The sequence below is a fragment of the Amblyomma americanum genome, chromosome 1 (assembly GCF_052857255.1).
Source record: "Amblyomma americanum isolate KBUSLIRL-KWMA chromosome 1, ASM5285725v1, whole genome shotgun sequence".
NCBI lineage: Eukaryota > Metazoa > Arthropoda > Arachnida > Ixodida > Ixodidae > Amblyomma > Amblyomma americanum.
In genome coordinates this window covers 70,794,917-70,939,095 of record NC_135497.1, presented here as the reverse complement: position 1 = coordinate 70,939,095, position 144,179 = coordinate 70,794,917, and the positions used below count along the sequence as shown (strand labels likewise).

The 144,179-nt window shown below is 48.6% G+C and overlaps 3 protein-coding genes and 2 pseudogenes across 3 annotated transcripts; 1 reads left to right on the top strand and 4 right to left on the bottom strand.

Annotated features, from left to right (window-relative positions):
• The first annotated feature begins 11,910 nt into the window (after positions 1-11,910).
• Positions 11,911-12,060, top strand: LOC144116683 (U2 spliceosomal RNA; annotated as a pseudogene).
• A 31,989-nt stretch (positions 12,061-44,049) lies between these two features.
• LOC144112990 (uncharacterized) lies at positions 44,050-45,475 on the bottom strand (annotated as a pseudogene).
• Positions 45,476-56,013: 10,538 nt separating this feature from the next.
• Positions 56,014-58,483, bottom strand: LOC144112988 (zinc finger X-chromosomal protein-like). Its single transcript, XM_077645838.1, has 2 exons — positions 58,323-58,483; positions 56,014-56,557 (listed from the first exon to the last, which is right to left on the bottom strand). Exons 1-2 carry the CDS (start codon positions 58,439-58,441, stop codon positions 56,080-56,082), a joined length of 597 nt encoding a protein of 198 aa, XP_077501964.1. The 5' UTR covers positions 58,442-58,483; the 3' UTR covers positions 56,014-56,079.
• Positions 58,484-60,354: 1,871 nt separating this feature from the next.
• Positions 60,355-62,891, bottom strand: LOC144104284 (histone-lysine N-methyltransferase set-17-like). The gene is made up of 3 exons (XM_077637220.1): positions 62,742-62,891; positions 61,180-61,426; positions 60,355-60,374 (listed from the first exon to the last, which is right to left on the bottom strand). Exons 1-3 carry the CDS (start codon positions 62,889-62,891, stop codon positions 60,355-60,357), a joined length of 417 nt encoding a protein of 138 aa, XP_077493346.1.
• Positions 62,892-66,428: 3,537 nt separating this feature from the next.
• On the bottom strand, positions 66,429-104,137 carry LOC144104207 (uncharacterized). Its single transcript, XM_077637111.1, has 7 exons — positions 103,979-104,137; positions 103,325-103,388; positions 101,072-101,127; positions 99,410-99,581; positions 84,251-84,382; positions 66,504-66,550; positions 66,429-66,446 (listed from the first exon to the last, which is right to left on the bottom strand). Exons 1-7 carry the CDS (start codon positions 104,135-104,137, stop codon positions 66,429-66,431), a joined length of 648 nt encoding a protein of 215 aa, XP_077493237.1.
• Positions 104,138-144,179: the final 40,042 nt, after the last annotated feature.

Here is a 144,179-nt window from a genome sequence, read left to right as displayed (position 1 = left end):
AGTCAGTACTGCGCATGCGCCACGCACCGAGCCACAGGTGTTCCGCCGCTGCGGCACGCATTTCCTCAAAATCCTATTGTAGCGAAGTTCAGCGTGTCATCCCTTGAGCTCTGTAGCGGCGTCGTGGCCTTGAGCCGGTTGGTCACGTGGTGCGGAGCAGCTGCTGCTGCCGGCGGCACCGCGAGCCAGCGTAACCGACCTGCAACAGCTGTGCGCATGCGCCGTGTTGATTGAAGAGGGGAAGAGAGTGAATCCACGTCGAGGGACGAAGATGAAGAAGAAACGCCCAGCGAAACGGAGCGGCGAAAGACTGACTTTGCAATTCGACTGAGCGAGTACCAATCGGCCAGATGTAGCTCTCGCGAAAACCTGGCTCTTCTAAACATCGGCGACCGCATATACAACTACATTGCCAATTTCATTTGGTTAACCCCGTACCAAAGCCTGGAAACGATCCTTCTATCACTTCCAGCCTCAGACCAAATGTTCTCACTTCAACCGTCTGCAAGTTCATTGAGCGACTAATCACAATAGCAATCAATATTACCTGGAATGCGCTACAACTTGGTACCACTCTGCTCAAACTGGCCTTCGTCCCAATTTGAATACACAACATTGCTTGTGGCTGCTTCAGCGAGTCATTAATCGAACTTCCCGACACCTCGTGCCTGATTAAATCCTCGCGGTCGACATGAGAAAAGCTTCTGACAACGTCGATCAAAATGTCATCTTTGCGGGGCTGAAGTCAAGACGGGCCGATTCGCAGACTGGCACACGTTATCTCGCTGGTCAAGGCAGGGCGAGTGGTGTTCTCCCGGGAGTCGAACGGGCGCGCTTCTCGGAAGCTTGAACGACGGCTCGGGCTAACAGACAGCGGTTGCAGCCCCTCATTTATAGGCGCGGTCCGCGTCTGTTCGTTCTTAGCGCCAGGGCAGGCGCGCACATACACGCAGCTTCATCTGCACAAACTCCTTCTCCTTCTTGCGCCGGGCGCGCGACCCCATTGGTCGAGCGCGGAAACCACCTTGTAGAACAATCTAGGTCATTCGCGGCACGCTGAGTCATCGGCGCCGGAGCGAAGGGGGAGGGAATCACTTTGGTGCGCACAAGATTACGGTGTCTCGTTCGGGGATAGACAACTCGTTAAGCTCGGAAATTGGCAGGGAGATCAAACGCTGGAAGCATCGGCGCAGAACGTAGTTTAAAACCGAGCCCAGTATGTCTCAGGACGCTGAATACAATTTAACCGGTAGCCCATCCCGAAGAGGAGTCGATACTAGTTTCACAGAATCTAGAACACGTTTGACCACATCTGTAGTGAAAACTGCACATAGCGCACCATCACCTCAGAGGCCAGTTGCTGCAACGCCGTCACTATTTAATGTGCTGCGAAAGCCCTGGCATCTACGGGCGTCTGACTGCGCCATATATCCTCGAAACGGGCAAGTAATCCCGCAAAATTTAAAAACCTGTGAAGCTCACGGCGTTTCATGAGTTGCAAAGGCCTCTAGATTTTCGGAAATAGCCCCGAGAACCGAAGCGGACGGCCGCTAGGGGGCCGAGGCGAGCAGAAGTGTGTCACGTCGGTTCTTTATTCCTGCAGTGATTTCTGCGGCAAATGTTATGAGATCAACCAGAGCGGGTTAAAAACGTAAATCGGAAGCTGAGAGGACTCTGCGGACACCAGCGTTTTGTCCGTAAGTGGATGTTTCACATTTTGGAGCCAAAATTCTGCCAGCCGTGGTGCCAATGTGCTAACTCAAACGCCGGCCACTGGGCTTAACGAGCGCTAAGGCTTACTGAGGCCCCCGGTGCCGCCACGTCAGCTGTGCGGCCGCCAACAGGCGGTATGAATATCGCCGTGCATGGTCGCAGCGGCAAAAAGGGCGAGCTCGACGCCACGGATTGGATCACATTACTCAACAGATGCAACCTCGAGGAGAAATGGGCGCGGAAAGCCAAGCTCGCCTCCGAAGAGGTGAAAGCGATAGACACCCCACCACCATCACCGAAGCGCGACGGCAAACAGCAAGCGGAGAAATCGATCGCCTCGACCCAAGTCAAGCTTCCCGAGAAGGTTGGAGAATCATTTTCCGCCCCAAATGAGGCATGGTATTCACACAGTACGATGGACCGACCCTGACCGATGACATACATGTAACTGCGAAGATTGAATGGAACACGGCATGCCAGCTCGTCAAGAACGAGAAGCAAGGAATTTTTGTCTTCATCACCCTCCGCACAGAAGCAAAAGACAAGCTCCTATGCCTCACACACCTGGACATTGGAGGGAAAGTGCACAAGATTACAGTTCACCTGGCCGTACCTGACGACATCCCGAGAGGAGTCATCCACGGAATAGGAATTAACACCTCACTGCAAAAGATCAAGCAGGGGATATCAGAACATGAGGAGAACCCCAAGGTGCTGGATATCAGACGACTAGGACAGCGCAAGACCATCATGCTCACATTCACCACCAAGGAGGTACCGAGGGAAATCAAATCCCTTGGTGCCATCTTGAACTGTTACTTGTGCAAGAAAATGTACGACGTATGCTATAAGTGCGGAGACCTGGGACACCGATCCGACGTATGCGAGAGCAAGGAGGAGAAGTGCAGGGCCTGCGGCATCCCCAACCCCACAGAGGGAGACGACTGCAAACCCACCTGCAAGCTGTGCGGCCAGCCGCACCCCACCGGCAGCAAAACCTGCCAGGAGATCTTCAGAACCCCATACATCGTTAAAAAACGACAATGGGAGAAGGTCCAGAAACAGGAGTTGGAGGAGAAGAAACAACCAGAACATTGCAGCAGGCGGGAAGAGAGCAAGACGCGGGCCACGAGCAAGGATCGACACCGGTCCACGTCCTTCCCAAGGGTACTGCAGCAGGCCACCACCACCCCACACATGAACCAAGAGGCACCACCCACCAAAAAGGTCGGCTGAAAAGCGGGCAATTCCCATGACTCAGACATAGTGAGGAAGCTGAAAGAGCAAACGAAACAACAACACGAAATGATGAGACAGCAACAGGAGCAATGGAAGCTTTACCAGGAGCAAACACAAGCTCAGATGAAGGAGCTCCGTAATCACGTTATCGGCCTGCAAAGGGAGACCACTGAGCTCAAAGCTCAACTCAGACAACCGGAGCCGCATCAGGAGGCCATGGACGATAAGTAGTCCAAAACCAAGACAGAGGCGTCTGCACCGCCAAAGAAAAAGCGAGTTAAAAGACAGACTGGGGCCTCGAGAAGGCCGAGAGCGCGGTAGACAAACTAGAGGTAGACATGCAGCGACTCAAAGAGGTAGTACAACAGGCGGTCATATCTACCCAGCGTAACGCGCAGAGGACCGACCAACTCTCAGCCCCGCTCAGCCAACTAGTTATCCCAATGGGAACTGGAATGAACCAACAGGCAGAACAACAAAAACAGATCCTTCTGCGGTTGAATAATGGACAGACTCAACACTAAGGCAAAAACAATATGGCATTGGAACAGTAGGGGCTTCACAAAAAAAGAAACCTTCCCCAAGCCTACCTTGCGAGACGCGGTGGTTCCGACATCGTCGCGCTGCAAGACTGTCGGAAAAACGTTAAACTGAGCGGATACAAACGTACCCAGGCCGGTCGCGATACATTCAGACTGATACCCTGAAATATCTCCGTCATGCAGCATGAGGTAGGTTGCACACAGATTGACTACGGGTTAACAGAGATTATGCCGCAGAGGCGGAAATAACGCTGCCTGCAAGTCCTGAGCGTCTACAGCTCTCCTAAACTAAGGAAAGGCTGTGGCTTCAGGGACCTCTTTTTCAAAGTGCAAGCACTGGCAGAAGGGCAGCAGCGTCTCTTAATAGTAGGGGATTTTAATGCGCCACACCAAGCATGGGGATACAGCCACTCCCAGATAAAGGGGAAGGAAATATGGGACCAAATGATAAAGTGCAATTTAACACTCCTTAACAATCTACTCGCACCAACCAGACAGGAAACCAGCGTGTCATACGACACTTTCCCCGACCTGGCCATGATCGGAGCGGACGTTGAGGCTACATGGCACAACACGAAAGGGAACCTAGGCAGTGATCACAGAATCATAGAGATCGTTTACCAAAACGGGGTCAAAATCAAACGCGAGAGGAAAACCCTCAAATCCATCAATTGGCAGTCCTTCCGCGACAACGGAGGGGGTTCCAGGGAGATCACCGACAAACCTGAATGCGCCAATGGCATCACGTAGCCGTGCAAAGAAGCTTAGGAGAAAATAGAATTACATTAGGAACAAGACTGGGTTGATAGCCACATGAGACAGCTGTGGCTGAAGAAAAAAAGAGGCAGAAACCGAGCTCGCCCAAAAAGTGGAAACCGTAACCTGGGAAGGGAAATAGCAGCTCTCAGCAAGGAAATTGGGAGCCATGCCCAAACACTAAATAGACAACACTGGAACGACATCTGCGATAGACCAGACGAGCAATTAAGCTCCGTAACCACCTGGAAACTATTGAGACACCTCCTGGACCCAGACAAAAACAAAGCTGATACCAGGAGAAAAATGGAAAGACTAACACAAACTCCAGGGGCCTCAGGAGGGTATGATCAACCAGACAAAAGAGGTATATAGGGGAAACAAACACCGAAACATTCCCCGACTATAGCGGCGAAAACAACGAGGAGCTAGAGCAACCAATAACCATAAGAAAGGTCCACGCTGCCTTAAACAAGCTCAGCGGAAAAACCGCGACTGGCCGAGATGGGGTCCACAATAAGATGCTTAGAAACCTCGATGACGACTCCCTTTAGCAACTAACAGCATTCATTCAATAGTGTTGGGAACGGGGGGACATACCTGGGGAGTGGAAGAATGCAAATCTAGTCCTCATCCCCAAACCAGGAAAAGAACTCAAACTTGAGAACCTTAGGCCAATATCGTTAACCTCCTGTTTAGGGAAGCTAATTTAGCACGTCATACAGAATAGGCTCAACGGATACTTGGAAAGTAAGGAACTGTACCCAGACAACATGGTTGGATTCAGACAACTATCCAGAAACGACGTCATGCTACAACTCAAAGAAAAAGTATTGGAAAGGAAGACTAGCGACACTAGAGTCATAGTGGGAGGAGACGTCAGCAAAGCGTTTGACAACATCAAACACCAAACGATCCTGTCACGCCTCAATCAATTAAATGTAGGAAGCACGCTATACGACTATATTAAAAGCTTCCTCACGAACCGAACAGTGAAGATAGAAATCGGGGGCGCAGTAAGAGAAAACATTAAGCTAGGCAACACGAGAACACCGCAGGGATCGGTGCTATATCCCGTACATTTTTTAACATTTCAATGATCGGGCTGCCTGAACGACTCAGAAAGCTAGAGGGCCTCTGCGACACTCTCTACGGTGACGGCCTCACCCTTTGGGTCGACAGAGGGGGAAGCGATGGCCAAATAGACGGCGCCCTACAAAGGGCAATCTGGGAAACGGAAAGCTATCTGAGACTAATAGGGCTAAAATGCTCGCCGGAACAATCGGTGATGCTAATCATGGGCAAGCAGCACGACAATATGTAGCTCCTGGAAAACAACACCCCGGTCCTAATTGTGGACAAGATCAGGATACTGGGTGTGTGGATACAAGAAAATGGGAGGAACACCGAAACAATACACAGACTAGAAGACACGACCATCCAATCTTGCAGGATTCTCAAGGTGATAGCAAACAAAAACGCGGGGATGAAGGAGGCGAACCTACTTAGGCTTGTCCACTTTCATCATTAGCCGAATCACCTACGCTATCCCGTACTTGAAGACAACTAAAGCAGAGAGAGACAAGGTAGACATCCTCATCAGGAAAGGTGTCAAAACAGCCCTAGCCTTAACAGCGTGCACATCAACCGAGACTATCCTCAACCTAGGAGTTTCAAACACCCGAGAGGAAACGTACGAAGCGAAACTCACGGTACAATATGTCAGACTAACTGGCATCAAAACGGTCAGATACATCCTTAGGAAATAGGGCTACCAAAGGCAAGAATCGCGAGAAGGGATAACCTCCATCCCCAAGGAAATTGCCAACAAGCTATGAATACCCCCAGACCAAGAAACATGCACCCCATGCACAACGAGGAACGCAGGAGAAGTAGAGTCCAAACACTCCAAAGCTCCTCCTCCAAAAACAAATGGTAGTGTACCCGATCACCCATACTCTCTGACGGGTACAAATAAAGTGCTTTCTTTCTCTGTGTCGAAACCTGTGACGCCACAGCATGCTGTTAGTCGCGGGACCACGAACCTTTAACGTAGGTATCTTGCAAAGCGTACCATCTCAGGGTGGGCATATTGGCGACGCTGACAACGCAACGCCCAGCCGCTGCTGAGAGCGATGAAGGCACAATGAGGCGTTGGTACTCACTCTGCAGTTCGTCATACCACGCGGACATGAGCGGAGTTTGGAAGTCTGTCCGCTGGACAACTCAAAGTTTCGCAGCTGTGTCTTCCAGGTCATCTGACAGGCCACGGCGCAACGCGCTACCCTCCACTGAGCAACTCAAGCGGTATAGTTATTTTAGCGCGTACCACGTACCGTGCTGCTGTCAAACAGGGAAGCGCGTAGAGCACGTGATAGGCTCATGTGCGAAAGCGATTTGTGCAGCATGCGGAAATATTGGTTTTGGGGGAAAGGAAATGGCGCAGTATATATATCTCTGTCTCATATATCGTTGGACACCTGAACCACGCCGTAAGGGAAGGGATAAAGGATGGAGTGAAAGAAGAAAGGAAGACGAGGTACCGTAGTGGAGGGCTCCGGAATAATTTCGACCACCTGGGGATCTTTAACGTGCACTGACATCGCACAGCACACGGGCGCCTTAGCGTTTCTCCTCCATAAAAACGCAGCCGCCGCGGTCGGGTTCGAACCCGGGAACTCCGGATCAGTAGTCGAGCGCCCACGGAAATAGAGAAGAACTTTAATTCATAGCACGCCATGAGCTCCACACGACCCCATTGCACTCGAGTGTTTGTGTTCCCATTGGAAATCGAGAATTGTTAATGTGGAAATCAAGATGCCACAGTCGACTTGTTTCAAAAGTATTGGAAGAAAGTGCCAGCATTTCTGGCCGGTGGTCATGTCTGTAGGTGTGCTGTAAGTAGGTACGAAAGCAGAAAGCGCTCGAGGCACAGTATATGTGTGATTCAGCCTGCTGGCATCGACTCATGGTGCCATGTCCAACAAAACTGTGAGCCGTGCGTCAGAGTTCAAAAGATTTCCAGCTCGCTGACCCCTGCCAAGCCCTCGCGCAACACAATACGTATCAAGAATGCATCTAAAAACGAATGTAAAAAATGAATGTGAATTAGCTCAGCGTATCTAGGATATGCAAATCGAAAGCTGTCGTCGTTCATTGTGTTCACTGGCGTTAGCGTTGACAAGGAAAGGAAGGGCGCATAGCTGGCTCCCTGGGTCAGTGTACGCCGTTAATCGTTCGTTGAAATGCGTTTCGGTGGTGAGAGAAAGATGTGGGCTGCATGCATTAGCGCTTACGGCGTTGTGGGAGACACGCGGTTGCTTTTTAAGGAAAGGAAATGGCACAGCATTTGTCACACATCTCGGCTGACACCTTAACCACCTTTTCTTACTGTGCCTAAAAAAAGGCACCCAAGCTGCTTCAGCGCACAACCTAAAACATAACTTTCGCCTAGCTGGTTCTGGAACTACTACTGAAAATTTGCATATTTTACCTGCTGCTGCAGGCGGCTGCGTTTATATGGAGGCAAAACGCTAAGGCACCCGTGTGTTGTGCGATGTGAGTGCACGTTAAAAATCCCCAGGTGGTCGAAATTATTCCGAAGCCCTCCACTACGGCCCCTTTCTTCCTTTCTTCTTTCACTCCCTCCTTTATCCCTTCCATTACGGCGCGGTTCAGGTGTCCAACGATATATAAGACATACTGCGCCATTTTCTTCCCCCCAAAATTAATTGTTATTGTCATTATTATTGTTATTCTAGCGGTCTCACTTGCCATGTGCTTGGACCCCTGCCCGCACATGTAAAACTTTACTTGGCTCCAAAGGGAAAATAAATGATTTCGAAAGATGAGCATTAGGCAATGGTAACATACATGCCAATATCCACCTGGTCTTTGAGAAACATTAGCAGGGGGAAATATGGCCACCGCGCCAGTTTCGCATCGCTTGCACCTGAACCACTTGGTGCACCTTCTTTCCTGGCACGGTGTTTTTTGTAAAGGTGTCCCTCAGGCTTTTCCATCGTGTCTGGACATTACAGCCTGCAAGTAGAGTTTCAGAGTGTTGAACTCTGTTCAACACCACATATCCTATCAAGCGCAGCTGTCAGCACGCCTGTCTAAAGCACTCGAGCGCTGTCCTGTCGCACAAAGGCAATGACATAGTCAGGCAGGTACACTGCTCTACAATCTATGCTGGTACTGGAGAACAGGTACAGAGACTATATTTGCTGTGGCAGTTGCAGAGTACTTGTTATAAGAGACCAACTGGATTTAACTTTCTTCGCTGGCTGGCTGGCAACCTTGGTCGCACGGAAGGGCACGTGTCTGCTTCTAGCTCTGTGTTTTCGCTTTTTGCTGTCTTCTCGCGTGTGGCGTGGGTCGGACAGTGCCCTCCGTGAGACCGAATGCTGACGACGCCCCTGCGGAGAAATTCCCGGCAATGTGGGCGCATTCTCAAGTGAGAAAACCCAACCGGAACCCTCAGGGGCAAGCTAGGCTTAGCTCGGCGCTGCCGAGCGAGGCCGCGCTACACGGCTGCATGGATTCTGCGTTGTTGACGACAGCTACGCAGATGCCCGCTGTGTTGCCACCTGACGCAGCCTCCACCACGTCCACGCAATCGTCAGCGCCTCCTTGCCTCCAGTCTGCCCCGTCTTCCGATGCTACGACTTTGGCCTGTGACATGGACTGCTCCACCGCCGCTGTGCCCGTGACACTCCGTCAAGAAACTGTGCCCGCCGCCCCGAATCAGTATTCCCACCAAGGGCCGTCACCAGCGTCTGAGCCTCCTCCACAGATGCCTCCCGTGAGTCAAGGCTCTCTTCCGCCTGCTGCGAACTTGTTCCGCGTTACCATCAAGCCTACAGTGCGCTTTGATATGACTGCCATCTCTGCCCGGAATGTTCAAGCTACAATTCACCACGCTCTTGGCTCTTCGAACTACTGCGGGTTTGTCTTCCATCGCCCATCCATCACCATCACGGTAAACTTGCCATCCTTGATGGACGCCCAGAAAATGTGCGCAGTTACGCGGATCCCCCTGGATGACAGCAAGCATGTCCCGATGCAAATATATTTTGCAACGGGTCCTGTGACACCCTCCGGCTGCTAAACTCACGCAGTACTGTAAGCACGGCCTATGCGGCGCCGGGGCTCATACCTGCTCATCCTGCAAGGCCCGTTGACTCTCCCGAAGTACCTTACCTACTACGGTGCGATCGTCAAACCACAGCCCTTCCAACCTCGTCGTATTTTTCATCACTGCCACAAAGGACATGCAAAATACCTGTCCTAATCCAGCAGCTGCGGCCGACATGAATGAACCGACAGTTCCTTGTGCCCTGTGTAAATCGCCGGACCATGACATTCACTCCCCCGCTTGTCCAAAGAAGCAAGCGAAGAAGTTTCAAAAGTTGCCTGCAAAAATGGATGTTCCTACAAATAATTGCTTTGCATTCCCATTCCAAAAACCTTTATTTCCATCAGAAGGGAGGCCCCATACTGCCTACCCCCGGCACGCAGGTCTGGGGGTAGGGGCCGGGACCCCCGCGATTAAAGGCAGGCAAAGAGTTGCTGGCTATTCGCGGCCTCCACCGCCAGATGAATGGCTTGCTTCTGCTTGATGGGGTCCGTGCTCCGCAGAAGGGTCTCCAAGGCTTCTCTACAATCAATTCCTTCGTTAGCCTCTGGGGAGTCTACACATTCCCAAATTACAAAATGTGGAGAGAGGGGGACCTAGATCACGTAATTGCTTTGCAGCTCTCGCATGTGACGACAACGACTTCCCTGAACTTCCTTTATCTGAGCCCGCTGCTCACCATACGTCTCCTCACCAGCGTACATATGCACAAGCGGCTCACCTTCCCGGATCAAATGGTACGCCAAAACGTCCAGTGTATACACCACATGTGGATACCACAGATGAAGACACAGTTTTAGACAATGCAATCGCGGAGGCTCGCCGCCGACTAGACGAACTCACCCAGCGCCGGGAACAGGGTCGTTCTCAATCCTTTCGAAGAATTCTAATAACTCGGGAGCAATCATCAGAGGAATCACCTCGAGTAAGCACTGGGCCACAATCAGGTGCCGACCTCCTGTTAGCCGTGACTACCCCGACAGTGGATAAAATATTAGCGCTGATGAAGCAGGCGACATCCCTTATCGTGGAAGCTCTTCGACCTCATCATCGATAGCGCATCATCATCTATGGTGGTGCATAGGAACTGTCGAGGATTCGCTAATAATGCCTCTGAAGTGAACATCCGCCTTCGCGACGGAATGCTGAAGGCATGGGCGTTCCTACTGCATGAGCATAATTCACATCCACGCCTTTCAGGTTTCTGCGCATACCATTCTCCCTCTATCCCTGATCGCCGTTGCACCGCCTCCTCCCTCAGCGCAGGTAAATCTGCAATTTATATTCACAGTTCAGTTCCGCACACACCGCTCGACCTTTCACGGTGGTGCAACACACGTCAAGAGGTTGTCACCCTTCTCGTAAAACCTGCACGCACACCCTTTGTCCTAGTTTCTTTTATAGTCGTTATGGCTCTGCACCTCCCAATCTGGAATGGGTTCGTTTTCTATGCTCTACCAACTCGGGTATCCCTATTCTAGTTGGTGGTGACTTAAACGGCGCACACACTGCGTGGGGTTACCCATCGGATTCCTCAAGGGGTGCACACATTCAATGGAGCTTTTCGGATCATTTCTTTCAACATTTAAACCACTCAAATACATCTACCCGCCCACGAGCTGGCCCGTATTCACCTGATTTGACATGGTGGTTAGGCCCCGGTAACCCTCGTTTGGCTGTTGATTCTGATACTTGGGGTAGCGATCACAGCCTATTTTTATCTCACTCACGTCGACGCGTCTACGGAAAATACGCCGCACTGTACGAATAACATCACGGGACTCTGTACGCGCAGACAATCATTTATCTACATTCAAGCTCTCTTCAGCACTGTCTACTTTCTCTGCTGTTCTCGCTACTCACATAATTACCACTGCTGTAAATGAAGGCGACCCAAACCCGGACATACATCTCTTGAATCTGTGGGCTCTTCGTCGCCAGGCGGATCTTTACGCTACTCGTCACCCCGATGACCCATCGGCTCTTCCTACTCTTCACCGCGCTACCGCACGGGCGCGGCGCTATGCAAAGCGGCTAGGCAGGCAACGCTGGGATACATGGCGTGCCCGATTGTCCTCTACGCAGGCCAATCGACATGTTTGTAGAGTGTTTCACGCCATGGAGCACCCTTCTCAGGATGCAGATTACACAGAAAGCATTCTCCTCGCGCTAAATGTGGATTAGGACACATTTGTACAACAAGCGGCCCGTCAATTTTTTCCAAACCATGACTGCAACGCTACTTCTCCGCCTTGCATTGGTTACAGAGCCCTTCGATGGGATTAATTCTGACCTCACCATGACAGAGCTGCTGGCTTTTATTGAACGTTTAAAAACTACTAATCCTGGGCACGACGGCATACCTAACTCCTTATTCCGTAACTTGGAAGGGAGGGCTTTGCAAACCCTACTTGATACTTTTAACGAAGTGTGGCTTTCTGGCTTCATGCCGGGAGACTGCAAGCATTCTATTGCGGTTCCAATACCCAAGTCAGGTCAGCCTCCAGTATCTCTCTCCGTATCTCTCTCTCTCGGTCTGGACCCCGTAGAGTATCTGTTACGGGTCCAATGGACTTATTTTTGGAAATGTGGCCGAAGGTTTGAAGGTTGCTTCACGTCCGCCTTAGGTTGGCCCGGTATTGCACTGCCTCCGGGATCGGCCTTGTCTTTAGCGCGTCTCAACTATCCTGTCTTTCTATCCCATCCATCTTTAAACTCTCCTACTAGCTGCACGTGGTACCGATTGTGGCTCGGCTTGAGCCAGTGGGCAGGGCTGCGCTCTTTCCTTTTCTTTCTTCCTGGCAATAGACAGACAGACAGTATCTCTCTCGTCCCTTCGTTCAAGTTCCCTTACGCCTACCATCTGCAAGCTTTATGAAAACATTCTAGCCGCACGCTTGTCGTGGTGGCTGGAATACCATGATTGTTACCCAGACTCCCAAATTGGCTTCCGCCCAAAAATTGGAACGCAGGACGGCCTTGCTACTTTGGCTGCTGACGTGCTTGACTATTCTCCGCAGAGTCACCTTGTAGGAACCGCAGTGGCTACAGACATAACAAAGGAATATGATAACATCCTTCACTCTGCCATTCTTTCCTCCCTTCAAGCTCTTGGTCTGCCTCACCGGTTCCTTCTCTCCATTCACGATTTTTTAGCAAATCCAACCTTCAACGTGCGTGTCCACATAAAGCGCTTTGGTAACTTGACTTCCAATAGAGGAGTGCCGCAGGGCTCCGTTCTCGCCCCCACATTATTTAATGTGGCTTCAATTCCTCTTTTTCGAGCCCTAGAGACCATCCCTTCTATCCGCGTGTTTGCGTATATCGATGATATAACCTTGTGGTGCTGTCATCGAGATGCGTCTATTCATCAGTCGGTCATTCAGCACGCACTGGATTTATTGACATCTCCCCTCTCACCTCTGGGCCTAACACTCTCTCCTACTAAATCATGTGTCATTCACATTGGAAATAAAGCCGGTTAACAGAAAGCTCCCCCTTTAAATTTTACGGTACATAATTCTCTGATTCCTCAGGTAGAAACTGTTCGTATTCTTGGTCTTCTCCATACATCTAGGACGTAGCACCCCGTGGCTGACAGCCACCGTAAATCAGCTCACGCTACTCTAGGTCTGATATGTCGCATAGCTATGCGCTCTGGTAGCGCACGTGCTCATACGGCCCGCCAGCTTGTGCGCTCTATCCATCGGCCACGGATTGTATATCAGGCACAATTTCAACGTCTCACCCTCAGAGAGTGGGACTCCTTTGAAGCTATCAATCATGGGGCTATGCGCGCCATAACATATCTGCCTCGTTTAACACCCATACCTGTGCTACAGGAGTTCGCCCAACTTAATGCACTCAGTGAACGCATCGACCAACGGGTGGCAAATAGAGCTCGGAACTGTCTCTCCAACTTGATCGTTTAAAGACACTTCCTCCGTGGTCATATTGCCAGCTCACTGACAATCGCCCCACTTTTTCCCCGTCGGTATCAGCAGCGTATCTGCCTGAAGGGTGCATATTATACACGGATGCATCACATTCTGCAGAGAGGGGAGTTACTGCTGTGTATAGTCCATCTGATCCGCATCTCAACTCTCGCACGACGTATACTGCAGATACGTGCACTCCTCTGGCATTGGAAGCCATTTATAATGCCATTGCTTCCCTTCCGCTCGTTCCAATATTCAATACAGTTCATATTTACACCGACTCCCGCGCCGCCCTTAAACAGCTTAAGGCTGTTCGACGGAAATTACAGATTTCACAATCAATTCATGTGCTCTGCGCAAAGTATAGATGTCCTGTGCGCATACACTGGATTCGCGGCCATGCCCAGGATCCACATAACATTCAAGCGGATGCTATGACTCATCTTCATACATCAGACGATCCGCCACCTTCCCATCTTCCTCCTGATCCGTTCCTGTCCCATGTTTTCGATTCCGAAGTCCTGCGCCAGCAAACACGCGCTCTAATTTCACCGTGTTCGCAATCGCTCCCCCGTAGTCTTACTCGGCAGAAGGAGGTATCCGTGCGCCGCGTTCGGGCAGGGGCGGCTCTGACACCATCTGTCCGTCATCGGTGGCATGTCAAAGATCTGCCAGCACCTGAAAGGTGCCCTCACTGTAGCGCTGCACCGGACATTTGTGATCTGCGACACTTGTTGTGGACGTGCCCAGCTACGGTTGTTATAAGAAAACGGCTCCTCAGGGAGGTGGGCCTGCGGTGGAACCGCGAAAGGGACTACGTGAAGTGGACTATGTACAATGGTTTCATTAGCAACCCCTGCGACTACCTCAGCGCAACGGGTCTTCACTCCTTTTAACTTTCAATCCCGTGCATTCCCACCCCCTTCCCTTTTTTTCAACCTTTGCCTCATGGCACACTTCTCGAAATAAAAAAACTTTCTTCGCTACAATGCACACAGCTACAGTGCGCAAGACAGTTGCGCCAGCAATTATACAAAAGTTCAATTTGAGCATTTTTGGTAGCATTTTGAGTAGTTGCCTCGCTAGCATGCCACTAATTTGACTATTGATGCACTTTGGTATGGCTGTTAGATCTGAAATTGCAATTAATCTAAAATCCAACAGATTTCTGTGATCAGTTCAGCACCCCAAAAGTAACTGAACAATTACAAAAAGTAATTGATTACTATTGTTTTATTCTCCTTTCCACTTTTACCAGCGCAAGACATGGACTCCATGGAATGAGCCAGTGTGAATTCCAGGATCTGTTGCCTGCTACAATTCGTACGTTGTTAATTTTCATCAAAAAGCAACTTGTGATAAAAGCTGTTCTTGTCAATGTATTTTTCCGCCTCACCTTGAAAACATTAGGAGCGCCACTCAGTGTGTGTAGGTGTACGCCCTGGAGGAAAGGACCGAGTTGCAGTATGCGAAGACTTTATGCACCAGCTAGGAGTTTAAAACCGCACGAGAAGTAGCTAACACTGCAAAATGCTCCGCGCATCGTTGTCCGCAATCATAAAAGAAATGCGAAGCGGGGAATATGGCGCTAGTAAAATGCAGGCCGCTCAGGATAGCATTTCCGGACATCCTCGCTCGTGCGGCTTTTCGGCTGTGCGACCAGATTCCTCGCTAGCACAAATGTTCGCCACAAGGTTCAGGTTCTCAAAGTTATACCGGTCGTTATAACCCGTTCTTCGAGTAAGAAATAACTGATTACTACTAACCGACTACCGAGTTATAAAACTGTTTTCGTGAACGTTACCCTGAGCTCCGAGCGGCCATTTCAGCTCTACAAAAATGAGCAGCCTGTCTAGGGCGCTCAACTGCTGTGCTACGGCACAAATGAAATACTTGCGTGGCTGCAGGCTCACTTTGAACCACGATGCTCGAACTTCAGTCACTTGTATGACTACGCCCACTGGTGTCGAAAGCCTACTTAGATATTTCGATTCGTTTCCTCGCAGAGGGTCCTAGAGCGCCTTAGACAACATCGTGGTCACGTCTATATTCGTAAAAAGCTGCATTTTTATTAAAGAAGTTTTCCAAACTAGTAATCTTTGCACTGTCACGAAAGGACATGTCGCTGTTCGTCGTTCCTGCACTGCGGAAGAGTTCTAGAGGCCACTACAATGTGCTTGCGGGCGAGGGAACACGCGACGTGCAGCTCGATGTATGGGACCGCCGTGCATGCTGCGAGCTCAGCGGCGCGGTTGAAGCTCTTTGACCACGGCTAGCAACCCAACCTCCAGGTTTCAAGCAGGCGCAGGATGGGTGCCCTTACTTTGAAAGGTACACGTGCAGCAATGTAAACATACCTGGGTCGCATCCAAGTTCCGTGACGACATTGGTCCACGCTTCCGTCTTTTTTTTTGTGGTCCTTATAATCCGACCTTGAACTGTCCCGTAAAATGGGACGCTTCTGAGCAGCACAGATCAGCCGGTCATTGAACTCGACACGAGCTGCCTTTGTGGTCATCGCCATGTCGCGAGTGCCATGCAGTCCAAGCTGACCAAGAACATAGAGCGCGCGCGAAAAGCATGCGCCGGCGAGGAAAATGGAAGTGTTGACAAGCCAGTGAGCTATGATTGGCTGTCCCTGCTGGCCGCTTCCGGCAGCGTCTGAAGACGCGCGTCAAATATCTGGCGGGGCCAGGCAGGCCTCGGCGGGCGTTTTTTTTTTTTTTTTGAGGTCGGGTGTCAATCACGCGCTGTGAGGCGAAGAACGGCGACAAAAACGCTCCATGTATCCCGGGCTTAAGGGAAGGAATAAAGGAGAGAGTGAAAGAAGAATGGAAGAAAGAGGTGCCGTAGTGGAGGGCTCCGGAATATGCTGCAATATATCCGCCGTACCGTTCATTGGGTGACCAACCTATCGCGATCAATCATTACCTGCCACATGCCACGGTGGCAGGGTGGGCGCGCTGCCTATCCAGTGTGCGGAATGCTATGACAGCAGGTTCTTGGAGTTTGTCACCAACGCCACTGCATGAAAGCGAGATATAGGTGTCCACTGACCCAGGGAGCCAGTAGTGCGCCTTTCATGATATATTATGTCATCTGCAACGTTGTCAACGCCAATGAACGCCGGCGACTCACTTGTCTTCTTTCGTTTTTTAGTAAAGGAGATGGCGGAGCAAATGTCTCACATATCTCGGTGGACACCCGAACCGTGCCGTAATGGAAGGGATAAAGGAGGGAGGAAAATAGGGGGCGCTGCGAGCGCGCGACGTGAGCAGACGTGTGTCTCTTCGGCTCCGCCGATTTTCGGCTGGGGCCACGTCCCAAATCCTTCTACCCAGGCAAAACTGGCGTCAAACGAGCCGGAAAACGAAGCGGAACACCTGGACTCCGAATTCGTCCAGGTAGGCCGATTTTCTTTAAATTTACGGCCGTTTTTCGACCGACCACGTCGGCGCCGTCGTTAAGCCTAACGGCGTCGCCAACGCCTGGCCTGATGGAATTGGCCCTCCGAGGACAAGATGGCGACTTCCGCGCAAGTAGTGCGCGGCTACGACCCTGAGGTTATGTTGTGGACCTCGGTGCCCACCACCGGAGATTCAAATTCGACGGTTACTCCCAAAATTCGGAGTCAAGGTTTGCTTCAAGCGGCTGCACGCCGCTCCCAAGACAAAGCCCAGATGGCGGCGTTCGGCGCCGCCCCGGCCGCCGGTTCGTCGGTCGGAAACGTGAACGCTCCCGCGACACGCGCCACGGGAAGCAAGGACAAGGCGTTCTCGAAGTGGAAGCCGCGTCCAATGCCCAAACCGACACCTGAAGACTACGTCATAGTTATAAAGCCCAGAGAAAGCGTTTCTCTTCACGAGGCGTTCACAGAAACCGGCTACGGCACTGCCATTTCAGCGTACCTCGGGTTGAAACGGGCCCGCGCCATCTCCGTTCTACCCTCACGAGAGCAAAACCTCATCATTGTGCATACCCCGGACATCGAGGCGGCCGACCAGCTTATCGGGGACTTCGCTGTAAATTCACACAATGGGTCGATCCCGCTTCGGGGTTACCTAAGACAAGACAGCGGCAACATATGCCACGGCGTGATCGTGGTCCGTAACTCGGACACCACGGAAACTCTTAAAGACCGAGTGTGCTGGCGCGCCGGCACCATCCTGGAAATCCGGAAGTTCGGGACATCCAACAAAGCACGCATCACTTTCGCGCGTAAGGAGAAGCCCCGTTACGTACATTATGACAACATGGTCGTCTCTGTGAGAAACTACTACAAAACTATCCCGGCGTGCGGCCAGTGTGGGGTCGTCGGGCATCGCGCTGATGCGTGTCCAAACCTGCGATTGAACACCTGTGGACTCTGCGGATTCCAAGCTCCGCTAGTGGAGGGGGTGCGGGCTCCTCACAACTGTGTTCTCCGGTGTTCTCTGTGCGGTGGCTCCCATGCCACCAACTCTCGTGACTGTGCAGCAAAATTACGCACACCCAAGACGAAAAAAAAACGGCGTCCAAGAAGAAAAGCCGCTATCTTGGGCCTCCCGGCGATCAGCATGGCCAGGAAATCTCCAACACCGAGAACCCACCTACCGGAGGTGCTGCAAAACAACCATCCAAGGTGTCGCCACCACACGGCGGACTGGCGAAACAGTCGACAGAAACGCGCGGTGATACCAGGGCCTGGGTCAACGCAGTCAAAAATGGCCACCAGGTGAGAGGTTCGGGTGGGGCTGCTTCTCTCTCCCCCCTTTCCACTCCCTTTCGAAGGGCGCATAGCGCCGAGCAAGATCAAATAGCAGCACTCAGGGCCCAAAATGAGATGCTGCTAAAGAAAATTAACGAATTGGAATCTAAAATCAACCAGTCTACTTCTCCTCCCTCGCCTCCCGCGGCTGAGGTAATGGAGAGTGAGCTCGTGGTACCGAAGGCGGTAACAAGTTTGGAGGCCGCATTCGAGGCCCGCCTCGGGGCCACAGAGGCCCGATTCGCCGCTATAGAAAATCAAATTTCAATGATGGTAAACGCCATCTCCAAATTGCAAGACACAATCCCCGCGATGATGGCCCAACAAATTGCGAATGTCTTGCGCTCCTCGCGCAGGCCCGGCGATCCCTTACCCGGCCGCCCTCGCAAAACTTCTAGACGCACCCCCGAGGTAGCCGACGACGACAACTGCTCACTCTTTGGTATGGAGGATACCCCCCTTCCTGCGAGTGTTGGCTCCGGAGCAGTGTCAGTACAACCCCCCTCAATCTAAATGACCATGGCGAGCAGCCCTAAGATCAGGCGCTCCCCAAGAACCAATTCGGCCACCCCCGTCCAAATTGTCCAGTGGAACTGTCGGGGCTTCCGTTCTCGCGCAAAGAGGGCGGATCTCCGACTTTACCTTTCAACTTTCGATTCTCTTCCCGCAGTGGTTGCCCTCCAGGAGCCAGGGAGTGGCGTCACCCTCACAAATTACATCCCCTTTCAGCAGGACCCCTCTTCCTGCGTCTGCGTGCATAAAAATTATACGGCTAATCTAGTTGACTTCGAACTTTACACAGATTATTCCTATGTGATGGTGACACTTCTTCCGCTCAAGAAACAAGATGCACCACTCCACGTACTCAGCATATACTGTTCCACCAAACTCAAAAATGTAACGTTCGCAGCACTATTTAGCCGCGCTCTAAAGGCTGCGGGCAGGCACCCCTGGTGATTGTGGGCGATTTCAACGCCCACAGTACACTATGGGGATATGTGCGTGAAGAGAAGCGGGGACGCAAGCTGGCGGAACTCGCGTCCACGCTGGGCCTGACTCTTCACACTGACCCTGCATATCCAACGCGGCTGGGTAATTCCGTGACCCGGGATACATGTCCGGATCTCACCTTTACCAAAAACATAGTACACGCAGAATGGATCAACACCGAGGAAACCCTCGGTAGTGACCACTGCCTTATCAATACCACCGTAAAAACTAAACCATTGGCAAGACCCCACGCACAAGCTCGGCTTCCAAACTGGAATAAGTTCCGGCAAAACTACATCAATTCGGCGTCTACCCACGAACAAGGCTACCACGCGTGGGCACAAGGATTGGTTACACACCTTCGTTCGGTGGAAACACAAATTCAACTCTCGGAGGCCACTCCGGAGGTAGACAACCACCTTCTGCACCTCTGGGAGGCGCGGCACAGCCTCGTCCGCAGATGGCGCCGCCAAAAACGTAACAGAAAGCTCAAAATTCGTATCGCCGAGCTCACCCAGCGAGCGGCAGAGTACGCGGCCCAACTCGCCGACTCGAACTGGGTAGACCGCTGCAACACGGCGGCCAGACAAATGTCGAGCCGGAGCATGTGGCGCCTTTTCCGCGCCCTAATTGACCCGACTCAAACCCGCGCCGAGACACAAAAACATCTCCAACGAGCTATTCATAGCTTCGATGGAAATACATCAAAATTAGCATGAAAACTGCGCGACCAGTATCTTTGCACTAAGCAGGAACCCGGAGGACCCGCGTTCTCGTATGCAGGTTCAGAGAACGCGAATCTGGATCAACCGTTCTAGTTGCATGACCTCAAGGCGGCCCTAGCTAAAATGAAACGAGGAACGGCACCGGGCAGGGACAAGATAACTGTGAAAATGCTTGCTAATCTTCCCGATCCCGCCTACGAAACCCTCCGCGCTTTCATCAACTCGATCTGGCTTGGTGAGGCACCTCTACCAATTGAATGGAAGACCGCCCTGGTAACTTTCATTCCGAAAGCCGGCAAAGCCATAAACACAGACAACCTCCGCCCTATCTCCCTCACGTCTTGCGCGGGAAAGCTGATAGAGACCATGGTGCGGGATAGGCTGTCTGGGTTTCTGGAAAATGAACATACATTCGCAGACACCATGTTCGGTTTCCGCCCGCAGAGGTCCGCTCAACATGTTCTGCTTCAACTCGACCGAGAAATTCTCAACCCTGTCGAATATCCCTTCAACGATAAGGCAGTACTCGCCCTTGACTTGAAGGAGGCTTTCGACAATGTCACACACGAAATCATCCTGCAACATCTCTCCCAAACGAACTCTGGACATAACACGTTTCATTACATCAAGCAATTTCTCTCGGATCGACGAAGTTTCATCCGAATACAAGACGAAGAACACGGCCCATATAAACTGGGAACTAGAGGAACCCCACAGTGTGCGGTCCACTCGCCATTACTTTTCAATCTGGTCATGATGAAACTCCCGGCTCAGCTGGCGAAGGTCGAAGGCATCCAGCACGCGCTGTACGCCGACGACATAACCATCTGGGCCAAACACGGATCGGTTGGAGACATTGAGGCCAACCTGCAGCAAGCGACGGAGATTGTGGACGCTTACGCCCGCCGCTGCGGCCTTCAGTGCTCACCGTCCAAATCCGAATTTGTGCACATTCGCCCGTCGCTTCAGTGCGCCACCAAAATGGAACTATCTCTGGCCAGCGGCCCGATACTCGAACACGATGAGATTAGAGTACTTGGTCTCCTTATCCACAAATATCGACGGGCTGATACCACACTAGCAAAACTGCGCAAGGTGGGGGACCAGGTGGGCCGGATGGTCCGCCGGGTTTCCAACAAACGCGGGGGGTTACGGTGCAGAGACGCTTTGCGGCTGGCGCATGCATTCGTGACCAGTCGAGTCCTCTAGTCGACTCCTTACCTCCACCTGCGCAAGTTTGATGAGAACGCCGTCGAAGTGATTCTCAGAAAGATGTACAAGCGTGCCCTCGATCTCCCGATCACCACATCCAACCAGCATCTCATGGGCCTGGGGATTGTTAACACATTCGCGGAGCTACGGGAGCCGCACTTGACAAATCAATACACAAGGCTTTCAAAAACGCCTTCGGGTCGCCGCCTATTAGCCCGACTACACATCCACCACGCAACACTTACGGAAGAGCGTGTACGCATTCATGAAATCTGGAGATACGCCCTGCACGTACGCCCTCTTCCGGCCAACATGACACGTGACGACCACAGTGGCAGGCGCCTTGCGCGGGCGGAGGCACTGGCCCGTCACTATGGGAACAAACATGGCATCTTCTGCGTGGACGCCTCAGGCCCTCACTATGGGGTTGGTACACGGCCGCAGTCGTCCACCAAAAAATCGTGGTGAATGGCCTAACGTTCCGAGCTCAAGACATAACACATGCGGAAGAAGTTCCCATCGCGTTAGCCGCCGCAGACCAGGAGTCGCGAGTGATCGTCACCGACTCGAGAGGGGCCTGCAGGAATATTAAAACAGGGGTACATTCCTCTCTTTGCGCATCGCATCCTTCAAAACAGTAACTACCTCGGGGCCCCCGCGTCTCGAACGATTGTATGTGCTCCAGCTCATATGGGCCTCGAAGGCAATGAAACGGCAGACGCCGCCGCCCGCGCGCTCACTCTCCGGGCAACGCCTTCAGACCCTTTGGATACGGATCCCGAACCCAATCCGGCCCTCACTTTTCGAGAAATTACTGAATTATTCCAATTCGGCCATGCAATTTATCACAAGCCTTGTAAGGGCCTCACAAAGGTGGAGGAACGCACACTCCTCCGCCTTTACACCAAAACGCTGCTGTGCCCGGCAGTTTTAAAACACTTTGATCCTGCCTGTACAGGAGAATGCCCACACTGTGCGGAGATGGATGGAAAAACCTTATTTTCGTCAGAGAGCATGTGTGGACGATTCCGTGTCAGATGGCCATCAACCCATGGCTGACGGCGACCTGGGTGGCCCACTCCACGGCCCTGGTCTGGTCGACCGGGTCTGAGCTGGCCAACACGGCCTCCCACTGCTCGAGGGAAGGATCACGCATAATGTCCGCCGGTGGCGGTGCTATGCTACAGCTCCATAATATGTGGTCATAGGTTGCCAATTCGTGACACCATTTGCACTCCGGCTGAATGTCCGGGTAGATTTTGCTCAATACGTATGGGTTGAAGAAACATCTAGTCTGCAATCGTCGCCAGACGCATTCCTGCGCCTTCACCAATTGCTTGTGCGGGGGTGGGTAAATCCTCCGCTCAAGTCTGAAATGATTAGTAATGTCATGAAAGGATACCAGCCCATCTCTCGTGGACCTTCCCGGGACGTCCAGCTCGCCTACTCGGCTGACGAAACCTCGAGCATTCATGTGAGCCGTCTCGTTCCCAGGGTTCCCAGAGTGTGCAGGTACCCAGACAATTTCCGTCTCCGTAATCCCTCGCTCCGTGGCCCGATTCAGCAACCGCGCCGCTGTGACAGATATTCTGCCCCTCGCCAAATTTCGGATGGCTGTTTTTGAATCGCTGAAGATCAGGTCAGCATTACTACTAGTCATAGCTAGTGCTATCGCCGCTTCCTCTGCAGTTTCTGGGGAGCGGGTTTTGACTGATCCAGAGGCGATCAAGCGTCCTCGCCCGTCCACCACCGCAATTGCAAATGCATCCTTGTCCTTATACTCGGCGACATCTACATAGACTGCCCCGTTGTACTTCCCGTACTTAGCATGTAAAGCTTTGGCTCTTGCCTTCCTGCGGTCCTCATGATGTATTGGATGCATGTTCTTGGGCAAAGGTTTTATGTACAAGCCCTTGTGCATTTCCCGCCTCATCTGAATTTTCGTGTCACCGGCTGGAACGTCAACTCCAATGCCGATCCTTTCCGATATGTCCCTTCCTGCTTTTGTTTTTGAAAGCCTACCGAGCTGCATCACCAAGTGCGCCTCCCGTAGTTCTTCTAGGGTGTTGTGCACCCCTAATCCCAGCAGCCTTTCGGTAGACGCATTTTGAGGCAACCCAAGGGCCGCTTTATACGCCTGCCTAATCATAGCCTCCACCTTTTCTTTAACCGCCGCGTCCAACTTCAAATAAGGTGTCGCATACACTATTCTACTGAGCACAAATGCCTGCACTAGCTTACACAAGTCTTTTTCCTTAATACCTCTCTTACGATTGGCGATTCTCCTGATTAGCCGCACGGTAGCATTGACCGTATTTTTAAGCCTTTGCAAGGACTCGCTATTCTTCCTGTTAGTCTGCAGATACATACCCAGGATCCTGATCGCGTGGACCTGAGCAACCGGTACTCCCCCCACTTTCACCTCTAAAGGTGGTGGCGGCGTATAGTGCCTCGCATGTATCCCTCTTGGTTTATCCCTCAGAACAAAAAGCTCGGACTTGGGCTGAGAGCACGAGAGTCCTGCTTCCCCTGCTAGCTCCTCCACAATATCCACCGCCTGTTGTAGAGTTTCTTCCAACTGTGCGTCACTGCCTCTTGTTAACCATAGAGTAATGTCATCCGCATAAAATGTATGTTTAAGTCCCGATATCCCTAGCAGCCTGGGTGGTATCTTGATCAACGCGAGATTAAATAGGAAGGGCGATAATACCAACCCTTGCGGTGTCCCACTGCCCCCCAATGGGAAGGGATCCGATTTCATTTCTCCGACTACAATCTCCGCAGTCCTACCCTCCAGAAACGATCTGATGTACCGGAAGGTTCTACCCCCCGGTCCTATGTCTGATAGGTTCCTCAATATTGCCTCATGGGTAACATTGTCAAAGGCCTTAGTGAGGTCGAGCCCCAAGATAGCCTTGGTGCCCGTGCCGTACCCAGGATCAACCACGTCTTTTTTGAGCTGTAACATGACGTCCTGCGTCGATAAATTAGCCCTGAAGCCAATCATTGTTTCAGGTATCAACTCATTGTCCTCTACATAACCCTGAAGCCTGTTCAAGACCACATGCTCCATCAATTTGGCCAAGCACGACGTTAGCGAGATGGAACGCAGATTCTCAATGCAGAGCTTCTTCCCTGGTTTAGGAATAAATGTAATCCTAGCATGTTTCCACTCTGGCGGAATCTCCCCGGCCGCCCAATATTTATTCATCAAATTCGTGAGTGCCCCTACTGACTTGAAATCCAGGTTCCTCAGCATTTTATTAGTAACCCCGTCCGGACCCGCTGCTGACGTGGTACGAAGCTGGCCCATTGCAAACTCAACTTCCGCCACCGTAAAGTCTGCATCCAATTCAAGGTTTTCCTCTCCGAGTAATCCGGCAAGCAACCGCCCGCCTCTCTGTTTATGTAACGACTTCGGAGTTCATGTATAAATTCCCCAATCGTGCCTTGATACCGATGCACTAACCTAGCCATTTGCCCCTTTTGCGCAGATTTGGTTGCGGCCGGGTCTAAAAGGTGCCTCAACAACTGCCATGTTTTTTTGCATCCGAATTGCCCATTCATCCGGTCACAAATCTGCCCCCACTGTTGACACTGCAACTCCAATGTGTAGGCTTCGATTTCTCGTTCTAGCTTGGCCATCTTCCTACGGAGGACACCATTATGCCTTTGTTTCCTCCACCTCCGAAGGAGACTCGCATGTGCTTCCCACATATGTAACAATCTAGAGTCAGCCGTAAAGCCCTCCTCCTCCGTCGGAACCTCTTCTGTGGTACTCTTCACGGCCTGCTTGAGCGTGTCAATCCAGGCTCATAAGTCCTCGATTTCCCCGTTCACTATGTCATTCCTGTATTGCCGAAATCGGTCCCAGGCCGTCACTCGAGTTCCTTTCACCGTGTCTTTGTGCTTAGCAGCACTAAATATCGTGGAAAGGATATAGTGATCACTTCCCAGTGGCTGTCCCGTGTTTACCCACTGTTCATCCCTGATACCATTCACAAATGTGAGGTCTGGAGAGGTGTCTATGCTTACGCTGTTGCCTATCCTGGTATGATCTAGCGGGTTGTTTAAGATCGTCCATCGCAGGTCCTGGGCAACCTGCCAAAGCTTATTTCCCTTCGGGCTGGCTCGGATGTAGCCCCACTCCGGATGAGGCGCATTGAAATCTCCCACCACGATGAGTTGAGACCTAGCCGCTAGCCGTTGCGTCTTTATCAGAAGGTCTGGCAGGCCCACCCCCTTATCTTTTGGAGAAGAGTATACATTAAGAACAAATAGACTCTTATCGTCCTTTCTTTTGGGCAAAATCTCCAGCAGGACGTAGTCCTCCCTGCTGCTATCTATGGTATGCTGAATCACTGTGGTGTTGCGATGGACTAACACGGCCGTGAAGACGCTCAATACGCCCCCTCGATCAATCTCTGGTGGTGTAAATGTCTTAAATCCCGGTAATTTCACCGAGCCGCTAGCCTCCTGCAAAGCTATAATGTCCGGCTTACTATCCAGATTTTGTATGTGCAACTGCAGGTTCCCCCGCTTGCGACGGAAGCCCCTGCAGTTCCACTGCCAAACCTCACTTTGCTGGCGAGGGGCCATGGTGAAGCCCTAGGTTCACTAACATCGGCTCTTGGCCGATTACGGGAGGCAATCTAACCTCTAGCATAGCATTTAGCTGTTTAAACATGTCCATTACCTGGGTCTGGAAACCCCGCATGTCATTGGTGAAGGCGTCAAGACGCTCCTCAATGTTGCCTAGTCTAGCTTCTATCCTGTCGACCCGGCGATCCAGCCTATCCTGTCTTTCTTCCAGTTTTCCTGCTCTCTCCGCAAGGGTAAGCATGTCTCTCTTAAGACAAGTGACTGTAAATACTGGCTGCGGCGTGTCCGTCGCCGAAGTTTCTGCTACTCTCTTTGCACGACCTCCCTCATCTGCCGGAGGTGGCCTTTTGACCGTCCCCCGATTCTCCACTTTCTCCACTTCCATAGCTGTGTTATCGTCCACGCGAGAAGCGTTCGCCTGCGCCGCTTGCTGTGGGGCTTGGGCCAACGGCGTCTGTACCCTGTCTACTCTGCCGGGTTTAAGCGCGCGTTCCATCTCTGCTATCCTAGCTTCCATCTTTTTGATAGTTTCGGCTTGCTGCAGCACCTGCCTTTGTAGCTCCTTCTCTCGAGCAGTCTCATTTTGGGAGCCCGCGTTGGGCCAGCTCACCTTTTTCCTCGTGGCACTTGGGCTTCTTCCATGACCGGAACCTTGCCCTCCTCCTTTGCCAGGCTCGGGTCCGAGCAGTGGCGGGAAGGAGGCTGACCGGTCCCTGCTCTTGCTATCGCCTCTCGCACCGCTAGATGACCGCTTCCTGGGCCTCGAACGCCGCTCCTCCTTGCCCGTCTGGCTATTGTCCTCGGTGCTCTGCTGCAGACCCTTCGGCTGCTGACGGGCTAGGCGAAACTTGCAGTTCCGACTTCCCGTGCTGTGCTCCACATGACACACGATGCAGTCCGGCGTGCTGGTGAGCGACTCTCCCTCCGGTGGTGCAGGATGTTCTTTCCCGCAGCGGCGACACAAGTTAGTCTTCGGACGATAGCAAACGTCCGCCCGATGTCCCACTCGTCTGCAGTTATAGCAGGTCTCGACTAACTTTCTATATGGGATCACAGCGTACAGACAGTTCCAATAGATGACTTGCCGGGGAACGCGCTTCCGCCCGAACGTGATCTGAATCGCCTTTGACTTGCCCAAAGGTCTGGCATACAAAATTTCCATGTCTTCTTCGGACATCTTTCACATGGTGTGGGCATGCCAGTCAACCCCACCCGGGAGGACTGGGAGGCAGCCCTGCTCGGCTGCTCGGACCTAGCAAGCCAGAAGGCCCTGGTCCACCGAGCCCGAGTCGCGGCGGTCGCCAATGGGCTCCTGTAATGAGAAGCCCACCTAGAGATTACGAGAGGTTGCTCCGGCTACCTCAAGCTTCATCCCTGAAATAAAGTTTTTCACACACACACACACACACACACACACACACACACACACACACACACACACACACACACACACACACAGGGAAATAAGAAAGGAAGAGGAAATAGGCGATTGGATCTTGAGAAAAAAGGCGCCGCTGCGGAGCGGCGGAACACCAGTGGCTCGGTGCAATTAGTGGCGCATGCGCAGAACAGACTAGCGACGCTTACCGAAATGCGCCACTAACTAACATACTGTTGCTTTCGCTACAAAAACATTGAAATTACTGCGGCTCGCATTATTGGGTGCCCTAATTTATATACTTACCTATATTTGAAACTGCGTCACCTAACATGAGCATTCACACAAGGCAACTTTAGGCAGTGAGCAAAAACAGCACTCGAGTACAGCGGATTAGGGGACGGTTTCTGGCAATCAAGATGAAACCTTCAACGCGTATTCGGCCTTATTGCTTTTCTTTGTACATGACACGCAGTGTCATCGAAATAGAGATTGTTACACTGAAGATGAAACCTGCAACGCCTGTTCGGCTTTATTCTTTTCCTTGAACGGTTTACGGGGTGATAACACGTGATACTCTACTGTGTTGCCGATATCTAGCTGGTTGCTGCTGCCGCTCCTTCATTCCATGCTAGAGAATATGAAAATGTGCGCTCGTTGAGCGTAAATTTTGTTTAACTAGGTAATGTATTTTAAATTGGGTATGTTAGCGCACTGGTACAGCTGAATCGCATTTCAACACTTTAAGACTGCTAACTTACCTGTTATGCGGAGAAGCTTCAGAAGCAATCAATGTAAATACGGGATATGACTTTTTGAATAACCATCGGCTGTAACTGCGCCTTTTTGTGTTTTATCCTTGCCCGATTTTCATGTAAAATGAAAATGAAATTTGGCTTTTGAGGAAAGGAAACGACGCAGTAACTGTCTCACATATCCAGGTGGACACCCGAATTTTCGCCATCCATAGCGTGAAACCACGGGTTTAACACGTGCTACATTCACACGCGCATCACGAGACAACAGCACGCGGCTCGTAGCTTCCGCCACTCACCACCACTGTAATGCATGTTTGTGAGTCTCGGGGGGGGGGGGGGGGGGTACCAGCCTACGTCCCAAATAGTAATGGTAGGCAATTTCCCCGTACTTTTGCAGGCGCTCCTCTCTCCCCCCGTGGTCTGGGGGCTCTACGGAAAAAAAGAACTCGGGCTAGCTCGTGAGCTGCCTCATTACCGGGGACGCAGGTGTGAATTAAACAATAGAGAAGCTGTCGCGTGGAGGCGGCCACAAACCAATACATATATGAACCCGGTATGGGCTTACCACGTGTACACAGCGCTGAGGTCGTATGATCGATGCACACACTGTGGGGCGAGAGGGACCCTCGACCACATAATTTGGGAGTGCCGAAATTCTCCCGGGGTGGGCAAAAATATAGATAGCAGAGAAGCCTGGGAGACCCTGCTAAGAAGCCCGGACCCTGAGCTCCAGCGCAACACCATCCACCTGGCGGAAGAGGGCGCTGCCAGTCAAGGAATGCCAGCCAGCCTCTGACCGCGGACGCGCAACTCCCCGTTTCCCAGACCTGCGTGCCGGGGGCGCGGAGAAACGTCTTCCCCGGTGGAAATTAAAGTTGTTCAATCAATCACTGCCGCTGCGAGGGGGAAACGGCGGCGCGGGGTAGTAGAAAGGGTGTTCCCACATTGAAAGCGGAGGAACCGTACTTAGAAGTCGTTTCCGGAAAGTAAACATCCACGGATGTTTCCATTTCATCTCCACGTTTGCTGAGCGCACCAATGTAAACAATTGAAGCTCCCGTATTTAACGCACTAAGTCCAACATTGAGGCTGTGTTGACGAATGAAAAATTTGTTTTCGAGGAAAGGTAATCATACAGTAACTGACATCGGAAGCGCGCCGCAAAGGAAGGGAGGAAGGTGGGAATGAAAGAAGAAAGAGGTACCATAGTGGAGGAGTCCAGAATAATTTCGAGTACCACATATCTCGGTGGGCACCTTAACCGCGCCTTAAGGGAAGGCATAAAGGAGGGAGTGAAAGAAGAAAGGAGGAAAGAACTGCCATAATGGAGGCCTCCGGCAATAATTTCGACCACCTTGAGATCTTTCATGTGAAATGAAAATAAAAATCCCTTTTTGAGGAAAGGAAATGGAGCAGTAATTGTCTCATACATCGGTGGACACAGGAAGCGCACCGCAAGGGAAGGGAGGAAGGATTTTTAATGTGCACTGACATCACACACAGCACACGGGCGCTTTTGCATCCGTTTCTCCTCGAACCCGACCGCGGCAGCTGCGTTTATATGGAGGCAAAACGCTAAGGCGCCCATGTGCTGTGCGATGTCAGTGCACGTTAAAGATTCCCAGGTGGTCGAAATTCTTTTGGAGTTCTCCAGTACAGCTCCTCTTCCTTGCTTTCTTCTTTCACTCCCTCCTTTATCACTTCCCTTACAGCACGGTTCATGTGTCCGCCGATATGTGAAACATGCTGCGTCATTTCTTTTTTCCAAAAGCAATTTTAATGACGCTGCAACACCATATGCTCCATGAAATTACCTGCCGCCGATGTTAATGCCACTGGCCGGTATCCGCTCAGCTCCGTAGGTGGGCGCCCTGCTTTTCGGATGGGACAAACGACCGAGGATTGGCGAACCGCGGTCGTTTGTCCCATCCGAAAGGCATGGCGCCCACCTACGGAGCTGAGCGGATACCGGCCAGTGGCATTAACATCGGCGGCAGGTAAGCTCATGGAGCATATGGCGTTGCAGCGTCTGAACGAGCGGGCTGCGGAGGCTGATTTGTTTGACGAGCGGAAGACGGGTTTCCGTGGGATGCGGTGCACGGCTGATTCTATATCGGACGTTGTTACAGCGCTGGAGCATGCCAGGGCAGCAGGCCAGGTTGCGCTGCTGCTGCTACTGGACGTCTCGGGCGCTTTTGACAACGTTCACCGCGCACCAATTCTCGCGGTGCTTGAGGGGGCCGGTGTGAGCGGGCGCCTTTTGCGATACGTTCATGGCTTCCTGAGCGGGCGCACCATGCGCGTACGAGTAGGGGGTAAGCTCTCCAAGCCTCGCCCGGTCGACATGGGCGTGCCGCAGGGCTCTGTCCTATCACCATTTCTGTTTAATGCGGCCATGTCGGTGGTGCAGGCCTCCCTCCCCACGAGCGGGCGACACCATGTGTACATGTCCATATATGCAGACGACATAGCTCTGTGGTGCCGGGGACCACCGGGCGAGGCGTTCCGCGTGCGGGGGTGCCTTCAGGGAGCTCTGACCGCAATCGATGCCAGCTTGCGCGGCCTTGGTCTGTCGCTGAGTGCGGACAAATCGGTGGCCAAGGCCTGCGTTTCGCGCTCGCGCGCGCACCTTGCGCCACCGTCACTGGACGGGACTCCGATTCCTTGGCGTAAATCGGTGCGGTACCTTGGCCTGGACATCGACTGGCGCCTTTCCTTCCGCCCCGCGGCGTCCAAGGCCTGTCTGCAGATGAAGAGGATCACCGCCGCCGTGCACAAGCTCACCGCTCGAGGCCAGGGCATCTCCCAGCAAGCCGCGCTGCGTCTATACAATGCCGCAGCTTTGGGGGCGGTGCTCTATGCGCTGCCGCTCGTCACGGTGCGCAAGCCGTGCTGGAAGAAGCTCGAGCTTCAGCACCGCAAGTCCCTGCGCGTGTGCCTAGGCCTGCCCAAAAACTCGCAGTGCGCCGCAACGCTGGCCGAGGCAGGAGCGTGGCCCCATGAGCTCCAAGCAGCGCGCAGGGCACTGAATCACATCGACCGGCTTCACCGAGCACCGGACGGCGGCTCGCTTCTGCAGCGTATGCGCTCGCACCCGCGCTCACGAATGGGCGCGGCGCTGCTTGAGTAGGAGCAATTGACCCAAGGCCCACCCCCCTACGGCTCCTGCGCGCCCTGGCCTGCTGCCTCGGAGGTACAGCGAGAGATCGTCGGCATCGCGGGAAAGCGGAGCACACCCCTCTGCGCTGTGCAGCAGCTGGCCACAGCCGTCATACACGAGGAGCTCCAGGACCATCTCCTCGTGTACACCGACGGCTCAGTGGCCCGCGACAGCTGCTCCCTTGCTGCGGCGGCCACCATCCCCGCCCTGCGACTGCACAACCAGCAACACGCAGCCTTCCTGGGCTCCTCCACCACGGCGGAGTTGATGGGGATCCGGCTCGGGCTGGACCTGCTGCTCATCCTCGGCCCTCCGCCGCCCAGGAGTGCTCTGCTGTGTGACTCCCGCGCCGCCCTCATCCGCCTGCAATCTAATGGCCGCGGTACCCCACTAGTGCGGGAAATTCGCTCGCGCATCGAGCGCCTCGCGCAGAGAGGTTGTGCCGTGCGTGCACAGTGGGTGCCCGGTCACTGCGGCATCGCCGGCAACGAAGAAGCTGACGACCTCGCGACCGCTGCACACCAACTACCTGCCAGCGATCTGCCCCTTGCGCTGGAGAACGTGCGTGCGGATATTCACGACCATCTCCGAAAGCAGCACCCCGACCCACGCATCGCGGGAGGTGAGCGCATCGACAGTGTCACCGGCTGTCGCGCACTTACACGGTCACAACGTGCAATGATTCTCCGCGCGCGCATTGGCTGCGTGTGGCCCGGGGAACGACGGGTGCGTCACGGAATCGCGACGAGTGATGTGTGTGAGGGATGCGGTGCAGTGGAAACACTAGAACATCTGCTCCTTCGCTGCTCCGCGTTCGCCGATGCTCGTCGCGATATGCTCGCGGCCTATAGGGCGCAGGGCATACTACCAGACTCCATCAAGACGCTATTGTGGCCGCAGGGCAGAGCGCGCACTCGTGAGCGAACTTTGGTGAACCTCTGTGCATTCCTCAAACACACGGGCTTGACGTCCCGTCTGTTCCCCGTCAGGTAGTTACACGCAGTGACCGAACGCTCCGCGAGTTCTACCTTGAACGATTAATAACTGGACGCCCCACTCCAGTTGTAACCTACACAGTGCTGTGCGCGTGTGTGATTTAATTCCTCTCAAATGAACTAATCACGCGCACAACCTGGACACATTTCTTATTGTGTAAATAGTTTGTACATATTACTACTCCCCCTGTCCTCTATTCCTGTCCCCTCACCTCTTACATTTCATTTCTCCATTCTGCCTGCTGTCCTTTATTTCCGCTGCCCCAGCTCAGGTGCTTCAGTATCGATGGCAGATGCCGGCGCTAGCAAAAATCTTTTCCTTCCTTTTTACTATTATTTTTAATAAAACCACTACCACCACCAATGCCGAAAGAAATTCGTCTCCCACGGGACCAAGAAGAAAAGATGGAGCCGAGCGCGCAGGGGCGCGTGGTAGCTTGTGCTGCGCGTGGCCCACCATCACGTGACCTTTCCGGCGAGTATATAAGGATGCGACATACGGTCCTGCATGTGAAGAAGCAGCGTGGAGTCTGGGCACTGCTCCTGCCACCCACGATGCTGCACAGCATCGTGCAACCCTGGGCCCTACCCAAGCCTCCACAATGAGACTGGGGCGAGTCCTCGTCTCTATATATCAGAAAACAAAAGAAAGGTCTAAGCGGATTTGTGGCTACACTGACCCCAGTCTCAAGACGTCGTCGATGTTTGTCCAAAAGCTAGGTCTTACAAGTGGTGTTCCAGGAGTGATGTAGAATGACCAGTTGTGCGTATAGTGATATGCTGATAAAGCAGCTACGAACAATATATTTTCATCAGAACGCGTATTATAAGCAGTTCTTTATAACGAATCGCGCTCTTGACATTGCCACGCTTCGATTAATTGTTCATCATACACTGATGCCACCGGAAAAGCGCGAGCGCAATTGTTTTTTAGGACGAGAGCGAAGGTGAAGCCAGCGATGGCGCTCGTGTCTCGCGGTTTCTCTCCTAGTGCCCTCGTCCTGAGTGCACTGTTAAATCCTGCAAAGTAGCTAAGGTAATCTTCAGTACACACAGTACAGACTGGCATAGCCACTGTTATGCAATCCACAGGCATACATAGAGCGCGAAACTAAAATCAAACTTAAAAGCAGTGTAAAAAATACAGTACATTAAGGCATATATCGTAGCATGGTAACGAGTACAATTTTCCTTCAAATCGTTGATGCGGTCGCTTCCTTTAACCATGCATGTCTAATAGCAGGTAAACTTCTATCTTTGTAAGACACCAATATGATGAACTTTGAGGTTATGTTTACTTTCATTAGGCTCCGTTCTTTTCCCTTTGGCTCTGGCTCGCTTCTTTTGCTGTCTTAATTTGTGATTAGCAAAATTCCATGTGATTAAATGGACGAGGCGCGTTTTCAAAGAATGCGCGAAGGATAATGAGGAAATAGGCTGCTTGATACTTTGTTGCAGCTTTCTTTCACTGCTTGCCTCAGTCATCGAAGTTGCTGTACATGCTGGCAGAATTTATTTATAGATGCATTTACAAATTTATTCGTGCTGCAACATTATCGACAGCGCTGCATAATCACAAGACCAGAGCATGTGCATGATTTGACCGCAGAAATCGACAGTCACGAAAAGCACGAGCCGAAGAACATTGAGGGGCTCTATACTTGGTGGGCGTACAGTTTTTCTCAAAAGTTTAGAGCCCGTGGAGGGAGGGGGGTATACGTGTATCTAAGGCATCCGGTAATAAGTGACCAGCATCCGTGCAAGGCGTTGCCTTTACTGTCGTTACCAAACTGCCATTGTGAGTGTCGGATGCACCTTGCTCATTATGGCAACTAAGTCTCGTTTGATTTATTTCTTCCTAAAATGCTAGAAAAAAATCAAGAGTTACTACTGTAAGCGCACGATTCGCAGGCAGTGGAAGTAAAGAGTCGAACCGCTAAGAGCAGCTATATTAGCAGTTTATGTTGTAATCTGTTTTTTTTTTGTTTTTAGACAAATACGAGGGGGAGTCAGATGAAAGTGAGCCAACCCACCTCGCGCAATAACGGTTCGGTCCATTACCTGCGGGGCATGCGGGTAGCACACAGGCATCTCTCATTTACGAAATTTATATGCAGGCTTGAAGATCAGTGTTCTTTAATGCTCACATATACACATGATTGAACACGGTTGTGCGACATAACGAATGCTCAAAAAGTTGAGAAGCAGGGTGTCGAGATGTTTTTGACAGCTGAAGATGTTTCCCAACAAGTGATTTGTCGCCGTGGGGCTGCCGTGTACGGCGAACATTTCATTTCATTGGCCCCTGTGAAGCGTTGGGGTAAACGGTTCAGAAAAGAACGTAAAAGTTGCAAAGACAATCCAAGACTATGTCAATGGCACCGTGCAATCAACCCCGACACAATTGCAGAGGTTGATGAGCTGATGAGCCGTCGTTTCCGCCGGAGAGGTTCTGCTCACTTTTTTATTTCGATCGTGAGGGACCATTACTGTTAGAATTTTGTAAACCTGGAGAGGCTACCAATCTTTTCCAATATTGTGAAGAGCTGGATCAGCTGCGAGTCGCAATCAAGAACAAACGATGTGGAAAATTGACGAATGGGTTCATCTTGCTCCACGGCAATGCCCGTCGACACGTCGCTGATGTGTTGATCACAAAACTGGAAAAGTTAAATGGGAAACGCTGCAACATCTGTCATACGGCCCAGACCAGTCGCCTTGGGACTTCCACATTTTCGGGCGCTTGAAAAAACATCTCAAAGGAACGAGATTCGTGCCGAACGATGACGTGAGAGTCAGTTACAGACTTTTTGAAACAGCAAACAAAGGAATTTTATGAGACGGGAATCACATGACTCGTTAGTGTGTGGGACAATCGTCTAAATACTCATCGAGACTACTTTTAAATAAATCTTTAATCTACCAGATATTAACTGATATTTACAGATATTAACTTTAAATATTCTTTAATCTGTATGATATTAACTGGAAACCTCTTAGCCACGGAAATGCTACAAATAACCTCATGATAGATTTCTTGTTCACGTTCAACCTTACGCAGATTTTCGACACGCCGATTCGTGTTCATAACCAATCCAGTTATATTCTAGACCTTTTCTTCGTTTTTAGAAATGGTCTATCCACTATAACCCAACTTGTTGAATTTGTGCATATTCTTGCGCAAGGTATTAACAATCAGTCGCAATTCGATATAATTTTCCTTAACTTTTCCAAAGCGTTCGACCGGGTGTCGCACCAAAAGTTGATGTAGAAACTCAAGCATTTAATTGGTGATGGTCCCGTCACACTATGGATCAGCAGTTTTTTGTCTGAACGTTACCAATTTGTCCAGTTTGACGGACATACTACCTCCGACATTATTCCCGTGGTATTTGGTGTTCCCCTAGGATCTGTACTGACGCCTTTTATTTTTCCTATTTATTGATGATATATCTATCCAAAATGAAGTACAAATGAGACTTCTTGCAGACGATTGCGTTCTTTATCATGAAATTAAACATCAGTCTGACCAGAGCAAACTAAATGGCGCTTTGAAGAAAGTTTTTTCAGTGGTGTCATGATTGGAGTATGGCCATTAAAAAGACAAGACTGTTTCTATGCCCGTTACAAGGAAAAGAAATCTGCTTAAGTTCACTTATGGTTCTGATAACACTGCGCTACGAACTCTTACGGAATATCGATATCTGGGCATCCTTATCTCATCCGACCTGAACTGGACAACGCACGTTCAGTATGTAGCAATTAAGGCAATGAACAAGCTGTTTTTCCTCAAACGTGCCTTGAAAAACTCGCCTCCCGAAATAAAGTTCTGGCATACACTACACTTATACGCCCGGCATTAGAATATGCCAACATTACATGGTTCCCTTATACAGGCACTAATGTAGCCGCACTGGAAAGTGTGCAGCGAAAAGCTGCGCGATTTATCTGTAACCAGCACAGGCGCACAGATTCACCAACTTAACTTTTGCATCGCGCAGGACTTCAGCCTTTATCTATCTGATCGAAACTGCACGGCTTGAAATTCTTATACTTATTTCTGCACAATTCATTTAAGCTTAACTCTGAAGACTTCGTCAATATAAGCCACTCCAGGATCACCCGCCGCAAACATCCTCTTACACTTGAAGAATTTTTTTGTTCCAGTAACACATTCTATTTTTCCTTTTCCGCAAGCAGTGCGCGAATGGAATGCCCTTGACGCTTTGATTGTAATGCAGCCGACAATAATCAAATTTTTGGAGCTTCCCGAGTTAAGTATGCTGCCACAAAACTGACTAGATATTGTTAAAATGTTGGTGGTATATACTGTGTTGTGTATAACTGATTACCCCGAGTTTGTTTGTTCTTGTCTTGATTTAAGTAGACCCACCCTTTTCATTGTACAACTGCTTACTGTTCTATAATTGTTTTATCTGCATGTTGGGTATTTTTTCCCATCCGCCCACCCCTGTAAAAAACCCCTGTTGGGGTTGACAGTATACTGAAATAAAAATAAAATAAAGTACCCCGTTTGACATATATTCGCATTGCCTCACTTTTATGTCTCCCTTGCTCTCGTATTTGTAGCTCGTAAATAAAATGATCATTCTATATAAACATTTGCTTTCTTTAAGGGAAAGCTTCACTACGCTACCGCGTAACGATTTCGTATTATGTTTTTGGCCTTCAAGTGAGCCAGAGGTGAAACCTCTTATGGCGCGGTTCGGGTGTCCACCGAATCAATCTTCAATTTTGTCCGAAAGGAAAGGAAAGGCGAATAACTGGCCCCCTGTGACGGCTGACACCTCAGTCGCGCTTTAAGCTACGTGGCGGTAGTGACAGATGTGCGCTGCATGCGTTGCCACTCCCAACATTGTAGCTGAAACGTGGCCCTGAGGTGTTATACCATCGGCGTTCTTAGTTCATTGCCGTGAGCGTTGACAACACTCTAGACTTGGATGATATTGAGGAAAGGAAGGCGCATTCACAACTGTCTCCCTGCGGCAGTAAACGCGTCAATCGCGCTTTGAACTATGTGGCGGTGGGGAGAGAGAAATGTCGGCTGCATGCATTAGCGCTGAGAACGTTTCAACGGTGGCTCAGTGATTAGGGCGCGCGGCTACTAATCCGGTGTACCTGGGTTCGAACCCGACCGCGGCGGCAGCGTTTCGATGGAGGCGAAACGCAAAAGGTGCCCGTGTGCTGTGCGATGTCAGTGCACGTTTAAGATAACCAGGTGGTCAAAATTATTGTTGGGGACCCCCACTACGGCACCTCTTCGTTTCTTTCACTCTCTTCTTTGTCCCTTCCCTTAAGGCGCGGTTCAGGTGTCAGCCGAGATGTGGAGACACACGCTGCGCAACTGCACATAACCGCAACAAGGAAAGAGATAAACGATGGCCGCCCGGTCGGCGGACAGTGGTCTCCTCATTCGCACTTTGAAGTACGAGGCGGTGGGGCGAGAGAGATATGAGGGCTGCATGCATTAGCGCTGAGAATGTTGTGGCAGACACGCGGCACTGCAGCAATAGGCCGCCGCGTTCACTGGCTGACCAACCTCCCACGATAAACCATAACTTAATCGCAACCTGGCAGGTTGGGCGCCTTGCCTATCTAGAGTGCAGAACGCACTCAACGTTAAAGAACTCAAGTCGCGTCTACTTGCCCGATACGCCACAGCTTTCGCTCTCTAAACAGGTTCACCAGTAGTTTAACTGCAGTTAATTTTGTAGCGGAAGCTACACTAGCCTACCAGTCGAGCATTTCGCGGTACATGCGTGAGGAAAATTGTGCGCATGCGCCGTTACAATAGAAACCGGAGAAGCGCAGTGGGTGCCGCGCGCTTTCCGGTACATGAGAGAGGCCAGTTGTGCGCATGCGCTGTTACCATGACAACCGGAGAGGAGCAGCGGGTGCGCCGCGCTTCGTCGCCGCGGCCGCGCGCCCGCTCCTCCGTCAAAGGTGAATGCGACGTGACGCGGATGGGCAGTTGTGCGCATGCGCCGATACTATCGTAACCACAGAGACCCCACAGCTGCGCCGCGCTGGTCACCACCGCCTCGCCGGACGCCGCTCAATCACCCGAACCGCGCGTCGTCGCATGCGCAGCATTGCGTACAGAAAGGCGGAGATGTAATGGGCGGCTGTATCGGAACGCTTGGTATAGATGCACAGACGGAGAGTCCAGCCGCTGCTAAACGGTGGTATGGACAAGAGAACAATAACTGTTCCGATCCTGACGTTGTCGCCTGGCAGTTGGCTACTCAACAAACAGAGATTGAGCGTCAGGAGGCGAAGAGAGCAGCAGAGACGCCCGGACAGAGAGAGGAACGCCTTGCCAAACGGAGACGCCAGACGGCCGAGCGTAACAGACGCCGCATAGCCGCCGAGATGGAGCCTATGGAAGGCGTCAGTCAACGGGAAACAACCGAAGAGGATGTCACACCATTCGAGTTTCCGAAAGTGCATCTGCAACCCGGACATTTCAAGCAGACTTTGTGAACAATCCGTATGGACACATTTGTAGTGTGTGCGGCAGACTGTGGCACCAAAAGGACTTGACACCAGTGAGTAATCCAATGTACGACACTATGCGTTTGGCATTACCAGAACAACAAGCTGAACGTAAAAGCGCAAAAAACAAGGACGAGAATAAGACACGCAACACGAGCGCTGTGTGTTGTGTGTCTCGTGTTGTGTGTCGTGTTGTGTGTCTGATTCTCGTCCTTGTTTTTTGCGCTTTTACGTTCAGCATGGTAAACAACTCGCCCAAACTCGGCCTTTAAAGAACAACAAGCTCAGCCAGGAAAACGTATCTCCCGCTACGTATCTCCTGGCATAGCGGAGCTAAGCCACTGCCATTTTGTTTCGCTGGGATAACTCATATCAAGTTGTAGAGATATTTTAAAGTAGCAATTTTCAATGCGCTTGCAATCAAGAGCGCTGATAGCTGCGGCTACAAATTACACGTTGCAAACTTGTCATTTGATGCTTTCAGTGGTGAAAATATCGATTTTTATTCTCAATCATGTGCTGTGAATACCGATTAACACGTAATTGACAAACACATGGATTAGGCCCACACACCGTTGGTATTCGCTAGATAGCAGAGCGCTGTGCCGGAACTAACCATTGGCCCTACCGGAGCCACCGATCGATTCCTCCTCGCTCAAGTTTGTGCACTCTCGTTCAGGTTTCCGGACACTTGCTCGCCGCGGTGCCTGAGTTGTTACGGCCTTGGGTTGTTGAGCACGAGCACGCAGGTTAGAATGGCCGCAGCGGCGACCCCGTTTCCATGGAAGACGAAACGCTTAAGACCCCCGGTGTGCTACCCGGTGTCAATGCAGGAGGTGAAGAACCCCAGGTGGTAGAAATTAAAGGGGCTTTCACAGGGGGTCTCAACAAAGTTGCGATGTGCCCAGGGTGCTAAAGGGCGCTACTTCAGGAATATCCTGCAGCAAAATATTTAGCTGCGTTTTGTGGAAGCTGAGATATCTGTAGTGAAAATTGGATGGATGGATGGATGGATGGATGGATGGATGGATGGATGGATGGATGGATGGATGGATGGATGGATGGATGGATGGATGGATGGATGGATGGATGGATGGATGGATGGATGGATGGATGGATGGATGGATGGATGGATGGACGGACGGACGGACGGACGGACGGACGGACGGATGGATTGGATTACATTAGATTGGATGGATTGGATTTATTGGATTACATTAGATTGGATGGATGGATGGATGGATGGATGGATGGATGGATGGATGGATGGATGGATGGATGGATGGATGGATGGATGGATGGATGGATGGATGGATGGATGGATGGGTGGATGGATGGATGGATGGATGGATGGATGGATGGATGGACGGATTCGACGGACGGATGGACGGACGGACGGACGGACGGACGGAAATATTTTCGTCAGAATACATGTGCGGACGATTCCGAGCTAGATGGCCATGTACCCATGGCTTAAGGCGACCTTGGTGGCATTATACACGGCGTTGGTCTCGACGACCGAGTCTGAGGATGGCTAACACGACCTCCCACTGCTCGAGAGAAGGATCACGCATAATATCCGCCGGTGGCGGCGCTATGCTACAACTCCATAAGATGTCATAGGTTGCCAGTTCTTGACACCATTTGCATGCCGGCTGAGCGTCCGGGTAGATTTTTTTAACACGCATGGGATATAGAAAGATCTCGTCTGCAATTTTCGCCAGACGCATTCTTGCGCCTTCCCCAATTGCTTGTCTGTAGGCGGGTAAATTCTCCGCTCATGTTTGTAATGGTTAGTAATGTCGTGAAAGGACACCAATCCATCTCTTGTTGACTTCCCCGGAGCGTCCGGCTCACCTGCCCGGGTGGCGAAACCTCGAGCATTGATGTGAGCCGCCTCGTTCCCAGGGTTCTCAGAGTGTGCCGGTACCCAGACTATTTCCACCTCCGTAGTCCCTCGCCCTGTGGCCCGATTCAGCAATAGTTATGATGTGACTGATATTATGCCCCTCACCGAATTTCGGGTGGCTGTTTTGACTGACTTAAGAACGTGGTGGGGGCCAGCATTGTCTGGAGTGGGTCCTCCCACGGTGCACAAACCTGGGACCTCAGCAACGTAGTGGAGGAAAGCAATAGCCGTGCCTTTGACAAGGTGCTGATATTCGTTGGAAACGTTGGTTAGGAGGACGTGGGTACGGCCGTCACGTAGTCGGACGAAACCTCTCGCAACGACAAGGCCCCGCTCCAGCACAGTAGAATAGGGCCGTCCGCCAGGCCCTCGTAGTCGTGAAATAGGTCGTTCCGCACGGGCACCAAGACACCGCGGCGGCACCGTGACGACATTCTCGACTATGCGCAGATCGTTGCTGCAGGGATCTCGGGAGCCAGCGCGAGCCACGGCTGCTTGGTCGAGAAGGTGACTCGTGCGTCCTTAATGTCAATCACAGCACCGTTCGCGCGCAGGAAGTCGATCCCCAGAATCAAGTCTCTGGAACACTCGGAGAGCATGACAAATTCACCAACGCATGTTAAAACACGAATTACAACTCTAGCCGTGCACTTGCCAACAGGGAAAATTAGGTGCGCACCAGCGGTGCGCATGTGGGTCCTGTCCACGGTGTCAGAACGTTTTTAAGGTCTCCAGCAAAGCCACAGATCATAAAAAAAACAATCAGCACCGGTATCGAGCAGCGCGGTAATTTCGGTGCCAGCAATTGTCACCCGCAAATCGGATGCAGTGTATCGAGTATTGTTGCTGCCGCTCTCTGTCCAAATATGTCGGCTCGTTGGTTTCGTGATGCAGCATCTTGACACGTCTCGACGTCAACGGCCTTGCCTGCAGAGGTCGCTGGTGTTAGTTATCCCGACGCGGACTGGGCGAGCGACGGCCAGCAGAGCTACTCTGGCAGCCGGGGCTAGAAGCGTGATAGCGGAGAGGCGAAGGCGAACTGGACTCAAGCCTTCCAGAGTAAACACGGTTCTGGCGAGCCCAGAGATGCTCCGCAATCTCATGCAGTCGTTCACCGTTCTGAGAAGTGCGTCGGGACGGAAACCGCGAAAACCCACTTGGCGCTACGGACAGGCTCGTTAGAGATGACCGGGCTCCCCATATTCGTAGCACAGAGGCCCACGGTCAGGTGTACGCCACAAATCCGACTTCCGAGGACGTGGCTCAGCTGTAGCAAGTGCAGCTGCATAATATGGGGCGGTGCTACTGACGGGAGACGTTGGGGTTATACCGTAGCCCGGTGCGGTTGCGTGTCATGTGCCGATGCTGCTCATAGACATCGTCGGAATAGCGGGAGCGGGGTGCCTGCGCAACCTGATGATTTCGTCCCTGACGTCTTCTGTCAGCGCTGCAAGCGACGCAGGGCAACCTGGGGCGGATGGAACCGTTAGAGGTCTTTGCGAACAACTGACCGAATCAGTCCGCGCAAGGTGTCTGCATTGCCGTTGAGGCACGAGGAAAAGGTTTCGGGCACAATGCTGTGGATGTCTCGATTGTATTGGCGGGCCGGTTGCTGGAGCGTCGTCTCCATGGTGGTCGCCTCGGTGAGAAATTGCGCAACAGTGCGGGGTGGGCTGCGTACGAGGCCTACGAAGAGCTCCTGCCTAACCCCTCGCACGAGATGGAGAAGCTTCTTCTCTATCGTCATGTTGGGGTCGGCACGCTTGAATAGACGGGTCATGTCCTCGATGTACATGCGCACACTTTTGTTCGAGCGCTGGTTTCGGCAGTGCAGCGCAGCTTCAGCCTTCTCCCGGCGGATGGCGTTGGGTAATGTAGCCAGGTGATTCCGGCAAAACGTCTCCCAGGTGAAAAGTGTAGTCTCGAAATTTTCAGACCACGTCCGGGCAGACTCTTCCAGAGCAAAATATACATTATGAATCTTGCGCTCATCGCTCCAGCCATTGTAGTAGGCTACCCGCTCGAAGCTCTCCAGCCAATCCTCAGTGTCTTCGAACATGGCACCGTGAAGAGATGGCGGTATTCGCGGTGGGTTGCAAAGAATCGGGGCCAGTAGCCGGGTGTCAGTGGCCATGGCAGTTGGATTCAACGGGCTAGGCTGGGTCGGCACCAGGAACCTAGTGTCAGTGGCCATATCAGTTAGACTCGGTTGCCGAGGCTGCGTCGTTCTTGTGGGCGCGGGAAGGGGCCCTAATTCGGGCTACTCTTCAATGATACGGCGGCTGGGTCGCTAGTGGACAGGTGTGAGGTCCGTAGTGATGCTGTGTGGAGTGCGGTGGTTGGGAAGCGTACCCAGCACAGCTCCGCCAAATGTTACGAGTATATCGTAGGAGAATTTCCGGAATAGAGATGTAAAACTGCGGCGGTCCCTAAGTGGTCCGAGCGTTTGAGCGAGAGAGAACCATATATCTATCTCAGATTCTCTCGATATTAGTAAGACAACATGCCACAAAACTTTGCGTGAGACCTTGGGGAAACGAAAGCTGAATGCCAGACTTGTGCCGCACTTTCTCACACAGGACCAGAAGGACACGCGGGCATCACTGAGCGCTGATTTGCGGTCCGAGGCAGAGAAGGATGCTGCATTCGTCGACAGCATCATTGTTGAAGAGGAAGCATGGTATTTTCGATAAGATTCTCAACCAAAGAAGCAAAGCGCCAAATGGCGGTCCACAAGCTCTCCGTCATTGCGAAAGGGTCGGTGACAGAAGACCAAAACAGACTACCCTGATAGTTTTCTTTATGCCAGAGGAGTCATACACCACGAGTTTTTCGCACAATGGAAGGCGGTGAATCAGGAGTTTTATATTTGCGTGCTCCAAAACGTGCGTGACGCACTGCGACGCCGCCGCCCTCACTTATGGGCATCTGGACATTGGAGCGTTCTCCACGATTACGCAAGGCCGCAAACTGCACTCAGCGTGACAGAAGTTCTCGTCAAGCACAGCGATACTGTACTTCCCTATCCGCCATCCTCGCCTGACATCTCCCCGTGCGATCTTTTCCGATTTCATCGTGTGAAGAGAGCCCTAAATGGTCGCTGGGCAGGGAGCGTGGAGGCCATTCAAGACGCCACGACAAAGGAGCTGATAGCCCTGCCAAAAGAAGCGTTTTCCAACTGTTTCCAAGACCTCAAGAAGCGTTGAAATCTTTGTATAGACTGCAAGGGAGACTATTTCGAAATGGTGCTGCACAAATGATTTCAGTGTTACACGCATTTTGTTTATATATATATATATATATATATATATATATATATATATATATATATATATATATATATATATATATATATGAGCAGCGTAGTCAGTAGAACCAAAAATGAACGTTTATTCACAGGTTTAGGGTAAGTACCCTAGTGGCAGGAAGATAGGAAGGAGCACGTGTTAGTCGAGATAGTCCGAAGCTCTGAAGGATCGTTAAATAAGGCGATGAAAGGTGCGCGCTTCGAAAACACATGAAGTTGCAACATTCCTTCCTCCTCAGAAATGAAAACGTTGCACTGGCTTGTGTTCTCTCGTTGAGCGCCTCAGAGTTTGGAAAAAAAAACAGCGCACCTTTAGACACGGACAATGGCAGATATAACGACACAGTGTCTAAAGGTGCGCTGTTTTCTTTCCAAATATGAGCTACCAACTAGCCCGTTTGACCATCCTTGCATGTCTAAGTTTATTGGGCGACACCTGTATTCAACGGGGCCACAGGAATATCTGGTGCCGGAAGATCTGGGGAACCGGTGCCATTTGGGGTGCGCCGAGCAGAAATGCCTTCATCCGGGCTCACTGTTTCTGGATGCTGTAGTTGTGTTGCTTGGTCTGGCGCACTGCAATGTGTGGTGGCTGTAGTTACTGCCGGGTTACCCCTTGGTGCTTCTGGTCGCGGGCGGACCTGGCACACGTGCCGCTGGACGACTCCGTCCGATGTTTCCACGGACACCATTCACGCTCCAGACGTCGTCTCCACATGGCAAGGCGTCCAGATACCCCCCGCACCGTAATTGCGGGCATACACCTCACTTAGAAGTAGTGGCAGCAAGTCATAATTGTTATCCTTTGGTCCCGGAAGTGCTGGAGGCTTGCATGTGTCCACGCGTGAGCGCTTTTGATAGCCCAAAAGCAGCTCTGCTGGGGATTTACCCGATTTTCGTGGAGTCCTCCGGTAGTTAAAAAGCAACGGTACTAGGTTCTCTTACAGGTTTCCTTCCCTCATTTTTCGAAGGCCATCTTTTGCAGTTCGCACTGCCCTTTCTGCCGCACAATTAGACTGGGGATGGTATGGAGCACATCGAAGGCGCACAATGTTGTTGTTTGCCGAGAACGAGGCGAAGTTTTGACTGGTAAACTGGGTTCTGTTGTCAGAAACGATCGCGCGGGGTATTCCAAACCTGCTGAAAATGACACGCAGATAGTTAATGGTAGTCTGTGCTGACGCATGGGACGCGTCGACTACTACGAGTATCATTTATCCGCAGATCGGACCCGCGTAGTCAACGTGAATACGAAACCACCTTTCGGCTGTTTCAGGCCAGTTAACGGAGGGGGCCGTGGCTGCCATCGGCAGATTTTGCACCCAGTTCTTGCACTGAGCGGACAACTCTTCAATATTTCTGTCAAGACCTGGCCCCCAGAAAAAATAACGCGCGACAGATTTCATTGCCGGTGAACTCTTCTGTGTTTCATGTAGAAGAGGCAGCACTCGTTCCCTAGCTTCGGTTGGTATTATGACCCTATTACCCCAGTACACCAGTTCATGTGCTATGAATAGTTCGAGCTTACGGTCAAAAAACGGCAGTACGGCCCGGGTCATTCCGTTTGCGTTTTTGGGCCACCCATGTAGTATGTATTGTTTGACCTCAACCAGGAGGGTTGAAAGGCATTAATGCCTCCAGCTCACGCGTTGTCACGGCGCCATAATTCAGCTGGTTCAGCGACAGCACATATTCGGGCGGCTCACAGTCGACGTCAGCTTGAGGAGATCGCTGCGGAAGTCGGCTCAGGGCGTCAGCGTTCAGCATCTGTCGTTCTGGTGCGTACTGCAGCCGGTACGGGTAGGCTCCCAGGTGGTGCGCCCAACGTTGTATCCGAGCGGCGGCCATTGGAGGTGTCTGCTTGTCTGATCTCAGCAGGCTCAGCAATGGCTGATAATCAGTCAGCAGGTAAATTCCCGACCTAGATGGCAGTCACGGAATTTCGTGACGCCTAATACCAGTGCCAGTGCCTCTCGCTCGAGCTGTGAATATTTGCGCTCCGCCTGAGTTATTGTTCGCGAGCGGAACCCGATGGGCCTGTGATCGTTACCAGTCGTGTGAAACAAGACAGCTCCCACACCGTACGGAGGCGCGTAACATTCAAGTTTAAGTTCCTTCGAAGGGTGGAAATGAACGAGAACCGTGGCTGTTTTAAGGTTTTGCTTGGCGCGTTCAAATGCGAGCTCTTGAGGCTGTTTCCATAGCTAGCGTGCATTCTATTCAAGCAGTTGATGCAATGGAGCAAGTGTGGTTGACATGTTCGGCAGAAACCTCGCGTAAAAAGTAACCATGCCCAAAAACGAACGTAGCTCGTTTGCATTACATAGGCTGGGTGCCTGCATGATAGCGTCAGGGTTTTTCTCATTCGGATGAAGCCCATCGCGATCGATGTGATGCCCTAGATAAGTTACTACTGGGCTGCGCAGTTTGCACTTATCCAACCTTAGCTTTACCCCACGCTCTCGGAAGCGCTCTAAGAAGTTTTTCAGCGTCTCACCGCTGTCACTCGCTCTTTCGGAAAGGAGCACATCGTCCAGATAAGCCTGTGCTCCTGGAAGACCAGCCAAAACCTCATCCAATTATTTTTCTTTGGAATATAGCAGGCGCAGCGGCTATCCCGAAAAGAAACCTGTTGTAGAAAAATAGCCCTTTTGGCGTATTAATGACGCAAACTTTCTTAGCGTCATCATTTAGCGCCACTTGACTGTATGCACCCCGTAAATCGAGAGTGCTTAAATATTCCCCATCGTGTAGTCGGGCAAAATTACCCTCAGTGATTGGCAAAGGGTATTGCTCAGTTGCACACGCTGGATTTACTGTGGCCTTGAAATCGCCGCAGATCCTTACTGCGCCGTCTTAAGCACTGTGACTATGGGCGTTGCCCATTCAGAGTGTGCCACCAGCGACAGTACGCCCAGAGCAACTAAACGGTCTCGTTCAAGGGACAGATGCGGGTCCCATTTGAACCTAACATATTGGACTTATTTTTGGAAATGTGGCGGAGTGTTTGAAGGTTGCTTCACTTCCACCACCGGTTGGCCCGGTATTGCACTGCCTCCGGGATCGGCCTGGGTCATTACACGGCGCGTCTTTTCTATCCTGTTTTTCTATCCCATCTTTGAATTCTCCTACTATCTGCATGTAGTAGCGATTGTGGCTCGGTTTGAGCCAGTGGGCAAGCCTGTGCACTCTCCTTTTCTTTCTTCCTGGAAACAACAGACAGACAGACAGACAGACAGACAGACAGACAGACAGACAGACAGACAGACAGACAGACAGACAGACAGACAGACAGACAGACAGACAGACAGACAGACAGACAGACAGACAGACAGACAGACAGACAGACAGACAGACAGACAGACAGACAGACAGACAGACAGACAGACAGACAGACAGACAGACAGACAGACAGACAGACAGACAGACAGACAGACAGACAGACAGACAGACAGACAGACAGACAGACAGACAGACAGACAGACAGACAGACAGACAGACAGACAGACAGACAGACAGACAGACAGACAGACAGACAGACAGACAGACAGACAGACAGACAGACAGACAGACAGACAGACAGACAGACAGACAGACAGACAGACAGACAGACAGACAGACAGACAGACAGACAGACAGACAGACAGACAGACAGACAGACAGACAGACAGACAGACAGACTCAATCGCGTAGCGCGTATGGAATAGATCTGGCCTTACAGAACTTGTGTACGGCGCCTTCCTTCATCTGCATGCCGGCTAAAGGACGCTTGATTAGTTCCAGTTCCTCGGAGAATACGTCGTGGTAGTAATGGAAGATGCTGTTCACGCTGGATTCGCTTGCTTCTTTTCTTGACGCTGAGTCCTCGACATAGCGAACCACCGGAACACCTGCGCTCTTAAGATGTTTGATTAAATCGCGACCGCAGAGGATAGGTCCCGCACAGTCCAACACGGTCAGCGCACACTTTACTGTCGTCCCTTTATGACAAACCTGGACCTCAAGCTCCCCACATACCGGAAGGCGTCCTGTGTAGGAGCCTAATTTCAGACTGGACTGTTTCAGTTTCGGCCATTGCCCGTGATGCTTATCGAACAGTTGACGCGGAATGAAATAAACGGGAGACCCGGTATGGGCTTCCATTCTCAGCTGCACACCGCCCCAAGCAAATGTTCGGCGGATCGGCGGTTCCAGACAGCTTTTTCGTTGTGATACCAAAGTCCAAATGTGGGCGGCTTCATGTTCCTGGTCTGCTGAGGTTTCCGTCCCCAAGAGGGCGTTATTTTGCGCCGTCCTCGTAAAGGGCGTCACCCTACAGAGGAACACAGCGGGGCTGATTGATCTAAGGCGTAGGGGTTTAAGGACAGTGAAGGGAAAGTAGGTTTTAAGCGGGTAGAAGTGACCAAGCGAAGGTTATCTGATTGGTGGCTAAAATCAAGAGAAGAGTAAAATTTCATAAGTGATGGCTAGGTGGCTTGAGCCACCGCCCGAATTAAAGGGTTGAGCCGTATCCATCCATCCTCGCCATGCCTTGTTCTCGAGCCCCGCGGCTTCTACATTTCCTTGCAAGGTGACCCCGTCGTCCACAGCGGTAACAACGAGCGTTAGACCGGGAGCAACATATGTCATTACGTTTCGTACCACCGCACCTTGAGCATTGTTGATGTGCGGCAGCCCTCGTTTCGTCCAGCAGAGTTTCCTTCTGATGCGCCTGTACTTTTAACACGGGTGTCGTTGCCGGTCCGATCATGCGTTTTACGCCACTATCCGCAGCCTCGGCTGCAAGGGCCATTGTCTCAGCGTCTTGTAGCGTTAATTCCTGCTTTGCCAGTAGCTTCTTCTGCGGGGCACCTGAACGTATACCACACACAATGCGGTCTGGTAGCATGCGATCCAAAGCACTGCCAAAATTGCAATTGTCAGCCATGCGGCGAGTTCCTACCAGGAATTCATTAATCGGCTCGCCCTCCTCCTGACAGCGACTTAAGAACTATAAGCTTTCAGTGATTTCGTGTCTCTTAGGACTATAATGCTCACTCAAAACTTCGACGACTTCTTCATACGTCAACGCATTTGGTTTGCGCGGAACCACCTTTCCTGCCAGCACCTGCATCGTATGCGTATTTAACGCGGCAATCAGCAATGCTTTTTTTAGTCGAATCTTCAATTGCAATAGCTTCGAGGTATGCTTCTACCTTAATAAGGTACGGCTGCCACTTATCTTTGTCGTCTTTGAAGTCCGAATGTGCCGAGCCATGACGGCCTTGGTTTCTCGGTTCTGCGTAGGGTCCTGTTCTGTGCCGACTTTCACTGCATTGGCGATGTCCATCCTCGTCGCCACTGTAGCGTAGCCGTGGCGTCCTCACAGTAATGCCAGACCAGGGAAGCAGTAGTGTAGTCAGTAGAACCAAAAATGAACTGTTATACACAGGTGTAGGGCGTATTTATAAGTAGCCTAGTGGCAGGAAGATAGGAAGGAGCACGTTAGTCGTGATGGTCCGAAGCTCTGAAGGATCGCCAGATAATGTAATAAAAGGTGCGCGCACTTCGAAAACACACATGAAGTTGCAACAGAAACCAAGGAGCATAGTTTATTTTCATTTTAGTTTTGTGGTGTGGACCAATGTAATTTATTAGTAAATATTTTACTAATAATTCGGAGGTCGTCGGCACGGTTCCTATCGGCGGCATGTGGTTGTTTTTTATTTCGCTTATCTAATCAGTACCTACCTTTCCGCAAACAAATATTCACCAATAATCTCCATTGATCAACGCCACAAACTAACAAAACATGGTTGAGGTTTATCTCCTCTCTACTAGTGACAAGTGCAAAGCAAAAGCTTCGTTTGACTGGTTTTACTTCGTCAGGTGGTCCCTATCCCTTTCCATATACTTTGAATGGCCAGCAATTTCTTTGGGATCGTCAGACTGCCTGGCGCCGCCGGTACACAGTCGCAACCGATGGCTGGGTATATATGGCTAAATATTAAAATGATTCATAATAATTGGTTTTTGGTGGAAAGGAAATGGCGCAGTATCTGTCTCATATATCGTTGGACAATATATGAGACAGATTCATGAATGCGAAATCAAACGAAGAGCGTTAGATAAGTTGTTTTCTCCAAAGCTTTCGACAAATTCGGATACCACCTTTGGTACCATCCGTATCCTTCTGCGACCACCGGTTAGCCCCCCACGATTCTCCGAAGGTCGTCCCTAATTACGGTTCTGAGGACTAAAGGTCGTCGGCACGAATCCCTCGCTCAAGCCAGTGTTGAATTCGACTAACAACTTTGTGCGCGGATTTGCGCAGTCCGTTTGACATCGCCTGAAACCCTCTGCGCCGAATGGATGGCCCACAATTTTACCACAAATGGTGACTTCAAGTGGCACCAGTCTCGGCACAGACTCGCATTCATACAGTACATATGGACCTCCTTCACCCCGCGACGTCACGAAGATGCGGTGGCGCTGATGTTAGCAGCGACTTTCGCATGGTAGGCAAAACAGATTCCGCTTGCCCGTGCCTACCGCAGCTGCCGCAGCTACCGGTGGCTGCTTCAAGCCTGTGAACTGCAGAAGCAGCATGTATTGACCAGCTGCGTCACAGCTGGATCCGCGTAGTAGCATAAAAAATATTAAATTAGCCTCGATAGGTTTCTCGCGCATAAATGCCGCATTCGGAAACTGGCTAACAGGCATTGGGCCACGGTAGTAAAGCGCGAAGTCTGGGATTCGATAGGCACTGCCACTCAATGCACTTAATAGCATGCAAGTTACTGCGTTCATTCACCTGAACTTCAGGATAGTAGGCTAATAATTGCTCAAGGAAAAAAAAAGACATATGCAGCTGCACACGTACTTATCACCTTGAGCCGGTGTGCTCGGGGAGCCGACAGGTTCACTCACCCCCAAGGAATGCGTTTTTTTTTGTTAATAGCACACCATGTTTAATGGCGCGTTTTATGACATTTAATATTTACTTGAAACTGTTTCTTGATATGACGACGTAATTATTTCATTCGAGTAGAAAGAAGTCTGGTAAGTTGTGTCAATCTTGCGCGGTCGCGTTGGTGTGCTTAGAATAGCGTACCTTAGTGTGCTAAACGCCATATGCTTTTTCATTGCATCATGCATGTGTCATGTTTCATGAGGTAGTACATGATCGCGAAGCTTGTTTGGAAAGAAGCAGCCGCAGGCGTGCTACTAACAGACACGTGGCGAGATTGAGAGGGGCGCGGCATGAAAAGTATTCTCGTTATTCATGCATGCGATATGTAACTAAACTTGGTGCAAATACCAAATTCCTACGCTAGTTTCAGTAATTCCTTTTATTTATAGCTATACCTGGTGCAGTTCTGGGTAATTATAATTAACACCGTCGGCAAGTCCCCCCAAGGTCTCAAACAATTGAGTAGATAGTGCGCAGTTTTTTTATGCCAGCATGTACATAAACCCCTGTTCTGTACGATGACGCGATTAGTTCTTTTTCTATATGATCAGTACTTATGCATGCATAGTTACATGAAAACGTTTCTTAGAAATAGCTAACACAGTACTGCACGTGTAGGGAAAAAAATCGAGAGGTTTGTTACGCTCCTCAACGTCTCAGGAATAGTTTGCGACAAATGGAATCATTTGATTTTCATGCGAATTACGAAGGTGAGTGATCCAGTCGCAGAAAATGTGAGAGGTCACAAAACGAACCTTAAAGTTTATGGCATCTTCGCTTTCGCTTTGGTCAAAGAAATGCGGCACTGAAATCAAAGAAATTACCTCACAATTTTTGACGACCACACTTCTAAAAAGCGTAATTTATAAATTTGTACTCAAAATTTTGCTATAATTTTTCGTCACGAAACTAGACTTCAGGGCTAAGAAAGAAATAATTCTAGAAATCAAAAATTTTCACCAAATTGACCAGCTTAACAAGAGGACAAGTCGGCCTGGCTGGTGCGTGGTCATGCGGCTAAAAACAGCGCTAAGCGAGACAGGAGATCAGGGACACGACGCTGTCCCCACCTTTCGCACAGCGCGACACGTACATATGTCAGCAGACGATGAGCGCACGTCTGCTCCGACGAAACAAGGCCAGCACTTCCCCTCACTATTGTCCCGAAGTAAAATCATTCCGGCTAGTGCAGAGTGTCAAAACTTGTTTTATTCAATGCCTTGCGCATAAATAAACGGCAGGAACGCTTTCTAGTCATGTTTACTACTAACCACATATACAATACAGTGGCAAACTATTTCTCTTTATAGGCCGCACGTGGCCAACGCGAGCTCGTGTACTTCAACAAATTACTAAGTTGGAAGCATCGACCATTGCTATGATTCACAGAAACTGGAAACGCGCCTACAAGCCTTGAAAACCCGCGCTCAACACCTATCCGCGACGCCACTCCCCGACCTTTTGCCTACCACGAGCTCGCTAGCGACTGCAGCGCCACCTCGTTTGTTTACAAATATGCAGGAGGTCCATACAGCGAAACGCCAGCCACCTGCTGAAATTAGGAGATTCGAAAGATAAGAGAGCAGCGTAGCAGCGTTTGTGGCCAACGTTGGTTGTGGATCAGCCTGAGCCAATGGGTAGGCCCCTGCACTTTCCTTTTCATTTTTCCCGCCAGCAATAGCAGAGAGAGAAACAACGTTATTGAGCCCAGCTCGACGTCTTCTTAGACGCTGTCCATGAAAGTGGTTCGCTCTTCACGGGACCCATATGCTTCTCTAGCCGCCTGGGCCCTGCAGATCACGACGAGCTGGTCTTGCAGGGCAGGGCTGGTTAGCAATGTCTCCCATCGCTAGATTAGGGAGGATGAGGGATGAATTGAGGTAGTCGGGCAGGCAAGAGGTGGGTGGATTGCCTTCACGAAATCGCATACTCCAATGACGTGTTGGAGCGCGCCCACTTACTGAGTCTTGCAGAAATAACATTCGTTCTCGTACCGTTCCGGGTGCATCTTGCTTTGAAGGTAGGGTGCAGGAAAGATCCTGCCTGTATCTGCCTCTAGATCGCTTGCTTTTTTCTGCTAAGCGATTTGTGAGGATCGCGGTAACGTGGCCTCTCCATCTTGTAATGGTTCGTTATGTTCCTATAACTAAATAGGGACTGTGGCTCACCTTCCTCTACCCGCTGTTCTATCTCTCCGGCGAACTGGTGGGCAAATTCGTTGCCCTCCAGCCCAGAGTGAGCCGGTGTCCATATCAACTCAACTTTCCTTTCAGGTACGTCGCGTTTACTCTTGAGAACATCTAGTGCCGCAAGAGACACCCAACCCTTTCTGTAGCTGTTATACGCCTTTTGCGGGTCAGTGACAATGCTTCCCACTTTGGGCGGCGCGAGTGCTAGCGCTATCGTTGCCTCTTCTGCCACCTCCGGAAAACACAACTCGATAGAGGCGCAGGGTACGAGCACATCCCGCATCGTAACTGACAGCGTGACTTTCGATGAAAACTTGGGTAGCGAAGCATCTGTGAAGAGAGTGACCCACTTTCCTCTTATATTTGATCTAAAGTCTCCGTCAAGGCCGCAATACGAGGCGAGTCGAACCGCCTTCTTGGCGGTGAAATACATAAGCACTCGTGTACTGTGTAAGTCATTTTGCAGGTTAAATAACCAGAAGTAGTCTAAGCTAACCTAGATTCGTCCATTGCTGCATCGCAAACAGCCGACATGCAGAACCACAGTTTATCCAAACTAATCTGAAGCTCTCCGCTGCGTCATGACACAGAGCCGTCATGCAGCTTCGGGGCAATAAACTCCATTTTCCCCTCGTCTTAATTTTCTTTTTATCTCACAGGAGGCGACTTCAATGGCAAGATTCCTCCAGAGGCTGCGCATATCTATACTGCTACTGTTTTGCAGAGCGGAAAAGGTGCTCGGGAATCTCAGAGAAGGAAATAGGGCAGACCTTCAGGAATAAAAACATGAAGGAAACAAAGGAGTAATTCCGTACGTTAGCGCCACTTCGCTGCTTTTGAAAACAAAGGGGCTAAGGAGCCATATTTAGGTCACAATTTCCCGCTCGACAGGGCCTTGCCAATGAATGTGTAGACCAGTGAGGGTTACCATCACGCAATCTTTCTGGAAAGCTGCACCATTACAAATTTTTATAATTTCTTTGAGATTTATGCTGTTTAGTTATCCTGTGGCATGTCAGGTGTTGTCAAAGAGCGGGCAGTAAAACTAGTTTAAAAGATCAGTGACATAGCAAAAGAAAAAGATTAATGGTCATCTTGGCTTCCAAAAGGAAGTGAAGTTTAATGGTCATCTTGGCTTCCACTCAGAAGCTGCAGAGAGCTGTTGACTGGAAAGTTTTCAGCATCGTTGGAGACTGAACATATGGGCACTCCTATGTCTCCTTTCCAACTGTTTTCTATTGGCCGAAGAGCATTCCCACCTTGCTACAACGGTGTGCAATGTGTGAAGCATCTCTGCAGAGGAGTTTTGGTGGTTTCACTGGCTTTCTTTCTACACATAACATAATTGCTCCCACTATTCTGCAGCTGACAAGATATAAACTAGGCCGGTGCGTTCGCTTGCGCCTGCTCCTTCACCTTGTTCTCTCGGGCTTTCTATGTTCATGTACAAATAAAGTCGACTTCTATTTCTGCCGTGTCAAAAATCGCACTTGAAGTTTGTACAGTGTGAACGAAGTGATGGAGTGAAAGATTGCTGCCATAATGAGTGCGTTACCTGCATAAATAAAAGCAGTGCACAACAGTTATGTATTCTTCGTGCAATAAAACTTTTTATAGTTACGTAGACGTTCACCCTGAGTGGTTCTTATTTTTTACAGCGCCTATACCTTGAAGCAAGAGGCAAAGATTCGCGGTGAAAACTAAGCATTTGCTACATCCGCCTCCAGTGGCTTCCAGCTGGCTCATGGCTTGCTGGATTTGATTGACGTTCAATATCGAGCAGGCCATGAGCCAGCTGCAGGAGAGTGTGTAAAGGCTGCTTAATATTCCCCGCGAAGCTCTCAAGTTTACACGAGTAAAAAGGAGAGGCATCCAAGACAAAGCCGCATTAATACAGCTTGCCATCGGTTACCGAGGCAATGTCGGTGGATGGTTGGACAGAGGTCTGAAAGTGATTGGTTCTTACTTGGGCCGGCATTCGCACTTGATATCCGGCCACGTACCAAACAATTCAAATTCCGTCTCGGCTGTGCATAGGCTATTTGCTCCGCCCTCCGTCGGGGAGCAAAACACCTGTGGCTGCAGAGCACTTCCAAACGCGACGTGACCGCGGAATCCGAAGATGCAGTTTCTACTGCTCACGTTTGAAGCTGGTACCGAAAAGTTTCTCTGCCCTCTTCGTCGCTTTCGTGATCAGCTTCACAATCAGAAAAGTGTACAACAATTATATCTTACAGCTACTAAACTACGAGGCAGAAACATTGAGGCTCACGAAAAGGGTTACCCTCAAGTTAAGGACAACGCAGCGAGCCATGGAAAGAAAAAAAATAATAGGTGTAACTTTAAGAGACTGGAAGAAGGCAGAGTGGGTGAGGGAACAATCGCGGGTTAATGACATCCTAGTCGAAATCAAGAGGAACAAATGGGCTTGGCCGGGACATGTAATGCGAGGCAAGATAACAGCTGTTCCTTACGGGTAACGGAGTGGATTCTAAGAGAAAGCAAGCGTAGCAGGGGGCGGCAGAAGGTTAGGTGAGCGTATGAGATTAAGTAGTTTGCAGGAAAAGTGTGGATGCAGCTGGGAAAGGATGGGGAAAGATATAGGAGAGGCCTTTGATCAGCAGTGGGTTTAGTCAGTCTGATGATGATGACGATGATCAACCCGAGGACAAATGACCTGATGATGCCAATAAGCGTTTAAATCTAGAAAAACCGATTAGGTCCCTGGTTCAGCGTCTTCACTTCTGGGGCCAGGGCTCGGCGCGTCCTCAGGGTCGGGCACAAAACGTTCGGTCCCACAAACATCACGCTGTAACTAGTTGTACTGCTTTGACATTGGATGAGCACCAGCTTTGGCACACGAAGGAAGCTGCAGGCTAACGTCAACGCGTATTTTCCTTCTGCGGCAAAATTTCTGCCCATGACTTTCGGCTGACCTTGTGCAAATCTACAAAGGCATCACTCATATTTCTGGAATCATCCATCGTGCCCCCCACTCACAAACAATAAGTTCCGGATCCCCTGGAAGGCTCCACATATAACCTTCCCTTCATTGTCCAGACAAACGGTCATCGGTTGTAATCACATTCTGGGGCCTTGTCTACGGCTTCGTCTTTTGCATCAATGTTTGACTTCCTTTTGCTCTTCATTTGAGGAAAGAAGACGTAAAGTGTATGTGAGAAAAAGGTTATTTACTCAGTACAGACCGCTACATCTCGCTACTTCGTTGACGCATCTTGCTCTACCTCTTTAATCGGTCGACCTTGACCTGACTTCACTCCTTGCTGCGGTAGTACAACTCCCGTAAGCTTCTACGGTCTCGGCTTTGACGCATCTTGCGCTAGAGCTTTACGTGGCTGACCTCGGCCCCGCTTCACTCCTCCTTGCAGCGGCGCACCCTCCGTTGTGTTCCGCGGTCGCACCGTTGGCGCCGTTCCGTCTGCCATTAAGCGTGGCCGTCCTCGACCCCGCTTGAAACCTTCTTTGCCCTCCGTCGTGCCCAGCTGCTTGCATGTGTGGCGCCTGAGCTTGGTGACGTCCTCGGCACCAGCCCCGCACCGTGGGCAGTGCAGCGGGTACCGGCGCGAGTGTATGACCTCCTCGTGCCTTCTTGCATGGGCGCGTTCCCTGAATCTCTTGCCACACTGGCTGCACTCGTAGGGCTTGTCACGAGTGTGGATCATCATGTGAACCTTGAGATTGTCAGGCCGGGAGAACCTCTTCTGGCACAAATTACACACGGAGTTTCGCTTGTCAACGTGGGTACGCTCGTGCCTGATGATATCAGCCCTGCGTGCATGAAGGGTAAGTATAAGCAGAATTACCACACGACTACGAAAATCTGCTCCGGATGCCTGCGTTAGTAGACACCTTTAGCATATCATGTACCATGTTACCGTAAGCGGTTCCGTACCGTTGTACCGGGAGCCTGCGCCGCCAATGCACATCGCACATCCCACTAACGGTGCCAGATGGCACCAGCTACCCGGCAGCTGCGCGTGCGCATGTATCACCGGGACCAATCAGCGCGCGCTCATCAGCAGTGAGCGGTCTTCCGGTACTTCGGTAAAGGTAACCCGGTACAAGGTACGTTAAAGGTGTCTAGTTATGTCTGGACATCTCTTTCAAGGTTACGATTTCGCCAATGACGTTCGCACCTTCCACCTATATCACTGCCGCTGGTGTCAGGCGCATTTTGCCTGTTTCTGACGCAGCTCTTCCACATGACTTAACGTCTCTCACTTACTCTCTTTCCGCTCCTGTTGGCGTTGTCTTCCTATGTCCTCGCTAAGCGAACCTTGGTATACCTGTACTTCAGTTGTAATGTGAGCGACTCAGCAGTAATGCTAATCAGGCTTATAGAGCAGTGTCTGAGGCACCACAGCTCAGTTCAGCTCTGCAAGTACTGAAATACACACACGCGCAATGTCTAACTCAATTCTATAGCATCCAATAAAGGTCAGCGCTCATGATGAGCTGGGCACGAGGCAACCAGATTTGGCGGGCGGCTCGTACACTTGCGTCACTCCTCGAGAGAGGCCGATACCAAAAGCACCAGCCGGGTCATTTCGTGCACGGGAGATTCGCTCAATTCTGACACCGCAGCAGCGGCTTAAGACTAACAATTTCTATGCACAGGAGACAGCAAATAACGGCAACGGTTATAATGAACACTCGCTTATTACAAATGGCGTTGGCGATACCGCAAAAATGTGTATAAGAGTAATGGCACCGCGTCTCAGATATAACGAACAGCTGCGGCCGTGCAACTCGCTTAGGGCGAACAAGGAGGCTCCGTGAACTCGACCCCACTGTAAAAAAACTCGCGCTTCCCGTGACCGCGGATGGCCAAGAGCGCCGCCCAGCCCCAGTGGCATCGCTCTGAAGGGAACTTCGAGACCCCCAAAAAAGCAACAAAAGGCAGCATTAAAACTACGAAAACTCGCCGGCGAAGCGTGAGCCAACGGGTTAAGGCATACAACGCCCATCACTGCGTAAGGGCGTGCCAGCTGGGCAAAGCCTCTAAAGTGCAAGTGACCACCGTGTACAGCTGAGAATGCACTTTTATCGGGCTTGCTGTCAAGTATCAGACGCACATAACTCACAAACTAAGTTTTTAAAATATGTGTATTGTTTTTCTGATTTGATAATTTGGGTCTAATATTAGAAGTTCACTCACTACGAACTTCGGATAGAGCGAACGCAATCAGGGCGACCGTCAGGATCGTTTGTACAGTAATTGTTAGCTTACTGGAAAAAAGCGGGCAGTGTTTCTTGATGGAAAATGAACACAAAACTCGCACAACAAGCGCGAAGGGGCACTTTCGAGTGTGCTACTGCTGCTAGTCATGCTGATGACGGCGTTATGCTGTGTCCGAAAATCGTTGCATTCAAGCATTAATTTTGTATTTGTAGGGCGACTTGACGATTTGTGCTTCTTTAAAATATTTACGGCTTGAAAAGGTGGCTCGTCATCAGAAAGGACATCTCTCCAGTTAACTAGCCACGATGGCGTAAGGCAAGGAACGGTGCTATAAAACGGTGTAAGGCCTACTTGCGAGTGCTCGTGAAGGTGCAGTGCGTGCATTGGTGGATTCCCTTCTTGCTACGCCAATGTTTCCACCGGGTATGCATTTCCATCTTGTACTGCGTAGTGAAGAGGTCGCCGCACATCCCACAGGCGAGAAACAGGCTGTGCAAAGGAACGATACTGACGTCCCCTGAAAAAGAACCGAGCAGTGCGAGGAGCGAATGAGCACATGTAGAGTGAAGAACTGAATTCAGTGTTTCTTAATGTGTACCGTGGCAGAGAGCAAAAGGCCAGCAGCAGTAATATTTCACACCAGTCCCTTAGTATCAATTAGGTGCATGGCAGCTTCTTTAAGAGAGTAATAGAATAGTAGGTTGTATTTAAATATTTGGCTATTCGCGATGCAAAGGTAGCGAAACGGTACTAACCCGCACAAATCAGTGAATAGGTAATGTAAACATTAAATAGAGAAAGACAGTGCCTTTTCTGGAAGCGCTATCGACCAGCTTCGCACCGGTACACACAAATCAAATGAGGAGTTCTCTCACAATGCTGAGGTCCCTTTCATGCACTAAGGATATATACCTAAAAAGCAAGCACCCATTCTCTTTTATCCACAGTTTAGTCTTCATGCTTATTAGGCAATGTGTCATTGCTCCTTCAACTGTCGCCTAGATGTCGTCGAAAAGAAAGGTCCGCCGTCCCTGCGGACTTTCAAAGTGTTCATAATCAGGCATAATCGAATTAGCTTAGACTTCAAGAGAGAACGGACGAAGCTAGTGAAGAGGAAGTTCATTAACGAGTTAGGAGTAAGAGGGAAACTAGAGGAATTCAGGATATCGCTGGGGAACAGATATTCACCGTTAACTGATGAAGACAATCTTAATGTACATACAGTGAACGATAATCTGACAGCTGTCATTACGGAGTGCGCACTGGAAGTAGGTGGTAGGACAGTTCGACAGAATAAGAAATCTGATTAAGAAACGCCAAAGCATGCTGGCGCATTAGCCTACCGGCAGAATAGAACTAGCAGAGCTATCGAAGTTAAAAAATGAGCGCTAGGGGGGGTAGCCGACATAAGGAAGATTAATACGGAGAGAATCGAGCATGCTCTAAAGAACGGAGGCAGCCTAAACGCGGTGAAGAGGAAACTACGCATGGTTAAAAACCAGATGTATACGTTAAGAGACAAGGAGGGCAATGACATTAGCAACATAGATAAGATAGTTAAAGTAGCCGAAGTGTTCTGTACAAATATATAAAGTAGTAAATGTAATCACAACATTAATGAGAGAGTCAGTAGCCCGCAACAATGAGTCATCCCGTCAATAACGAAAGAGAAAGCAAAGAAAGCCTTAGGAATATATGCAAAGGGGAAAAGAAACTGATGAGGATCACGTCACTGCAGATCTGTTGAAAGATGAAAGAGAGATTGTGCTAGAAAACCAACCACCCTGTATACGCAACGCCTTATGACCTCGAGCATACCAGAATCTTGGAACAACGCAAATATCATCTTAATTCTTTAAAAAAGCAAACGCCAAGGACTTGAAAAATTACAAGCCGATCAGTTTACTCTCCGCTGCCTACAAGGTATTGACTAAGGTACTTACTTCAATTAACCACATGATGAGGCAGGCTTCCGGAGATGATACTCCTCAAAATATAATATTCCCACTACTAATGAGGTGATAGAAAAATGCGCAAGAAATAACCAACGAATATGTATAGCCTTCATTGATTACGAGAAAGCGTGTTTCTCGGTGTAAATCTCAGCATTCATACAGGCATTGCGGAATCAGGGTGTAGAAGGGCCTAATATATAAAAAAACTGGAAGCTATATATAGCATCTGCACAGATACCATAGTCCTCCACAAAGTCAGAGAGAAAATTCCAATAATCAGGGGCGTCAGGCAAGGAGACACAATCTTCCAATGCTATTTACCGCCTGTTTGCAAGAGGTCTTGCGAGGCATGAAGTGGGAGCAGTTGGGGATAAGACTTCATGGAGAATACCTAAAAAATCTGCGATTCGCTGATGATATTGCCTTGCTCAGTCACCCAGGAGGTGAGCTGCGAGTCATGATCAATGAGTTAGACAGGCAGAGCGGAACGTTGGGTCTAAAAATTAACATCCAGAAAAACAAAGTCCTGTTCAATAGTCAAATACGGGACAGCATTTCACAAGTGGCAGCAAGGGGCTGGAAGTGGTAAAGGAACTTAGGACAGCCAGTGACAGCTGATCCGCATCATGAGAGGGAAATAACTAGAAGGATAAGGATGGGGTGGAGTGCATATGGCAGGTTCTTTCAGATCATGAACGACAGTTTACCAATATCCCTCAAGAGAATAGTATACTACAGTTGCATCTTCCCGGTACTCCCCTACGGGGCAGAAACGGGGAGGCTAACGAAAAATGTTTAACTTAATTTAGGGACAATGCAGCGAGCCATGGAAGGATAATTGGTAGGTGTAACGTTAAGAGACAGCAAGCGGGCAGAGTGGGTGAGGGAACAAACGCGCGTTAATGATATCGTAGTCGAAATCAAGAGGAAGAAAAGGGCTTGGGCAGGGCATGTAATGCAAAGCCAATATAACCGCTGGTAATTAAGGGTAACGCAGTGGATTACAAGAGAAGGCAAGCCTAGCAGGGGGCTGCCGAAGGTTAGGTGGGCGGATGAGATTAAGAAGTTTGCAGGCATAAGGTGAGCGCAGCTGGTGAAGGATAGGGTTCATTGGAGAGACATGGGAGAGGACTTTGCCCTGTAGTGGGTGTAGTCTGGCTGATGATGATGAATCAGGCATGTTCGCAGCTTGCATACGCTATCAACCGATTATTATCTAAAAGCTAAGGAGTGCAGGACAAGCTTCTTCTCACCTTCGTTCAACGCCCCTCGTCCTGTAGTGTTCCCGAGCAATCTCTTGGTGAACGACGTTGAATATCCAACGAGCAGCTCTTCTCCGGGGTCCACCTTCCTTAGTGTGCGGTAGTAGATGTCGCCGTTCACGAGTGAGGCCTCGAGGTTTTGTGAGCGCTTGCTGGGCGAGTAGTTCACGTCGTTCATCCAGTGATTGCGCTGTTCCGGGCGGCCGTCTACCACGAAGAACTCTCCACATCGGCGCACCTGCGGAACGCAGCGGTTAAACAGTATAATTTTTAAGGGATCGTACTAACGTGAAACAACAGGCGCAAGAAAACGTGGCGGAAATTTTAAATGTCAGGTAACAGGCCAGTATTCCGTGTTCTATTCTTATACCTCTATCACATGGGCATTTCTAAGGCCTTCGAACCGACCAGTCTATCCACTGTAAAGCCACTGAGCGCAGCTAAATGGGTGGTTTATGTGGCCATCGAGACACTGTTAGCGTACCGTGTACCCTGTTACCGTTACCGAAGTACCAGAAGCATACCCACCCCTTGCGAGCACGCATGATTGGCCCGGATGCTACAGACACGCCCGCAGCCTGCCGGGTACCTGGAGCCATCTGGCGCCGCCAGGGAGATGTTGGAAATATGGAACTAATAATATACAACTTATTTTGATGATGATGATTTCAAATTTTAATGGCGCAAGGGCTTCAGATGCCAAAGAGCACCATGGGACAAGGTATTTTGGTCTACTGACAACTTATTTGGCGAAAAAAAAACATTTCAGCCTGGGCTACCAAACACTGCGGTCCGTGTAGTGTCATTGTCAGCGATATAAAACAACCAACATCAGCTTCCTTAAAGGTGCAAGAATGCTACTGCATTCAGCTTGTCCAGGATAGTGGAGTTCATTTCAAGAGTAATTATTCTTCTTCTTGAAATGAATAATTTCTTTGCACCTTTTAGCTTAGCCTTCAGCTTACGCTAAAGCTTCCAGCTTGGCCTGCGAGTGCGACTCTTGTACTGCAAGCGGGACGGTTTAGCGTGCACAAGCACTGGTAGCCATACCTGAGATTTCGCGAAATTTTTGCAGAAAAATAAAAAGGCCCCTAATGGTGGATCGGGTGGCTTAGCGATGTCTCATGGTTATGTCTAACTTTTCGCGTGCCAATGAAGTTTGGGAAAATGGTGAGGCACTGAAAACCATAGGCGAACATTGTTATACATTTTTTTTCTGTTTTTCCTCTAACCTTATAATAACGCGGCCTGTCAGTGCTGCTAAACAGTACAATACAATGATGGTGGAAAGTACGCCTGTTCGTTGAATTCTAGATATGCGGTTTGCAATTGTAGTCATCCGCTGCAATCTTTCCCTCTCACACAACAATGGCACGTATTGCAGCATATCCTGTCCCAAAGAAAAAACTCACCTCGAATGCACTTGCAAGTCCGGGGCAGAGTAACAATGCGAGTAGCGTAGTGCAGTTATAGCCCCGTTGTTTCGAACGTTGTCTATAAGAGCCTTTACAACCTGAGTCTGAGTGTTCTACACATTGGCCGGGCAAGCTTACCGGCCAGGTGCAGCCGCCATTTTCGATGCCGTCCGCCTTGACTCCGTGGTACGGGCCGAAGTGCAGTCCCTTGGGCAGCGCCTTCAACGTGAACACTCCCACCGGGGCACCCTTGATTGTGGACTTGCCCGAGGTCAGGAATTCGAGCATGCTCTTACCGACGAGACTTTGATCTTCCGATTTCCCCTGCGTATAATATTCCGCAGTGTTCTCCAGCCGCTCTACTGCAAAGTGGGGGCTCGGGCATACAGGTTAGATTTTACAGCGCTGACTGTTAAAGCTAGGATTGAACTGTTTCGCGCCGTAATCACGGTCGCCTTCCTCATCCCGGCGTGAATTTGCGATTAAGTGCCCGGTATACCACCCCCCCCCCACCTTCTCGACCAGAAAAAAAACACCGTACGTGTAAAAATGGGTTCACTCGTGCAGCCCGCCAGAAGAGTAAAGTTGGCGTTTCTGAAGTGTGGTACAGATAGCTGCACCGGTCGAAGCTTGAGCCCACCAAAAACGCATGAAAACGTGTACACGGAGTGGTGGTTAAGTATATATATAGCACATAAATGGGCGGGCACTATGATTTGGCGGGTGATTTCGCACTCACATCAGGTGATCAATTTTATGACTGAGTATTGAGTTCAAGCAGGTATCGTTACGTTTTTCAAATGTACTTGAGATTTTTTTCAAGATTGATCCAATTTACATCGTGCATATCCCGAGAAAGCAATCAAAATACAGCCGAACCTCGTTAAAACGAAACTGTTTATAAGGAAACAACGGATATAACGAAGCAATGTCGATTCCCGTTGGAACTTCGGTCAACACAGGCTATGAAGAAACTATGGCTACAACGAAGTAACCGCCGAGCCCTTCAACATAGTTACAACGAGGTTCAGCCGTATGCCTTAAGAAGAACTTGCTACCGTGGGGAAAGGAGGCAGCGGCGGCCGCGACAGCCCCCATCTCCCGATTCTCACCGTTTTAAAGGTGCCGAAAGGAAAAATTGTACTGCGCTGGTTAGTGTGGAATTTCATGCAATCAAGCAAAATGAGGACGCACCCGTAATAGAGAATCATCGAATCCTGCGAGGAGAGCGACATTTGGTATAGACAAGGAGTTGTAGCTTCTGCATCAAGCTGAATAAAGTTCCAAGAGGTTAAATGGCTTGCCCTGCTTCAGAAACCACTTCGTACATGTAGCATGTTACCCAGAGTTTCTACGGGAGGCTTAGAACGGTGATGATTCGGGCTAGTGGGTAATTCGCACGCAGTTCCTTAGCGCAAAAACATGAAGGAACCAGATACAATGATTTGTGTCCCCTCCCTTTTTTGTTTGCCGATGTCAGCCATCTCCCAGCCCCCCATCTCTCGATTCTCACTGTTTTAAAGGTGCCGAAAGGAAACATTTCGCTGCGCGTGTTAGTGGTGCATTTCATGCACTCAAGCATAGTAAGGACGAATCCGGAATACAGAATCATCGAATTCTGCTAGGAGACCTATGTATAGTAAATGGAAAGACAGTTTTGCCAGTTAGAATACGGAAATAATGAAACTCTGGGGAAGCTAAAGCCAACTTTAAAGTGGAATGGGAAAGGATTAAATCACATCTGCTACAGTTTCTGGTGCAATGTTTGTGCGTGTTTGCGTCATTTTCTTTGAAATTGTCGGTGCACCAACCGCCATATTCGGGCTACTAGCTGCAGAAAGCTGTGCTCACAACGTGGCGGGCACGTTGCGATGACGTCACAAGATCACGTAACCACTCTCGGCTAATCACCGAATTTTTGAAATCTATGGCGGATTCTACTTCTTACGTAAACACTAATGATATCGCATTGATATTTGGCAGCATATACTCTTTTAATTAACGAATGCCGTCATCCGCCGTGCGATGCCAGTGCTTTACTGCTTGGTTAGTTCATTCTGGGCCGCGATTGCACCTTTTAGAAATAATGAGCACCTGCCAAAGCATGCCAAGAAAGCTATTGTAAACGTCCGTGTATGCTTCGCTTACCTCCCTCTCCACGTCGGCTAATGCGGTGTCCACACGGGCAACCATTCCGCTTCCACCGGAAGCTACAAAAAAGGATTTGAGGCATATTTTTAGATGGTTAAAGAACGAAAGCGTAGCAACTCCTTTGCTAAACCACGTAACTAAAAAGGCCAGGTCTGTATAAAAAAATACAATTTCTTTCTTCAAAATACTGCGGTATGAATAACTACATGCACTCCTCTATGCAGGCCTGTCTTCCAGTCTTGTGTCAATCGCGAATCGTAAGCTTACGTTCTTCGTCACGCCGCTCTTCGCTTGAGGCCGGCCCTTTGGGCTGATCCAGCCTTCCGCTACCAGGAGCCTCCCCGTAGTCCGGAAGCATATATTCTGGCGCAGGCGGGCATTCGCTCTGAGTCTCCTTCGGTCGGACGACCTGCGGATACATTTATTGGTATAGTGGTCTTACATAATGTAAAAAATGCGATCATAAAAAGTTTTTCGCTCAAAAATGCTTTTGTCCAGAATTTCTGTGTATAAATGATTTTTTAAACAACAGTCTTCGGAAAAAAAAGGTAACCACGACGTCTCTGTTTGCACTTGCTGCCAAATATTCGAAAACTACTCGAAAACCTAAGAGCGTAGTCGATTCGTTTGGAAGCATTTCGAAAATGTACTACTTGATTCGCTCAGCGAAATTAATACAAGGGCATCCGATCAGCTATCTAAAGATTTCCGATATTTGCCCACTTCTACTGATGATAAATGTTCGATGCACTGAGGCCGCACTAAGCAATGCTAATTGCAGCTAACAACTACCGGGTAAACTCAAAAACAATGAGGAAATCTAAGAAAATAACCGCATTGGTTAATTTATCACGCTCGTTTCATGGCGTGCGCCAACGTAGCCGGCATGACCGCTTATAAGCGATCACTGTATCTCACAAAACCGTCTTTTTAAATCACTTACTACACCCGCGAACTACGGGTAGTGAGCGCTGTCTCTTCTCTCGTCCGGAAGGCCGACTGGCACATTTAATTCATGCACGAGTTTTCCGTTCTGCACAAATACGCAGGCCTGAACTCCGAATAGTCTGAAGAAAGTCGTTGCCACAACAGTCACACTGACAATCGAAAACAGTCTAGAGGCATTGTATATTAGCGCGCAGGATGTGCACGTGCAGCAGCAATAACTTGGCGGGGGATATGCCATTGCAACGCATTCATTACGGTGGCAGAAGGCCGACCAAAGATCCCGGGATTGTGTCATGCCGCGTGTACCGACTTAAGGAAGCTCATGAAGTTCAAAACGCCCATCCGCCGAAATTTTGGTGCCACACATTGAAGCCTGATTGTTCAACATTAATCCAGAAGTTAAAACTGGACGCCTTCAGACCTGATGATATTTGTATGGCCCACACAATTTACTAAGCGCCCCGCGGTGGCTCAGTGGTTATGGCGCTCAGCTGCTGACCTGAAAGACGCGGGCTCGATTCAGGCCGCGGCAGTTGAATTTCGATGGAGACGAAATTGTAGAGGCCTGTGTACTGTGCGATATAAGTACATGTTAAAGAACCCCACGCGGTCCACATTTCCGGAGCCTTTATCTACGGCGTCCCTCATATAGCCTTAGTCTATTTGGGGCGTTAAACCCCAATAGAAACAAAATAAAACCAAATTTATTAAGCATTAAACACCAGCTCAGGCCTTCAGGTATGGCTATGCAATGCAGATCAAGGCAAAAAGGGCAGTGTGAAGATGGAATGCTGTCCTCACCTCACTGGGCTCGACAACCATAGGTTCCTCTTCTCCAGTGGGAACACCTTGGACGAAATGCATGAGGACATCAATAAGGTGTGGGAAAAACCGCAGGCGCAAATTCTAAATGTGGGATGCTTACACGAAGCCGCTTTGCACAAAATACACCCCGTGCATTTATCACCTATAACGACATAATTCGGCCATCTTGTTACACATGCGTCAAGCGCACCACCAGCTCTTATGGGGTCAATGTCCTTGCAAGTTTACGGAGTCTGATCTGTCATTCCTATGTCGCGGACGTTGCGGCGGGACTTGTTCGTTGCCTAAGCGTGCTTTACTGGTGCAATCTTTAATGCAATAATATTAGAAGCCTAATCGGAAACAAAATTGCGCCGTCGGTCTTAAAATTCGCTGAATGTCTGGAGGAAAGTGATGTCACCGCGCCAGATATTGGCATTGGCTGGAGAGAAGTGACGTCACCACACTGGAAACTACGCCACTGCCGGTTAAGGCATCATTAGCCTCCTTTTAACGCTGTCGGAATAACAACACTATGTGATTAGAGGTCGCTGTGAATTATTTCTTTACATAATTCTGCAGACATCTTAACCGCATCCAGAAAAGCAGGGCACAGAACAGATGGAAATTGTTTACATCTACCTTGACAGCAAGCCTTTTATTAACGCTAAAAAGACCTGCTTACAAAACTTAAAAGAGAGTTGACGTTAAAACACGCACAAGAATTAAAACAAATATTTCCTTGATGATATTCTGATGGATCCTCTCATCACTCAACATTTAGAACGAAAATATTCCACTCCCTAAGCCTTCATGGAAAATAGCAAAAAGAATGATTTTATTGGGCAAAATATGTAGCTATGCTGTAATTGAGCTGATGGCGAGCGCTTGTGCTTAAGTAAAAACTGAATTAAGCGAGAGGGGCACCTTTGTAGCTCAGCATTATTACCTGATAGCAGGCCAGCTTTACGTAAATCACTAATAGGTTTGAGTTTTTGCCATTCATAAATTTGGGGAGCGAGTTAGTTTGTGACTATAAACCTTACAGCGCACCCCTGTACATTTTTTAGTTGAGCTGTTCCCACCTTCCGGGGAGATCCAAACCATGTAGCGCAAGAATTAGGCCAGTCGCTACTCTCGGAACTTTTTCTTAGAACGTCACGTGAGCCTTTTTGTTTGAAATAGACTGATTTTATCTGATACGATTCGGCTTAATAGCAGCGTATTCAATTTTTTGGCGTGTAAGAATGGCAAAGGACGTCCTTCTCCCACACCAGCTCCGATTTTTAGAATGGAGGTCTGCACGGAACTACGTCTCAGAGATAACCAAAACAGACCGCGATAACCCTTCACGTCTTTGTGCTTCAATGCACTGTCGTCTCGTAACTTTTGTCACGCGGTTGGCATGACGGCGAGCACGTAGAAGAGGATGTCATTACACAAAAGACTCTCGGTAAACTCTACATGTTTGTGGGGCGAACTCGCACTGGTAAATACAGCTCGGTGATGGTGGAGAGCAACAGTGTGCTCGGAGGTCGACGAAGGTGAGAGCCATCTCCACTCTAGGCTGCGTTGAAATTAAAGCTGTTACTACGAACCTTCATGATAAGGTCTCTGAAAAGTTTAGGACAATTTTCAACAAAATGAAAACACCGTCGTGCGACTACAGTTATTTCAGGCGAACCCGGTCAACTCTCGTGTAACAAAAAAAAAATGACAAGACCGCGTGCTCGGGGCTGTGAGCACGGACCATGAACAATCACCGGTTTTCTATCGTGCTCGCACTGCATTAACCTTCCAGTGCGCGTCCTATCGCAATGGAAAGAAATACAAACAACGTGGCGCCTACCCGCTGCACTGTTCGAATATCTTTTGATCGCGCTTTTACCTGGGTGGTAAAAAAGGCCGCCACCGTCTGGAAGACGTTGAAGTAACGAGCGTTAGCCGTTTGGTTTACTAAATGAACAAAGCAGAGAAGAACGCGCCATTCGTTTCGAGAAACGGAATGTAATACCCTTTGAAACTCGGTAGATTGCCACCATGATTGGCTACGCGTGTACGCACGGAGCCTAGCTGAACTATCGCCGCCTAGCGCCATCTATCAGAGAAATTACGGTGCACCTCTACCCATTGTCGAGTTGCACACACTCAGGATACTTTCATAACGGAGTTAGCATCGTTTGGGGGATCAAGGTAGGCCAAGAATTTGGGTTGCGGTGCGATATGGTAATGCTACAATTAGTAATTGCATGTATACAATGTTTACCTATTATTTAATTGCGGTTTTATTTCTATATCACAACCCATAGAGTTCTATTTGCCTACCAAATTCGGCATACAACTGTTCCCGGATGGGTGCCCGCTGTCGCTGTACATATAGGAGACCGAATACATGCATGTGAAGCTGTCCCGTAGCAAGAGTTTTCCTACCCGCTTTAGATATTTTTTGGGGGGAAGGGGAAAAGGGTTGAGAGGCCACAACAATATTTAATGGCTGCCATCTTAAAATCGAGAAACCGTAACTATGCCACCATCGAACGCTCCGCGAGTTCTACCTTGAACGATTAATAACTGGACGCCCCACTCCAGTTGTAACCAACACAGTGCTGTGCGCGTGTGTGATTTAATACTTTTTAAATGAACTAATCACGCGCATAACCTGGACACATTTCTTATTGTGTATATAATTTGTACATATTACTTCTCCCCCTATCCTCTCTTCCTGTCCCCTCACCTCTTTAATTTCATTTCTCCATTCTGCCTGCTGTCCTTTATTTCCGCTGCCCCAGCTCAGGTGCTTCAGTATCGATGGCAGATGCCGGGGCTAGCAAAAATCTTTTCCTTCCTTTTTACTATTATTATTATTATTATTATTTTTAATAAAACCACTACCACCACCACCACCATATCGTCCCCTGACGTCATTCTCACATAGTTACAACTCTATCCACCATTTGCAGCGTCACGACATCATTGGCGCGCGGCAGGTGGTTGTATCTATAGTGGTATTTTAGATGACGCTACAGGTCTCAATGTGAGACGCGCTGTTTTCTAGTTGCAGCCACAGATGGTGCTTTGATCTCAGGGTGGTAAGAGACCCCACGAAATCTCGAAACATGATGAGTAAAAGCTATCGCTCTTAAAAATATTGGCAACGGTTTAAATTGGCTAAGCCAGGAATTCAGCGAAAAGCAAGCAGGCTTGTTAAGCGTTCGAGGCTCGTCCATGGCAGCTTCGCTACACGCTCGTGACAGCCGTTCTATATATACCCACGCGACCACGTGGCTATGACGTTCACCACGTGGTCTTACGCCCCCCCCCCCCCCCCCCACCATCGGATGCCACCACGTGGCTCCACATCCCGCCATCGGATGTTCTTAAGGTCAAAGTTCAACCCAACGGTCGCCGAACAAGTTTCGATTATCTCAAACCTCCTATTTAACATCGCCATGGCAACGGTCGCCAAGGCATTACAGTTTATACAAAATATTGAATTCCCCCTGCATGCCGACGACATCAGTGTGTCGACAAGAACAATCCCTCCAACAAGGCGCCGCCTGCGTAGAGCATATAGCCAGGCAATGCGGCTCAGTGCTCTCCGCAGAAATTCGAAGGGAACCGCATGAAAGGATACAACTGCCGCACCCACCCAAGAACAAATAAAAATTCTACTTCAAGGGGCAGAAATCACAGGAATCCCAGTCATCAGAATCCTTAAAATCTGGCTTCAGTCCTATCGCAGAGCGTCACACGCCTTCAAACTTCTGAACACATCAACCGGCCACGTGTTGGAAATGATACGCCGCGTAGCAATAACACGAAAGGGACTGCGGAAAGAGGACACTATGCGACCCGCACAAGCGCTGATCATCAGCAGAGTTTCATACAACCTCCACAACTTTCCGCTCCTCAAAGGTGAACGGAACTGAATTGACGCCGTCATCCGTTCAGCAATCAGGAATGTGCTCAGCCTGCCTCCATACACCGCCAACGATAAGCTTGACGCGTTGGGCTTCCCCACCACCTTTGAAGAAATTCAAGAGGCCGTTCTCCTACCCTAAAGAGAATGTCTGGTCACAACAGAAACGGGAAGACAAATCATACAGAGTCGGATACAGTCCACTACAACCTTCATTCCCGTGACAAATAGAGCTCGCATACGCGCAGCTCCAATACCCAAAGACATGTCCGCCCACTCCCATGTAGGCCGAAGAACAACCATAGTACATTACATAAGACGAATGACAGGGAGGAGCGGTAGGGCAGTCAGCGTAGACGGAGCCCTATATTCCTCTCCACGTGGGAACGCAGCTGTAGCTACCGTAGAAATACCCAGCTACCAAGAACTCGTGAGCCTTTCCATACAGAACTGCACCATACTGGAGGCTGTAGTGGCTGCGATATCGCTGGCTTTGCAGAACTGGAATTCTACCAGCCGGTTCTACCACACCGTGAGGGACTCACAGGCGGCTTGTCGGCTGCTACTTGCAAGCAGAATAAAGAAAAGATTGCTCTTGCTAGTTACGGGCATCTCCGAATCAAATACATCCATCAAAGATGACTTGGACGTCCGCAGGGAATCAGCTGGCGGATGACCCATCTCTAGGTTACACAAACCGAGCGGGCCTTAAGCCGATCTTCCCAACCATTCGCTAATCCAACGCATGTTCACAATCTACAACACTACACTCCGCCACCAATGCCTCATGCGTCTATTCCTACCACCAACTCACATACAACTGACTGCGCAGAAACCCAGGGACTGGACGCAAGTCGGGACCAAAACCTTCCCCAGTCTACACAAATACATTATATTCCAGGAACGATACCAAATAAGTCGCTCCGCAAAGGTCTTGGTAAGAGATTAAACGTTGTCGCCTTTCAACAAGAAACATCGCAGACTTAGGCACCAGTTTTTTTATGTGGAGGAAAATAAAGACCCTTAACTCCTCCAATAATAATTGCACGCCCACTTTTTTGCCATTATCTCAAGCCAGGCCTTTTTCACAGGCTCCAATGAACAATCCACGCTTGCAGAATAATTGGGCGTTTAAACACTGTACATCAGCGCATGAAATAAGAGGAGGCCGAGAAGAGCTGTACTTTTACCCATGATCGCGGCATTATCGGCATCCTCCTGGATGCTCAAACACCGCGTCTTGGTTTCTTAAGAGAGCTCAGGCCACCCATCGTACGTGAAGAACGAAGGCTTACTATTGCGGTGTGCCTCGGCGATTGGGTCTTCACGAAAATAAAAACGAAAGGTTGGAAAAGGCAGGACACTGATGAAACTGCTTGACATCCCCGATGACCTGTTTGTGTCGGAAAATTCTGCAGAGATACTTAAGAATGCTTACGTGAGGGAATTCGAAAGCATTACCGTCCCTGGGTGCAATGTTCACTCGCAATATAAATGCATGTAATGAGGTTCCTTTCTACGTGTTTGTGTTTTCCCGCACACAGGAACAGCAGCGATGATGGTGCTAAAGCCCTTCTACTTGCTTACGCAGTTGCTCGTGATCGACTGCAACTTCCCTGCTTTTTGCCTGGATTTGCCTGGAGGAGAACCATCGCTGCCAAATGCTGCCCGTTTCTTCTCGGCCGGTCATTGTCCTGCCACTTTGAACTTCGCGCCGTTGGACCATGAAAGCGCGCTGCCACCGCGTTGCGACAAGCAAGACGCACCGCCATCGTCATCAACCAGCGTGCCGTGTATAAATAGTCAACCGATGCATCCGCTCGTCAGTGGGCGTGGGACAGCAGCGATGATGGTGCTAAAGCCCTTCTACTTGCTTACGCAGGTTAGTTGCCCCCTTTCACTATATTCTAAGCGTACCAGTAATCGCTGTTTACTGCTTGTCCCATGCCCACACACTTTGGGATGCTCCGTTGCCGATTGTATTCATGTTGTGAAGTTGCTTTTGTTGTCAGGTGATGTAGAATCGAACCCTGGTCCTAACAAGCAAGGCCTGGGTAATGAGGATATATTAGTCGCAATTAATGACCTCAAAAAATCTATGGAATCGCGCCTTGGGGAAGTAATGGCATCTTTGAGCGAGGTAAAGGCCAGTCAAAAACAGCTAGAGGCCGGTCAAAAACAGCTAGAGGCTAGTCAAAAGCAGCTTGAAGACACGGTGTCAGACGCATTACATCGACTGGCAGCTCTCGAAGCAAAGGCAAACGATTCTACAGCTCTTCTGGATGGGGCTGACGTGAAACACTTCGTAACTAAAGCTGTTCTTGATGAAAGCTATCTTCTGCGGACACGCCTTGATGAATTTGAAGATCAGTCTCGAAGAGATAATCTTATATTTTATGGTGTCGATGATGCAGCAGATGAAACATGGGCGGAATCTGAGCGGAAGATACGGAGACGCCTTCTGAGCTCATTTTCCCTGGAACTAACCGATGAAGGCATTGCAAGAGCACATCGCCTTGGAGCTTTCGTTCAAAAGAAATGCCGACCGAACGTCGTGAAGTTCGCGTCGTTCAAAGTTAAAGATAGCATTTGGGCTCAGAGAACAAAACTGAAGAATTCAGGCGTGTCTATGCAGGAGGACTTTTGCAGAGCAACTAGGCTTTCGCGGAAAAAGCTCATGGACTATGGTAAAGCAAGTGGCCATAAATACAACCTGCGTTACAACAGGCTGTACGTAAACAAAAAGTGCTACGTATATTTTTCTGGAAAAGCAGCGCTGAACAGACGAGGACAGAGACGAGGCGACAAGAACGGGCGCTGAACTGACAACAAATTTTATTGAAGGGATTCACATTTATAAACGTAGTGCAGCTACCGTTCGCGCATGCTCAGGAAAGTCAGCTCTTTTGGTGATCGTCAGCTCTTTTCGATCGTCAACTGCTCGCTTCTCCCATGGACAGCAATTTTATCAAGGTTTTTCGTTACGTGGGCGATTTTTTAGTTGTCTTAGACTGTGACGCGCAGGCGCTTCAACGTATCAGTAAGAATGTACTGGGTTCATTCGGTATTGTGATGAATCCTCTTGACCTCACCCACGAACTTCCAGTAAATGGCCAAATTAGATTTCTAGACATCCGGTTCCACTTTAAAGATGATGGTGTCTGCTGGTGCTATGAACCGCGCGCCAACAAACCACTTCTGGCGTTCAACTCCGCCCACTCCAAGCTCGTTAAACGAGCGATTGCCATGTCTTGCCTCAAGAACGCTCTCGGCAAATCCTGCCCGCATCTGATGTCGCAAGCATTCAATCGTCAAGCAGATAGACTGCTTAGCGCTGGGTACCCGCACCACCTCCTGGTTTCAGTCGCTGAAAGCTGCCTAAAACACATGCGCAGCAAGGTGCATACGTGCGATAGCCGCGCACAGCGCAGGCAGAAGGTAGCTGTTATGCCTTACATACACTCACTTTCGCACAATCTGAAAAAGGTAGCCCAGCGTTACGACGTGAAAGTGGTCTTCTCTGCCCCTCACAAGCTGTCCAAGCTTTGCAGGATCACTAATCCGGAGGCGACCCAGAAGCGTGGCTGTGGCAAAAAACATAGGCGGCCTTATGTTGATTGCACAGAAGGTGTAGTTTACAAAATTCCGTTAAGTTGTGGAAAGACGTATGTTGGCCAAACTGGGAGATGCGTGAACGAGAGGTTAAGAGAGCATGCCTTGAACGTGAAAAATGCACGCGAGGGAAAAGATTTTGAAGGCTTCCTCGCAAGTCACTGTATCACTTGCCTAGATTGTACTCCTGCACTCGGTGACACCTCCATAATCAGAAAGAGCAGTGTACGTATGACTAGAGAAATAGCTGAATCAAATCAGATATATAGCCTGGGAGAGGGCTGCGTCAGCACAGCCTCTATCGCCCTTTCACCAAAAGAGCTGACTTTCCTGAGCATGCGCGAACGGTAGCTGCACTACGTTTATAAATGTGAATCCCTTCAATAAAATTTGTTGTCAGTTCAGCGCCCGTTCTTGTCGCCTCGTCTCTGTCCTCGTCTGTTCAGCGCTGCTTTTCCAGAAAACTATGTACCAACACGCCCAACTCGCCGCATTAACCAAGTGCTACGTATATTCTGCCGACACGGATGCCGTATGCGAAGTTGAAGCGCCTAGCGGGAGTGCCTCTGAAAATGACGCAACAGCCCCGCCTGCATCTCCTCCGCTTGCATCAGGTACGCCTGCATCAACTTCTACCTCAGGTTCGCCATAGGAAAATGGAGCCGTTCAGGCAATGCCGAATCCAGATTACACGATTCTTGTCACTAACATTCGCAGCATTTTAAATAAACGAGACTCATTGTCAGCTCTAGCCGACACGTGTTTTGCCGATGTGATTGTCCTGACCGAAACGTGGCTGTCTGAAAAAGTTGATTCTCGGGAACTGTTCACTTGTGAAAAAAATTATAACATTTATAGATTTGATCGCTGCGAGCGTGTTTTTTTTTTTTGATTGCCGTATCAGATGAAATTGCTTCCTATAGCGTTCCCGTGAATTCTTCACTGGAATTTCTCTGCACTTGCTTACGTTTGAACCACAAAGACGTTTTATTCTGTGTATGCTATCGACCACCTAGCTCACAGCCTTGCTTCTGCGATTACCTACATGACGCCATTAACTCGGTCCTTTCTAAGTTTCCGAGGTCTCCTCTTTATATTTTTGGTGATTTCAACCTTCCCGCAATTTCATGGAAAATCCCCTCTTTTGATCTCTTACGTCCTTTCTGAGAATGTTCTGCAGTCATTGAATTGTGTGCCACGTTCAACCTTGATCAAATCGTTAAAGAACCAACCCGTGTTACTCAGACATCTGCCAACATACTTGATCTTGTGCTAACCACTTCTCCTGAAACTATATCTTCAATCAGCTTTCTTCCGGGCTTAAGTGACCATAGTGCAATCCACCTAACTATGCCTTCACGCTCGGCTCGTTCTGCAAAAAGATACAAGCTACTTAGGAACTACAACAAGGCGGACTTCCAAGCTATTAATGCAGAGCTCGAGCGCTTTTCCGACACCTTCTTCCCGCAGTTCTGGAGTCGTTCCACTCAAGAAAACTGGCACATATTTAAAACGAAGGTGAACGATCTCATAAATGAATATATTCCCATTCGTCGCGTTTCCTGCTCCAAACAAGCACCTTGGTTCAGCGTATCGCTAAAGCGCCTCCTAAATAAAAAAAGCGCATTTTCCGGCAGCTGAAAAAATCAATAACTACTTATAAGTGGCACCTATATCGTGCTGTCGCGTCACAGTACAAGCAGGCGCTGCAGAGCGCTAAGCATGTCTTTTATCATGACACACTGCCTCATTTGCTCGTTTCCAACACTCAAAAATTTTGGAACGTCGTTAATATGCGCAAAACAAAAGAGGTCCGACTTCGCTCCATAAATAATATCCCGGTTCCCCCTCACAAGTGCTGCATTGCTTTGAACAACACATTTTTTTTTCATCCTTTAGTAATTCCGTTGTGTCCACCTTACCCGATATTGCGGTTTCAGCATCTGTTCAGATGGAGCCTATAACTATCAATGATGAAGGTGTTGCCAGGCTTATTCAGAAAGGAAAGCTTGATTCAGCTGCAGGGGTCGACGGTATTAGTTATAAGTTCTTGAAAAGTACATGTTTATATTCATCCATGATGTTGTACGAAATTTTTACGCAGTCCATCCGCAGCGCATCACTGCCTGACGACTGGAGGATCGCCAAGGTGGTTCCAGTCCACAAGTCTGGTGACGTTCATAATCCTAATAACTAGAGGCCTATTTCCTTAACATCTATTCCATGCAAACTCCTTGAACATATTATCTATTCACACCTTGTTGACTATCTGGAAGCTAATTCGGTTTTTACAAATTCACAGCATGGTTTTCGTAAGCATCATTCATGTGAAACTCAATTAATTGCATTCACTAATGACTTGATTTTCGCTCTGGACCACTCTTTCCTCATTGATTGTATATATATCCACTTTGCAAACGCTTTTGACACCGTGTCACATCAACTGTTACTTTATAAGTTAAGTAAATTAAATATTGATAATGGTATTTTAAAGTGGATTGAGTGTTTTTTAAGTAATCGAAGTCAGTATGCAAATGCTAACGATCATGACTCCCTCATTTCCCCCGTAACCTCTGGCGTTCCGCAAGGATCAGTTCTAGGACCTCTTCTTTTCCTTATCTATATTAATGATCTTCCTTCCTCAGTTACTTCCAAAATAAGACTTTTCGCTGATGACTGTGTTTTATACAGAGAAGTTACTAACCAAGATGATGCATGTGCTCTTCAAAATGATCTGAATATAATTGGAACTTGGTGTAATACCTGGCTTATGAAACTAAACGTTAACAAATGTAAATTAATGAGAATTACACGCACGACTAATCATAACATTCCGTGCTCATACTCTCTCGACGACACCCCACTGACCCAAGTTACCAAGTATAAGTACCTTGGAGTTCAAATAACAGATGATCTGTCCTGGAAGGCTCACATTGAATATATTACTAACGAGGCCAACCGCATGCTTGTCTTCATCCGCCGTAACTTTTCCCTTGCCCCTATCCCTGTGAAACTACTGCTCTACAAAACACTCGTCCATTCAAAAATTGAATACGCTGCTCCAGTGTGGGACCCATACACTAACTCTCTCATTGGGCTGCTTGAATCCATCCAAAATCGCTCTGCAAGGTTCATAATGTCAAATTACTCCCTCCATGAAAGTGTTTCAGAAATGAAAAGAACGCTTAATCTTCCGGATCTTGCCATACGGCGCCGCATTTCGAGCCTCTGCACATTTCATAAAATATATTACGGCAACGAAACCTTAAAGCAGTCCTTGTTTAATCCTCCGGTGCACATATCGTCCCGCAGAGATTATCAACTAAAGGTGCACATTCCACAGTGCAGGACTGTCCAATATCTAAATTCCTTCGTCCCCAGAACAGCCTCGGACTGGAATCACCTGCCCTCCACCGTCGTCGTCATCAATGATTCTCAGAAATTCAAGGATACTCTTAATGCTTATGAATTGTAAACTGTTTATTTGTTTGTTTCTTTGTATTAATTTTTTTTGCCTACTCCTCTCTGTAACGCCTGACCGGCCTTGAGAGTAATAAAATGAAATGAAATGAAATAAGACAGCCCCAGGAAATTTGCACGGCGCGCGGTAGCACAATTGTGATACTAAAGTCTGGGAAGGCATACAATTGAAGGTTATTACGTCACCGGTTGAAATCACTGTCGCAGGCTAGCCTCCAAGTTGACTAGCACATGCAAGCTAAATGTAATGAGAAATAATATGACACCATCCGAAACCCTGTATGACGAATGGTTGCGTTACAATTTGGGCACGAATCGCAGCAAAACTAGAGGTGAGTATATAAAGGCCAGAGGTGAGTATATATACGCGAACGACATGTATAGAATTGTCTAAAGTGGCGGTGCTCGGCTGGCTGCATGCGTCATACGGCCGCTTGATGACATCACCCCAATATTCTTGCCATCGCTGGGATTTTTCACACACATATGTCACATGCCTTTATCCTAATGATACTAGTAACAATGTTTTCGCATTAAAATGGCGCACGCAGTATTTAGAAAAGGAACCCTTTTCAGTGCCGTTGTTCGCTGGCCGCCCAATGTCTGCCCATCGTAGCACGTGGTACAGATGAAGCTGCGCATCATCCACTTCGGATTACCACGAAAGGGCAGCTATACTCCATTTCACACATCCGATGCAACGCTGCCAAATGTAGCGCTCTTGATTGCACTTACCTCCTTCCTCTTTCAGTCCCACCTGAATGTCTTTCCTTTTGGTGAGGTTCAGGTGCCCACCGACAAGTTACAAAGTCACTGCGCCTTTGCTTTCACGAAAACTAATTTGTCATGAGCATTAATAAATTATACCTTATTGCCGACGACACCCTGTCGCTTTCTCGTCCCTTAGACCACTCGACCATAACACAAACGCGAACACGCCTCCCTCTATAATGTCATGGCGTCTTCTTCCGTACCTTTCACAGCGTTGCACCTTATGTATGAAACGAAGTGTAGACGAGAATTCGATACTCTCGCACCGTGACCGGTTCACGCGTACTCTCAGGCCTAGGCATCAGATGCCATCTTCTATCTCAGAACTATTGTATTAGAGTGCATGTTACGGGTGGTGAAGCAACCACTCCTCTCATACCGAGCTATTCTGGGCAAAAGCATTTTTGAGCAGGAAACTGTTCATGAACGCAGTTTTTTCGTATAATGTAAGATTTTACTATAACAATCAATATATCCGCACATTACCCGACGGCAGTCTTGTATTATTTTTAGTATTGACATTTTTTCTATTGTCAAAAGCGTTCCCCACTGGTTTTCTATGGCAGACGAATCGGTTCGATGCGATCACTGAGAAACACTTTGAAAGAAATGTTTTGCTACATACCGGAATAATGGACCATTACCTGCAATATTTCCATAACAATGTCTTATAACTTTCCAAGTTTCAAAACTTTTGCCCGAGAAAGCTGGACTTGTGTGCGGCTGGTTCATGAAATAGGAAGTTGGCTGCATTTTAGATTTTCTTGATTTTCAAGACAAATTAGCCCCTGGTGCTGGGATCCTCAATGCTTCTCAAATCATTGCGAGATTACCACTATTCTTGTCAAAACCCTACTGTCAAAAGAATTCTCGCTTTGGGAGACTGCCATCCAAGTCCAGGGGCGCAGTTTCTATATAGAGAAAACGTGTCCGTCTTTGCAGTGCATTGCTGATGCCGTACAGGGGGAGGAAGACCGTAACTCACGACACGTAGTGCGGCTCAATGTGATAGGCGCCGTGTCAATGTTAACCGCGCCTCTGCGGACGCAACTCACCAAGGAAAACTGTTGCCGCTCTTCGATATCTCCGCTCAGACAACAAGATCGTCATTCTTCCTGCAAACAAGGTTCACGCCACCGTTCTCCTTGACAGCGAGGTCTACTGCCACAAAGTTTCGGATCTTCGGTTCGAGAGGATCAAAAAAGATACGACGTCTGAGCGATTGAGGCAAAATAAAGTATCTGCCCTTAATGAACAATCTTCCCTCCCATAAACTCTGGAGTGCTCTACCTGAAGCTTGTATGCACGAATGGCTGGACGCCCAGGTCTCCTGCGCCCCCCCCCCCCCCCCCCCCCAAGGTGTACAAGACCGGAATGCCTATGCGACCGCGAACCTGTACCTGTGCTCGTTATCAACGACGTCCACACCCTAAGCATGAAAAACCCTATATGTGTGTAAAACAGTAGAAACAAGTCCGCTTGCCCATTTATAGAGGCACAGTATGCTGGCCGAGTTCTGGAGTAGATATCGATCTCTAAATATAGCGAACGACTGATTTTGAGAACGGAGCTATATTCGCGCTGCAAAGCATAGTAAATTAATGGAGTTCGCAATGGGAAGCTGCTTTTAAACGCAGCGCCGGAGGTTCTGAGGTTAGAGATTGGAATCCCAGTTAAACTTTTCGTAACTGCTAGAACTTTGCATCTGTAGAAGTGCGAATTTCTTGCCGTTGCACATAGTAAGTAGTCGATATATTCAGAAATGAATAATGTACTCTATGGGCCGGATTCAATGACCTGCTCATTCTAAATTGGCCATTTAGCGTCTGTCTGAACCTCTGTCATTGGTGACTCAGATATACCCGCGGTTTTCAAGCGTCTGTGGATGGCGACCCGGCCATTTAATAGTTGGAAACCGGACCTCACCACTGGCCAGCATTGAATGTGATGTGCAGCCTCTGGTGATGTTCATCTCAGCGCTCTGTACCGGGACTGCCCACTGGCTGCGATATGTACCCAATAGTAAGGTCCGGTCTCACACTACCCAATGGGCGGGTCGTTTTCTATCGGTGTTTTAAAGCCATGTGTATATCTGTGTGACCAACCACAGATGACTTTACGGACGCGAAATGGCTACATTAAATTGGACAGCTGATAGATACGGCCACAGGGCTTGGGTAGAATATTATGCTCCTTGAAGAGAGCGCACTTTAGTACGTTTCATGCTTAGAGTGCAGAGCTCTGTCGAGTTACCCACAGCATGTCTGGTCCCAACTCAGTGGAAGAACGCCTGCCTATATACGAATCAAACGACATTTGGCCATACGTCTCTTGCAAGAGACAGCTCCGATGAGGCATTGGTCTTGTTTGACGTTGTCGCCCTGCTTGGCACCGTTCCGGCACCTCCAGAAGTGAGCGCAGCAAGGATAGGGCTCGAAGCGGATGATCAACTCGCCGAAAGGAAGTGCCTCAGCGTATGCGACCAACTTCTTCGTTAAAGAAGAATTTTAAGGCAAGCCGGTGCAACCGTGATGGGAGCGGTAATATCGGGGACCGCTGCGAAGCAGACGATGGAGGTATGACTGGAAATTCAGTACACGTTCATAAGTTGGAGCGGCGCAAGCGAAAACTGGTTTCCTGATGCCGCAGAAAGACCCATAACTGTGGAGAAAAACTCATGGATGCCGGACTTAGCTCGTATTAAGTAATGACCTCTTCCTATCGCCCTGAAGCAGCAGCGTTGGGTCAGAAGAAGATTTACAGGTGCGGCGCACCCTGTAGTTGATGGAGGTCTATCGGCGGTGTCAAACCGATGGAGAAGTTCAACTCCAAAGCGCTCACGCACAACTTCCAGGTAAACGACACTGAAGCCCAGCTACGAACTGGCGAGGTAGCACGCGGCAGTTTTCAGGACGGCCGCATCGTGATCCTCTGGTCGACAGACTGATACAGTACCCGCTGAACAAATTTTTTTTTGCTATCCTCTCGAGTGCATTAGATCACTGTCCATGCAACATCTCTCTTTGTACTGTAGCATCTGTTTAGTCCTTTGTATGCGTTGCATTCATTTTTCTATGAGCACTAAGTAATTCGCGTGTATCATCCCTTGGCTGAACACAGCTTTGATTTGTTTGTGAACATTTGATTCCGACCAGTTCTCCTGGTTCCGACAGCCGAAAGGTGGACACCAAAGGTGCACCCCTTTGCCATTTGGTGGCTAGATTCCGCTGAGCTTCTCACGTTGAGTTGAGGGCATCTCCTGAGCGGCCGCGACAGCTACTATTTCACTGTCTAAGTGTGACTGGGGACGCAAACAACCACTGCCTATGTGACAAGGTGATCTACTAACAAGCCTCAAGGTTTTCACGAATCGACCCACGTTATACGGTGTATGACTCTCTTGCCATCCTAAAGAAGTCCGCAGGAGAAGACATTCTTGTATACATATACAAACCGGACAGGAAGTTCACCCTGCGATATGAGGCAAGGAACAGATTGTTTTATTGACAGTCCATTGCAGTGAACAGGACCATAATTGGCATTCTCTGTTTAAAGCAAACCGACTTATTCTGGGTGCTTTCTAAAATTGCGATCAAAACATTCGACAACACGCAAAGCAACCACGGCCTCATTCCGCTGACGAAAGCAAAGAAAAATTGCTGTTCCGACTTGGAACCATAGGCTAGAGAAAGACAGAATCTTGGGTGAACTCTGTCGCAACGACAACATGATCTTATGACTACGGGTGTCTGGCGCCTTAACTGCAAGCTGAAAAGAAAGCAAACTACCCAGGCCTCCAAACCAAGCAATATCACTGTTCCTTACGTCCAAAGCTGCAGTCAAATGGCGGGGCGCCTGTTTCAAGAGCAGGAAATGCAGGATTGTCACGCGTCATTTGAAAAGCTCGGGAGCTTCAAGCATCGTATGCTGGCACTAATGCCAGATTACTTTCTCTGTGCTCTCGTGGGGCATTCCGACAACTTGGATCACCCAGCCGATTTTGAGAATTAGAGGATTGCTAACTCAAAGGCCAACCCCGCTGGTGCGATAGATTTAGGAGCCTTGGAATATGCAAACACGCCAGGCAATGTAAACAATTTTGCAGGCTGCCTTCCATCACCGTACTCCACGAAACTGCGAATAGCGCCTCTCGCACCGTATCCCGAAAAACCTGAAGATGCTAAGTCAGCCCCGAAAAGTGAGCTCTCTTCAAGTGACTTTTTCACGCTCCTTTCTTTCTAAACTGAATATGAACGCATTTCTGTATTTAAGGCGGAGAGACTACCTTTGTTAGCTCTCCATCATAACTTTCTCGTCATAACCACATCATTTTATAATACTTGCCAAAGGGCTCGTTGTTTGTACACCATGAAGTTACTTTGAATGGCACTGAGACAAGAGCAGAAAGAAAGGAAATCAGGGCTAACGTGGCACTCAAGAGCAGACGTTCAGAAGAAAATCCGTGCGCGTTGTCCCATTAATTAAGGTTTGGTCGACAGCGCTCTGAACGTAACACGTTCACCTCTGAAACGGAAACGACCAAAAACCCTATTTTTTTACTATGAGGTCTTAAAATGCCTGAAATGTCGTCATAACACGTATGAATGTAAATTAATTATGCTTTAATTAAACTGCTGCAATATACTGGAAAGCGAACCCAAGACTCATGGGTTGCAAGTCAGATACGCTATCCCTAGGCCAAAGAGGTCCTTTTGACCTACTTGGTTAAGGAAAGACTTAGAGTGTCTTGTATTTCACGTGTTCTAGTGTGCCTGCCGAAGTATGCTAATGACTAGGTGTAATTATAAAGGGGTGTTAAGAAGGAATGAAGCTAATAGCGATTAACGCTTTGGTGTCATACCGTTAAGGCATAGCTTAAGTGCCTCCCTAATTTTTTAGCACGTTGCCTACAAGGCTAATTCGGCAGTGCCAGTTTCCTAATTACTAATTATTCTGCGACGACTGAGTGTTACTGGGTCGGACGCGCCAAGGCAGCATGATAGCTTCGCCGTACGGTACTTGGATACGAAATGTCGCAGTCGCGGAAATACTGATGTCCCAAAACACAAAATCCGCACCAGTGCTAGAGGCGCCACATTTAGATGTGTTCGCTATGTATGCTTCCGATTGGAAACTTCCAGCATAGAGTTCGATTAATAACGTGCACATATACCCTCTCAGATGTTTAGGGGAATCAACCAAGGTGGAGTAAATTTGTAGTAAGGGTACATTACTCACTGGCATCTACCTATGCGCAGCCATAAGAGTGCAAAGAAAGCTATACAGCTTTCTCAGAAACTTCGCGGTTAAACAAAAATTCATCCTGGTGCGGGGTACGAACCCGTGACCACAGATTAAGCGCAGAAGTCACTCTATTACTCCCGTTTTGAGCATGTCGAGTCCCCCAGTCCACCTCTTTCGCCACATCTTGCTGCCACCTCCGATTCGGGCCTTCCCCAGTGATTTCCACTGCACCGCTACTCCTGGGTGGCAGAAGTGACGACGGAGAAAGGTTTCCTCATGCTTCCAACCTTAGCAGACTAGATGCGGAGCCACCGAGCTACAGCCAGCGTCTGCAACTCAAGTCGCCGTTTCTCATCGCACTTTTGTGGCATAAGAAGTTTTCCAAGCTTACAATGCCTGGTCACATAGCATCTCCAAGCCGAGTGCCACAACTAGGCTTCCTGTCGGCAAAAGCATACAAAACCAAAAAGCGCGCGTTTCAACAAGTACAAACGCAGCCATCTGTTCTCCAGTTTCTGTTTTGGCATGCTAAAAATTCGATGCTATTCATCTACCCCACAATAAAAATGATGCTTGCACTGCACGCCTGATTTTACAAATCTTACAATTTCGATACAGCTCTCGACAAATCAGTCGTACGCTAACGGAACTAAGGTTCTGGCAGCGATGAGAGATTATAATTTAGATGTTTTAACTTTTAAAACGAGTACAAACTTACCTTTCCTTTCCTTCATTGACCCATCTTTGTTGACGTTCCCGTAGCGCTTCTTGAGGTCATCTGGGAGTTTACGCCATGTCTCGTTGGAGAAGTAAGCAGGCTTCCACCGATGGTATTTTTCGGTGGCCATTCCTGTTAACAAAATGAATAGAAAAAGAACAGCATTGATAAATGTCGCACACGAGATTACGTATTTCCTTACATCACAAAAAATACGCGCAATGCGGCCCTCATGATAAATCGTGCAACTGCTTCCTGGCAGGTACAGCTTCTTAGTCAACAGTGAAGCGATTCTGCTGTAGTTAAGCAGGGTAGAGTTCGAGCGGGAGTCTCTATTGAATATTCAAGCAAATGCAGCATTGCTCGCATGGAACACGCATGTGCACATATGTCGCCATGCAACGACCCAATGCTTTAAAGGACATGAGCTCAATGACAGTTCCCGCAATGAAGCCGACAGCATCAGGGTTTAAGGGGTTCCCTGAGGAGAGGACGTTACGAACGGAGGCAAGCCGTTTTAATCGCGCGCAGCTGCGTCTACCCGGCCAATGTTTTACCTGAAAAAAGTGTTGAACATTGGAGTGCCAGAGTACCTGGAAAACTCAAAAATCATGCACACCTTAGGACGTAGGTCCAGTTAGCGCTCGAACCAGCCATCTTTCAAGTGGCTCCTGTCTACACACAAAAGTGTGGAGCGTAAATGACGTCAATTGGATCTAGCAGCAATGATCTAAATTACTGAGATAAAGTATACTCTCTGTGCACTGTTGACAGCTAAGAAAGCTCTCTTTTGATGCATGAAGTGTGGATTGTTATAAGTCAACAGGCCTCGTGGAGAGAATAGTAATTCTAGACCTCAGTCTTCAGAAAAGTCTGAAATTACACGGACGCTACAAAAGCCCCTGTACAGAGATTAAAAGCAGACCCCATGTGCTCTAACCTTTTGACAAAGGCTGTACCGGTATCGGCGCCACATCGCCACCATTACCTCTCTGCCGCTTGCTCGTGCCCGCGCCGGATTCTAATGCAATTCGCAGTTTAGATTAACTACAGTTAAAACCTGGCGTTCGTCTTATTCGGCTCGAGCGCCGATGCCCTAGCCCCGCATATTGGAACCAAGTGTAGTCTCCTATATACCTAATGCGTGGTGCATGAGCGTAACATTCCTTATAAGCTCGTGCAGAACACAACCAAGGGAGGAGACACGAAGACGACAAGAGAAACAAGTGTCCCGCCTTTGCCACACGCCATTAACTACCGAGAGCAGCTTTTCTGGGAAAAGACAAAGTGATGATGTCGATGATTACAATCATTATTGTTGTCAATAAATATCAAGAAGATAAAAGTACTGGTGGATCATGATGGCGTGTATTGATAGATGAGTACTTGTGCAAAGAGGCTCAGAATGCGATTTCGCAGCGATAGCTTTTACTGCCAATTCTCTCGTTTTGTGGCATGTAGAAGGGTCCTCATATCAAGAGATATGAAATCATTTAAAAAGCAGCAATGCTCTTAGAGGCACGACAGACGACTTCATCTTCGTTATAAAGGCAAGCTTTAACTGCGCATCGTCTAATGTTATCGGCATGCTTCGATGCTCCTCTTGTCGGAAACAATATATCAGGTAAACAGGGCAATAAATGAGCGCCAGACTAAATGGTCATCGAGCTGACAGCAAGGAGCCTACAGACGGCAAAGGCGGAACAATATTCATCATCATCATCATCAGCCTGACTACACCCAGTGCAGGGCAAATACATCTCCCATGTCTGTCCAATTAACCCTGCCCTTTGCCAGCTGCATCCACACTTTGCCTGCAAAATTCTTAAACCTGTCCGCCCACCTAACCTTCTGCCGCCCCCTGATACGCTTACTTACCGGCGGTTATCTTGCGTTCGCATTACATGGTCTGCCGAAGCCCATTTATACTTCTTGATTTTGACTAGGATGTCATTACCCCCCGCGTTTGTTCCCTCACCCACTCTGCCAGCTTCCGGTCTCTTACCGTTACAACTATCAGTTTTCTTCCCATGGCTCGCCGCGTTGTCCTTAACTTAAGCGGAATACTTTTCGTCAGCCTCCATGTTTCTGCCCTGTAGGTGAGTACCGGTACGATACAGCTCTTGTAAACTTTACTCTTGAGGGATATTGGTAAATTATAATTCATGATCTGGGAGAACCTGTCATATATATGCGCTCCAGCCCATTCTTATCCTTCTAGTTATTTCCCTCTCATTATCCGGATCAGCTGTCACCACCTGTTCTATGTGGACGTATTCTTTTACCAATTCCAGCATCTTGCTGCCAATTGTGAACTCCTGTTTTCTTGCCAGGCTGTTAGGCTGTTGAACAGTACTTTGGTTTCCTGCATGTTAATTTTTAGACCTACCGTTCCGCTCTGCCTGCCTAACTCATTGATCATGATTTGCAGTTCACCTCCGTAGTGACTCAGCAAGGCAGTGTCATCAGCGAATCGCCGATTATTTAGATATTCTCCATTAACTCTTATTCCCAACTGTTCCCTATTCAGGCCTTGGAATACCTCCTGTAAACATGCGGCGAATAGCAATGGCGAGATGTGTGTCCTTGCCTGGTGCCTTTCTTTATTGGAATATTATTTCTCCCTTTATGCAGGACTATGGTATAGCTGTTCAGTTGCTATATATATCTTCCAGTATTTTGACATGAAGCTCTTCTACACACTGATTACGCAATGCCTGCATGACTGCTGAGGTTTCCACTGAGTCGAATGCTTTCTCGTAATCAATGAAGGCTATATATAGAGGCTGGCTATATTGTGCTCATTTCTCTATCAGTTGATTGATAGCGTGAATATGAACTATTGTTGAATGTCCATATCATTCACGAAAGCCTGCCTGACAATTTGGTTGATTAAAGTCTAAGGTTGCCCTGACTCTATTAGCGATTACCTTAGTAAATACCTTGTAGGCAACCGATAGTAAGCGGATCGGTTCTTGGCGTCTCTTTTCTTGTGAATTAAGATAATGTTTGCATTCTTCCAAGCTTCTTGATACCATTGGCAGCATAAGAGGGCTCTCGCACAGTTTCCGCCCTTGCCGTTAGATGACGTCCCACGTCCCACTCGCGGTATCAGAGGACGTGCTACATCTGGCGCTATGGACGAGGGTGGCGCTGGTGAACACTCTCATGGTTCGCTTATACCCAATAAGACATAAATACCCACGAGAGGAGGAGATTGGACAGCCATCGCCGTAGCTTAGTTGGTAGAGCACCGGAAGTGGTATTCGGAGGTCGTGGGTTCGGATCCCAACGGCGGCATGGTTGTTTTTTCTGCACCTTTCTAAGTAATTTTCTTTAAGAAATAGATTTATCTAAGTATTATTATACCACTGATAAGCACAACACATAAACATAAAATATAAATATTGCCCTATGGACCTTGGTTTCGGTGACTGTTGGCTCCCTTCATAAGTTTGTCCCGATCCCCTCATTTCCTTTACCTTGTCTGCTAATATATATATATATATATATATATATATATATATATATATATATATATATATATATATATATATATATATATATATATATATATTCAAAGTTGAAAACGCTTCATTTAGCCATAGATTTATTTTGAGTCGACGTTTCGGACAGAGCCTGTCCTTTCTCAAGACTGAAGTTACAGGGGTCTTCTTCCTCTTCTTAAGGAGTTGGCACTGGCACACATGTACGACACATGAACAAAAGAAACAAACGGTGGCAAAGAATACTAGAAAAGATACAGATAGAAAGGGAAAAAAAGGGGAACCAATAAAAAAGAAAGAAGAAATAAAAAAGAAAAAAGAAAAACGTGTTGTACCCCGCCGCCCACCCCGAAGCCGCGGGGAGCCGACCCCGGACGAGGGAAACAAAAAAAAGGAAGACACGGAGCGGGGGAGGATAATGGCTACCCATCAAGGCAACGGAGCGGCGGCGTGTAAGGTGGACAGGAGCAGACGGTGGCGGGATCGCCCTACACACAAAAGTTAAAGACGCGTGCACTCGCGTGCCCCGTACACAAAGAGTAAACAAATAAACAGAATAAAATGCAGACAGGGTCGGAGCTTCCGTCATCTTGAACCACTTCGGCAGCCAGAGCCAAGGCCGAATCAGCGGCGCCGTGAGCTTAACTAAACACACGTGCACTGTGCATGAAAACACCCAGACACACAGCAGTAAAACATCCGAGCTCATGCCAGTGTCGCGTGGCGGCTAAATGACAATGGCGGGAGCATTTAAGCGAGTAAGGTGTACAGAAACAGACGGTGGCGGAATTGTCCAACATATATAAATTGGAGATGCTTGCACTCGCGTGACCTGGCCAGAAAAAGTAAACAAATAAACAAAATAAAATGCAGACAGGACAGGAGACTTCCGTCATCTGGAACCATTTCCGCAGCCCGAGTCAAGGTAGAATCAGGGCGCCGTGAGCTTAACTACCCTCACGTGCACTGTGCCTGAAAACACCCACAAAAGAAAAAAAGTGGAAAAACATCCGAGTTCGGCCAAGTGTGGTGTGGGAGGTAAATGTGAATGGCGTGAGCAATTAGGCAAGGGTTCTTCAATTGCACCCCGTCGTCAGGGTAATCGAACTGGGAAGATAGGGGCAGGATGGGGTAGGGAATGAAGAAATTTGTGTGAGCTTGAAAAAGACGTCGCTGGCAAGAAACGACCGAGGTATGTCAAGCTGGCTCTCGTAATGTCAGCAACGGCCCTGCAAGGGGCGGATGGAGGACAATACACCTGGACTTTCATTAATGCCGTGAGGAATTGTTTCAAATTTGTAAATGAAGTACGACTCGCGTTGTTCTCTTTCCCGGGTGTTGTTGAACCCACCCTGTAGGACTGTTAACTTAATTGCATCAAATGGGTGGTTTCGCTCATTAATGTGTTTTGACAAGGGAAGGTTGGGTAGGGATAAGATATGCGCGCGGTGGTTATTAAAGCGAATTCGTAGAGGGTTGACGGTCTGTCCAATGTACTGCATACTGCACACACTGCATTCTAGGAGGTATATTACGTTGCAGGAATCACAGTCAAAGTTGCCATTAATTTCCCATTTGAAGCCTGAAGCTGTGCTTACTGCACAGCTTGATGTTTGTATATGTTTGCAGACCTGGCATCTACTTTTTCCACAGGGCCGGCACCCCAAAACCGGCTGGTTATTTGTTTTTGAGTGTACAAGAATATTTTTAATGTTTTTTGGTCGTCTGTAGATCACGTGAGGGGGAGCAGTGAAAATTTTGGTGAGGCGCTCGCTTTGTTCGAGGATGTTGAAATGTTTTCTGAGGATTTTGTTTACGTTAGGCGGGTTACTGGTGAAGGTAAGTACGAGATTGGCCCGGTGGTCTGTTTCGTCGTTGTAGCGACATCCCTCCAGTATTTGCTCTCGGTTGAGTTTAGATGCCTTTTCAATGGCATCGTCGACAATGGCGGGGGGGTATCGTTGCTTAATGAGGACTTCTCGCATGCGTTTGGAATTTTTTACGAAGTCCTCGTCTTGGGAACATATTCTTTTAAATCGATGTGCCTGAGAGTATGGGATGCTTGTTTTAGAGTGACGAGGATGGCAGCTTTGGAAGTGTAGGTATTGTTGGCGGTCCGTCGGTTTTCTATATACACCGGTGGTAAGTGAGCCTTTGTTTACCGAAATCTCAACATCTAGAAAGTTAATTTTGGTGTTGGAGTACGTGTAAGTGAAAGATATGTTGGGGTGGACGAGGTTGAAGTTTTCAATAAAACGTACGAGTTCTTGCTCTGTGTCAGTCCATATTAAAAAGATGTCATCCAAGTAGCGTTTGTATAGGGTGGGCTTAATGGGGCAATCTTTCAGAAATTTGGATTCAATACTATGCATGAAGATATTGGCGTAGGTTGGTGCCATCCTTGTACCCATGGCTGTGCCATTAATTTGCAAATAGTGTTCATTGTTAAATTCGAAGTTGTTATATTCGAGTACGATTTTTGCCAGTATTTCTAAAACACGTGGGGTAGGGGTTTCCTCCTTTCTGTTTTGTTCATACGCTTCGATCAGAGATTTAATGCCATCGGAATGAGGAATGTTTGTGTAGAGAGAGACTACATCTAGTGTTGCCAGGAAGGCTCCTTCCGGGAGTTTGAGACCTGCTATTGCGCGAAGGAAATGGTTTGTGTCGCGTATGTATGATGCGTGTGTTGTTGGAATATGTCTAATTAGTGTGTCAATGTAACTGGAAATCGGTTCTGTAATCGTGCCAATGCCAGATACTATAGGGCGGCCAGGATTATTCTTTTTGTGGATTTTCGGTAACATGTAGAATCGGCCCGGCGACGGGTGTGGTGCGGTGAGGGCTTTAGATAACCGTAGGGATATGTCCCCATTCTTCGCAAGTTGACCCAGGGTCTCCGCTACAAAATGTTGGTATTGCGCAGTTGGGTCTGCTTCAAGACGTTGATAGAAACTAATGTTAGAGAGTTGTCTCAAGCCTTCTTCAATGTATTTTTCGCTGTCCATGACAACTATACCACCTCCCTTATCCGCTGGTTTTATGATTATATCTGTCCTTCTGCTCAGAGCCTTCAATGCATCCCGTTCGTTTTTAGACAAGTTCTGCCTCCCTGGAGTTTGGTTCTTGTAGGCGTAAATAATGTCTTTCTGGACGGCGTTAATGTACATGTCCAAGTGTTTGTCCCTTCCTATACTAGGAGTCCAGTGGTGGTTAGTAACGACGAGTTCTCTGCTATCCGCGGTAACCCGCGCCCGATCGAAGAAGTATTCCCGGAGTCGCAACATTCGTGCAAAGTTGTCCAAATCTTTTAACACCGAGAATTCGCTGTATTTACCGGTGATAGGGCAGAATGTAAGGCCTCGAGAAAGAACGGATATTTCCTCTCTCGTTAAGGCCCTGGTTGATAGATTAATAATATTGTGCTGGAAAGCAAAGTCGGCGCTTGGAACCGCAAGATTATTATTAGTAGATGCTGTCATTTCAGATCGTTCTACGCGTGTTTCTTGAACTGTTGACGTTTGTGTCGTTCTACTGGATTTGTTGGAGTTTATTATAATAGTGGGGTTAATATTTGTAGCTGCCTCCGTTCTTGATTCTTTTTCGCTTGTTATTGATTTTGACCACACGTGTTCTGGAACCCCGTCTCGAATAAATTTTTTGTGTTTGGTCTTGCGTACCTCAGTCGCTCTCTTTTCTTCAAAGAACATAAGCTCTGTGGCCTCCAGCGCGGTAAGGGTAATTTGTTGATGAGCACGACTCTCTTCCATTCTCAGAGCCACCAACGCCTTCTCAAAGTGGCCAATGGTAACTACAAGCAAATTTAAAGAGGCAGATTGTAGTATACGATTCCAATTAGCCTTCTCCTCTTCACACAGGTCACCCATTGATGGTGTTAGCGACACTTGTAAACCTTTTGGTACGATTTTTGATTCAAGATAGGCCTTTAGGCTATGAATATGTAGTTCATGCCTAATTCGTTTATCCACAATTTTTCTTAATTTTAAAAATTTAGAGTTATTTGAGGAAGGCTGTCGGTAGGATGAGTGAGAGAGAGTCGGCGTACTCACGCGGCCTGAATGTCACTGTTGACGAACCCGTTGTGCCGAACCGCAGCGCTTTCGAAGATCGTAGCGTGATAGAGGGGTGCTGGGAAGCTCTTCTTTCCGGCTGGATATCGTATCAACCTGGCCCTCCACCGTGGAAGCCAGTTGACGCTGCGCTGCACTAGAATGGCCTGATGCTCCGCCTGGGCTTGCTGGAGTACTGGCGCCGCTCGCTCCGGATTTCGGTGTTGTGCTGGGAGTGGTGGGGGTATGTACATGGTTGGCCTTAGATGGTGGTTGTTGTCGGTGGGTTCCTGCGGATAAGCTGGTTGCTGAGGTGGATCTCTCGGTGGTGCTGTCTCGTGTGGTGTCCCTGGGCGACTTCGGGATAGCAGGAACAACTTTACTCTCCAATTTGCGAAGATGTGGTGGCCGCGTTGGTGTTGGCAGTAGAGCCCTGCGTTGGGTCACGGTTGATCTTGCACCGGCCATCTCGGAGAAGAGCCCTGAGTTTTCTTGCGGTTTTTTGGGGCGGCACCCTTGTAGGACCCCTGTTTTACCCTCCTCTTCCTGTCGCTGCGTCTCCGCGATGGTCGGGAACCGTTGGTCTCCGGCTTGCATGTATTCTTCCTGGTGGCTCTTGAGAACCTCTGAGTAGGTGCGAGGCACCTGGGTGTGACACTGCACGGGGAACCGGCTGAAATCGTCTCCTGCCGGCAGGTGGTCTTGCCATTCTATCAGGAAATGTCGCTGGTAGTCAAGGAGCAGGTTATAAATATGCCATGACAAGATGGAAACTCCACCAAAACTTGGATGAACTCCATCTGCTGCGAGGACACTGGATGGTGGATAGGTCTCCAGCGAATGGTTGAGGAAAAACGCTTTCGTTTCTCGTCGACAAAGTTCAGAAAGCTGGTAGTTGAACCTCTCAGCCCGGCGATTGAATTTATCAACGAATCGCCAGTTACTGGACCGTCGCCGGCGGTTAGGGGCGCGGGGTAGTACCAGCGTTGCATATATTACTTGAATTTTGGGTCGCTCAGTGCGGATGATGTTCAAGGCTTCTGCGTACCTTTCGATCGTGGTGTGGATGTCGTCGCTGCTGAGATCATTTGTTCCCAAATGCAGAATCACACCGATCACACTTGAAGGAACGAAGTCCAGTAGATTCTTGAGGTCGCTGATCTTGGCTCCAGGTTGGGTAATGAAGGCCGGGGAGCACCGACTCGCGGCGTCAAAGTGGTTGAAGAGGTGCTTAGTCTGTGAATCTCCAATTACTGCCCATTTTGGCGGATGAAGAGGAAATTTCCAAAAAACTGTTTTAGAAGCGTTACTAGCAGCCATCGATGAAATGCAGTATAGAAAGATAAACGTATTTGGTTGCTAGAGGCAAAAATTCAAAGTTGAAAACGCTTCATTTAGCCATAGATTTATTTTGAGTCGACGTTTCGGACAGAGCCTGTCCTTTCTCAAGACTGAAGTTACAGGGGTCTTCTTCCTCTTCTTAAGGAGTTGGCACTGGCACACATGTACGACACATGAACAAAAGAAACAAACGGTGGCAAAGAATACTAGAAAAGATACAGATAGAAAGGGAAAAAAAGGGGAACCAATAAAAAAGAAAGAAGAAATAAAAAAGAAAAAAGAAAAACGTGTTGTACCCCGCCGCCCACCCCGAAGCCGCGGGGAGCCGACCCCGGACGAGGGAAACAAAAAAAAAGGAAGACACGGAGCGGGGGAGGATAATGGCTACCCATCAAGGCAACGGAGCGGCGGCGTGTAAGGTGGACAGGAGCAGACGGTGGCGGGATCGCCCTACACACAAAAGTTAAAGACGCGTGCACTCGCGTGCCCCGTACACAAAGAGTAAACAAATAAACAGAATAAAATGCAGACAGGGTCGGAGCTTCCGTCATCTTGAACCACTTCGGCAGCCAGAGCCAAGGCCGAATCAGCGGCGCCGTGAGCTTAACTAAACACACGTGCACTGTGCATGAAAACACCCAGACACACAGCAGTAAAACATCCGAGCTCATGCCAGTGTCGCGTGGCGGCTAAATGACAATGGCGGGAGCATTTAAGCGAGTAAGGTGTACAGAAACAGACGGTGGCGGAATTGTCCAACATATATAAATTGGAGATGCTTGCACTCGCGTGACCTGGCCAGAAAAAGTAAACAAATAAACAAAATAAAATGCAGACAGGACAGGAGACTTCCGTCATCTGGAACCATTTCCGCAGCCCGAGTCAAGGTAGAATCAGGGCGCCGTGAGCTTAACTACCCTCACGTGCACTGTGCCTGAAAACACCCACAAAAGAAAAAAAGTGGAAAAACATCCGAGTTCGGCCAAGTGTGGTGTGGGAGGTAAATGTGAATGGCGTGAGCAATTAGGCAAGGGTTCTTCAATTGCACCCCGTCGTCAGGGTAATCGAACTGGGAAGATAGGGGCAGGATGGGGTAGGGAATGAAGAAATTTGTGTGAGCTTGAAAAAGACGTCGCTGGCAAGAAACGACCGAGGTATGTCAAGCTGGCTCTCGTAATGTCAGCAACGGCCCTGCAAGGGGCGGATGGAGGACAATACACCTGGACTTTCATTAATGCCGTGAGGAATTGTTTCAAATTTGTAAATGAAGTACGACTCGCGTTGTTCTCTTTCCCGGGTGTTGTTGAACCCACCCTGTAGGACTGTTAACTTAATTGCATCAAATGGGTGGTTTCGCTCATTAATGTGTTTTGACAAGGGAAGGTTGGGTAGGGATAAGATATGCGCGCGGTGGTTATTAAAGCGAATTCGTAGAGGGTTGACGGTCTGTCCAATGTACTGCATACTGCACACACTGCATTCTAGGAGGTATATTACGTTGCAGGAATCACAGTCAAAGTTGCCATTAATTTCCCATTTGAAGCCTGAAGCTGTGCTTACTGCACAGCTTGATGTTTGTATATGTTTGCAGACCTGGCATCTACTTTTTCCACAGGGCCGGCACCCCAAAACCGGCTGGTTATTTGTTTTTGAGTGTACAAGAATATTTTTAATGTTTTTTGGTCGTCTGTAGATCACGTGAGGGGGAGCAGTGAAAATTTTGGTGAGGCGCTCGCTTTGTTCGAGGATGTTGAAATGTTTTCTGAGGATTTTGTTTACGTTAGGCGGGTTACTGGTGAAGGTAAGTACGAGATTGGCCCGGTGGTCTGTTTCGTCGTTGTAGCGACATCCCTCCAGTATTTGCTCTCGGTTGAGTTTAGATGCCTTTTCAATGGCATCGTCGACAATGGCGGGGGGGTATCGTTGCTTAATGAGGACTTCTCGCATGCGTTTGGAATTTTTTACGAAGTCCTCGTCTTGGGAACATATTCTTTTAAATCGATGTGCCTGAGAGTATGGGATGCTTGTTTTAGAGTGACGAGGATGGCAGCTTTGGAAGTGTAGGTATTGTTGGCGGTCCGTCGGTTTTCTATATACACCGGTGGTAAGTGAGCCTTTGTTTACCGAAATCTCAACATCTAGAAAGTTAATTTTGGTGTTGGAGTACGTGTAAGTGAAAGATATGTTGGGGTGGACGAGGTTGAAGTTTTCAATAAAACGTACGAGTTCTTGCTCTGTGTCAGTCCATATTAAAAAGATGTCATCCAAGTAGCGTTTGTATAGGGTGGGCTTAATGGGGCAATCTTTCAGAAATTTGGATTCAATACTATGCATGAAGATATTGGCGTAGGTTGGTGCCATCCTTGTACCCATGGCTGTGCCATTAATTTGCAAATAGTGTTCATTGTTAAATTCGAAGTTGTTATATTCGAGTACGATTTTTGCCAGTATTTCTAAAACACGTGGGGTAGGGGTTTCCTCCTTTCTGTTTTGTTCATACGCTTCGATCAGAGATTTAATGCCATCGGAATGAGGAATGTTTGTGTAGAGAGAGACTACATCTAGTGTTGCCAGGAAGGCTCCTTCCGGGAGTTTGAGACCTGCTATTGCGCGAAGGAAATGGTTTGTGTCGCGTATGTATGATGCGTGTGTTGTTGGAATATGTCTAATTAGTGTGTCAATGTAACTGGAAATCGGTTCTGTAATCGTGCCAATGCCAGATACTATAGGGCGGCCAGGATTATTCTTTTTGTGGATTTTCGGTAACATGTAGAATCGGCCCGGCGACGGGTGTGGTGCGGTGAGGGCTTTAGATAACCGTAGGGATATGTCCCCATTCTTCGCAAGTTGACCCAGGGTCTCCGCTACAAAATGTTGGTATTGCGCAGTTGGGTCTGCTTCAAGACGTTGATAGAAACTAATGTTAGAGAGTTGTCTCAAGCCTTCTTCAATGTATTTTTCGCTGTCCATGACAACTATACCACCTCCCTTATCCGCTGGTTTTATGATTATATCTGTCCTTCTGCTCAGAGCCTTCAATGCATCCCGTTCGTTTTTAGACAAGTTCTGCCTCCCTGGAGTTTGGTTCTTGTAGGCGTAAATAATGTCTTTCTGGACGGCGTTAATGTACATGTCCAAGTGTTTGTCCCTTCCTATACTAGGAGTCCAGTGGTGGTTAGTAACGACGAGTTCTCTGCTATCCGCGGTAACCCGCGCCCGATCGAAGAAGTATTCCCGGAGTCGCAACATTCGTGCAAAGTTGTCCAAATCTTTTAACACCGAGAATTCGCTGTATTTACCGGTGGTAGGGCAGAATGTAAGGCCTCGAGAAAGAACGGATATTTCCTCTCTCGTTAAGGCCCTGGTTGATAGATTAATAATATTGTGCTGGAAAGCAAAGTCGGCGCTTGGAACCGCAAGATTATTATTAGTAGATGCTGTCATTTCAGATCGTTCTACGCGTGTTTCTTGAACTGTTGACGTTTGTGTCGTTCTACTGGATTTGTTGGAGTTTATTATAATAGTGGGGTTAATATTTGTAGCTGCCTCCGTTCTTGATTCTTTTTCGCTTGTTATTGATTTTGACCACACGTGTTCTGGAACCCCGTCTCGAATAAATTTTTTGTGTTTGGTCTTGCGTACCTCAGTCGCTCTCTTTTCTTCAAAGAACATAAGCTCTGTGGCCTCCAGCGCGGTAAGGGTAATTTGTTGATGAGCACGACTCTCTTCCATTCTCAGAGCCACCAACGCCTTCTCAAAGTGGCCAATGGTAACTACAAGCAAATTTAAAGAGGCAGATTGTAGTATACGATTCCAATTAGCCTTCTCCTCTTCACACAGGTCACCCATTGATGGTGTTAGCGACACTTGTAAACCTTTTGGTACGATTTTTGATTCAAGATAGGCCTTTAGGCTATGAATATGTAGTTCATGCCTAATTCGTTTATCCACAATTTTTCTTAATTTTAAAAATTTAGAGTTATTTGAGGAAGGCTGTCGGTAGGATGAGTGAGAGAGAGTCGGCGTACTCACGCGGCCTGAGCCTTTAATCAACCAAATGATCACGCAGGCTTCCGTAAAGTATATTCCACAATAGATCATATTCACACTATCAATCAATTGATAGAGAAATGAACAGGGTATAACCAACCTCTATATATAGCCTTCGAAATCGTTCGACTCAGAAGAAACCTCAGCAGTCATACAGATATTGCGTAATCAGTTTGTAGAAGAGCCTTATTTCAAAATACTGGAGATTAGATATAGCAACTGCATAGCTACCATAGTCCTGCCTAAAGTGGGCAATAAAATCTTTGTAATGAAAGGCGTCAGCCAGGGTGACACTGTCTCGCCAATGTTATTCAACGCCGGTTTACAGGAGGTATTACGAAGCCTTAATTGGGAACAGTTGGGAATAAGAGTTAATGGAGAATACCTAAATAATCTGCGATTCGCTGTTGACATTGCCTTGCTGAGTCACTCAGAAGGTGAGCTGAAAATCGCGATCAATGAGTTACACAGGCACAGCAGAACGCTGGATCTAAAATTTGACATCCAGAAAACCAAAGTAATGTTCAACAGTCTAGCCAGGGAACAACAGTTCACACTTTTCAGCAAGGGGCTGAAAGTGATAAAAAAATACGTTTACTTAGGGCAAGTAGTGACACCTGATCCGGATCACAAGAGCGAAATAACTAGGATAGGAATGGGCTGGAGCGCATATATATGGTAGTTTATCTCGGATCACGAATAGCCCTCAAGAGAAAAATGTACAACAGCTGAATCTTACCAGTACTCACCTACGGGGCAGAAACGTGGAGGCTAACGAAAATGATTCAGCTTCAGTTAAAGACAATGCAGCGAGCCATGGAACGAAAAATGATAGGTGTAATGTTAAGACACCGGTAGCGGGCAGAGTGGGTGAAGGAACAAACGTGGCTTAATGGTATTCTAGTCGAAATCAAGGGGAAGATATGGTCTTGGGCAGGGCTTGTAATGGGAATGCAAGATAACCGCTGGTGGTTAAGGGCAATGGAGTCGATGCGAATGCAAGGCAAGTGCTGCGGGGGTGGCTGAAAGTTTGGAGGGCGGATGAGATTAAAAAGTTTGCCAGGATGCTGTGGTCGCAGCTGGCTCAAGAGAGGGTTAGTTGGAGAGACGCGGGCGAGGCCTTTACCCTACAGTGGCCGTGGTCAGGTTGATGATGATGATGAGGCGGAAAGACGGGTTCAGGCAATAGTGGCGGAAGTAAGATGGAAAAACAGCATTTCTTTTGCAACTGACTTGCAAAGGAACTGCATCGCAAATGGCTCGGCCTCTTTATACTTACCTTTCTGCCACTTGCCTGGACTAGACTTTTCCATTCTTGTGCTGTGTATCTACCGACCACGTATCCTTACTTCAATTCAGTAATGCGCCACCAGAGTCCTCGTGTTATTTTATTGGCATATTTCAGACATTTATTACATATTTAAGACAAATGGTCGTATTTTAACCGATACCTGCCACAGATCTCAAGTAAAGAACCACTAACAGCCCGTAATTAGTTTGTCCTTTTCACACAACGGTTCCAATATCCGCTCAATATAAATCTGTATGAGCTGTAATTGTATTTGAGGATTAAAGCGTAACTGGCGACCTCTGCCTGCTTCAACAGATTAGTGATGAGTGACGTAAACCTCTACAGCACAAATAAGATTATACTCAGACGTAACCTTCGTTACCTTCATTTGTTGTAACGTAGGCGCCGACGGGCCAATTTTTGGTGAGAAAAGTGGTTATGAATGTCTCTGGATGGCTCTGGCGCATTTTTGAAGCGAAAGCTTCACTGCGCTAGGTTTTAAAGAGGGCAGCATCTGTGCAGTCACGTGACAGATGTCACGTGGGGTCACGTGGCAGGTCATGTGACCAACTGACGTCATCACAATCTGCCCGCCGTGGCAGATGGCAACTGCCCCATCAGACTGCCCCATCTGCAGTACTGTGCCATGCAAACCAAGCACGGCTTAACCAAAGTTTAAACCACAGCTAATTTCTTGGAACGGGTCCATCCCCAAGCATTCCTGACTAAGCTCAAATGCAGCAGGCAACGCCTGGTACCTTTTTCTGATGCAGCTACCGAGCGTCTCATAGATAGACGGTATTGTTATCACTACATGCTTATCTGTATTGTATCGTCATCACTACTAGACTATATTGTCATAACTACACATATCCAGAGTCACTATGGCGAGTGCCCTCACCTTCCTCCTCGCGCGATCGTCGTGGGCATGGCGCCTCTTGTTCCTCATTGGTGATGCCTTCTCCAGGAGCCACACCCTGGGCTGTAGAAATTCCAGTACGGGATGTTCCCTGTACATCACTGCTCGAGCTGTTCGGGGCGCTCTGTGACTGTGATGCCTGAAATATTTGCACCTGCAAAGGATCGTCAGAAAATTATCGAATTCTGTTTTCTTCCAAGGTACGTAGATACCGATTGCTGAAAGCTCAACGCGAACAGGGTGGTGCAGTGTATTGCAGGCCCAGAACAACAAGGACATTTTGAACATTTGTTTTTCTAAGCGTTACTTTCTGAGTGTTGCACGGGGTTTTCCGTGGAAGCCAATATTTCCTCACATTATCCAGCAGGCGATTTTTCACTGGTGCCCATGGCCAAAATTTGAAATGAATGCAGAGAGGAATAACTGGTCCCGCTTGCTATGCAGTGTTCGAATTCGGTATAAGCGTTATCCTCGTAAATCGGAAGTTACACACGCGTTACTAAGCACGCTGTTTTATATAACAGCGCTGTGAAAGTGTATCGGTGACTACACGGAGACCGCTATCCTGAAGACCTCTTAGTCTTTGAAGAATCAGCTTGAAATTATCAGCGCTACGAGTCGAAGTCACCTTAGACGGTGCGAAAGAAAGGTAATCCACAAAACGAGAGTGGGATGAGAACGGCGTACAACGCTTTTCAATGGTCAAAATATACTCTCAGGCTTTTGCATGCCCAGCATTTTTGCTCAAATGTTTCGAATATTCAAATCATGTAACCTGCTGTTACGACAATATGTGAGGTGATGTTCTATTCTTACGAAGCACGACAAGATCTTTCTTCTAAAGTTTATTCATCGCTGGCAACGCAGCAGTTAAGAATGTCATAAAAAACCGATGGAAAACGTTTTGGACGATCGCAACAAACGGTCAAAGATGAGATCAGCAGGTATATTGACTGTAATAGTGAAATCTTACACTGTATGAAAAACTGATTTCAAATAACCTATTTCGTTCAAAAATGCTTTTGTGTAGGATTGTTGGGCAGGATTCTCTTTGAGCCAAGTAGCTGCAAAAGTATATAGTGACGTAGAAGCCCTGATTGCCATTTATGGACGTTTTATGGGCGAAGTGGAACGTGCTTGCCTTGATCACTTAAGAAGCGATCCCATAGGCCCGGAAACACCCGCTCTTCACATAACATGCGCATTTCGATCGACCAGACCAATAGAACTACAATATTTGCAGCGTTTGTGTCGTGTGTGTGGGTGTTGTCGTCTTGTGCCGCTTTTAGCGCTTAGGTTCGCGTAACAATCTACAGCCAGCAGGAAATTCCCCAAAATTTATGATCTGATCCGTAGACATCACAAACTTTTCGAGCACAGATGGTCACTCGCATGTCTTCCACCCTCCCTCTTATGAAACCTGGACAAGGCGCGTTCGCACTTCCATTAAGGCGAAATGAAAAGTGCGCCTATACTCAAATTTCTTACTGCACGAAAGGCAAATTGGTCACTGTATATCCATCGTGACGCTTCAATGACGGCTGCGCAGTGTTTTCAGAAAAATAAACTATTAACCTCTGGACGCATTCAAGTTTGTAAGAGCAGTGCATGGATTTCCATAACGGAGTGGAATGTGGCCGTTACCTGTCTGGCCTTCGGTCCGACAATTGGCGGCAATTCTTCGCCTGTAACGTAGAGTCCTGGAACAGAGTAACAGTGCAGATGAGTCCGGAGCATTGCAGACAGTGGACTCTCTTAACAAGATGTGGAATGTTTCTGCGTGCGCAATAAACTTGTCGCCAGCCACGCAATAAGTGTCTCGCTTCAACTGCGCCCAGCCTCGGCCAGGCAAAGTTTTTTTACAATGGCCAAAGGGGCTTTAGAAGAAAAAAAGGTCAAATCCCGGTGGTTGGTACGTTTATGTTAGAAATTTTTTCAATGGGCATTTTGTTGTCTAAGCTACTATTTCGGACGCATCAAGGGAAGTGCTAGAGATGCTAGGAACGCAGGGTTTCTCGGTATTAGACAAAAAGCTGACATCTACCATGGAAAGGCGCAGAAATGCCGGAAGCATGAGTTTTCATATTTGGCTTGGCGTTTGATAGGCATGGAATAAGCTGCAACAATAAGACTTTTTTCACGGAAAAACCTCGAAGAAGTGCTGTCAAAGGTTCCACAAGAGCCTGACACCTAAATGGCACTTGCCTTAATTTAATCGAAGAAGTGAAAAATCGCACATTCGCAGTAAATATTCTGCATACAGCGGGCAGCATTTCGGCAAAGCCTCCACATGCATACCCCATCCGAGGCAGAATACACGTTTTCGGCCGAACACTATCAAGGCAGATAAGAAGCCTCGTCTTCTCGCATTCAGTACGTGAATGAAGCACTGTTCAAGAAACTCACGCAGACAGTGGAGTGAGTTCTCAATGAGGAATTCACAGTGAGGAACTCTAGAGTGCCATGTATGAAACATGGCGTATCCTGTTTGAGCTCAAGTCCTTCGCTTTCGTGTGCATTTTCATGAAGATGTAAATTCAGTATCGCTTGCAAACGAAACACAACTTTGTTCTTTCAAAGCGGCTCATAAGGGCAAGAGTCTGCTTTCCCTGTTTAAAAAGCAGCGTTTTAAATTAACCTGCCCGACTTGCCGAGAGCGTGCAATACAACCAATGCGCGCTCTTTGATCCTATGCTTGGCGCAGCTCTTTTGACAGGACTAGCTGTACCCGCCCCTAGATTCATTCAGGTCATTTTTCGGTCAACAGCCCGCCTACGGTGTCGCGGTCAACATCGACTTGCGCAACCTAGTCATCAAAAGCAGAACAAAAAAAGTAAATATCGCGGACATAAAATCTACAACGCATTTGCATGTCCCGTTATTCACTGCACGCATGGTGGCGTAAGGAACACTTTTTTTATTGGCGCTGTTTCGAAGGGGAAACGTTGAGGCCTTTTCGGGATACGCCTGGTCAAGGTACTTCGGTATCTCCACCTCAACGCGAACCGCAAGGTTACTCCGCGAGGGCATCATTGTTTCGAAGTTGTCACGCTGTCGACAATCTGTACTACGGATTCTCCATTTATGGAGTGTGCGAGATACTTGAAGGTTGCGGTTCCCGCGGCCGAACCTGGTAGGTTTAATGCACGTCACAGGTAACCTCCGTTGCTTTGAGTTCAGCGCGCCTTCGATCTCCCGCGCTATACAGTTGGGAACTTTCGTTAAAAGAAGTTCATCGGAAGTATCCTACCGCGGCTAATGCTGTGCTTGAAGCAGCCAAATTCCACGCACACGCACACACTGACATCCCTTCAGTGACATCCGTGGAAGCTTTGTACTGGTATTGCAAACGCAGAAAGATACGCGAAAAAAAAAACAGCAGGCACCGGAATGGGTCACATTCTATAGGTAATGGCGGATAGGAAGGACGTGGTATCGGTTCCAACGACTGCTACCGCTTATTCTAGTTTTTATCATCTTTAACCAGAGCAAATCTGCACGTCATTCGTGCACCTTAAAAAACGCCGTTCGGCTCCAGCGATCATCCACACAACTAGCCGCTTGTCTCAGGTCGGGCTGTCGGCTCACTGTACGCTCGTTGCTTTATCTGCCACTTTTGCGCCGGGACATGCATTAGAGCGTCCCGGCCATCTTAGTGCGGGTTCCTCACGACAGCTTTGACAGAACAAATGAAGGTATTTCCCAACAACGACAGAAAGAACGGTCCGAGAGGACAGCCGCAGCCACGCACGCACTCCTTCTTGCAATGACTGCCGTCTGAATAACAGCTAGTATTCAATTCTTAACGCGCGCATCTTTTCCAGTCCAAAAAAAATGTTGGTGGTTTAGTTCTGGTTAACCCTGGTCGAAAGCGAAAAGTTCCATCTCCATGGTTACCTTTGTGGTAGAGGAACTGGCGGTCTCTACGGCAGGCGCCGCATCGCTCACACCTAGCTTTAGGCTAAACGCATAAGAGTTCACAGGTGTTTTATGCAGAACACAATTTGATGCCCAGCGCATGAGATTCCAGCGGACGCTTTCCTGCTCCGCTCGGGCAAGGCGTCTGACGTCACGCAGAGAGTAAGCAGCACACCTTGGAAGCCTGCTTTCCTCCTCTCCGCAATGGTGTGACAGAGCCACTTCTGCTGCTCTCCATGGGAGGAGTCGCATCGATCACACCTAGCGTTCCGCCTAACGCATCAAAGTGCACCAGCGTTTTATGCAGAACCCACTTTCATGACCTGCGCATGCGATGCCGGCAGACGCTTTCCCGCTTCCCCGCTTGACCGAAGGTCAAGGTCAAAGGTCAAAGTCGAGATAGATGGTGTAACAACCGCTGCTGTCGCTGCTGTAGCTGACGTCATGTGTCGAACCTGACTACCGCCAGTGATGCTCATGGGTTGACCTCTAGCTACAATAAAGGTCAAACTTGCTGCCCCGCTGAACTCTAGCTACTTTCAAGTTCAAGCGTGCGAACCAGCTGATGGCTAGAAAAGCTGGAGCAGTGAAGCTTTTCGCTTCAAAAATAAAAAAAATCACGCAGATACTCACCTCCCTCGAATCGCCATACTTCTTGCGAGGCTGGTTCCACTGCAGGATACGGTGTTCCGTTCCCAGGGTGCGCATGCGGGACCACAGATGCAACGGATGGAACGGCAGGCCCTCTACCACTCCGGTTCCCCGCTGCAGCTCCGGGCAGCTGAAATTCATGGGTGTGCATAGAATGGGGGCGAAGGTATTGCCCCAGCTGAAAGCTGGTCGCGTACAAGGCGGCATGGCGCCATAAGAGGAGTAAGTTTAGCATCGCAAACAAAGGTCCAGAAAGTTATCTGACCGCGTGCGTCTTCCCAAGCTTTCCGGAGCATACGGGTTAAGACCCCTAACTACCAATGATTTCCGAGTTGGGGCGTCGCACTAGGCCTTTAGGCCGTTCTGAATTCAGGGAGCGAGAAAGAATTGCGTGTGGGCTGTCGATGCTTTGAAATGATGAACAAGAATGCTGTTTCCACCGTCTAAAACTACCTGGCACTAGGAACGGAGTAAAAAGCTTGAAAGCATCATTTGCCTCCCGCAAATCACGCTTAAAATATTCTCACACGCATCCTAGGTATATTGTGTTTTTAAGGGGAGGTGGTAAATACCGAGAATTGCCACTAGCTTTCTCCCCTGAACATCTGTCTTCATACCATACATAGCGGAAATGTTCCGGTAGCTGGGAAACAATCAGATAGATTATTCTCGCTTCATTCAGTTGAAGTTTCTTTCTCAATAACATTGTCGTTTTTTATGTGTTGAGGGAATCGCGATGTCAGATCAACGGGAAATTTAAAAACCGAGTATTTGCTGATCGATAACGTTCGGTGCCAAAGAGAGCACCCCGGTTCTTCCATCGCCGTCCAGGATGTCCCAACACCCCCCGCAACCATATTTTAGCCTGATACATATCCTTTACTCTCATCCTGCAGCAATCCAATCCATTTAATCCGTATTCCACACCCCCATTCTAGCGCGCCTGGCTGACATCGGACCACCGGACGGACAAGCTGGCCTTGGTGACTCTGGCGCAGCATGTACTCGACGCTTAGTGCTTTCTTTGAAGCTTTGTCTTCCTCCCTGTCCACAAAAAGTGTATAGCGCTATATAGCATATTGTCGCAACACACTTGTGTTATGGCACTTCCTAACGTCTCTTCCTAATGTTTCCATTCAACTTGTATGCTTGTCTCCGCCTTTCTTTCATTAAAATTCCCTTTCTTCTCTTGTATGCTTGATTTCGGTGGAAGATGAACCGTGTAAATAACCACTAATAGACATCAAATGCAAGAATGTACGATCAATAAAATTATGAAAAAAGATTGACGAACAGAGTGCCAACACAGTAGGATACATCGAAGAAAAAAAATAGTGTCAGAGAATGACGGATGCTTGGATGCTTGAGCAAATATACAGCGTTGATAACTCGCAGTAAGTCATAACCACGCCTTGATTGTGGTGTACTTTCCCTCGCATTCGCATATTGAAGTCGCCAATCCAGAGATCGGATATTCTCAAAAACACTCCCTCCCTCCTAATCTGCGCGTCCCACACAGCTCAGGCTCAGGGGCCCACGCAGCTTAATCTGAAGAACGCGCTGTCCATCGCTGTCACTCTGGCACCATACAAGAAGCTGGCCTTTAACTTCAAACGCTCGGGTCCCGCACAATTTTCAGGAATTTTTTTCTTCTGGAAGTCATTCATTCTATGCACAGTCATCGAATGGAACCATTTGCCATCAAATGTAGGTACGGAATAAGACACAACTAAATTTCAAGAGCTAACCCGTGATTCGAATGACAAGTAACTTAACCCACAGTCCTAAAGGTGTCACCCTTTCTTTCTTACATTTGTTTTTATCCGAAGATGCGGCTGTTGCGATGATTCATTAAGCGCCCCAAAATTTTGTTCCCATGCATTTGTTTAACTTTAGTGATTTACCTGTACTTATCATTTCATAGTGTAGTGATAATACTAGCGTTGTAAAATTTTTTCGCACAATTAGGTAGAATATTGGGCGTATATTTTTGTATAGTTATTCTTGTTTATTTTTGTGTGCTTTTTTCAGCATTATGTTGTGGCTAATATTTAGTTTTTTACCGCTCCGCCTCTTATGTAGTACCCTCGAAAGAGACACTTGAACTGTATTTTGAATCAATAAATAAACATACGTTAATGTCACTGTGGGACAGTCGTGGCGGTGCCGACATGCTGAGTGGACGTTCTGGGCATCAAGTCCTGTGCCGGGCCACGGCTGTCGCATTTCAATGAATGCAATGTACGACCTGAAGGTTCTTGAAATTTCTGTGCCTGACAACTACCCCGAGTGACTGCTGTAAGTACGGATTCCCCTTTATAACGTGGCTAACAGGCCACACCGCTCTTTTTCGATGCAAAAGTTATTCGGCACGAACAATTGTCATTAACTGTTAACTTTGCACGTGACAAGCAGAAGGCAATGGGAGTGCTTGTGGGCGATGCAAGGTCCGTACCTGAAAGGGCTTGAGGTCCTCGATGACCCAGCCAGATGAATCATGCGCCTCTGAAAAAAATAATGTACACAGTTATGAAAGCAGGCGGCACATTTTTCTAACACGCGGAATTTGCAGAACAAATGAGTCAAGCAATTTCCAGCCAACCCAATCGAGCGCTGTACAAAGTCAGCTCCTCCGCCTTGGTATTCATGGCAACACAGGTGGCGTAAATAAAGAAGACAAAAATTGAGCACTTCTCACGTATCAAGTAAAAGCCTTTCAATTGCCTAAGGCCGAAGGGATGGCGCCGAATACAGTCTGGCCTGAAATTCTGGAGGTGGGAAGTAGTACCCAGCGTGTTCATAGGCTCTTTGAGATAGAATTATTCTTTTAGGCTCTCAGCGACGGAATTGGCGGACGTCTGAATCCATTTGTAGGCTAATAAACTTAGATCAGTGAATGAACTCTTATATATTGACTCTAAGGCTGCTGTTTGCATTTAGTGAATTGGAGTGATCCATCAAGGCATCTTATATCAATCATCAGGTGTGCAGAAATGTAAAACTGCCCTTAGTACAGTGGCTCGAGTAATTTCGCGGCTCAGACGTATCTAAGGGACGCGTAAGCAGAGCGCAGCCACGTCTACCTCTCTCCACCCCTGCCAGAGCAGTGCCTCGCATAGCGCCACTCGAACCAGAGGGAAAGCGCGAAAGGAGCGTGATGCGTCCGCGCTGACCTACGTCACTTCGTGGGAGTGACTATGCGGGATCCGCAGCCGCCCAGCGCCCCTTGGATCCGCCTGCAGGGCCGAAATTCCAAGCGTCGTAGAGCCAAGAGCAATTACATCTTTACACATCTACTAACCAGCACCAGCTGCCCTGATGGTCCGCTACAATTCTCTAATTGCTACCAAGCGCCGAACAGTTAAAATTTAAATGTCAATTAGCAAGTTTTAGTCAGATATTGTAAAGTCAACTTCTATCACAACCGCTTTGGCGTCCATAAATGCCGTCGCCACGATCGCGAAAGAATCATCACTTTTACCTAAAAATGGCTGTTGTTTAAAGTCACTTAACTTCTCGTAAACACCCTGTAGTTGTTTGCTGTTCTGAGTGGTTCCAAGGAAGCTTAATGCCTCATTAGGCCTAGAAGCGCAGTGGTCGAGTGCGTATGTAAACAAGAGCGCACAGTGGTAGCTTGCATTTTGATGCCATTGCAACGTTAGCCATAGCGAACGCCATCACCAGTTGTTACGGAAAGCGCAGATGCGTTTTGTGCGTGCGTCTTTGGGTAGTCCTCCCCGCCACCGTGAGTAGACAACGCCCAGACAGGCTGTGCAGTTGATACGTTCTGCGCGTGTTTGCGCTAGCTTCATGGCCGCATGGACCCAGCCATGGCAGACTACTTTGATGCACGTGGTGTTGGTAACAACGTGTCGTAACTGCGCAGCTGTCCGGCACGGGTGACTCCGTTAACGCCGACATCACTGTGCCACGAACTGAGGAAGCATTGTGGGCAAAGTACGAGCACTCCCAGACTGTCAGGAACGTTATGAAGGCCACGACAAGCAGGCGTGACTGTTCCCATCTGCCTTGAAGGCTTCAACCTTAATTAGAAGGAAAAAAACAGACTGTTAACTCCTCCAATAATAATTGCACGCCCACTTTCTTCGCATTATCTCAAGCCAGGACTTTTTCACGGGCTCCAATGAACAATCTTCGCTTGCATAATAATATGGCGTTTAAACACTGTACATCAGCGCACAAAATAAGAGGAGGCCGAGAAGAGCTGTACTTTTACCCATGATCGCGCCTATACCGACATCCTTCTGGATGCTCAAACACCGCGTCTTGGTTTCTTAAGAGAGCTCAGGCCACCCATCGTACGTGAAGAACGAAGGCTTACTATTGCGGTGTGCCTCGGCGATTGGGTCTTCACGAAAATAAAAACGAAAGGTTGGAAAAGGCAGGACACTGATGAAACTGCTTGACATCCCCGATGACCTGTTTGTGTCTGAAAATTCTGCAGAGATACTTAAGAATGCTTACGTGAGGGAATTCGAAAGCATTACCGTCCCTGGGTGCAATGTTTACTCGCAATATGAATGCATGTAATAAGGTTCCTTTCTACGTGTTTGTGTTTTCCCGCACACAGGGACGCGCTCATAAGACAGCCCCAGGAAATCTGCACGGCGCGCGGTAGCACAATTGTGATACTAAAGTCTCGGAAGGCATACAATTGAAGGTTATTACGTCACCGGTTGAAATCACTGTCGCAAACTATCCTCCAAGTTGACTAGCACATGCAAGCTAAATGTAATGAGAAATCATATGACACCATCCGAAACCCTGTATGACGAATGATTGCGTCACAATTTGGGCACGAATCGCAGCAAAACTAGAGGTGAGTATATATAGGCCAGAAGTGAGTATATATATGCGAACGACATGTATAAAATTGTCTGAAGTGGCGGTGCTCGGCTGGCTACATGCGTCTTACGGCCGCTTGGTGACATCACCCCAAAGAAGAAGACGGCGATTAGTGGGCCGGATGTCTGACACCGGTCCGTAATTTTCGGCTTTATTTTCTCACTTCAGAGGTTTTCCAGTCTTTTTGGCGTGTGTCCTCGACGTGCGACGACCTGGGGGTCCCTGGCCGCCGGCAAAAACACATCAAGCGACCTCCTCGGCGCTGTGCGCCGTATCAACGCCGACACGGAACATCACCGCCAGCTGAACTCCATGCTGCACTGATGGCAGCAGCGCCAGCGGCGGCTCCAGCGGCCCCTGTAGTTGCGGCTACAGACCAGGCCCCGCCAAACAAGAGACTGCGCGACGACCAAGCCAGCAACGAGCCTCTGATTGACCATCCAGAGGACATGGACCAAGCATCATTTACAGTTGTATCGCACAAGAAAAAGAGAGCTACCGGTGTTCCTGTAGTTTTCAGGCCTACTGAGGAAAGAGGAAGCCTATGGAAAGCCAACCCCAACGTTGTGGCTTCGGCGGTTGTAGCATCGGCTCAAGAAAAAGTCCTCAGCCATCGCATTGGCAAGGATGGGAGCCTGATGGTTACAGTATCGACGCTGCCCGCCGCCAACCGTCTACTCACGGTAACTAAGCTGGCTGGAGTGGCTGTAGAGGCCATAGTTCCATACTCTTACATGGCAAGCTATGGCAAAATACAAGATGTACCTGTCACCTACACAGACAAAGATCTGCAGGAATATCTCCGCGACCAAGGTGTCCTCTCAGCAAGGAGGCTAATCGCCTACACTCCTGAGGATGGTGGAAAGATAAAAGCGGTACGCCGTCGCGCAGTTATATTGGAATTCGCAAAAGATGCGCCGCTACCAAAACGAGTAACGCTGGGGTTCTGTAGTTACCCTGTAACTGAATACGTCGGAGCAGCAACTCAGTGCTATAAATGTCAGAGGCATGGCCACATATCAAGACACTGTAACGGCCCCGTGCGCTGCAAAGTGTGTGCTGGCCCCCACTCGCACAAAGAATGCACTTCGAGAGCGCAACCTAAATGCGCTAACTGCGGTGGCCCACACCCTGCTTCCTATGGAGGGTGCTATAAAAAGAAAGCAGCCACAGTTGCTCGCACGGCAGAGCAAACACAAGGGAAACCCCCTGAGCGCCATGAACCACCACCTAACCCCGACGTGGTTTTCACGACTACGGCAGCTCTTTCCGAGAATCAGTCAACGCAGCGTGGCAGAGCAGCTGACAAGACCTACGCAGATGTGGTAAAAAAGAAGCGTGGGAAGTCCGTTGGTTCTTCTTCATCAAAGCTACTGCAACGCACTACACAAGACCCGACAAACAGCGTCGCTTGCTCTGACCCTAGGTCGCCACAACATGACAAGATCAGCGGCAGGCAGCAAACCGGAAGCTCTGAACAAGACGTCACATGCCTACTGATTCCGATGCTGTTTACAGCCATCAAGGCTCTTATCCGTGCAAACCCCTCGTCAGGAAGACTCCCAGAAGTAGAAGCTGTCCATGCAATGGAGCCGTTGGTGTTGGTCTCCTACGCTCCGCAGGGGCGTAATACCACACTTCAGTAATCATGGCTTCCACAGCGAGAACTTCACCGCAGCTGACAATCCACAACATCTTTCGTACATGCACCATTTTCCAGTGGAACGCTCGCGGGCTACGCTCTAAACTCTCAGATTTCCGACAGCTCGTGCGAGCGTACCGCTTCCCCTTCATAGTCATCTGTGAATCACGCGTCGAGGAAACTTTCCGACTCAATGGATACTATTTCCATCATTCACAACGACCAGATAACGTCAGCAGATTGCTGATAGGCTTTCGCAAGGATATCCCGGCCTCACCGGTTGATGTCCCGCCTCACAGCGACAATGAATACGTATGCGCTGTCACAGTTATTGCCGGACAACAGTACACTCTGATTGGAGTATATCTTGAGCCAGGCACGCCATTTGATGCTTTGAGACTTGAAGACTTGATAGCAAGGACGCCCTCTCCGCATATTATTTGCGGAGACTTCAATGCTCATAATGAAATTTGGGGCAGCTCGCATACATGTGCCCGAGGTGCCAAGCTTGCAAAACTTCTCTCCAAGCATTCAGTTCAGCCATTAAATGACGGCAGCATACCTACCTCCGAGGCCCGACGACTACCAGCAGCATCGACGTGACATTTGTCACAAGTTCATTCGCCCACAACTTTGGCTGGTGCACTGATTTGGAGACACGTGGAAGCGACCATTACCCAATCCTCATATCGGCTTTCCATGCGCAGAGGAACCCAAAGAAATTCCTTATAAAATCTACAGGCTGGGACGCATACAAGGACGCTGTAAGCAGAGGAGTTACTGCGGCAACTCGCAATGAGGAATTAGCATCGACAATTGCGTATTGCCTGAGGGCGAGTACACAACTTACAGCTAAAAATGATAACCTACCTTCAAATGATGACACATTCCAAAGGCTTTGCGCTATACGCAGGCGAGCTGAAAGGAAAGCTCTGCGCACAAAAAGCCTCGATGACCTACGTGCATGCCGACGGGCACAACGTCACATTCGACGCTACATGGATAAACTCAGTCGGCAAAAGTGGCGTGACTTTTGTTCTACGCTGGATGTGCGCAAACCAGTAACCAATATTTGGCGGATAGTTAGAGGTATGCGCACGCCACTTCAACTCCACCCCTTCGCGGCACTCTCCCTTCACGAACAAAAATCTATAAAAGAAGTCTCAGAAGAATACTGCAAGCTGCTGTCGGCAGGGTCAGGGCATTCGACACACTCCGCAGATGGTCAAACAGGCATCCCAAAGGCGGCAGTGCCAGCGTTAGACCTGCCTTTCACAATGGAAGAACTATCCACAGCTATCGCGGAGACAAACAGGCACACGTCTCCGGGTCATGATGAGGTGACCTATGACGCCATTGCAAAGCTACCCCACACCTCCCGTCTTCGACTCCTGGAGTATTACAATTCTTCCTGGATGGCTGGTGAGGTCCCCACGGAATGGAAGCTGGCGAAAATCGTGCCCGTTTTGAAACCCTGTAAGCAGCCAACAAGCTACGCATCATTCCGGCCCATTGCCCTACTGAGCTGCGTATGTAAGCTCATGGAGCGCATGATCTGCAAGCGCATAACTTGGTTCCTAGAAAGCCGAAATGAGTTCCCCCAAGAAATAAACGGGTTCCGTCAAAACAGGTCTGCGACTGACAATATCATCGCCCTCGTCTCATCAATTGAGGAGTACCTTCATGCTGGGTACATCCCAACAGCCGTTTTCCTAGACATCAAGGCCGCTTTTGACTCCGTCTTTCACCATGCAATTCTCGCAGCCTTTGGCAGTCTTGGCCTTGGAGGAAGGCTATACAAGTGGATTGGGCATTATTTAAAAGAACGACAAATTTTTATTACCACTCCAAACGGTCCAACACGCTTTCACGCAGTGGAGAGAGGCGTACCACAGGGAGCGGTGCTCAGCCCTCTCCTGTTCAATATTGTCCTTATTCACATAAGAAGACACCTTCCGCGAGGGGTCCGCATAACAATTCATGCTGACGATATCTGCATCTGGACCGCGTCACGTTCGCGCTATATTACCCAGCAACGTCTTCAGAGAGCACTATTGCACATTTCGATGTACCTGGCTTCCAGAGGTCTTCGTCTCTCGCCAGAAAAGAGTGTTGCAATGGCGTTTACAAGAAAAACGATGACCCGATATCCGCTGCTCCTAGGCGGACGATCGCTGCCATATGTACGATCTCAGCGATTCCTGGGTGTTGTAATTGACTATAATCTGTCATGGTCACCTCAGATCAAAAAACTCCGTGCGAGGATTACTGCAGCATCGCAAGTGTTCAGGTTCATGGCGGGAACAAGGTGGGGTAGCAACTGCCGATCAATGCTCCTGCTTGAAAAAGCCTACTTTGAAGGAACCTTGCGCTACTGTCTACCAGTGCTTCAAAGATTATCTACATCAAGCAATAAGACTCTCAATGCCGCATGGAACAACTGCCTGCGAATATGTCTTGGCCTCCCAAAGGGTTCCTCTGCATCAGGAACAGTAGCGGAGGCGGGATGTCTCCCACTAGAGGTAATTGCCGCCCAGGAAACTATGCGTACCCGTCTCCGCCATGTCCTTCAAGGGAAGAAGTGCAGAAGGCAGTGCAGAAGAAGGCAGTGCAGCTCCTGCCCCTTCCTACTATTAATCAGCCTCAGAAACTACTACCTCTGGCCTTTCCTCCATGGACACTCTCTCCTCTAAAGGTGAAGAAGTCTGTTCCAGGTGTGAATGTAAAGAGCCGTATGCCACAGGCAGCACTTCTGCAAGCTACTCTCGCCTACTTAATCGAAGAATATACGCAGCACACCCATATCTTCACCGATGGTTCAACTACCAAAGGAACTTCTTCTTGTGGCCTTTATGTGCCCTCAACAGGCCATGCCCTTTCTTACCGGCTGCAGCGGAGGACCTCCTCTACAACAGCTGAGCTTCACGGCATTAAGGAAGCTGTTTCTTACATCCTGCGCCGAGCCGCCGGCCGTTGGGTTATCTTCACCGATTCAAAAGCATCTCTGCAGATCCTGGCCAACCTGCTGAAGAAAACGAATCACCAGCCAGTTTCCCTGGACATTGGGTATATCCATCATTTAGCTATATCCGCAGGCCACTGCATAACATTTCAGTGGGTACCTGCTCACTGTGGCATTATGGCTAATGAAAAAGCAGATGAAGCGGCCCGTAAGGGCCATCAACATCAGAGATACATTCGAAGTTTTCTCACGAAATCTGATGCGTCCCAAATGGCTAAAAGTTTTGCGTACGAAGAAACGTATCGGCTTTGGAGTTTGCCGACACATCAGTACCAATTTCTTCACTCAATCGACCCACATCTTAGATCAAGACTCTCACCCAGAATTCCTCGACAACTCGAAACACTTTATCACCGACTTCGTCTGAATGCTGCATGTACAAATGGCCTGCGATACCGTTTTGGACAAATGAACAGTCCGCATTGTGACAACTGTGCTTCGATAGAAATTGTGGAACATATCCTGCTTGAGTGCCCTGCGTATGCTAACGAGCGTGCGTACTATGAACATTGCATGCAGAAGCTCTGCCCCGTGCCCCTAACAAGGGACAAAGTTTTAGGCCCCTTAGCCTGCTTCAGGCAACAGAGACTTGCAATGCACTTTCTTTTTACATATTTAAAAGACATTGGACATCTCGATAAGCTCTAAATTCACTTGCAGGTTACCTTCATGCATTCTTCTTGCAGTGAACTTCGTCAGCCCATTCGTCGGACTATGCACTCCATCATTCCATAGGTTACATCAATACACGCCACTGCATCCTTAGTACCCATTTCATGGCTGCATTTTATCTTCGATTTTTTTCCACCTCTTCCACGCTGCTCTCCTTCAGTCTATCTCCCAAATTCCCCTCCCTACGCAGAATAGCATGCCAGCGATATTGAAACGCCGGCTAAATTCTCTGTTTCTTCATTAAAGAGTCTCTCTCTCTCTCTCTCTCACCCCAATATTCTTGCCATCGCTGGGATTTTTCACACACATATGTCACATGCTTTTATCGTAATGATACTAGTAACAATGTTTTCGCATTAAAATGGCGCACGCAGTATTTAGAAAAGGAACCCTTTTCAGTGCCGTTGTTCGCTGGCCGCCCAATGTCTGCCCATCGTAGCACGTGGTACAGATGAAGCTGCGCATCATCCGCTTCGGATTACCGCGAAATGGCAGCTATACTCCATTTCACACATCTGATGCAACGCTGCCAAATGTAGCGCTCTTGTTCGCACTTACCTCCTTCCTCTTTCAGTGCCACCTGACTGTCTTTCCTGTTGGCGAGGTTCAGGTGCCCACCGACAAGTTACAAAGTCACTGCGCCTTTGCTTTCATGAAAACTAATCTGTCTTGAGCATTAATAAATTATACCTTATTGCCGACGACACCCTGTCGCTTTCTCGTCCCTTCGACCACTCGACCATAACACAAACGCGAACACGCCTCCCTCTATAATGTCATGACGTCTTCTTCCGTACCTTTCACAGCGTTGCACCTCATGTATGAAACGAAGTGCAGACGAGAATACGATACTCTCGCACCGTGACCGGTTCACGCGTACTCTCAGGCCTAGGCATCAGAAGCCATCTTCTATCTCAGAACTATTGTATTAGAGTGGAAGTTCCGGGTGGTGAGACAACCACTCCTCTCATGACGAGCAATTCTGGGCAAAATCATTTTTGAACAAGAAACTGTTCATGAACGCAGTTTTTTTCGTATAAAGTAAGATCTTACTATAAAAATCGATATATTCGCAGATTACCCGACGGCAGCCTTGTATTATATTTAGTATTGACATTTTTTATGTTGTCAAAAGCGTTCCCCACTGGTTTTCTAAGGCAGTCTTATCGGTTCGATGCGCTCACTGGAAACACTTTGAAAGAGATATTTTCCTACATACGAGAATAATGGACCATTACCTGCAATATTTCCATACAATGTCTTATAACTTTCCAAGTTTCAAAATTTTTGCCCGAGAAAGCTGGACTTGTGTGCGGCTGGTTCATGAAATAGGAAGTTGGCTGCATTTTAGGTTTTCTTGATTTTCAAGACGAATTCGCCCCTGGTGCTGGGATCCTCAATGCTTCTCAAATCATTGCGAGATTACTACTATTCTTGTCAATACCCTACCGTCAAAAGAATTCTCGCTTTGCGAGACTGCCATTTAAGTCCAGGGGCGCAGTTTCTATATAGAGAAAACGTGTCCGTCTTTGCAGTGCATTGCTGATGCCGTACAGGGGGGAGGCAAACAGGAAGACCGTAACTCACGACACGTAGTGCGGCTGAATGTGATAGGCGCCGTGTCAATGTTACCGCGCCACTGCGGACTCAACTCGGCAAGGAAAACTGTTGCCGCTCTTGGATATCTCCGCTCAGACAACAAGATCATCATACTTCCTGCGAACAAGGATCACGCGACCGTTCTTTTTGACAGCGAGGTCTACTGCCACAAAGTTTCGGATCTTCTGTTCGAGAGGATCAAAAAAGATACGACGTCTGAGCGATTGAGGCAAAATGAACAATCTGCCCTTAATGAACAAGCTTCCCTCCCATAAACTCTGGAGTGCTCTACCTGAAGCTTGTATGCACGAATGGCTCGACGCCCAGGTCTCCTCCTCCCCCCCCCCTCAAGTGTACAAGACCGGTATGCCTATGCGACCGCGAACCTGTACCTGTGCTCGTTATCAACGACGCCCACACCCTAAGCACGAATAACCCTGTATGTGCGTAAAACAGTAGAAAGAAGTCCGCTAGCCCATTTATAGAGGCACATATGCTGCCCGAGTTCTGGAATAGATTTCAATCTCTAAATATTGCGAACGACTTATTTTGACAACGGCGCTATATTCGCGCTGCAAAGCATAGTAAATTCATGGAGTTCGCAATGGGAAGCTGCTTTTAAACGCCGCGCAGTAGTTTGTAAGGTTAGAATGTATTAGAGACTGGGATCCCGGTTAAAATTTTCGTAACTGCTAGAACTTTGCATCTGTAGAAGTGGGAATTTCTTGCCGTTTCACATCGTAAGTAGTCGATATATTTATCAATGAAAAATGTACTCTGTAGGCCGCATTCAATAACCTGCTCATTTTAAAATGGCCATTTAGCGTCCGTCTGAACCTCTGTCATTGGTGACTCAGATATACCCGCGGTTTCAAGCGTCTGTGGATGGCGACCCGGGCATTTTATAGTTGGAAACCGGACCTCAACACTGGCCAGCATTGAATGCGATGTGCAGCCTCTGGGGATGTGCATCTCAGCGCTCTGTACCGGGACTGCCCACTTGCTGCGATATGTACCCAACAGTAAGGTCCGATCTCACACTACCCAATGGGCGGGTCGCTTTCCATCGGCGCTTGAAAGCCGTGTGTATATCTGTGTGACCCACCACAGATGTCTTTATGGACGCGAAATGGCTACATTAAATTGGACAGCTGATAGATACGGCCACAGGGCTTGGGCAGAATATTATGCTCCTTGAAGGGAGCGCACTAGAGGACAGCTTACTGCCTTTTTACTAGTTTCGTGCTTAGAGTGCAGACCTCTGTCGAGTTACCCACAGGATGTTTGGTCCCAACTGAGTGGAAGAACGCCTGCCTATATACGAATAAACGACATTTGGCCATACTTCTCTTGCAAGAGACAGCTCCGATGAGGCATTGGTCTTGTTTGACGTTGTCGCCCTGCTTGGCACAGTTCCGGCACCTCCAGGAGTGAGCGCCGAAAGGATAGGGCTCGAAGTGGATGACCGACTCGCCGAAAGGGAGTGCCTCAGCGTAGACGACCAACGTCTTCGTTAAAGAATACTTTTAAGGCAAGCCGCTGCAACCCCGAGGTGAGCGGCAATATCGAGGACCGCTGCGAAGCAGACGATGGAGGTATGACTGGAAATTCGGTACACGTTCATAAGTTGGAGCGGCGCAAAGGAAACCTGGGTTCCTGATGCCGCAGAAAGACCCATAACTGTGGAGAAAAACTCATGAATGCCTGACTTAGCTCGTATTAAGTAATGTCCTCTTCCCATCGCCCGGAAGCAGCAGTGTTGGGTCCGAAGAAGATTTACAGGTGCGGCGCACCCTGTAGTTGATGGAGGTCTATCGGCGGTGTCAAACCGATGGAGAAGTTCAACTCCAAAGCGCTCCCGCACAACTTCCAGGTAAACGACACTGACGCCCAGCTAATAACTGGCGAGGTAGCACGCGGCAGTTTTCAGGACGGCCACATCGTGATCCTCTGGTCGAAAGACTGATAGAGTACCCGCTGAACAAATTTTTTTTTTGCTATCCTGTCAAGTGCATTGGATCACTATTCGTGCAACATCTCTTTGTACTGTAGCACCTCTTTAGTCCTTTGCATGCATTGCATTCATTTTGTCTTTGAGTACTAAGTAATTCGCCGGTATCATCTCTTGGCTGCACGAAGCTTTGTTTTGATTGTGAACCTTTGATTCCGGCCAGTTCTGCTGGTTGCGACAGCCGAAAGGTGAAGACCAAAGGTGGACACCCTTTGCCATTTGGAGGCTAGATTCCACTGAGCTTCTCACGTTCAGTTGAGGGCATCTCCTAAGCGGCCGCAACAGCTACTCTCTCATGTCTAAGTGCGACTGGGGACACAAACAACAACTGCCTATATGACAAGGTGATCTACTAACCACCCCCAAGGTTTTCACGAATCAACCCACGTTATATGGTGTATGACTCTCTTGCCATCCTAAAGAAGTCCGCAGGAGAAGACATTTTTGTATACATATAGAAACCGGAGAGGAAGTTCACCCTGCGATACCAGACAAGGAACAGATTGTTTTCTTGACAGGCCATTGAAGTGAACAGGACCATAAATGACATTCCCTGTTTAAAGCAAACCGGCTTATCCTGGATGCTTTCTAAAATTGCGATCAAAATATTCGACAACACGCAAAGCAACCACGGCCTCATTCCGCTGACGAAAGCAAAGAAAAATTACTGTTCCGACTTGGAACCATAGGCTAGAGAAAGACAAAATCTTGGGTGAACTCTGCCGCAACGACAACATGATCTTATGACTACGGGTGTCTGGCGCCTTCACTGCAAGCTGAAAAGAAAGCAAACTACCCAGGCCTCCAAACCAAGCAACATCACTGTTCCTTACGTCCAAAGCTGCAGTCAAATGGCGGGGCGCCTGTTTCAAGAGCAGGAAATGCAGGATTGTCACGCGTCATTTGAAAAGCTCGGGAGCTTCAAGCATCGTATGCTGGCACTAATGCCAGATTACTTTCTCTGTGCTCTCGTGGGGCATTCCGACAACTTGGATCACCCAGCCGATTTTGAGAATTAGAGGATCGCTAACTCAAAGGCCAACCCCACTGGTGCGATAGATTTAGGAGCCTTAGAATATGCAAACACGCCAGGCAATGTAAACAATTCTGCAGGCTGCCTTCCATCACCGTACACCACGAAGCTTCAAACAGCGCCTCTCGCACCGTATCCCGACCAACCTGAAGATGATAAGTCAGCCCCGAAAGGTGAGTTCTCTCTTCAGGTGACTTTGGACGGACTGTCAAGCTGCTTTGTTTCTAAACTGAATATGAACGCATTACTGTCTTTAAGGCGGAGAGACTGCCTGCGGTTAGCTCTCCTTCATAACCTTCTCTTCATAAGCACATCATTTTATAATACTTGCCCAAGGGCTCGTTGTTTGTACACCATGAAGTTACTTTGAATGACACTGAGAGAAAAGTTGAAAGAAAGGAAATCAGCGCTAACGCAGCAGTCAAGAGCAGACGTTCAGAAGAAAAGCCGTGCGCGTTGTCACGCTAATGTAGGATAGATCGACAGCCTTCTGAAGGTCACACGTTCACCTCTGGAACGGAAACGACCAAAACCCCTATATAATTGACTATGAGGTCTTAAAATGCCTGAAATGTCATCATAACACGTAGGAATGTATATTAATTATGCTTGAAATAAACTGCTGCAATATACTGGAAATCTAAGCCAAGGCCCATGGGTTGCAAGTCAGATACGCTATCCCTAGGCCAAAGAGGCCCTTTCGACCTACTTGGTTAAGGAAAGTCTTCGAGTGTCTTCTTGTATTTCACGTGTTCTAGTGTGCCTCCTGAAGTATGCTAATGAGTATGTGTAATTATAAAGGGGCGTTAATTACGAAAGAACGGAGCTAATAACGATTAACGCTTTGGCGTCATACTGTTAAGGCATAGCTTAAGTGCCTCCCTAATTTTTTACCACGTTGCCAACAAGGCTCATTCGGCGGTGCCAGTTTCCTAATTACTAATAATTCTGCTACGAATGAGTGTTACTCGGTCGGACGCGCCAAGTCAGCATGATACCTTCGCCTTACGGCACTTGGATACAACATGTCGCTTTCGCGGAAATACTGATGTCCCAAACCACAAAAAACGCACCAGTGCTGGAGGCGCCACATTTAGATGTGTTCGCTATGCATGCTTCCGATTGGAAACTTCCAGCATAGAGTTCGAGTAATAACGTAATCACATACCTGCTCAGATGTTTAGGGGAATCCTCAAAGGTGGAGTAAATTTGTAATAAGGGTACATTACTCACTGACATCTACCTATGCGCAGCCATACGACTGCAAAGAAATCTATACAGCTTTCTCAGAAACTTCGCGCTTAAACAAAAATTCGTCCTGGTGCGGGGTACTAACCCGGGACCGAAGCTTAAGCGGAGTAGTCACTCTATTACTCCCGTTTTGAGCATGTCGAGTGCCCCAGTCCGCCTCTTTCGCCGCATATTTCTGCTGCCTCCGCTTCGGGCCTTCCCCATTGATTTCCACTGCACCGCTACTCCTGGCTGGCAGAAGTGATGACGGAGAAAGGTTTCCTCATGCTTCCAACCTTAGCAGACTAGCTGCCGAGCCACCGAGCTACAGCCAGCTTCTGCAACTCAAGTTGCCGGATCTCATCGCACTTTTTGTAGCATAAGAAGTTTTCCTAGCTTACAATGCTTGGTCACATAGCATCTCCAAGCCGAGTACCACAACTAGGCTTCCTGTAGGCAAAAGCATACAAAACCGAAAAGCACGCGTTTCAAGAAGTACAAACGCAGCCATTTGTTCTCCAGTTTCTGTTTTGGCGTGCTAAAAATTCGATGCTAATCAACTACCCCACAATAAAAATAATGCTTGCACTGCATACCTGATTTTACAAATCTTACAAATTTGATACAGCTCAGGACAGAGCATTCGTACGCTAACTCAACTAAGGTTCTGGCAGCGATGAGAAATTATAATTTACATGTTTTAACTTTTAAAACGAGTACAAACTTACCTTTCCTTTCCTTAGTTGACCCATCTTTGTTGACGTTCCCGTAGCGCTTCTTGAGGTTATCCGGGAGTTTACGCCATGTCTCGTTCGAGAAGTATGCAGGCTTACACCGATAGTATTCTTCGGTGGCCATTTCTGCTAATAAAATGAATAGAAAAAGAAGAGCATTGATAAATGTCGCACACGAGATTACGTATTTCCTTACGTCACAAAAAATACGCGCAATGCGGCCTTGATGATAAATCGTGCCACTGCTTCCTGGCAGCTACAGCTTCTCAGTCAACAGTGAAGCGATGCTGCTGTAGTGAAGCAGGGTAGAGTTCGAGCGGGAGTCTCTATTGAATATTCAATTAAATGCAGCATTGCTCGCATGGAACACGCATGTGCGCATATATCGCCATGCAATGACCCAATGCTTTAAAGGAAACGAGCTCAATGACAGTTCCCGCAGTGAAGCCGACAGCATCAGGGTATAAGGGGTTCCCTGAGAAGAGGAAGTTACGAACGGAGGCAAGCCGTTTTAATCGCGGACAGCTGCGTCTACCCGGCAAACGTTTGACCAAAAAAAGTGTTGAAGATTGGAGCGTCACAATATCTGGGAAACTCAAAAATCATGCACACCTTAGGACGTATGTCCAGGTAACGCACGCACCAGCCATCTTTCAAGTGGCTTCTGTCGACACACAACAGTGTGGAGCATAAATGACGTCAATTGGATCTAGCAGCAATGTTGTAAATTTCGGAGATAAAATATACACTTTCTGCACTGTTGCAGTGTGTGTGTGTGTGGTCAGGGCAACCTGAGCCTTTAATCAACCAAATGATCACGCACGCTTTCGTAAAGGATATTCCACAATAGATCATATTCACACTATCAATCAAGAGAAATGAGCAGAGTTTAACCAACCTCTATATATAGCCTTCGAAACCGTTCGACTCAGAGGAAACCTCAGCAGTCATAAAGATATTGCGTAATCAGGTTGTAGAAGAGCCTTATTTCAAAATACTGGAGATTATATATAGCAAACTGCATAGCTACTATAGTCCTCCATAAAATGAGCAATAAAATCCCAATAAAGAAAGGCGTCAGTCAGGGAGACACTCACGCCAATGCTATTCACCGCCGGTTTACAGGAGGTGTTACGAAGCCTTAATTGGGAACAGTTGGGAATAAGAGTTAATGGAGAATACCTAAATAATCTGCGATTCGCTGATGACATTGCCTTGGTGAGTCACTTAGGAGGTGAACAGAAAATCAGGATCAATGAGTTACACAGGCAGAGCAGAACGCTGGATCTAAAAATTAACATCCGGAGAACCAAAGTAATGTTCAACAGTCTAGCCAGGGAACAGTAGTTCACACTTTGCAGCAAGGGGCTGAAAGTGATAAATACGTTTTTTTAGGGCAGGTAGTGACAGCTGATACGGATCATAAGAGTGAAATAACTAGGGTAAGAATGGGCTGGAGCGCATATATATGGTAGTTTCTCTCGGATGATGAATAGAAGTTTACCAACAGCCCTCAAGAAAAAAGTGTGCAACAGCTGAATCTTACCAGTACTCACCTACGGGCTGAAACGTGGAGGCTAACGAAAATGATTCAGCTTAAGTTAAAGACAACGCAGCGAGCCATGGAAAGAAAAATGATAGGTGTAACGTTAAGACACCGGTAGCGGGCAGAGTGGGTGAAGGAACAAACGTGGATTAATGATATTCTAGTCGAAATCAAGGGGAAGATATGGTCTTCGGCAGGGCTTGTAATGGGAATGCAAGATAACCGCTGGTGGTTAGGGGCAATGGAGTGGATGCGAATGCAAGGCAAGTGCTGCGGGGGTGGCTGAAAGTTTGGAGGGCGGATGAGATTAAAAAGTTTGCCAGGATACTGTGGTCGCAGCTGGCTCAAGAGAGGGTTGATTGGAGAGACGCGGGCGAGGCCTTTACCCTGCAGTGGCCATGGTCAGGTTGATGATGATGATGAGGCGGAAAGATGGGTTCAGGCAATAGTGGCGGAAGTAAGATGGAAAAACAGCATTTCTTTTGCAACTGACTTGCAAAGGAACTGCATCGCAAATAGCTCGGCCTCTTTATACTTACCTTTCTGCCACTTGCCTGGCCTAGACTTTTCCACGCTTGTACTGTGTATCTAACGACCACGTATCCTTACTTCAATTCAGTAATGCGCCACCAGAGTCCTCATATTATTTTATTGGCATATTTCAGACATTTATACATATCTAAGACAAACGGTCGTATTTTAACCGATACCTGCAACAGATCTCTAGTAAAGAACTACTAACAGCCCGTAATTAATTTGTCCTTTTCACGCAACGGTTCCAATGGCCGCTCAATATAAATCTGTATGAGCAGTAATAGTATTTGAGGATTAAAGCGTAACTGGCGACCTCTGCCTGCTTCAACAGATTAGTGATGAGTGACGTAACCCTCTACAGCACGGATAAGATTATACTCAGACGTAACCTTCGTTACCTTCGTTTGTTGTAACGTAGGTGCCAGCGGGCCAATTTTTGGTGAGAAAAGTGGTTATGAATGCCACTGGATGGCTCTGGCGAATTTTTGAAGCGAAAGATTCACTGCGCTAGGTTTTAAAGAGGGCAGCATCAGTGCAGTCACGTGACAGACGTCACGTGATGTCACGTGGCAGGTCATGTGACCAACTGACGTCATCACAATCTACCCACCGTGGCAGGTGGCAACTGCCCCATCAGACTGCCCCATCTGCAGTACTGTGCCATGCAAACCATGCTCGGCTTAACCAAAGTTTAAACCACAGCTAATTTCTTGTAACGGGTCCATCCCCAAGCATTCCTGACTAAGCTCAAATGCAGCAGACAACGCCTCGTACCTTTTTCTGATGCAGCTATCGAGCGTCTCATAGATAGACTGTGTTGTTATCACTACATGCTTATCTGTATTGTATCGTCATCACTACTAGACTATATTGTCATCACTACACCAATCCGGAGTCACTATGGCGAGTGCCCTCACCTTCCTCCTCGTGCGATCGTCGTGGGCATGGCGCCTCTTGTTCCTCATTTGTGCTGCGCTCTCCGGGAGCCACACCCTGGACTGTAGAAAATCCAGTACGGGATGTTCCCGGTACGTCACTGCTAGAGCTGTTCGGGGCGCCCTGTGATGCCTGAAATATTTGCACCTGCAAAGGAACGTCAGAAAATTATCGAATTCTGTTTTCTTCCAAGGTACGTAGATACCGATTGCTGAAAGCTCAACGCGAACAGGTGGTGCAGTGTATTGCAGGCCCAGAACAACAAGGACATTTTGCACATTTGTTTTTCTAAGCGTTACTTTCTTAGTGTTGCTCGGGGTTTTCCGTGGAAGCCAATATATACTCACATAATCCAGCAGGCGATTTTTCACAGGTGCCCATGGCCAAAATTTAAAATGAATGCAGAGAGGAATAACTGGTCCCGCTTGCTATGCAGTGTTCGAATTCGGTATAAGCGTTATCCTCCTAAATCGTAAGTTACAGACGCGTTACTAAGCACGCTGTTTTTATATATCAGCGCTGTGAAAGTGTATCGGTGACTACACGGAGACCGCTATCCTGAAGACCTCTTAGTCTTTGAAGAATCAGCTTGAAATTATCAGCGCTCCGAGTCGAAGTCACCTTAGACGGTGCGAACGAAAGGTAATCCACAAAACGAGAGTGGGATGAGAGCGGCGTACAACGCCTTTCAATGATCAAAATATTCTCTCAGGCTTTTGCATGCCCAGCAATTTTGCTCAAATGTTTCGAATATTCAAATAATGTAACCTGCTGTTACGCAAATATTTGAGGTAATCTACTCTTACAAAGCACGGCAAGATCTTTCTTCTAAAGTTTATCCATCGCTCGCAACGCAGCAGTTAAGAGTGCCATAGAAAAGCGATGGAGAACGGTTTGGACGATCGCAACAAACGGTCAAAGCGAGATCTGCAGGCATATTGACTGCAATAGCAAAATCTTACACTATATGGAAAAACTGATTTCAAATAACCTATTTCGTTGAAAAATGCTTTTGTGTAGGATTTTTGGGCTGGATTCACATTTAGCCAAGCAGCTGCAAAAGCATGTAGTGACGTTGTAGCCCTGACTGCCATTTATGGACGTTTTCTGGGCGAAGTGGAACGTGCTCGCCTTGATCGCTTAAGAAGCGATCCCTTTCGCCTGGAAACACCCGCTCTTCACATAACGTGCGCATTTCGATCGACCAGACCAATAGAACTACAATATTTGCAGCGTTTGTGTCGTGTGTGTGTGTGTTGTGGTCTTGTGCCGCTTTTAGCGCTTAGGTTCGCGTAACAATTTACAGCCAGCAGGAAATTCCCCAAAATTTATGATCTGATCCGTAGACATCACAAACTTTTCGAGCACAGATGGTCACTCGCATATCTTCCACCCTCCCTCTAATGAAACCTGGACAAGGCGAAATGAAAAGTGCGCCTATACTCAAATTTTCGTACAACACGAAAGGCAAATCGGTCACTGTATATCCATCGTGACGCTTCAATGACGACTGCGCAGTGTTTGCAGAAAAATAAGCTATTAACCTCTGGACGCATTCATATTTGTAAGAGCAGTGCTTGGATTTCCATAACAGAGTGGAATGTGCTCCTTACCTGTCTGGCCTTCGGTCCGACAATTGGCGGCAAATCTTCGCCTGTAACGTAGAGTCCTGGAGCAAAGTGACAGTGCAGATGAGTCTGAGTCCGGAGCATTACAGACAGTGGACTCTCTTAACAAGATGTGGAATGTTTCCGCCTGCGCAATAAACTTATCGCCAGCCACGCAATGAGTGTCTCGCTACAAATGCGCCCGGCCTCGGCCAGGCCAATTTTTTTTTAAAATGGCCAAAGGGGCTTTAGAAGAAAAAAGGTCAAGACCCGGTGGCCAGTACGTTTATGTTAGAAATTTCTTCAACGGGCATTTTGTTGTCTAAACTACTACTATTTCGCACGCATCAAGGGAAGTGCTAGACATGCTAGAAACGCAGGGTTTCTCGGTATTAGAGAAAAAGCTGACATCTACCATGGAAAGGTGCAGAAAAGCCGGAAGCATGAGTTTTCATATTTGACTTGGCTATTGTTAGGCATGGAATCAGCTGCAACAATAAGACTTTTTTCACGGCAAAACCTCGAAGAAGTGCTGTCAAAGGTTCCAAAAGAGCCTGACACCTAAATGGCACTTGCCTTAAATTAATCGAAGAAGGGAAAAATCGCACATTCGCAGTAAATTATTCTGCATACAGCGGGCAGCATTTCGGCAAAACCTCCACATGTATACCGCATCCGAGGCAGAATACATGTTTTCGGCCGAACACAACAAGGCAGATAGGAAGCCTCGTCTTCCCGCATTCCCTACGTGCATGAAGCACTGTTCAAGAAACTCACGCAGACAGTGGAGTGAGTTCTCAATAAGGAATTCACAGTGAGGAACTCTAGAGTGCCATGTATGAAACATGGCGTATCCTGTTTGAGCTCAAGTCCTTCGCTTTCGTGTGCATTTTCATGAAGATGTACATTCAGTATCGCTTGCAAACGAAACACAACTTTGTTCTCTCAAAGCGGCTCATAAGGGCAAGAGTCTGCTTTCCCTGTTTAAAAAGCAGCGTTTTAAATTAACCTGCCCGACTTGCCGAGAGCGTGCAATACAACCAATGCGCGCTCTTTGATCCTATGCTTGGCGCAGCTCTTTTGACAGGACTAGCTGTACCCGCCCCTAGATTCATTCAGGTCATTTTTCGGTCAACATCCCGCCTACGGTGTCGCGGTCAGCATCGACTTGCGCAAGCTAGTCATCAAAAACAGAACAAAAAAAAGTAAATATCGCGGACATAGAATCTACAACGCATTTGCATGTCCCGTTTTTCACTCCACGCATGGTGGCGTAAGGAACACTTTTTTTCTTGGCGCTGTTTCGAAGGGGAAACACTGAGGCCTTTTCGGGATACGCCTGGTCAAGGTACTTGGGTTATCTTCATCTCAACGCGAACCGCAAAGTTACTCCGCGAGGACATCATTGTTTCGAAGTTGTCACGCTGTCGACAATCTGAACTACGGATTCACCTGTTATGAAGTGTGCGAAATACTTGAAGGTTGCGGTTCCCGCGGCCGAACCTGGTAGGTTTAATGCATGCCACAGGTAACCTCCGTTGCTTTGTGTTCAGCGCGCCTTCGATCTCCCGCGCTATACCTTTGGGAACTTTCGTTAAAAGAAGTTCATCATGAGTATCCTACTGCGGCTAATGCTGTGCTTGAAGCAGCCAAATTCCACGCACACGCACATACTGACATCCCTTCAGTGACATCCGTGGAAGCTATGTACTGGTATTGCAAACGCAGAAAGAAATGAAAAATAAAACTGTAGGCACCGCTTTGGGTCATATTTCTTAAGTAATGGCGCAAAGGAAGTACGTGGTATCGGTACCAACGACTGTTACCGCTTATTCCAGTTTTGGTAATCTTTAACAAGAGCGAATCTTGACGCGGTTCGTGCACCTTAAAAAACGCCGTTCGGTTCCAGCGATCATCAACACAACAAGCCGCTTGTCTCAGGTCGGGCTGTCAGCTCACTGTACGCTCGTCGTTTTATCTGCCACTTTTGCGCCGGGACATGCATTAGAGCTTCCCGGCCATCTTAGTGCGGGTTCCTCACGACAGATTTGACAGAAGAATTGAAGGTATTTCCCAACAACAACAGAAAGAACGGTCCGAGAGGACAGCCGCAGCCCCGCACGCACTCCTTCTTACAATGACTGTCGTCTGAATATCAGCTAGTATTCAATTCTTAACGCGCGCATCTTTTCTAGTCCAAAAAAATTGTTGGTGGTTTAGTTCTGGTTAACCCTGGTCGAAAGCGAAAGTTTCATCTCCTTGGTTACCTTTGTGGTAGAGTTACTGGCGGTGTCTACGGCAGGCGCCGCATCGCTCACACCTAGCTTTAGGCTAAACGCATAAGAGTTCACCGGTGTTTTATGCAGAACACAATTTGATGTCCAGCGCATGAGATTCCAGCCGACGTTTTCCGGCTGCGCTCGGGCAAGGCGTCTGACGTCACGCAGAGAGTAAGCAGCACACCTTGGAAGCCTCCTTTCCTCCTCTCCGCAATGGTGTAACGGAGCCACTTCTGCTGCTTTCCATGGCAGGAGTCGCATCGATCACACCTAGCGTTCCGCCTAACGCATCAAAGTGCACCAGCGTTTTATGCAGAACCCACTTTCATGATCTGCGCATGCGATGCCGGCAGTCGCTTTCCCGCTTCCCCGCTTGACCGAAGGTCAAGGTCAAAGGTCAACGTCGAGATAGATGTTGTAACAACCGCTGCTGTCGCTGCTGTAGCTGACGTCATGTGTCGAACCTGACTACCGCCAGTTATGCTCATGGGTTGACCTCTAGCTACATTCAAGGTCAAACTTGCTGCCCCGCTGAACTCTAGCTACTTTCAAGGTCAAGCGTGCAGCCCAGCTGATGGCTAGAAAAGCTGGCGCAGTGAAGCTTTTCGCTTCAAAAATAAAAAAATCACGCAGATACTCACCTCCCTCAAATCGCCATACTTCTCGCAAGGCTGGTTCCACGTCAGGATGCGGTGTTCCGTTCCCAGGAAGCGCATGCGGGACCAGAGATGCAAAGGACGGAATGGCAGGCCCTCTACCACTCTGGTTCCCCGCTGCAGCTCCGGGCAGCTGAAATTCAGGGGTGTGCATAGAATGGGGGCGAAGGTATTGCCCCAGCTGAAAGCTGGTCGTGTACAAAGCGGCACGGCGCCATAAGAGGAGTAAGCTTAGCATCGCAAACAAAGGTCCAGAAAGTTATCTGACCGCGTGCGTGTTCCCAAGCTTTCTGGAGCACACGGGTTAAGACCCCTAACTACCAATGATTTCCGAGTTGGAGCGTCGCACTAGGCCTTTAGGCCCTTCTGAATTCAGGGAGCGAGAAAGGATTGCGTGTAGGCTCTCGATGCTTTGAAATGATGAACAAGAATGCTGTTTCCACCGTCTAAAACAAGCTGGCACTAGGAAGGGAGTAAAAAGCTTGAAAGCATTATTTGCCTCCCGCAAATCACGCTTAAAATATTCTCACACGCATCCTAGGTATATTGTGTTTTTAAGGGGAGGAGGTAAATATCGAGAATTGCCACTAGCTTTCTCCCCTGAACATCTGTCTTCATACCATACATAGCGGAAATGTTCCGGTAGCTGGGAAACAATCAGATAGATTATTCTCGCCTCACTGAGTTCAAGTTTCTTTCTCAATAACATTGTCGTTTTTTATGTGTTGAGGGAATCGCGATGTCAGATCAACGGGAAATTTAAAAACCGAGTATTTGCTGATCGATAACGTTCGGTGCCAAAGAGAGCACCCCGGTCCTTCCATCGCGGTCCAGGATGTCCCAACACCCCCCGCAACCATATTTTAACCTGATACATATCCTTTACTTTCATCCTGCAGCAATTCAATCCATTTAATCCGCATTCCACACCCCCATTCTAGCGCGCCTGGCTGACATCGGACAACCGGACGGACAAGCTGGCCTTGGTGACTCTGGCGCAGCATGTACTCGACGCTTAGTGCTTTCTTTGAAGCTTTGTCTTCCTCCCTGTCCACAAAAAGTGTATAGCGCTACATAGCATATTGTCGCAACACACTTGTGTTATGGCACTTCCTAACGTCTCTTCCTAATGTTTCCATTCAACTTGTATGCTTGATTTCGGTGGAACATGAGCCGTGTAAATAACCACTAATAGACATTAAATGCAAGAATGTACCATCCCTCAAAGTATGTAAAATGATTGACGAACAGAGTGCCAACACAGTAGGATACATCGAAGAAAAAAATAGTGTCAGAGAATGACGGATGCTTGAGCAAATATACAGCGTTGATAACACGCAGTAAGTCATAACCACGCCTTGATTGTGGTGTACTTTCCCTCGCATTCGCATATTGAAGTCGCCAATCCAGAGATCGGATATTCTCAAAAACACTCCCTCCCTCCTAATCTGCGCGTCCCACACAGCTCAGGCTCAGGGGCCCACGCAGCTTAATCTGAAGAACGCGCTGTCCATCGCTGTCACTCTGGCACCATACAAGAAGCTGGCCTTTAACTTCAAACGCTCGGGTCCCGCACAATTTTCAGGAATTTTTTTCTTCTGGAAGTCATTCATTCTATGCACAGTCATCGAATGGAACCATTTGCCATCAAATGTAGGTACGGAATAAGACACAACTAAATTTCAAGAGCTAACCCGTGATTCGAATGACAGGTAACTTAACCCACAGTCCTAAAGGTGTCACCCTTTCTTTCTTACATTTGTTTTGATCCGAAGATACGGCTGTTGCGATGATTCATTAAGCGCCCTAAAATTTTGTTCCCATGCATTTGTTTAACTTTAGTGATTTACCTGTACTTATCATTTCATAGTGTAGTGATAATACTGGCGTTGTAAAATTGTTTCGCACAATTAGGTACAATATTGGACGTATATTTTTGTATAGTTATTCTGGTTCGTTTTTGCGTGCTTTTTTCAGTATTATGTTGCGACTAATATTTAGTTTTTTACCGCCCCGCCTCTTATGTAGTACCCTCGAAAGAGAAACTTGAACTGTATTTTTAATCAATAAATAAACACACCAATGTCACTGTGGGACAGTCGTGGCAGCGCCGACATGCTTTGTGCACGTTCTCGGCATCAAGTCCTGCGTCAGGCCACGGCTATCGCATTTCAATGCATGCAATGTAGGACCTGAAGGTTCTTGAAATTTCTGTGCCTGACAACTACCCCGAGTGATTGCTGTAAATACGGATTCCCCTTTATAACGTGGATAACAGGTCACACCGCTCTTTTTCGATGCAAAAGTTATTCGGCACGAACAATTGTCATTGACTGTTAACTTTGCACGTGACAAGCAGAAGGCAATAGGAGTGCTTGTGGGCGATGCAAGGCCATACCTTAAAGGGCATGAGTTCTTCGATGACCCAACCAGATGAATCAAGCGCCTCTGAAAAAAAAATGTACACAGTTATGAAAGCAGGTGGCACATTTTTCTAACACACGGAATTTGTAGAACAAACGAGTCAAGCAATTCCCAGCCAACCCAATCGAGCGCTGTACAAAGTCCGCTCCTCGGCCTTGGTATTCATGGCAACACAGGTGGTCTAAATAAAGAAGACAAAAACTGAGCACCTCTAATGTATCAAGTAAAAGCCTTTCAATTGCCTAACTAAGGCCGAAGGGATGGCGTCCAATACAGTCTGGCCTGAAATTCTGAAGGTGAGTAGTAGTACCCAGCGTGTTCATGGCCTCTTTGAGATAGAATTATTCTTTTAGGCTCTCAGCGACAGAATTGGCGGACGTCTGAATCCATTTGTAGGCTAATAAACTTAGATCAGTGAAGGAACTCTTATATATTGACTCTTAGGCTGCTGTTTGCATTTAGTGAATTGCAGCGATCCGTCAAGGCATCTTATATCAATCATCAGTTGTGCAGAAATGTAAAACTGCCCTTAGTACAGTGGCTCGAGTAATTTCGCCGCTCAAACGTATCTAAAGGACGCGTAAGCAGACCGCAGCCACGTCTACCTCTCTCCTACTGTGCCAGAGCAGTGCCTCGCATAGCGCCACTCGAACCAGAGGGAAAGCGCGAAAGGAGCGTGATGCGTCCGCTCTGACCTACGTCACTTCGTGGGAGTGACTATGCGGGATCCGCAGCCGCCCAGCGCCCCTTGGATCCGTCTGCAGGGCCGAAATTCGAAGCGTCGTAGAGCCAAGAGAAATTACATCTTTACACATCTACTAACCAGCACCAGCTGCCCTGATGGTCCGCTACAATTCTCTAATTGCTACCAAGCGCCGAACAGTTAAAATTTAAACGTCAATTAGTAAATTTTAGTCAGATATTGTAAAGTCAACTTCTATCACAACCGCTTTGGCGTCCATATATGCCGTCGCCATGATCGCGAAAGAATCATGACTTTTACCTAAATATGGGTGTTTTTAAAATCACTTATCTTCTCGTAAACATCCTGCACTTCTTTGCTGTTCTGAATGGTTCCAAGGAAGCTGAATGCGCAGTGATCGTGTGCGTATGTAAAGCAGAGCGCACAGTGGTAGCTTGCATTTTGCTGCCAGTGCAACTTTAGCCATAGCGAACGCCATCACCAGTTGTTACGGAAAGCGCAGATGCGCTTTGTGCGCGCGTCTTTGGGTTGTCCTCTCTACGTGTCTTCTTCGCGCAGTTATATAAATGCTGAAAGAGACAAGTACGATGCACAAAAAGGCGCTCTAATGCTGTTAGCACAAAAGTGCGCATTTATGTCCAACGCTAAAAATAACACCTTGATTTTTCAGGAAAGCACCTCGGCGACTGCGGGAATATGTATTTATTAAAGCATTGCATGTTTAATATGTCTTATCATGTCCTGTGCACATGTTTCATGTACTGTGCACATGTATGTGCGGTTCCGCTGCCTGTCTGGCTCGACCAATCAAGCCCCATGGAGCTTTGGGAGGTCGGATGTCTGTGTATTGTGTTTATATTTCGCGCAGTGATGCATTATTATCAGTATATTATTATCCGCACATGATAAACCGTTTAGTGGCAGTCAGAGGCTGTCCGGATGCGATTTAAATTTACAAATGCAGAAGACAGTGGGGAAACACACTGCATTACTTCGCGCCGAAAATGTCCCTGTTCATGTGACCAACCTCGTCCTGATGGCCATAGCCGCGCGCCTCCCACTTAGTGGTTACCAGGCGGGGCGCGCGGCCACAGTAAGCTGGCGTCAAGTGCCTTGCAACGCCCTTCAACATTACGTCTTGAAACGACTGCATGGCGCGGCATGGGCAGCAGCAGCTGCAACTGTTATATCCGTTATGAGGACACTGCTGCACCCGCATTGGAGGAATGCGTAAGCATCGACGCCTCCTCGCCCATCTTTGCATATCTTTTCCCTTGTTTGCCTAAATTAATAAGCTTCCATCATTGCCCATTTTGGGTTTTGAAACTTGGCGCCACGCTTCGTTTTCAAATTTGGCGGCAGGCTTCGCACAGTCCACACTTCCGGTTTTTCAAAATAGGCACCACGCTATAGCTCCGCCCACTTCCGATATTTTCTAATTTGGCGCCACTTTCGCTCCGACCCCGGCCTCTTTGTGGGCATTTTTGGATGTAATCAACTATTACCCTACATGCACCTCATGATTTCCGCTATGAGATTTTCGGATCCTCTATTTAATGCAACCACTCTTTTTCTTACAACTCAAGTCGTTCGAACTTTATCGTGATGACAAGCTCGTGGTAACACGAAACCGCGAACACAGCCAAACAAAACATACCCATTAATAAAGCAAGCAGCAGCGAAGTGACACATGATTCGCGCTACGAGAGCGTCAAGGATGTGCCGAGGCGAAGCGTCCAAGTCTGAACGCTACACGTACGCCGGAGCGCACGAGGCACCGTTTCGTCCGCGTCGCGCCAGCGTCCGGTCTACCGGCGTTGTCGCTCGGCGGCCGCGGGAGATGACGACCAAACACGTGACGGCATTGGGACGCCAACCAGAGGAGGATTTCCGGAGATCATGGATAAAGCCACTCAATTATCCTCAGTCCGTAGCTACTGCGTGGGCAAGGGGGACAATAGCACGCGGACTGCAGGGACTGTGGTGCCGTCAAAGATATGTGGATTCATCTGCAAGTCGCTGCCAACGCGCGGCTAGAGATTAGTTTTCCCCAATCTTCACCTGCGAGGTATTTCCGGTGCCGACGCTGACACGTGGCCTAGCCAGATATCTGTGACTCCCTACGTCGGCTAGCTCTACGCGCCGGAATTGCGACGCCGAGGACGCCAATAGCCTAAACGCTGACGCGACGCCGAACAAACGCTGCCTTGTGGTTCGGACTTTAAACGTGTGGCGGGTCGAACTAAAGCCAAACGAAATTGGAAAGCTGCACTGTATGACACTAACCTGCCGGAGCAGCAAGGGATGATTCGGAGGGCACTCACTAGAGCGCATGCTTACGGCAAATATGAATGCTTATGTGTGTGCGTTCCATCAACGCAAGCAGACCCCTCACCAGCGTCGCAACACAGCTTTTGTATGTCTGTTCCTCTCTCGATGAGGGCGGTCGAGGTAAAAACGCCGCACGATAATATGCTTAAGTGCGTTCCAGTACACTTTTCACCCTACAAAGCTCTGGTAACTCCGCCAGAGCGACAAAGCAATATTCACCATATCATGTGAGTCACCACCACTAAAATCAAATACAGCAAGTTCAAAAGCAATGCTGAAAAACTAGCGCCCAGTCTGCTCGACCATAATTGTAATCATCATTGTGTTCACTTGCACCCGCCGTGAACACAAATGAGTTTTTTTTTTTCAAGTGTTTACTGCCTCGGCGTGGTTTTTCCTGTGCATAACATTTCACAGCAGATTGGCCATAAAGAAATAAAGACCAACACAAAGATGGCAAAGCTTTATCTTGGAGCCCTATATATATCCCGCAAATAAAACAAGCCAGGCAACGCCTGAATGTATTTACAATAAAGTAGTAAGAGCCAAGCTAGCCTAGGTGGAGTGATAGTGATGGGGCACCGGGACATGGAAAGATATGAGATACCCCTGCAGCCAATTTCCGGATTAAAGCAACGAGTTTCGCTGGAGGCGAAATTTTAGAGGCCCGTGCACTGTGCGAAGTCACTGCTCGTTAAAGAAGCCCAGGTGGTCGAAATTGAGCCCTTCATGAGTCGCTTTAGGACGTTAAGCCCCATAAACAAAACCACACTACACCAAACGAAAGTACAAAATTGCCAGTAGCGCCGGCGCGTTCGCTCTCGTCAGTGATCGCTAACGTCAAGCGAGCGTCATGTGCGTTCGCAGACAGACGCTCTCTGCACTTGACCCTCCCGCATGCTTTCCCTCCCCTGTTGATGCATTCGCTCCTGCTCGGTCCTCCTCCACTTTTACACGCCGCGCAGCGGTATACAGGGAGTGGAGGGCTCCGGAATAATTTCGACCACAGGGGTCTTTAACATACACTGATATCGCAGGTGAGCCCTCTAATACGGCACCTCTTTCTTCCTTTCTTTCACTACCTCCTTCAGCCCTTCCCTAACGGTGCGTTTCGGGTGTCCACCGAGATATGTGAGACAGTTACGGCTTCATTTCCTTTCCCCCAAAAAATCAATTTTCATTTTTTAGACTGCGGAGTTTCAGACGCTTGTAACTAACGTTAGCGAGTATTAAAGCGCGTCACCGGTGTGGACAGCCAAGTACAGACGCCGGGCCCCGGCGCAGTGAACAGCGCAGCGACGCATATAGACGCGCTACCTAACGCATAGACGAAGTGCCTCGACTTGCCAGGACATTCGCGATGACAGCACTTAAGGCGCAACGGCACCGTGCAGGAACCTCAGCTAGGGATGCTGCTCGTAAGCAACACGCACAGGTGTGCGTCTCTGCGACGGCGAAGAGGGTTCATTGATAGGACGTCCTTCATCGCGTTCTTGGCTTAAAGCGTTCAAAGTGAGCAAACAGCTCGGCGTCGATAGGCAGCAGGCACGCCAGGACATCGAGGTTGGCTTGGTTTGATTTGTTTTATGGGGACAACATCCCAAAAAGAATCAGGCCTTTAGCCTGACCGTAGCGGAGAGCGCCGGAAACTTCAGCCACCTGTGGTTTTAACGTGCGCTGACATCGCAAACTACCATTATATGTCGCATTTCCGGAGTTCGCGGGTTCGAACCCGACCGCGGCGGCTGCGTTTTTATGGAGGAAAAACGCTAAGGCGCCCGTGTGCTGTGCGATGTCAGTGCACGTTAAAGATCCCCAGGTGGTCGAAATTATTCCGGAGCCCTCCACTACGGGACCTCATTGTTCCTCTCTTCTTTCACTCCCTCCTTTATCCCTTCCCTTACGGCGTGGTTCAGGTGTCCAACGATATATGAGACAGATACTGCGCCATTTCCTTTCCCCCAAAAGCCAATTATTATTATTATTATTTCGATGGAGGCGAAATTCTATAGGCCCGTTCGCGCTAGACGCTCAAAGCATAGATGGGATGTGCGGGAATATCCCAAGGGTCTATCACGCAAAGGTGATGCAATAAAATTGTATCAGCATTTCACAAACACAGCCAACAACAGTGTACAAAAACAACTAGGTGGTGGTAGTGGATTTTTGTTAAATTAGCAATAAAAAGGAAGGAAAACATTTTTGCTTGCCCCGGCATCTGCCACCGATACTGAAGCACCTGAGCTGGGGCAGCGGAAATAAAGGAAAGCAGGCAGAATGGAGAAATGAAATGAAAGAGTAGAGGGGACAGGAAGAGAGTATAAGGGGATAAGTTATATACACAAACTAGATACACAATAAGAAATGTGCCCAGCTTGTGCGCGTGATTTGTTCATGTTGGAGGAATTAAAACACGCGCACAGCACTGTGTTTACTACAACTGGAGTGGGGCGTCCAGTTCAAGGTAGAACTCGCGGAGTGTTCGGTCATTGCGTGTAAATTCCTGACGGAGAACAGACGGGACGCCAAGCCCGTGTGTTCGAGGAATGCACAGAGGCTCATCAAGGTTCGCTCACGAGTGCGCGCACTGCCCTGCGGCCACAATAGCGTCTTGATGGAGTCTGGTAGTATGCCCAACGCCATATAGGCCGCAAGCATATCGAGACGATCAAAATTATTTTTTCGTTCCCCACAAAACTATTCATTTCTTGGCCCTATCCTTCTACTTGTCCCTTCATTGCGCCTTAAATTAAGGTCGCTTGGCTGTAATTTTTGTCGATGCTAATGGATTGTAGAAATCGAATCTCGTATGGCCATTCTGATTAAACGTGCGCCGTCAAAGAAAACGTGTCCACGGACGCTGGCTATTAAACGTGCGCCGTCAAAGAAAACGTGTCCACGGACGCTGGCTATTTAAATGAACCACTCGACATTAATTTCGGGATTTCCATTGAAAATACTTGTATCTGGACAGTGGGCTTTGTAAATCCTCTTAGTCCTTGATGGAATTTATCACCCACACCGGCTCTACTTATCGATGTTCATGGATTTAAAAGTGATGCGTCCGCACCCCGGTTACCGCAAAAACAACTAGCGCTCACATTTTTCGCTTCACGGTTAAGCACTGGTCGCATTTTATCCAAAAAATAATTAAAATAATTTTGCTCCTCGAAATCTAATACGGAAGTCTGCAGAGTCTGCCTTATAGAAAAGCGCTTTTTTCGCTATCCGCAGAACGCTAAGGTATCACATTTTGGTGCGGCTGATCTGGAACAACCTGCAATAAGCTTTTGTTTGTAGGACGACTCTGGCAGGGCTGTTCAACCACGTTCCAAGAAAAAGTTAGGTTCCCGGTGCTGCCACCGCGCAATTATATGTATGGCGTCCTGCAATGTAGTTATACAATATTTCCTTCCTGTAGCCGTGAGCAGTACTATCGAAAAACTAACGCATAAAAATAACAATTAGAACAGGTGCTGACTTACCATTTGCTGGGGCGCAAGTCTCCTCGAAGTTGAAGAGGCTCATCTTCAAGTGTTCCTAATGCAGGCGAACGCTCGAGGCACGGGTCAACACCGAAACGCGTCGCTCGCGAGAAAGAGTTGAAGAGGATGCGTCCACACGTGGGCATTGGCCTGGGATAGGCTTGGACGCTACCAAGACGATTTTCTGAGGGGGGTCGCTTGCGAGAGCATTGGACGCTACCAAGACACGATTCTCTGATAGGGGGGGCAGGCACTGAAACTCGGGACAGCTTGGTGCGTCTGGCGATACAAGTTTGGAACGCACGTGCTGCCAGGTACCAGGCCGGCGTCTGTGGCTCGCGAGTGCGTGCAAAGAGCGCATACCTAGCAAGCGGATTCGGTGCAGGAGTCCCGACAGAGTCAGGGAAGTCTTTGGAACGCCGGAGAGACGCTCGGGCGTCTGTGTGAGCAGCCTCGCTCCCTTCTATTCCCCGGTGTCCGCGCACCCATACCAATTGTTTCTTTCTCTGCACTGAGCTATGTTGAGCGTTTGCAAGAAATTTTGCTGGCAAGCGGCGCTATTCTTCCCTTTATATAATTTCGACAGGCTTTTTGAGAATCAGAAGTTATGTGCGTGGCGTCGGAGTGGCTTCCAGCGCTATCGCCACAGTGAAACTAGTAAAGTTGCGTTTGCCGAAGAAGTCAGAGCATAATAAAATTCATTTAACTGTACTGTGCGATGTCAGTATACGCTATAGAGCCCTAGGTGGTCGAAATTTCCGGTGGTCTTCTCGACGGCGTCGCTAATACCCTGAGCGCTGTGGGATATCAAACCCTCATTGAAAATTCGTTTTTGAGGAAAGGAAATTGCGCAGTATCTGTCTAACATATCGGCGCACACCTGAACCATGGCGTAGGGAATGAATAAAAGAGGGAGTGAAGGAATAAAGAGAGAAAGAGATGCCGTAGTGGAGGGCTCTGGGATAATTTCGACCACCTGGGGATGTTCAAAATGCAGTGACGTTAAAAAAATTTAATGTGGATTAGCCCAGCTCATCCAAGATATACAAAGCGAAAGCGAGATTGAGGCCTCCGGACCCACGGAGCCGGTTGTGCGTCTTTCCTTTCGTGAAAACGAACGGTCTTTGCAAAGATGTCAATGCCAATTAACTATAAGAACGCCATCGGCTCACTTGTTTTGTTTGGTTTTTGAGGAAAGGAAATGGTACAGTAACCATCTCACATATCTCGGTGGACACCCGAACAGCGTTGTAAAGGATGGGATAACGGTGGAAGGGAAAGAGGAAAGACAAAAGAGAAAATTGAAATTTTGATTTTGAGGAAAGGCGCGGCGCTACGCAACTTCGGAACGCCTGTGGCTCGGTGCTACTAGGGGCGCATACGCCGTCGTGACTAGGTAGCGAGAGAGAGAGAGGAAGATGACGCAAGCGCGCGGCAGTGGCCACCTGCGTCGCGCGTGACGTCACGCGCGGCAGCGGCGAAAGGTCAGGCGACAGAGTCGGCGGCGGCCACCTGCACCGTGCGTGACGTCACTCGTGCTCCGACATACGCCGGCTCGCGCGAAGCGTAGTGTTGAATGGCGTAGTGAAGCTTTTCGCTTCAATATCCCGCCGAACGCGTCGGCGGTGAAGCGCACTTGGAGTTTAGAGGGTCTTGCTTCGGCCGACGTGACGTCACCGTGCAGCGCTCGCGGGTTAAGCCGGAATATAAACGCGCCTTAACAGAGTCCGCGGTTAACAGCTAACCAACGTATTTGGCGGCGGCATTTTTAAGAGCCACTGAAATCCCCCGCTCACTCACTGAATAAAAAAATGGCCTGGCTTAGCTAAGGTTAAGCCTAGGAATCGAAGCATAATAGATTTGTGAAAGGGTATAGCCTGGTGACACTTGGTTATCCCTTGGAATCCATCAGTTTGGCATCAAGGGACCAATAGTGAATGTGCCGGTGGCCATTTACACCACGCGAGTTGAGCCCCGTTTATCCACAGCTGGCGTGACGTCAGACCACGTGCTCGGCTGCAGCGCCCCTAGCGGGAGGAGCGGGAGTTAGCCTTGGTGGTCGCGGCCGCTCGAGTTGAGCCCCGTCTCTCCTCAGCTGGCGTGACGTCAGACCACGTGCTCGGCTGCAGCGCCCCTAGCGGGAGGAGCGGGAGTTAGCCTTGGTGGTTGCGGCCGCGCGAGTTGAGCCCCGTCTCTCCTCAGCTGTCGTGACGTCAGACCACGTGCCACGTGAGGTCAATGGTGGTCGCGGCCGCGGCAGGCTGGGCTATGGTTGAGCTAAGTAGTGTCCCTATTATGCTTCGCATAAAAAACAAAAGTTATGTTGAGGCTCGAAATAGAACCATTTCCTTTGGCATTTGGGGCGGAGACGCTACCACGGCACCACGGCGACACTTTTTTATGCGAAGCATATTAACGTAGGTTTCGGGCTTCGCGCGACGCCCGGCGGTGGCCAACATTGACCCTGAAATGGGGTCACGTGACATGACGTCACGTGATGACGTCACACAGGCTGCAGATGGGGCCTCATATCGCGCCGTCAGTCACCTCCCGGCGGTGGCCACCATTGACCTTCAAGTGACCTTCAAGTAGGTCACGTGACATGACGTCACGTGATGACGTCACACCGGCTGCAGATGGGGCCTCATATCGCGCCGTCTGTCGCCTCCCGGCGGTGGCCACCACGCTTCGGTTCGCGCCGTCGCGCGCGACGCGGCGGCGGCGCTACCATCGCTGCATCACGTGATATGTGACGTCACGCCAGGGATGAAGCGGCGCGCGCCTGCCGTCGCGTCAGTCTCTGTGCCCGCAACCGCGCCAGCGTCTTTGCGCCGGGCGTGTATGCGGTCAAGATGCCTCCAAACGCTAAGGACGTTAATAATAGGAATACAAAACGAAGGCTGCAGCGTGCTACGGAACATGCTTCGCATCCACTGGGCTTAACCTTGATAAGGCTCCAATTTTTTTTTATTGCATGGAAATCGTGCCGGAAAGAAAAGTCGTAGCACGCTTACGCCACAAAACACCAGGCCACCTTACCCCTGCATGACCCCTCTTTCCAAAACATCAAAAGTCTGGGAGGCACACACATGAATCCAGATAGGGGAGCCAGCTAGGCGGCCCTTCCAGGGCAGCATATACACACCGCACCAAAGCGCATTGTTCACTAAACAAAGATTTCGACGACCGTGGTGACTCAGCGTGGCGGTCCATCATGCGGCTCTTCCAGAGACTAAATAGTTTTTGTGGAAAGGAAATGGCGCAGTATCTGTCTCATATATCGGCGGACACCTGAAGCGCGCCGTAAGGGAAGGGATAAAGGAGGGAGTGAAAAAAGAAAGAGGGGCCGTAGTGGAGGGCTCCGGAATAATTTCGACCACCTGGGGATCTTTAACGTGCACTGACATCGCACACCACACGGGCGCCTTAGCGTTTTTCCTCTAAAAAAAGGCAGCCGCCGCGGCCGGGATCGAACGCGGGTACTTCTGATCAGCAGTCGATCGCGCTAACCACTGAGCCAACTCGGCGGGTGGGTGAAAAAAATACAGGAAAAAATGCATAAAAGTACAGAAACGATATGCTCGCCCACGGGACGGCTCGATCCTCCAGCCTTTCGGTTAACAGCCGAACGTCTACCCGCTTGCGCCACGCAGGCTGGGCGTCAGCAGAGGAGAACTCGACTGTAGAAGTGTATCATACTGACGAATTTTGATCGTTTATTTTTGAAGTGGAGAAAGTGGTGACGCAAGAAACGGCAAAAGAAGCACAGGACGTGAGCTTCCTCATTTTTGAAGAGTTGGATAAGGCAGAGCAGAAGAAGGAAAACAAACTGCGAAACATGAGCAGAAGACAAGCGCTCACCCGAAAAATTGAGAGAGGGAGGGGGAAAGAAAAGAAGTAGAAAAAAGACATGCTTGCCCCCGGAAGGGCTACAACCCGCAACCTTTCGGTTAAAAGCCGGACGCGCTAGCCGATTGCGCCGCGGAGGCTGATTTTTCCGTTTCTGCATGAAAAGGGTGCCGAAAAGAAAAATGTAAGCATGCTTACGCCACAAAACACCAGGTCACCATACCTCTGCATGACCCAAACTTTCAAAACATGAAAATTCTTTGAAGCACACACATGCATCCAGATAGGGGAGCCAGCTAGGCGGCCCTTCCAGGGCAGCATATACACACCGCACCAAAGCGCATTGTTCACGAAACAAAAATTTCGACGACCGTGGTGACTCAGCGTGGCGGTCCATCATGCGGCTTTTCCAGAGTAATAATAATAATAATTGGTATTGGGGGCAAAGGAAATGGCGCAGTATCTGTCTCATATATCGTTGGACACCTGAACCGCGCCGTTAGGGAAGGGATAAAGGAGGGAGTGAAAGAAGAAAGGCAGAAAGAAGTGCCGTAGTGGAGGGCTCCGGAATAATTTCGACCACCTGGGGATCTTTAACGTGCACTGACATCGCACAGCACACGAGCGCCTTAGCGTTTTTACTCCATAAAAATGCAGCCGCCGCGGTCGCGTTCGAACCCGGGAACTCCGGATCAGTAGTCGAGCGCCTTAACCACAGAGCCACCGTGGCGGGTGCTCTTCCAGAGACTAAATAGATTTTGTGGAAAGGAAATGGCGCAGTATCTGTTTCATATATCGGCGGACACCTGAAGCGCGCCGTAAGGGAAAGGATAAAGGAGGGAGTGAAAAAAAAGAGGGGCCGTAGTGGAGGGCTCCGGAATAATTTCGACCACCTGTGGATCTTTAACGTGCACTGACATCGCACACCACACGGGCGCCTTAGCGTTTTTCCTCTATAAAAAAGCAGCAGCCGCGGCCGGGATCGAACGCGGGTACTTCTGATCAGCAGTCGATCGCGCTAACCACTGAGCCAACTCGGCGGGTGGGTGAAAAAAATACAGAAGAAAATGCATAAAAATACAGAAACGATATGCTCGCCCACGGGACGGCTCGATCCTCCAGCCTTTCAGTTAACAGCCGAACGTCTACCCGCTTGCGCCACGCAGGCTGGGCGTCAGCAGAGGAGAACGCGACTGTAGAAGTGTATCATACTGACGAATTTTGATCGTTTATTTTTGAAGTGGAGAAAGTGGTGACGCAAAAAACGGCAAAAGAAGCACAGGACGTGAGCTTCCTCATTTTTGAAGAGTTGGATAAGCCAGAGCAGGAGAAGGAAAACAAACCACGAAACATGAACAGAAGACAAGCGCTCACCCGAAAAATTGAGTGAGGGAGGGGGAAAGAAAAGAAGTAGAAAAAAGACATGCTTGCCCCCGGAAGGGCTACAACCCGCAACCTTTCGGTTAAAAGCCAGACGCGCTAGCCGATTGCGCCGCGGGGGCTGATTTTTCCGTTTCTGCATGAAAAGAGTGCCGAAAAGAAAAATGTAAGCATGCTTACGCCACAAAACACCGGGCCACCATACCTCTGCATTACCCAAACTTTCAAAACATGAAAATTCTTTGAAGCACACACATGCATCCAGATAGGGGAGCCAGCTAGGCGGCTCTTGCAGTGCAGAAAATACTCCCCGCACCAAAGCCCATTGTTTACGAAACAAACATTTCGACGACCGTGGTGATGTTGCGTGGTGGTCCAACATGCGGCTCTTCCAAAGAGTAAAATAGTCCCAGCAACATAAATAGATCATATGGCACAGAACAGTTTTTCTCCACAGGCAATAAACGGATACTGCGAGGTGTCATATCAAAGTCCTGAACTGGTCGTTTAAATATGTCCCAGAAGAACACAGCATCAATGCACAGAATAAAACAATGGTCAATTGTCTCTGGTGTACTGCACAGGTGGTATTCACTCTCCATGGCGGAAGCATCTCCTTAGCATGAAGCCGTGCCTTCACAGGCAGGGTAGATGTCTGCAGTTTAAAGAAGAATGTTTTTGGCACCAGAAGAAATGCACATTCGGATAACACGTTTTAAAACACTGGTGTCAGGGAACGCCATAAAAGGTTGCCGACACAACGGTACAGAAAAAAATATTATGAAAGTGCCAGAGTATCTCCCTTCTGGAGAGGCTATGCAGGTAGTCTAAAGAAAAGCGCACAGTGTGGAAATTGAAGGGGTAGGCAACTTTCTTAAGGAATCCCCATAAAGACCCCTCACGAGTGTGACCACTTGGTGCGAATAGGAAAGCCAAATAAGCAGTAAGACGCCTAATAAGCACTGCTACTAAACAAAGGATGATTTGCCAATTTGAAAAAGAAAAAAAAACGCCAAACAAGCTGATGCACGAATAAGTGAACAAGGCCAAATCTACCAGACTCTAGAGAAAGAAACAGGTTATCGCGACGCATGGCTTCCCAGTGGGAACGCCATACGAATGTAAAAAGTATTCTACGCATCACATGCCGTTTCTTCCTTGCACAATGAAGAACCTGCAGCACATAGCCAAGTTTTGCAAATAAAAAAAATGTTGCAGACTTGAGCCCGAGCAAACACTGACAATTCCCTACCCATCCAAGCCGGGGTTGGTCGCCTCATGGTGATTATCTGTGAATCCCAGTAGGCTCAACTGCTGTGACTTTGGTGAAGAGGAACCCCTAGGTTGGGAAGGTTCCCGCAATACTAGCTTATGCAACCATAATGAATTGGCGTTGAGCCCCAATTACCTAATCAAAACCCTTTGGATTTATCTAAATTAAAAGCCGCACCTGATACCTCGCAAAACTGTTCAGTCAAATGTAATGCCTCAAGCACACTGTTTCTATCAGAACAAAAGAGGGAAGCATCATCTGCAAAGGCTGAAATCTTAATTACACATTGCACCAGGGAGAAACCATGGATAGTTCCGCTCAACTATATCCTCAACAATATCCCTCAACTGTTTTATACCGACTTGTATTGT

What these genes read in the sequence shown, in the direction of transcription:
- LOC144112988 (XM_077645838.1), bottom strand. Translation starts at nt 58,441, where the DNA reads ATGTGCGGCGACCTCTTCACTACGCAGTACAAGATGGAAATGCATACC. An exon ending in ACCTTCACGAGCACTCGCAA is followed by an intron (nt 56,558 to 58,322) that starts GTAGGCCTTACA and finishes TCATGCACGCAG; the next exon opens with GGCTGATATCATCAGGCACG.
- LOC144104284 (XM_077637220.1), bottom strand. Translation starts at nt 62,891, where the DNA reads ATGCTCGAATTCCTGACCTCGGGCAAGTCCACAATCAAGGGTGCCCCG. An exon ending in ATGGCGGCTGCACCTGGCCG is followed by an intron (nt 61,427 to 62,741) that starts GTAAGCTTGCCC and finishes TGCGTTCCGCAG; the next exon opens with GTGCGCCGATGTGGAGAGTT. An exon ending in ACGAGGGGCGTTGAACGAAG is followed by an intron (nt 60,375 to 61,179) that starts GTGAGAAGAAGC and finishes CATGACTCGCAG; the next exon opens with CTCACCTCCTGGGTGACTGA.
- LOC144104207 (XM_077637111.1), bottom strand. Translation starts at nt 104,137, where the DNA reads ATGAATTTCAGCTGCCCGGAGCTGCAGCGGGGAACCGGAGTGGTAGAG. An exon ending in AGTATGGCGATTCGAGGGAG is followed by an intron (nt 103,389 to 103,978) that starts GTGAGTATCTGC and finishes TTATGCGTTTAG; the next exon opens with CCTAAAGCTAGGTGTGAGCG. An exon ending in TCGGACCGAAGGCCAGACAG is followed by an intron (nt 99,582 to 101,071) that starts GTAACGGCCACA and finishes GATCCTTTGCAG; the next exon opens with GTGCAAATATTTCAGGCATC.